General features: G+C 44.4%; 1 protein-coding gene and 1 long non-coding RNA gene across 2 annotated transcripts; both read right to left on the bottom strand.

Annotated features, from left to right (window-relative positions):
• Positions 1-35,603: 35,603 nt before the first annotated feature.
• LOC141100784 (uncharacterized) lies at positions 35,604-57,088 on the bottom strand. The gene is made up of 3 exons (XR_012234776.1): positions 57,012-57,088; positions 36,887-37,133; positions 35,604-36,613 (listed from the first exon to the last, which is right to left on the bottom strand). It is a non-coding gene; the product is annotated as an uncharacterized lncRNA (long non-coding RNA).
• Positions 57,089-70,194: 13,106 nt separating this feature from the next.
• CLDN1 (claudin 1) lies at positions 70,195-87,626 on the bottom strand. The gene is made up of 4 exons (XM_073589426.1): positions 87,258-87,626; positions 74,925-75,089; positions 74,311-74,395; positions 70,195-71,954 (listed from the first exon to the last, which is right to left on the bottom strand). The coding sequence occupies exons 1-4, from the start codon at positions 87,478-87,480 to the stop codon at positions 71,789-71,791; spliced, it is 639 nt and encodes a 212-aa protein (XP_073445527.1). The 5' UTR covers positions 87,481-87,626; the 3' UTR covers positions 70,195-71,788.
• Positions 87,627-144,179: the final 56,553 nt, after the last annotated feature.

The following is a 144,179-nucleotide window of genomic DNA, read 5'->3' on the forward strand; positions in this document are numbered from 1 at the left end:
TTCAAAAAGTCAAACGGTGCTCCCTCCCTTCCGAGCTCTGATGCGTGCCTAAACAGTAGTTTTCCCCCACATATGGGACATCAGCGTACTCAGGACAAATTGCACAACAACTTTGGGGTCCTAATTTCTCCTGTTACCCTTGGGAAAATCAAAAATTGGGGGCTAAAAAAATCATTTTTGTGGAAAAAAAGATTTCTTATTTTCATGGCTCTGCGTTATAAACTTCTGTGAAGCATGTATGGGTTCAAAGTGCTCACCATACATCTAGATAAGCTCCTTGGGGGGTCTAGTTTCCAAAAAATGGTCACATGTGGGGGGTTTCTACTGTTTAGGCACATCAAGGGCTCTGCAAATGCAACATGACACCAGCAGACCATTCCAAAACGTCCCTACTTCCGTTTCGAGCCCCGATGTGTGCCCAAAAGTGGTTCCCCCCACATATGGGGTACCAGGGTGCTCAGGACAAATTGGACAACAACTTTTGGGGCTTAATTTCTCCTGTCACCCTAGCAAAAATAAAAAATTGCGGGCTAAAAAAATCATTTTTGTGGGAAAAAAATGATTTTCATTTTTACGGCTCTGTGTTATAAACTTTAGTGAAACACTTGGGGGTTCAAAGTTCTCACATCACATCTAGATAAGTTCCTTGGGGGGAGTAGTTTCCAAAATGGGGTCACTTGTGGGCGGTTTCTACTGTTTAGGCACATCAGGGGCTCTGCAAATGCAACATGACGCCCGCTGACCATTCCATCAAAGTCTGCATTCCAAAACGACGCTCCTTCCCTTCCAAGCTCTGCCATGCACCCAAACAGTGGTTCCCCCCACATATAGTGTATCAGCATACTCAGGACAAATTGCACAACAACTTCGGTGGTCCAATTTCTCTTGTTACCTTTGAGAAAGTAAAAATTTGGGGTGAAAACATCATTTTTGTGGAAAAAATATGATTTTTTATTTTCACGGCTCTACGTTATAAACTTCTGTGAAGCACTTGGGGGTTCAAAGTGCTCACCACACATCAAGTTAAGCTTTTTTGGGGGGTCTAATTTCCAAAATGGGGTCACTTGTGGGGGGTTTCCACTGTTTACGCACATCAGGGGCTCTGCAAATGCAACATGACGCCTGCAGACCATTCCATCAAAGTCTGCATTCCAAAACGAAGCTCCTTCCCTTCCAAGCTCTGCCATGCACCCAAACAGTGATTCCCCCCACATATGGGGTATCGCCGTACTCAAGACAAAATGCACAACAACTTTAGTCATCCAATTTCTCCTGTTACCCTTGTGAAAATAAGAAATAGTGGGCTAAAAATCATTTTTGAGGAAAAAAAAGATTTTTATTTTCACGGCTCTGTGTTATAAACTTCTGTGAAGCACTTGGAGGTTCAAAGTGCTCTGCACACATCTAGATAAGTTCCTTAAGGGGTCTAGTTTCCAAAATGGTATCAGTTGTGGGGGGTTTCCACTGTTTAAGCACATCAGGGGATTTCCAAACGCGACATGGAGTCCGATCTCAATTCCAGCCAATTCTGCATTGAAAAATTCAAATGGCGCTCCTCCCTTCTGAGCTCTGCCGTGCACCCAAACAGTGGTTTACCCCCACATATGGGGCATCGACGTACTCAGGACAAACTGCACAACAAATTTTGTGGTTCATTTTCTCTTTTTTGCCCTTGTGAAAATGAAAAAAATTGGTTCTGAAGTAAAATGTTTGTAAAAAAAATTTAAATGTTATTTTTTTCCTTCCACATTGCTTCAGTTCCTGTGAAGCACGTAAAGGGTTAATAAACTTCTTGAATGTGGGTTTGAGCACCTTGAGGGGTGCAGTTTTTAGAATGGTGTAACTTTTGGGTATTTTTTGTCATATTGACCCCTCAAAGTGACTTCAATTGTGATGTGGTACCTAAAAAAATGGTTTTGTAAATTTTGTTGTAAAAATGAGAAATCGCTGGTCAACTTTTAACCCTTATAACTTCCTACCAAAAAAAATTTGTTTCCAAAATTGTGCTAATGTAAAGTAGACATGTGTGAAATGTTACTTATTAAGTATTTTGTGACATATCTCTCTGATTTAAGAGCATAAAAATTAAAAGTTTGAAAATTGCAAAATTTTAAAAATTTTCGCCATATTACCGCTTTTTTCATAAATAAACGCAAGTCATATCGAAGAAATTTTGCCACTAGCATGAAGTAAAATATGTTAGAATCAGTGGGATCCATTAAAACGTTCCAGAGTTATAACCTCATAAAGTGACAGTGGTCAGAATTGTAAAAATTGGCCTGGGCATTAAGCTGCAAATTGGCCCTGTCACTAAGGGGCTAATTCAAAGAGGCGCAGATACAGAATATAAATAAATAAGGGTCCTTTTTCTGTGTATTTGCCTCTTATGAACACTGATGAATTATATAGGAGGTTGATCGGAGCTTGTTCAGGACCTTTCAACTACCAAAGGTCAAAAGGGCAACAATATGGGAGCATCCTGATAGCATGCAGTGCACATGCCATTAGGATTCATAAGTCTGCAGTCACATAGATTGACTGCTAACTTTTAGCAGAAAACCTGTTAACCGCTTTAACTGATTTTTGACGAAGAAGGAAATGCCCGTAAAAGTAAGTTAAAAGATTCCTGTCTGCATTTAACATTTTCTCCTGACTGATCTGGTAGCTGCAGTCAGTACTCCTTCCAGATCAGCTAGGACCAGTGTTATCACTCATTTCTGGGTACTTAACCCCTAAAATGTTATAGTCAATAGCGACTATGGTCTTTAAGGTTTTTGACAAAGCGATGCGTCCACCTAAGTAACATGAAGTGCCTGGTTGTGATGCAAAATCACATGTCTTTCACAGTACTTTAAACCCAATATAAGTCAGGAGGGCCTCCTGGTCAGTCGAAGGGAGCTGCTCTCTTTGCACCTGCTGTAATTACTCCTCTAAAGACGTCTCATTTTAAATAGATTAAATTATAAAAACAATTTTCCCAATACTGTTCACATACTTAGGATATTATTCAGTTTCTGAATAATATCTAAGTCCTTTTATATTACACTTGTGACATTTAAATTCATCTATTCTACGAGCATATTAGGCGTACTTTCCTCTTGTATAAACCGGTATGATAGATAGCTGTTTGTATTCCCAAAGCTGTTGTAACGAGAAAGAGAAAGACATGCAACACCAAACACATATTCAAAGCACGCAGCTCAGAAATAAGCTACAACAGGTTGGGGAGAAATCATAAAACTTCCTCTTCAACAAGCGCAATCAGTTAACACTTTCGTTGGTAAATTGGCATAACATCTCAAATCTTTACAAGAATTCACTAGGCAAAACTGTGTTATGAAAAGCATTGAATGAGACAGGGATTCTCTCTCTTGTGCTCTTTGAATAGCAGTGTAATGCATTAAAAGTAGCAGTAATAATAATAATTAATAATTAATATTTATATAGGTTAAATAGCAAGTATTCTGCAAGCAAAATGTGGAACTTGCTCAAAAGAGCTTACATTCTTTGATAAAGTAGGAGTAACACAACTGGCAAAAGTGTTAGTTTCGAACAAATGTCCAGCCATCTTTTAGACAAAATAGGTTGTTGTTACACATAAAGATGCTCAAAGCAGTCACCAAACAGTATTTGTGTATACAAAGAATGAAGTATATTAGGCTGCAAAAAGTTAAATGTTAAGTAAAGTTGTGAGTTTTTGATAAATGTAGCAATAAAAGGACATGCGTCATTTAAGTGATAGGTCTTTCTAAAATATTTCTTTTGAGGGTATTCTTAAAACTGTGAATGTCCAGGATATCACAATCAAGAGAAGAGAACTGGTGCAGTGCAAGAAAAAACTTGGAGATGAGCGTAGGAAGTGAATCTTAGATCACTATCAAGTATAAGGGTATGTCTCCATGTTCCGTATATGCAGCGCTTTGGACGCAGCTCCGCCCAAAGCGCTGCCGGGGTTTGTACGCTCGGTGATACCGCATGTGTTCATTGAACAGATGCTGAATCACTGCATCCTATACATACTGTAATTTATCTTGCAGAGACTGAGCGTCTCCGCAAGATAAATAGACATACTACGGTCTATAAAGACATGCCACATGTGCGTACACGCAGGTCTGCAACCTGCGTCTTTGACCACATAGTGGAGATGGGATTTCATAAAATCCCCTCCACTATACTGTAACATCTGGCCGCTGCAGATTGGACGCTGAGGCTGTATGCAGCGTCCAATCAGCAGCGTTTCCTGACCGTGGAAATATACCCTAATGGTATTGAGGGAGAAAATAGAGAGCATTAAAATAGTAGTGTGGGTTGTCCCACCTGAAGAAGATCAAGTACTTTGCACTCCCTAACCAGTGGACCCCTGGATTTACAATTTTAACAGTATGTTTTTAAAGGCATTGCAAAAAAGATGAAGTTTTAACGTCTATTCAACAATCTGATTTGGATGTTTGTTGCTGGAACTTTTTTGTTTGTTTACCACTGCCGCTTTTTCCGAGCACCATCCTGGAGTCCACACCCAAAGCCACAGGAATTCATCTAATGGTGAGCTGAATACCCTTTTTTTTTTCTTCTATATTGATGTGTGTGTAAAGAGGTCTGTGGGGGAATTCACTGTGGAGATAACAGAGTGTGTCAGATACATATTTGTTGGTATTGTAGTATAAGGGAGTCATGAAAGGGACATAGTAGGTAAGAATATTAGAGGTTTCAATAGGGGAAAAATTACTGTGTATCACAATACATGTCCCTGTCTTTAATAGTTAGGCGTAATGCCCTTCTGTGACTGTGTTTTTGTGCCATGAACCTGCACCTACACCAACAATTTTTTATTTTTGTAAGAGGGATGGGGGTCAACCTCCAGGCAAGGGCTCACTTTGTCTATGAGTCACTTAGTGCCACTCTTCTGGATCTTTGATAGTGGAGGGATCCAAACAGCCCCCTGACGCTTCCCATATTTCTTCACTGAAGAGACACACAGTAGACACGACTGTGTTGCAGTTGGACAGGAAAATTAGCTTTGCAATGTTGAAATATCATCTCTCCATCTTAAGTAAATTTTCATTTCACAAATTTAAATCTTGCTCTAGTATTATTGTACATACAATTATTTAGCTTGCTGACTCTTGGTCTCATTCATATATAACCCTCACTTTTTATAGTTTGGCTAATCAGAGAATCATAGAATCATAGAATCCTAGAATCATAGAATCGTAGAGTTGGAAGGGACCTCCTGGGCCATCTGATCCAACCCCCTGCTCAAAGCAGGATTCTCTAAATCATCCCAGTCAGATGTCTGTCCAGCCTCTGTTTGAAGACTTCCATTGAAGGAGAACTCACCACTTCTCGTGGCAGCCTGTTCCACTCATTGATCACTCTAAAGGTACTGTCACACTTAGCGATGTACCAGCGATCCCGACCAGCGATATGACGCGGTCAGGATCGCTGGTACATCGCTAAGTAGTCGCTAGTGAGCTGCCACATAGGCAGATCTCACTAGCGACATCGCTGGGGACGGGGATCGCTACTTACCTGTCACACCAGGCGATCCTGCGTCCTCCCGCCCGGCTCCACGCGTCGCTCGTCTTCACAGCAGGAAGCGCCATAGGAAGCTGACGACGAGAAACAGTCCTGAACGTTCTCGCGCGATCAGCGATAACCAGCGGGGGAGCCGGTCGTAGGTAAGTATCACACACAGCGATATCGCTAGCAATATCGCTATAACGTCACTAGTTATAGCGATATTGCTAGCGATATCTCTTAGTGTGACATGCCCTTTACTGTCAAAAAGTTTTTTCTAATATCTAATCTGTGTCTCCTCCCATTCAGTTTCATCCCATTGCTTCTAGTCTTTCCTTGTGCAAATGAGAATAAAGATGATCCTTCTACAATGTGACAGCCCTTTAGATATTTGTAGATAGCTATTAAGTCTCCTCTCAGTCTTCTCTTTTGCAAACTAAACAATCCCAAATCCTGCAACCTTTCCTCATAAGACAGGGTTTGCAGACCGGTCACCATTCTGGTTGCTCTTTTCTGAACTTGCTCCAGTTTGTTGATGTCTTTTTTAAAATGTGGTGCCCAAAACTGGACACAATATTCCAGATGAGGTCTGACCAAAGAGGAGTAGAGAATGTCTCATAGATGATAAATACTGATTTATTTCATTAATATAATATAGTGACCATAAAATTTTGAATATACGAATCCTTCTCCTAAATTAATTACAGTTATCCACTTTATTAGATACTGCTATGTTATCTACTTTACCAGCAGATGGTGCTATGAGCAAATAATCAAGCAACATTTTTGATGCGTTCCTAATGCAAAAACGCCATTGCCAAATACAATTATCAGTTTGATTAGCAATCTACAAAGTGGACTGTATCTGAGCTGTTAATTTTGTGCATTGTGCTACATCAATAGAGATATGTAAACCTGCAAACTTCAAACCATGATATCACAATGATCTGTGTCAAATTACAAACTAAAACAGAAATTTTCATTTTACATTTTTAGGATTTTAGTATTGTTAATGCTACATGTTTAACATTGTTAATGTAAAGGTTATACAATACGATTTATAGTAATTGCCAAGCAAACAGGCAATCCCTGCATGTGTAGCGGCTGTCGAACAGCCGTGAGACATGCGGCGACTCGACATTTTTTTTTGAGCCCTCTGAAAACATTCGATTAAGACACGAGCATCCTCGGATAACATCTTATCCGAGCTCGCTCGCTCATCACTATTGGGGATCTGTCTATGTCACTACATTGTATGGAACTTGCCATTTAGCAAATGTGCAATGTGTGAATTGTGTGATTGCAACAGCCAAAAAATAGCCCCAGCTCCATCATCACATGAATGAGCGGACACTGGTTTCTAGGTCTAAGGGAAGAGTCAGATGGTCGTATAACTTGAATGAGGATAGCAACGCAGTGCTCGAACTGACAGTCAGATCTCACGACCCGGGCACAACAGCATCTAATTTTATGCTGCTCTCACGCTCAAGTGGGTTGTGTCGCCGGCCAGTTCAAGCATTGCATTATGATCCTCATCTGACTTATACTGCTGTCTGTCTCTGCCCTAACTGTGTGTGTGATTGTGCAAGATTGCCAGACGAGCTACAGCAATGCATTACTCTTTAGACAGGTGACTTGCTGAGGGGCAGAACAAAGCACTGAAAGAGGAGAGCAGATTTATTAATTCTAATTCTTAGGGCAAATTTAGTTTAACCACTAGATATGAGTGAGTGAGGGCTCCACTGCTCGATACTCGATCTAGCATCTGGGTGCTCGGGTACGCTCATTACTCAAATATCGCGGGTGCTCGAGCCCAATGCTCAAGTCCCTGCCCCACGTTTTGCTGCTGTTAGGCTGTGTGTGGCTTGCATTAGATGCAGTAAATTCGCAGTAAAAATAAAGAGGATTTATGCAGATGATTTGAGGTGATTGATGCATCTTTTCATCAAAGAGCAGGGAAGCAGCAGTGAGGAAGCACTGGTCCTTGGGAGGGTACGTATACTGTAGCCGTATTTGTTATTTTCTACATAAGCAAGCCTGCAGAGTAATTAATTCAGACAGTCCCTTTCAGTTCTGCATTCCTTCATAACCATATTGTCCGGAACAGCATAGCTATTTTCCCTGTTGTGTTTTCCTTTTGAGTTATTCCTTATGAGTATCTTGGCAATTTATTCTACTGGTGCAATGCGTGCATTCTTATGAGTCACTCGCACTGAAAGTAGCCTGGTGGCGTTAATTACAGATTTCCTGCTGCCACATGGATATTTCTTTGAAACGGACACTAGGTTGCTTTTCTGTGTCAAGCTCTAGAACAGAAACTACTGCTAATATCAGGCATTTATTGCTGTGTTAGTGACATAAGCAGAGTTCCTTTAAAATCTGAATGCTTATCGCTGCGTTTGGCTTCTGCAGACAGATTTCTATCTTTCTTGCATTATTCAATATGAAGAGTTAATTAGATCCAGCAACACATTCAGTAACAGTTTAATGACTGTAATTTTTGCTACTTTAAAAATGTTTTTTTTCCTTTGAGTTTTTATTTTGTGACTAATATTTAATTAGAAAATCAAAAGGAAACATGATTCTAGTTCATTTACTACTCGACTGAAAGACTTTATCCATTAGCTCTGTATGAAGTGTCTACACACATTACAATTATACATAGAATTAGGGTTGATATACTTGTCTGCATAAAAGCTTCATTTTATTTGGGGCCTTAAAGGGATTACTCATCACTTTTTTATATATTAATCCAATCTATCATGGTCAAAAAATAAATTGATCAATATGATCCAACCCCCCATTAACTTTAGTAAAGGGAATCTGTCAGTAGGATCAACCATCCTAAGCCATCTACACATGCATGCAGGCAATAAAAAGTTGGATAAAATGATACCTTGATATATATTATACGATGCCTTATTCTGGAGGGATCCCCATTTTTCTTAATATGTAAATGAGCTGTTAAGATCTATGGTCTGGACATAGATCTCCTAGAGAGTTTTCCTCCATAGGTTATTTTACATGAAGGCGGAGTTACCAATGACTAACTGTCAGATCTCCTGATCTCACTGCAGAGCTGTGTGTGACTATGAATAACATAAGACAGCAGAACTGAGCTTTGTCCCATTGCAAACACATCTGCAATGCAGTTGTCCTCTCATAGTGCTGTCAGCTCTGCTTCAGAGGTGTGCCCGATTTCATCTAACAATTCTTTCGTTTCCGTCTCACACACAGCGAGTGTGGGGTGAGGGGCAGTACAGCAGAGCATTGTCTCATTTGTTTCTTTCAAACTAAGCTCTTGAGGCAGATTTCCAGGGAGATCTGTGTCTGGCCCATAGATCTTAATAGCTCATTTACATATTAAGAAAATCGTGAATTTCTCTGGAATAAGATATCGGATCACAGATAACAAGGTTTCATTTTATTAAACATTCTATGACCTGAATGACCATGTAGATAGCTTTGGAGGGTACATCTAATGACAGATTTCTTTTAACAATATTTATAAATTTTGTGCTTTTTGGAATAAACTGATCAAACAATTTCAGTAGTTCAACAAAATTAATATAACAAGTGGTTATACCAAATTCAACACACAATTCCACTTTTAATGATTACAGCAATCTCAGAATTATTCACTCACTTTATGACATGCATCTTTAATACTTATTAGAGTAGTTTTTGGCTGTTATGATCTGCTTCAAATGTAACGCATAGCCAGATACTGGCCTCTGGCCATGTTTCTGAGGAATCTTATTCTATTCCTCACTATTATCCATGGGTTTACGTTCTGCAATACCATTTTTTTTACTGTGTTCAAGTAAGATGATTGTGACAGTAATTCCAGAATATTTCAGGACTTCTTCTGACACCAAGGCATGGTCGACTTTAAGATAAGATTGGGATCATTGTCCTTTTGGAAAGTCTAATGATGCTCAAGCCTTTGCTTGACAGGAGGCATGATTTTTTTTGCATAGAATTTCACAGATCGAGAGATACAATTGACTCTCCTGGTTTTACTCCCACTAAAACATATGATTTCTGCATGTTATTAGGACTCAACATCTAACGTTTTTCTATGTTGAACATCATTCCTTCAAGTGGATGCTCAGACAGTTGGTTTGCTGAAGTCAGCTTGTAAATATGGATGAGCGGATCCGTGAATGTTCGGGTTGGTCGGGCTCAAGAATACTAGTTCAAAGTTCGAATTGGGTACAGAACTCCACTAGGACTTGAACTTGAACCCGAACCTCATAAAAATAAATGGTGATGCAAACTTTGGGGCTTGGTGCTGTAAAATGGCTGTGCCAACCATCTTTCTTCTTTCTTTCTGCACCCAAAAGCAACTTTGTTGAAACATTATAATGAAGGTACTTAGTGCATCTTGGGGATGGCTAAAGGTCTTGGTATACCACTCCACCAGCTTATTTAGATTACTGCCACTCTTTCCATGTTGATTATCAGGCCTGATGTGTTTGATAAGCCTCTGTTATGTGATCACTGTCCATGTGCAGGAAAAAGCACAAAAGTCACTCTCTTCCCACATGTGGCATTGTGTCATGGTTTGCTCAGCTAGTGGGATTAGGGAGTTCAGAGGTTAATGTGGATGGCCTCACTCTGAGATTCTGAGAGGCTTTTTATAACCTCATTGTGGGCTCATTCCTCGTTGCTTGTACTCAGACCCTTGGCCGAGTGTGTGTCACCCTGGTGTGCTTTGTGACTGTGATACTTTATGCTTGTTTGGTTCTGATCCGATTCTGTCCCTGTTTCGAGTTCTGCCTGTCCCACTTGTACTGCGTTGCTATCTCTGTGTATGACTCATTGCCTATGACCTGACGATTCTCTGATTGCCCCTCTTGTACTGCGCAGCTATCTCCGTGTATGACTCATTGCTTACATTCTGACTATTCTCTGCTCACCCCTCTGGTACCGCGCCGCCCTCTCAATGTATGACCCCCCGATTGTCTGACCTGAAGTCCCCTCGCCTCTACTTTAGGATTTCTGTAGTAGAATCCTACAGTCATCTCCAGCAGTGGGATGCTAAGCCCCGCCCCCTGTGGTCACATGATCGTAGGTCCTTGTAATTCTTAATACCTTCAGTGTCGCAGGTTCTGTCTGAACTTTCCCTGCAGTATCTGACCCTGGGCCCTCACGCAGTAGGGGTGAGTCACCCTGCTCAGCCGTGGCTGTTTGCCGGCACTGACAGGATCCTGATATTATAAGCGACAGCACATTTTTTAGAGTTGAGGAAAGTTGTGTATATTTTCTAAGCAAATTAGCACTATGGATCCCCTGCAGGCTTTGGCCGATCAGGTCAAACATCTAACCCAAATGTTCCAAAAGCTCAATGTGGAACAGCGCATGATGGCCCATACACAACAGCAGTTGGTGGACACCATGCAGGGGGACGTGGCGGCAGGGTCTCCTGGTCCCGAAAATAGGGACATATCTGTGGTATCCCCTGAGTCTCTGGTCAAATTGCCCGACCACTTTTCAGGGGATAAAAAGGAGTTTAGGTCCTTCAGGGAGGGATGTAAGCTTTTTTTTTCTTTAAGGCCCCGTTCCTCTGGGGACAAATTCCAGAGGGTGGGGTGGTTATTTCTCTGCTGCAGGGTGCTCCCCAAGCTTGGGCTTTCTCTGTCTCCCATCGCCCCCGAGATAATGACAGTGGATGCCTTCTTTGATGCCCTGGGCCGCATATATGATGAGCCTGAAAGAGTACGTGTGGCTGAAGATATAGTCATGAGTGTGCGTCAGGGTAAACGCTCGGCTGAGTGGTTTTGTGCGGAGTTCCAATGCTAGGCTGCAGAGGTCTCATGGAATGATGCTGCCCTTCGGGGCTTATTCTGCAGAGGCCTGTCCGAACGCCTCCAAGATGCTCTGGCTCTCCATTCCCCACCTGACACCTTGGAGGATGCCATTACTTAGGTGTGCGTATGGACCGCAGGCTGCAGGCTAGGGGTGTCATGCATTCCGAGACATCCCTATTCTCCTGCAGCAAAGAGACCGGTGTCGCTCATGAACCCATGGAGATCGGCACCACTTCGGTCAAAGAGAAGGAGAGGAAATGCCACCGTGAGAAGCAGCTGTTTTTATTGCGGGGAGTCTTGTCATTGGAAAAAGGATTGTCCCTCATGCCCAGGCGACGGGAAACAACTAGGTCTGGGTAGTGATCGAGGGGGCTGCCCAGACCTTCAGGTACTTTCTTCCTCATGTTCTAAAGTTTTGCTAAGGGATGAACTGTTGATAGACAATGTCCATTTTTCTTCTACAGCACTGGTGGACAGTGGTTCATTACTCAAGCTGGTCAACTCTGAGGTTGCTTCCCAATACCAGATAGGGACAGTCAGGCTTTCTACACAACTTAAAGTCATGGCTATTGACTCATCTCCTCTTACCCGAACTGGGATAATTTCGGTTTCTGAAAAATTTACGTTTAAAATTGGTTCTTCCCATGTGGAAGAAATTGAATGTTTTGTCATGGACAAATTGCCCGCAGTGCTGGTCCTGGGCATGCCGTGGCTTTGGTGCCATTACCCAGTGATTGACTGGGAATCTGGGGAGATTGTTAAGTGGGGGTCCAATTGTGCTGATTGTTACCTTAAATCAATTTGTTGTATGAAATTCGCAAAACCTGTCTCTGTGTCGTCTACTAGTCTGGAGGGTATTCCGGAGTACCTGAAAGACTTTGAGGACGTGTTTTCTGAGAGCGAGGCCGAGGTGTTACCCCCTCATAGGCCATTTGATCGTGCCATCGATCTGATTCCTGGAGCAAAATTGCTCAAAGCTCGCCTGTTCAATCTGTCAGGCCCTGAGCGCCTAGCTATGAAACAGTACTTTTCTGAAAGTCTCCATAAGGGGCAAAGAGGATCCTCAGTTTCCCCGGTTGCAGCAGGATTTTTCTTTGTTAAGAAAAAAGATGGCTGCCTACGTCCCTGCCTCAACTTTCGTGAACTAAATAAAATTACTGTCAGGACCACATATCCCCTACCGTTGATTTCTGATCTCTAATAATATAAATTCACCGCACACTCAGAGGAATATAATGCCAACAAGTGTTCATTTTATTATATACAAAACATGTGGGAGCCAAAAAAGAATATAGAGCACTAGATGGAAGCGATATACATATAACGACGTTTCGACTCAGCCCGAGCCTTTATCAGTTATCAGTTTATCAGTTATTTGCGAATTATCAGTTTATCAGTTATTTGCGAATTATTATCGCAAGTTTATTAAAGGGTTTTCTCAGGTAACTAAGCCTCTCACGGACCTCACTCGTAAGGGTGAATGAACTCATGGAGATCAACATCCAACACTGCGGAGACACCATCACATGTTTCTCAACGCAGTGATTCTAGAGCAAAGCCCCCATCCCTTATGGGAAATATGTAAAAATATGCAAAACACAAGCCGCGGAGACACCATCACATGTTTCTCAACGCAAGCAATGACTATCCAGGTCTTTTACATATTTCCCATAAGGGATGGGGCTTTGCTCTAGAATCACTGCGTTGAGAAACATGTGATGGTGTCTCCACAGTGTTGGATGTTGATCTCCATGAGTTCATTCATCCTCATTTTTCACAGTCTTCTACTGGAAATTATTGAACTATATTTGTTTCCAAAATTTCTTCAATTCTCAGTATCCTAATGTATATACTACATAACTGTACTTATAATTTTCAAGCTCCACAAAAGTTATTAAAGGCATGCGCCTTTAAGAGCTTTTCTTCTGAAAGATGGATTACCTGCATGGTAATTGTTATTTAAAGTTTGATCCTAGCAAACAGTGGCATAATCTTATGGGCCTCAAATCAATATTTGAATCAGGCCACCTCTATTGCCATGTTGTTTGGATACATCGGCCCATTGGCACTGTCAGAGACTATATAGTCATATGTGTTATCCTCCTGTACATAAAAAAATACAGGCAAAATAGAAATCTTACAGAAAACGCAGCAATAAAATAATTTTCTAACAAAAAAAGTAATAGGCCTATATTTACCAAATAACAAACATAATCAGGATACTAATATTGAGGAAAGTTCACTATACCAAAACCAATATCATTACACAACGGCATAATAGTTATCAAAAAATGGTCATGGCCATATGTTGCCACCACATAGTTTCTGAACATAAACACCATCCTGTAACCTACTAAGAAAGAAATAGCAGCACATAGCAGCCATGACCCACTACTGTAATAGTGGTTGTCTTGCCCGCCATGTCCGTTATGCCTGTCATGCCCGTTATGCCTGTCATGCCCGCCATAACTGTTATGCCGCATGACCCCTGGAGCAGTGTGCACGTGCACTGAACTATCATGCCTGCCATGTCTGATATGCCGCATGACTCCTGGAGCGGTGTGCACGTGCACTGATTTCTCATGCCCGTTATGTCTCGTGCTGCAAGATGCCTGGAGCGGTGTGCACGTGCGCCTTACCTCATGGCTGCACGCCGTTGCTAGGTAACCATCCGTCTCTGCTCTGATTCTGCAATCCTCTGTATTCCTGGAACCCCTGATCATGTGACCTTTCCTATGTTCCAGTGCTGTCTGATTCTGCAATCCTCCATGTATTCCTGAAACCCCTGATCATGTGACTGTTCCTATATCCCAGCACTGTCTGATTCTGCAATCCTCTATGTAATCCTGGAACCCCTGATCATGTGACCTTCTCTTTGGTTCAGCCCAGTCTGATCTAGCAACGCTCTCTATGATCCTGGAGGATCTGAACCGGAAGTCCTTCCCTGATCCTGACCCGGAAGTCCAGGTGCAATGGTGCTATATCAGACCGCCCCTTCCTATGGTCAGGGCCTGAGTATCGTGTTGCTTCCCTGCATGGCTCCTTGGTCTGCTCAGTCGCTCTTTGTATTCTGTGCCCCTGCACCCTGCCCTGTCATGCGTCTCTGCACACTCTCCGTGTTTGTACTCTGCCTCTTGTTTCGTGCCTTGTCTTGTGTTGTCTCTCGTGCTATGTTTTGTCCGTGTCATGCTTGGACTTGTAGTCCTTCCGATGTTCTCTGCCTTGCCTGCTCTGCCTTGCCTGTTTCGCCATGTCTGGCCTTTGCTACTCTGAGCCTTGTAGTACTTCTCATGTTTCTTGTCTCTGCCTGGTTCTCCGTGCTCTGCCCTATGGTGCTCTCTTTCACATTTCCATGTCTAGTCTCAAGGTGCTTCCTTGACCCGGCTCTGGGCTTCGGCCTATGCTCCGCTGCTAGCACTGTTCTTGCTCTGACCTGGCTCTGTGTTTCTGCCTACGTTCCGCTTATTGCTCCATACCCTGCCTAGCTTTGCTTTGTTTCTTGCTTTGCCTTGCCTTGTTTCTTCATGTGCCCTTTGCATGCATCTGGCCTTCCGTGCCCGTCTGCTTGTGCCTCAGCCATGCTCGTCAGTCAGTGACAGCTGTGTCGCCTGCTATGCCCCAGTCGGGTTCGCTGGAGTCTTACCTGCCTGTTTGTGCTGCGGCCCATCCAGCTAGCCGGTGCCCCAGCCGTGCTCTCTGTGCTTCCTTGCACCCACGCTGTCTCTGCACTGTGCTCTCCGTGCTTCTCTTAGCATGCGCAGGCCCTCGCCTGCCCCGTGGCATACCTCCTCGTGCTTCTGTAAAAGTAGGCGCAGGTCTTGCCATGTCCCCTGCCGTGCCCTCTCGTACGCACAGGTCCTAGCCTGTACTCTGTCCCTGGCGTGTCCTCTGCACACGCAGGACTGTGCTTTTAACCCTGACACTGGCGTGTCGCTCTGCACGTGCAGGACTCTGCCTTGAACCCTGACCCTGGCGTGTTTCTCTACACGTGCAGGACTCTGCCTTGAACCCTGACCCTGGTGTGTCTCTCTACACACGCAGGACTCTGCCTTGAACCTTGACCCTGGCATGCCTATCTGCACACGCAGGACTCTGCCTTGAACCCTGACCCTGGCGTGTCTCTCTGCATGCGCAGGACTCTGCCATGAACCTGACCCTGGCGTGTCTCTCTGCACGCGCAGGACTCTGCCTTGTACCTTGTACCTTGGCGTGTCTCTACACACGCACCCTGTCTTGTTTGTTGAACTTTGAACAATGGCATGTCCCCTACACATGCACCTTGCCTTGCACCTTGCTTTGAACCCTGGCGTGTCCCCTACACACGCACCCTGACTTGCACCTTGCACTGGACCCTGGTGTGCCCTAGCACACACCCGGCCTGGAATCCTTCCTTGAACCTCCGCGTGTTCCCTAACATGCACCATACCTGGATGTTGTGCCTCCTTGCCTGTACCCTGGTTTGCCGGATGCCCGGATCCTGCCGATCGCCATCAGAGCTCCGGAACCTGATGACCCTGTTGATCGTTGCCTGCTGTCCGGAGTCCGATGCCATTGAGACCCAGGCGTGCCACCTGGCATGTACCATGTCATGGACCTTGGCGTGCCCTCGCACGCACCTTGCCGTGTTTGTTTGTTCTCACGTTTTTGCACTGAATGTTTTCCTGAAGTTGTCTTAATGAAGATGCCTTGAACTTACGTCTTGTCTTGCTTCCTGCTCGTCCTTGTCGTCAGACACTCGTACCTAGTGCCTCTTGAGTCGGCCGTCTGGTGCCAGCAGTCATGGTGGCTCACCCCCCTTGGTCTTGCCCCTAACACTCCCTGTATGGGGTGGTTCCTCACAAGGTCAGCTCTCCCTAGGTGGGTGGGTGCCACGACCCAGAGGGTCCACTCTAAAGAAAAAGTCGACTCAGCATAAGCTGACCTCGTCACAGTGGTGAGTGAATAATACCACCAATATGAGCATTAAGAAAAAACAGAGTACTAATGTAAATAATAATTGTGCTAGATCAGCTATAATAGTGTAAGTGTATAGATGACTTCAGTTACTCACCAGTCACACCTCCAGTTGAAGTCTTTTTCATTTTTCTTCTTCATTTGGCGCACAATACTATAACTTCTTCCAGCCAGGTCTCATCTCTGCAACATGTAACACACAGATGTCTACAGTATGACTGATCATTTCTACAGCACCCTCCCTACTTTTCCCCACTTCTACACTGCTTAAGAAGACAATTGCCATATTGCCATCCTGGTGCCCTACACAGTAGCCGTACTTCTCTTTTGTTCTCCCTACAGTAACATTATCACAAAAAATAAAATATATTACAATAGTAATATCCTCCTTTGTAACAGTAGAATACTTTTCCAGTGTGGTCCCTCTAATATATTGTTATGGTAAATATTTACACTTTGCTTTTATTATTATTTTGGACAATTAATTCTACCTATATATCTTTGCTAATTTTGTATTTTAGTATTAGCTTTATAAGTGTTATTGTTAAAAACAATAATACAGGGCATTGTATTTTATATAGAGGTGTCTGTGTGTTAAACAATCCTTTGTCTCTGAAAATATAGTAAGCTGGGTAGAACTGGTTTGAAAATAATTTGACAGAATCCATAATTTATGATTTTGTTTTTTCCCAACTAAAATATCTTTTCCCTTAGGTAATGTAGCGTAAGAAGCCATTCCTACTTTCTTATCTCTAGAGTTGCAATAAAGACTTGTGACTGGGCTTCTGAGGACCAGACAAGAATTGTACATGGACAGACACGGGTTATGTGTATTTTCTTTCCCCTGAGGCATCAAATTTATTTTATTTCATTTTAATTTGAACCGACAACGGCAGATCTGGAGATCTTGTCCCACACTTCTTCCTCCACCTGCTGCTATTGCCTGGAGTCTGCCTATGGCTCGCAGATCCCCGGGCACTGTACTTTGTTCCTAAATTGTCCTTTAGGGCCAAAGTGGCATTCATCATGTCCCACCTTACTGGCAATGCTCTTGCATGGCTCAATCCTCTATGGGAGACAGGGGATCCCCTAATTTCCAGTCTCTGGTTGTTCCTTGAGGTCTTCCACAAGGTATTTGATGAGCCTAGTAACATGTACTCCACAGCATTCTTGCTTCTCAGATTGTGCCAGGAAAACCTCTCAGTGGGCCAGTATGCCATCTGATTTTGTACCCTGTTCTCTGAGCTCTGCTGAAAGAACGAGTTGCTAGCGGCCTTCTGCGGGGCCTTTCTGGGAGAATTAAGGATGAGTTGGCCGGTCGTGAAATAACCACCATGCTGGATTACTTGATGTCCTTGGCAACTTGGATCGACATCAGATTTCAGGAGCGCTCCAAGGAGGTGACCATCAAGAGAAGACTTATGCGCTTGGCTCCTACCTTTCAAAGGCCAATCATGCCACAGACCTCTGCTTCAGAACCCTCCTCTAAGTCCATGCAAATCGACCGGGTGAAGCTGGCCAAGTATCGTCATTAGGTCCATCGTGCAGAGGTAAAGTGCTTTGCAACAGTCCTAAACATTTAATCCACTCCTGCCCTGAAAAAAACGGAAACTTTAGAGTCTAGGGTCTGTTGAAGAGGATATCCTGGGAGAGAACCACTCTCCTCATTCCCTGACTCTGTTAGTATCCATTTCCTGTGGCAACATCCGATTTGTCAAATTGGCCTATCTGGACTCTGGTTCCGCAGGAAATTTCATTCATTCAAATTTCACCCCTGACGAAGCCACCTAGAGTGGCGACACGCGTTGGGTCTCTGGCTCTACCTGCCCCACTTCACTTCTCATGGGTTTTGTATTGTGCTGATTTGTATGTGTGGTTATCATTTGGGGTGGTTATGGAGATTTTCTCTGTCCACTTAGACCCTCTTTAGCCCCTAATGCTCTGGCTGATCTGGTCCTTGATGTTCCCTATGCCTGATCTTGGGCTGGTTTACCTCTACGCATATATGAGGTCTATTTAGTGTGCATTTCTATCTTTTTTGTACATCTCATAGTGATCAGCATCTTCTTGGGTTTACATTATCCCTTGTACTGTTTTTTGTAATTATTGGGTTGGAATTGCATCATTTTTTCATTGTATTTGTATATTATTGGTGTTTCTGACTCATATGCTCTATATTACCTATGTGTGGGCTTACTAATTCTCCTATTGGGAATCCTGTTTACATGGACCTAGGGATATAGGCATCATTCTCGGTGAGGGGGATAGTTGGTAGCAGGTGGGTTGCTCTATTATGAGCATTGTATTATTTGTGTATGTGTCACATTTGTGACCATTTTTAATGTTTTTAAGAATTTTTGCTGTTTGCTATGCTTAATAAAATTTCTATTATATATGCTATGTCCTATTCAGGGTGATCCCCTGCTCATGGGCTATTTCTTTCTCTCCTTTTTGTCAAACATATGTACTATTTAGGTCTAGGTTTTATCCCCTTAATTATCCTTTCGGTGGTGCCCCTATTTCTTTGTTTCTCGAAATTTCATTCAACAAGCTGTTTTGGAGCAGTATCAAATTCCGATACAACATCTACAGAATCTGTTAATGTTATCGTCCATAGATGGGAACCCTCTATTCAAGGCCGTTCTTTTAGTTTCTGTATTAGATTGGAGATACAGAAAAGTACTCCATTGGGTTCAGGCCTGTCATGAAAAGTACCTTGTCCCCATTCATCCTGCCAAACCTCCGGCTACTCCATCAAATTTACACAGCCTGCCTCACGCTTATTGGACTTATGCAGGCGGATGTGTTCATTAAAAAGGAAGCAGAGACATTACCACCACACAGGCTGTACAATTGCCCTATAGATCTCCTTCCTGTCTCTTGTCCATCTACCCTCTGTCCCAGGCTGAGACCAGAGCCATGTCCGAATATTTGAAAGAGAACCTAGCCAGAGGATTTATTCTGAAATCTCCTCCCCTGCTGGAGCAGGATTCTTCTTTGTAAAGAAAAAGGACAGCTCACTTTGTCCCTGTATAAACTATAGGGGCCTCAATCTGATAAGGGTAAAAAAATATATACTCTGCCTTTTATATCCAAGCTGTTTGATGGTCTCAAAGGTTCAAGAGTCTTTACCAAACTCAACTTGCGGGGGACGTACAACCTTATCCGAATATGCCAGGGGGAACAAATGGAAGACTGCCTTTAACAACCGGAATGGCCATTATGAATATTGTGTAATGCCGTTTGGGCCCCAGCAGTCTTCAAAGAACTGGAGAATGGTATCTTCTGGGACCTTCTCTACTCGTGTGTGTTGTGGATTGCCTGGACGACATATTAGTGTTCTCTTCCAATCTTTCCACATACATGGGAGGGATGTTTGCCAGGTTCTGCAAAAACTGAGGAAGAATTGTTTGTTTGCCAAGTTTGATTAATTTGTCTACGAGCAAATCTCTCTTCCGTTCCTTGGGTACATCATATTTGAGACAAGACTAAGACCATGTCAGCCATACCAGCCTGCACTTGCCAGTACCTACCTGTATACCAGCCATTTCCATGAGCACCTGCGATTTCTGTGTTCCTGCCGTGCCTGTCTGTACCAGCTGTACTCTACTTCTGGGCCATTTAAGCTTCCTGCCCTTTAGGGGTCAGCTGCCGCACATCTTTGGTCCATTCTGATGTCCATTTGGAGCCGAGTCTATCCCCACCATTAGGAGCTCTAGTGAAGAGTCAGTTGTTGAATTAGTTCCCCCCTTCCAGGCTGTCCTCTGACCATAACACAGTGGTTTCATTCCTCTAGTTACACCATCATTGTACCTCATAATGTCACACATTTTAGCCCCCATATACTTGTAATGTTTCCATTTTGGCCCTGATATATTTAAAATGTTCTCAGTTCTGGCACCCATACAATTATATTGTCCCTACTTTCTGGCCCCATATAATTATAATGTTGAAAAATTTTAGAGCCCATATGCTTATTATGTCACAGAATTTTGTTCCCAAGAATTTGATGAAAATTAATCTTTTTATTAGAAATTTATTTAAAAACATGAGGATCAATCATGAGGATAAAATCTTACACGTTACTGGTATGCACTAAGGATATTCCTATGACTAAGGGCGTAGTGTACGCCAGAAGTGCATACAGTTTTATCCTAATGATGGATCCTCCGGTTTTTAAATTATTTTCTAATAAGAGTATAAATTTTATGGATATAAGTGTTGGGAAATAATTTTTTCTTCATTGGTTGTACAATAGATGAACATCACCAACAGGAACTGGCACTCATTCATCAGCTTTCCGGTGTATTCTGATCAATATTGGTGTGGTGAGATTCCTTATTTCTTTCTTCTACAAACTGGTGAATTAAACTGTCCCAATCTTGCCCCTATACACTTGTAATGTCCACCATTCTTTCCACCATAAACTTGTAATGGCCTATTCTGACCTCCCATAACAATCAGCTCCTACTTCCGGTTCCGGCGCCCGCATGTGAGGAAGAGATCTCCCAGCGCTCCCCAATTCTCTGCCAAAAGGCAGCAGAAATACCGCAAGCCATACCCCTGAAATACCTGGAACAGGTGGATGAGGGTGCCCGGACCTAGCACACCGCTTCATGGACAGATACGTCCTCAGGAACGGCGGTAAGGAGATATCACAGAGCCAGGGAAAGGAGACACGCGCGCCTCTGAAAAAAAAAATGGCGCCGACGTCGGCCTCAGCAGCGGCTGCAAAGCAGTCAGTGAAGAAAGCGGGGCAGGGAGGAGAGAGAGACGGAGGGGGAACGCTGCACAGAGTGGGGGAAATGACTGCAGGGGATCCCATTGGGACCCATAGCACCCCCAGGACATACAACACCCCCGAGTTACAGAGCACCCCTGAAGCATTTAGTGCCCTAGAGGCGTGCAATACTCCTGAGACACACAGTCCCCCTGAGACACAGGTGCCTATTATAGACTATAAAAAATTGGCTGAGGAGGTTGCAGGACACTTACTGCCAGAGATAGCACCCAGACTTAAAGAATATATTAGCTCTGCCCTACATGACATGCAGAAGCAATTAAACGAGACAGCTGAACAAGTGACCGCAGTAGAAACAAGTATCTCAACACTGGAAGACGATGTATATGATGACCATGCAACAATATCCAGATTGTCAAAGGAAAATCTGATCTTGAGGGACAGAATCGATGATCTGGATAACAGATCCAGACGGAGCAACATCAGGATCATAGGAATCTCTGAAAAATTCCCCATAAAAGACCTAAGAGACTTATGTGAAAACATGGTCCCTGAGGCACTGGGGGTTGAAGCAGGCAGGAGAATCGAGCGACTACACCGCATTGGTCCCCCAAAAATCCCGACCGAATCGGGTAACCAGACACGACCCAGGCAGATCATCACAAAATATTTGGACTTTACAGACAAAAATGACATCATCCAGTCCTACAGGAGACTCAGACGTCCCCTTGAAATCAGGGGAGAAAGGGTGCTCTTGCTCGAGGATTTTTCTGCTGAGGTGACCAGACAACGCAGAGCTTTTAGTGCAATATGCTCAGAAATGCACAAAAAAAATATTCGGTTCCAATTGAGATACCCAGCAACCCTCTACATTAGACACCAAGATGGCTCTTCACACTCGTTTTTGAATCCCAAAGAGGCAGAGAAATACCTCAAAAACCTGAGAGGTGAACATACCGGGGAACTGAGACCACAAAAAACTGCAAGCAATCCCAGGGATCAACATAATGACTGGCCGATGGAAACGGAGGACAGGGGACCGAGACTAACATCTGAATTACCGAGAGCCCAGAGACCATCCAAAATTCCTAGGAAAACCTGAGAAACCACCCGACAGGATCATACCAGAAGACGAAACTAAAATGTTGTCCCTGCGGCCAGGAGTTGAGACATAAGGGGGGAAAAAAAAAAAACAAAAAAAAAACCTTTTACCCCTCTAGAATATGGAAAACTGAGATGGTTCTTATGGTGCACCTGTTTCTTCCCCATACCTGGCCATCTCTCTGCCTTTCTATCCGTATTTTCCCTGTCTGACTCGATTTGATCTTATTGTCAACCAAGATTCGATCTACCAGGCAAATGAAGAGGAGAGGGGGGGGATGTGGGGAGGTGGGGGGTTGAGAGACGAAGAAAAAAATCTCCTAGCACATGCTGAAAAGGGGGCATAGCATAACTAATAAGGGGAAGGGACGGCGGGGAAAAAAAAAAAAAGGAAAACATAAGAGAGGGGGGATGGAAGGGGAGAGGAAATAAAGGGAGAGAGGAAAGGGAGGAGGGGAGCAAGGGAGAAAAATAAGTGGGGAAGAAGTGAAGTAAAAAATTGACAAAAGCCAAATTTGGCAAGGGCCCTGGAGTCATTCTTCAGGTCCCTCATGGGTTAAGGGAAAAGGGAAAATGTTAACTCTTGTTGAAAATGTTTGCTGGAATTGTAATTATAATCTTGAATTCCTTGTAAAGATTCTTACACCAGGCGCTCTCCGGCTGATACTAAGGAAGAAAATTAGAACACAACGAAAAAGAAAGACAGAATACGCTCACGATCGTGTCCCAGTACCCATTGCGAATGTGTCACCCGAAGTGAAACAGGAGGTAAACTACGTCACACAATGCAACATAACCAGATTTACATACCTTAGACGTACTCTAACATATAGATCACTTACACAAAATTCATGCGGATAGTTACTTGGAATATAAAAGGTTTGCGGTCTCCACAAAAGAGGCTAATGATTCTTAGGCATCTCAAACGTATCAAACCAGATATAGCCCTATTACAAGAGACACATTTAGAGATATCAGATTTCCAGAGGATGGAAAAACTATGGGTGGGCAAGACATAGGGATCACCAGCAGTCAATAACAAAGCAGGAGTACTAATCCTAATAGATAAAAATTTACAACATCAGATAGTGGATACCCAATCGGACAATGAAGGGAGGTTACATTCAATCACCATAACTACATCTGGAGGTACATATAAAATATTAAACATTTATCCCCCTAATGAAAATAACAAAAAATACTATCAATATCTAGAGCAGGAAATATTGAAAGACCCAACACAAAATCTAGTAATTGGAGGCGATTTCAATTCAGTGGTGAATACCTTAGAAGACAGAAAAAACAAATCGCAAAAGACATCGGTGTTGAGAAGCCACGACAAAGTGATTCCCCTAATGCTAGAGAACACGGGACTACATGACGCGTGGCGATATCTCCATCCTCAGGATAGAGAATACACATTCTATTCTAATGCCAAGGACTCATGGTCAAGATTAGATTACTTTTTCATCTCTCCACCCATCCTCAATAAACTCATTTCGGCCACAATACATGACCTGGTGATATCAGACCATGCACCAGTGGTTATAGACCTGGCAAAAACGTTCCCTAAAGGAACAGATTATCTGTGGAGGTTCCCTAGGTATTTATATGACAGTGAGGACTTTGAACTTAGATTGAAAGAGTGGTGGGGGGAAATAAAAGAGGATAACAAAGCACACGAGACTAAAGGTACTGTCACACTTAGCGATGTACCAGCGATCCCGACCAGCGATATGACGCAGTCAGGATCGCTGGTACATCGCTAAGTGGTCGCTAGTGAGCCGCCACACAGGCAGATCTCACTAGCGACATCGCTGGGGACGGGGATCGCTACTTACCTGTCACACCAGGCGATCCTGCGTCCTCCCGCCCGGCTCCACGCTCGTCGCTCGTCCTCACAGCAGGAAGCGCCACAGGAAGCTGACGATGAGAAACAGTCCTGAACGTTCTCGCGCGATCAGCGATAACCAGCGGGGGAGCCGGTCGTAGGTAAGTATCAGACACAGAGATATCGCTAGCAATATCGCTATAACGTCACTAGTTATAGCGATATTGCTAGAGATATCTCTTAGTGTGACATGCCCTTAACCCATCCCTGCAATGGGAAACAATTAAAGTAGTCATGAAGAGGAAGATAATGTCATATATGTCTGCTATAAAGAGAAAAGCCCAAGAAAAGTATAACGTACTTATGAACAAGCTCAGAAAAACTTACACCTTATTTCAAAGCCACCCTAATAAATTAAATAGCGAAAATTGGATAATGGAACAAAGAGAGTACAATACTTGGACGGAAAAAAGGGAACAATTATTTAAAACATCTCAAGAGGCCAAACTCCATAAATTCGGAAATAAGGCAGGAAAATTGATGGCCTCTATGGTCAGAAATAGATTCTTTGCGCAAGGTCCACTACATTTAAAGGATCAAAATGGAGAAATACAAAATAAACCAAAAGATATAGTTAATATATTGGGAAAATACTACAAAAACCTTTATACGGCCACGGCAGAACAAGAAATACCAAATAACACCTTGCTTGACCGACCAGACATCCCCATGCTGACAGATGACCAAAAACAGCTCCTCAATGCACCCATCACAGAAGAGGAAATAAAATTAGCAATTAAAAATCTAGGGAATGGGAAAGCCCCGGGTCCAGATGGCTACTCAGGAGAATTTTTTAAGCTTCTACAAGATGAAGCAACCCCTATTATGACAGAAATATTTAACGGGATAATGGAGGGGAAACCCATGATGGGGTCCAGCAACTTAGCATATATTGAGGTTTTACCAAAACCAGGAAAAGACCCCATGTCGCCAAGTTCATATCGTCCCATATCCCTAATAAATGTAGACAATAAATTAATGTCCAAGATCCTGGCTGACAGATTGGCAGATATATTACCAAAACTAATATCTGATCCGCAGGCGGGATTTGTAAAGGGGAGATCTGCGACGATTAACATGAGGAAAGTCATGCTGGCATTGGACAGGGTAAATCTCAAACCCAATCTAAATGAGAAACCAACGCTGTTAGCAATCGATGCTGAAAAAGCATTTGATAATGTCAGATGGGAGTGGCTTTACAAGGTGATGGCGAAAATGAATTTTGGAGGTCCCTTTTTGGCCTACATCAAAGAAATATACTCAAAACCCGAAGCCCAGATTTACATTCCAGGCTTCCTTTCTGATAGATTCCAGTTGTCCAAGGGTACAAGACAAGGGTGCCCATTGTCACCATTGCTATTTAATATAGCGCTGGAGCCTCTGGTGAGAGAGTTATCTGACCCATTACTATTTCCTGGAATTCAGATCAACAAGGAGGCAGTGCGAGCTATTTTTTTTGCAGATGACATTCTGCTTTTTCTTGGTGATCCATTTGGACAGGTGGAAACGGCACTGAAAACAATACACACATTTGGGAATTACTCGGGCTTTAAAATTAACAAAACAAAGTGCGAGCTACTTACCTTGGGAAAGTGGGACACGAGAAACCAAGACAAATTAAACAAAGCGCAATTGGGAGTGAGCATTGCGAAATCCTATATCAAATATTTGGGCGTTAAAATGGGGGGGAGCCATCCTCCATATATAAACTAAACTACCCGCCACTAATAACAAGCATAGTGAAAGACCTAGAGAGATTTACCACTAAACTTGACAGGGAGAGTACAGCTTAATAAAATGATGAGCACCTCGAAACTAATGTACCATCTACAAACAATCTCATTACTTCTGAAACATAAAGACATAAAAATTTTAAACACTGCGTTCTCCAAATTCGTCTGGAGGAACAAAAAACGGCTCATAAGTCTCAAAAAGCTGATGACTCCAAAGATAGAAGGGGGCTTAAATCTACCAAGTGTTAGAAATTACAATATAGCATGCCTTGCGAGGTACCTTCTGAATTGGATACACGAGGAGAGCAAATACTCTGCCTATAAAATAGAGAAAGACTACGCTCAACCGTGGGATCTTAGATCCTTAATACACGCAAGAATAAAGATGCTACCACCTAAAATAAAGAATTCACTGATATTTAGGGACACCATAGCCACCTGGAAGATGGTGAGAAAAAAATATAAGTTATCTTTTAGAATATCAAAATACCTTCCAATATGGAACAACCCAGAATTTCTACCGGGGGTAGAAAATAAATTATATAAGGAGTGGAGAGATAGGGGTATAAAAGACATCACACACTTGATACATCCCACAGAAAACAGATGGCTATGTAAAAAAGAAATAATAGAGAAATTCAATCTAAAAGAATATCAAACTATACAATTTGAGCAAATTAAATACCATGTCATGGCCCAACTAGTAGATACGCAGACTGAGTTCACACGCAATGCGTTTGACAAAATGGTTAATTCAGCGAAAAACTCATCGTCTATATCAAAGCTATACAGCGAGATGAGAGAAGTCCTCATAGACAGCCACCCAGACACATTTTATAAGAAATGGGAAACGCAACTAGAGGATAAAAATCTGGGAGACGAAATAAGGAAAGGTTGGATGAAATTCCGCCAGTTCCTTGGAAATGAAGGCTGGAGGGAAACTCAGTATAAAATAATCCATAGGGCGATTTACGCCTTCCAGTTTCCAAAGGGCTCTGAAGCATCAGAAAGAATCACCCAATGTCCCAAATGCAACACACCATATACTGACCTACTTCACAGTTTGCTGACTTGCAAACTAGTAACAGATTTCTGGTGGGCAGTGAGAAAATTTATGGAAAATATCTGGGACTGGGGGGACGAGATCCCGGTGAACTTGGTTCTCTTCCATTATTGGGAGGAACAACCTAAAATACGTCTGGGAAGCGGAAGACCCCCGCAGGTTGTACACATAATTATAATGCTCACGAAGAAATTACTATTAAAATATTGGCTAAAGAAAGAAATACCAACCATTAAAGAACTCACGGAACGTCTAAAACATATAATGCTTCTTGATAAATTGGAAGCAGAAAAGAGAAAGTCCAAAGATACAGCTAAACTTTTCATGAAATGGAAGCAGTTTATTACGGAACATTGCAATGGGGAAGAAATAAAGCGTATAGTTGGTCCATTTTTAGGCACAACGTGGCATCACACAGAATCTCTGGGGGTAACATTGGGTATACTAAGCCTGAATTAAATGACTTAAAGAAGCGACGACCATCGGCCGGAGAGCGTCCTGGTTGACCCCGAATGGAGGGATCTGTTCTAACTGTAGTTTGATAAAGTTTCAGGGTAAGGGGAGGGGGTTTGAAGTAAAATGTTAAATGGGGAGAGTGGGAGGGGGGAGGGAGATACTCCTAGTTCAAATTGAAGCCTAAAGAGAAGAAGAGATACTATTATCAATGTTTGACAACCCTGTGGTGTAATAATTTATATAGCACTCTGTCTCTTTAAATTGTATATGTTTGATTTGTTATGTAAAAACCAATAAAAAGAGTTTAAAAAAAAAAAATCAGCTCCTTTTTACACCTGCTCCTTCATTGTCTGTATTGGCAGCAAAAAGCAATTGACTTCATTGAATCACTTTCAACATCACAGTGTCAGGGACTCTGATTGGTCAGTGACATGTACTGGCATTGTGGAGCCATTGGCATTCTGAAATGAAATAGTTTTCAACCGGATGTGCATCAAAGGATGCACATCCAGATGTAAATATTTCTGGTGTTGGCGGATCACCAGGTACTTCGGGCCCTGTCGGGGTTGTTACGTCTGTAACCGCGATCATTACGCCACTGCTAGGATCACTGGCTTCTTTACCCTATTGTAAGTCAAAATGTCTGTTAACGTTGCTGCAGGAAAGTGTCACGTCCGCCATGTCTGCCATGTCTGTTTGTCTCAAGAACTCCTGGAGCGATGTGCATGCGCTTGTTTTGTCTGCTGTCCTGCATGTTCGCTAGAGCTGTGTGCAGACTCACCTCATGTCTGAGCTGCAGGATCCCTGCGTTTCTGCTCTGCCTTCTGTGATCTTCTCGTCATGTCTGGAGTCCTTGATCATGTGATGTTTCTTAAGATCCTGCACTGTCTGGTTCTGCAATCATCTCGTCATGTCTAGAATCCCGGATCATGTGTTCTTCCTAGGATCCTGCACTGGTTGGTTCGGTGATCATCTCGTCATGTCTGAAACCCTGATCATGTGACGTTTCCTAAGATCCTGCACTGTCTGGTTCTGCAATCATCTCGTCATGTCTAGAATCCCGGAAGTGCTCCCCTGGTCCTGACCTGAGGAGGAGGTGCCATGCCCTATATCAGGCTGCCTCTTCCTATGCTCAGGGCCTGATTATTGTGTTGCTTCCCTGCAAGGCTCTGGGTCTGTGGGGTTGCTCCCTCTATTCTGTGCCCTTGCACTTTGCTCTGTAGTGCGTCTCTGCACACGCTCCGTGCTCGTATTCCGCCTCTTGTCTTGTGCCATGTCTTGTGTTGTCTCTCGTGCCATGTTTGTCTTTGCCTTGCTTTGCCTTGTAGTCCTTCTGCTGTTCTTTGTCTTAGTCTGTTTTGCTATGTCTCGCCTTAGCTATGCTTTGACTTGTAGTCCTTCCTGTGTTCTCTGCCTCGCCTGTTTTGCCATGTCTTGCTTTTGCTATGCTTTGACTTGTAGTCCTCCCTGTGTTCTCTGCCTTGCTATTCCTTGCTTTGTGTTCCTCCCTATGGTCTCAGTCTTTGCTTGCTCTGCCTCGCTCTCTCCTATGGTGCTCTGTAGTGCTCCCTGGCACACGCACCATTTCTCCTCTCCTTAGTGCTCGTTTCTTTGTCTAGTCCCAAGGTCTTCCCTTGGCCCGGCTCTGGGCTTCTGCCTACGCTCCGCTGCTAGACTCTGTCCTCTCTCTGACCTGGCTCTGTTTCTGCCTGTATTCCTTGCCTTGTTCCCTGCCTTGTCCTTGCATTGAACCCCGGCGTGGGTTCCCCTTGGCCGTCTCCTGTGCCGTGGTAAGTGCCACGTGTTTGTGTACAGCCGTGTGCACTGGCCAGTGTGGCGTGCCCCCTGCGTGGCTCCTAGCACGCAGCCCTTCCTTGAACCCTGGCGTGGCTCCTAGCACGCACCCTGCCTTGAACCCTGGCGTGGCTCCTAGCACGCACCCTGCCTTGAACCCTGGCGTGGCTCATAGCACGCACCCTGCCCTGAACCTGGCGTGGCTCCTAGCACGAAGGTTCCTTTGCCCCCTCCTGTGCCTTAGTCGTGCCTCGTGCTGGCGTTACAGCCGTGTGCATTGGCCAGTGAGGTGTGCGTCCCTGCGTGGCTCCTAGCACGCAGCCCTTCCTTGTGCCTGGCGTGGCTCCTAGCACGCACCCTGCCTTGAACCTTGGCGTGTCTCTCTCACGCACCCTGTCTTGTGCCTTTGCGTGTCTCAACACGCACTCTGTCTTGTACCTTGGCGTGTCTCTACATGCACTCTGTCTTGTACCTTGTGCCTTGGCGTGTCTCTACTCGCACTCTGTCTTATCCTATGCTTTGGCGTGGCTCTACACACGCACCCTGTCTCGTTTGTGAACCTTGGCGTGTCCCCTACACACGCACCTCGCTTTGAACCCTGGCGTGTCCCCTACACACGCACCTTGCCTTGCACCTCGCTTTGAACCCTGGCGTGTCCCCTACACACGCACCTCGCTTTGAACCCTGGCGTGTCCCCTACACACGCACCTAGCCTTGGACCCTGGCGTGTCCCCTACACACGCACCTAGCCTTGGACCTCGGCGTGTTCCCTAAACACGCACCCTGCTTGGATATCTGTCGTGCCTCCTTGCCTGAACCCTGGTTTGCCTGCCGGATGCCCGGAACCTGCCGACCGTTGCCAGAGGTCCGGAACCAGATGACTACGGCCTGATGTCCGGAGCTGACGTCCGCAGCCTGATCCCTGGACCCTGTCGGTTTGCCAGCAGTCCGAAGTCCGATGCCATCATGCCATTACCTGTGCCTAGGCGTGCCATCTGGCACGTACCATGTTATGGACCTTGGCGTGCCCACGCGCGCACCTCGCACGTTTTGCTTGTTTACTCTGTATGTGATCCTGTGTTATTCTAATGAAGATACCTTGCACCTACGTCTAGTCTCGTCTTGCTTCCTGCTCGTCCTTGTCGTCAGACACTCGTCTAGTGTCCCCTGAGCCGGCCGTCTGGTCCCAGCAGTCGTGGTGGCTCACCCCCTTGGTCTTGCCCCTGACACTCCCTGTATAGGGGGTGGAATCTCACAAGGTCAGCTCGCCCTCGGTAGGTGGGTGCCACGACCTAGAGGGTCCACTCAAAAAATGGGCTCAGCAGGAGCTGAGTCCGTCACAGAAAGAAGGGAAAGTCTGAAGGTACTGTGGCACTGTATCAGAAAACTGAATGACAAGGTGAGTCCAAACGATAGTACCCAGAAAGAGGAGAATGCAAGGTAGACCATATGGCACACAGTAATAATGTGTTGTATATTTCTTGTCTTTACCATGAATATACTTATAATATAAATAATGGGTAACTGTTTTATTGCTGGGGGTTTCATAACAATTCCTATACTGTAAGTTTTATATACAAAAAAACTTGAGTTAAAAAAATACCATATATTATATAACTATGCTAATATGATCATTTAAGGTAAACATTATATACATTTTAAAAATACTGCACTTTATAGTTATGAACACCTTCTCTCAAATTGTTCATCAAACAATAAACTTTTCTAAGAAAATCATGAAATTCATGTTTGTTGCTGAGACATCTCTTATAAAAATAAAAAACAGAATTCATCAGCTTTAATTGTGCTTATGTCAAATACACATCTTCACAAAATCATTAAAACCGAGAAGACCAAAATATTTACAATCATATGCCCCCAAATAGGGCGACAGAGAACACATATAAGGTACATTTTCATTGATTGGAGGGTGCAGAAAACATAAAGAAAAGATTGTGCATGGGCAGTAGCAGGTAGTGATCCACGTCCATGTGCTTAGCACTGGCTCACTCCCACCCCTACAAAATATATCGAGTTTAATCCCTTAACAGCTGCCGATAATAACGTTAATGTCACCCCTTTTTTGAGACATCATATAATGATATCATTCAATTGTGTGTCACATAAGGATTCTCTTAGTACTTTTGCTTCCCCCTGATCCCGCACCTTTCATGCATAAATACCTTTTTTATATAGGTTCAGATGTATGTAAACTGCCGCTGTCCGGTCCGCTGGGCGGGGCTTATTCACCTGCTCGCTCCCTCCCTGTCTTGCTCTACGCATTTCTTCTTGTGTAGAGCAAGACAGGGAGGGGGGAGCAGGTGAATAAGCCCCGCCCATCGGACCGTACAACGGCAGTTTACATAAATCTGAACCGATATAAAAAAGGTATTTATGCATGAAAGGTGCGGGGTCAGGGGGAAGCAAAAGTACTAAGAGAATCCTTATGTGACACACAATTGAATGATATCATTATATGATATCTCAAAAAAGGGGTGACAGATTCCCTTCAAGGGGCTTTGTTCCTCAGCTATGCTATTCTGTGTTGCTGATGAATAAGTGTATAGTGCCCCCAGTTGTGCGAAAGTGTTGTGAATGTCAGTTGTTTATGACAACTGACATCATGTGAGATTGGTCCTGATTGGTTTTAACCCTTTAATGACCACCGATACACTTTTTAACGGTGGCAGTTAAGGGTACTTATTCCTCAGTGCCACTTCTTAATGGCGCTGAGACATAATAGCGCCCCTCAGTGTCGTAAATTCTTCATAGCCTCGGCTACCAGGGGAGAACATGATTCAGGTCAGTTTTTACCAACCCCAGTGTTCCGATCACCGTTATTCACGGAATAATGGCGACCGCAAAAAAAAAGTCCAATTTCCCATTTAATTTCTCTCTCCTCTGATGTGATCTAGCACATGACTATGAGGACAGACCATGTGAGGGCCAGCAACAAATTAGTAAGCACCATCCTTTATTAATACTATTGAGCAAACTAACACGTGTTACCATTTGACCATGAAATCATAATATGTGATGTATTTTGAAGAACATGTGGCATATTTCTGATGTAAAAATTTAAAGTTATCAGGTCACATGACATTGTAAAATATGTTAAAGTGTAAAAACATATTTTCAATGTCCTAATTCATTTTTATGTTACGTTGCAGTGGATGATGTCATGAGACACTGGCGCAGCATCAGGGATCAGTACCGGCGGGAACGTCAGCAGCAGGCCAGGAGTGGGGATGCAGCGTCGACTAAAAGAAAATACATACATTATGATCGCCTGTTTTTTCTGGCTCCCATTCTGGATCTCAGACAGTAAGTACATACATCACACCACATTTTACATATGCTGTTAGGGTTATATCTACAATTTTTTTTTTCATCCACATAAAAACAGCACTCAGTTCAACCTCACGGAGAGGGAAACAGACTCCGAGGCCCCTATCGACCCAGTCGGGGTAGGTGAAGAGGTGGCTGGCCATCTTCTCCACCTTCCAGCTGCATCCCACCACCACCAGCAACAGCAATGGCATCAGGAAGACAGGAGGAACATCAACAGGAGGACCAGAGAAACAGAAGCAGCCCTACCGTGCCTCTGGAGATCTCACCACAGCCTGCCCTCATCCCCTGCCATGGCCGACGCAGGAGAGACATTACAGCCTCTGACACCAGGAGGCATGTTAATACTGGGGTCTTAAATTATTTGCTCAGGGCTGCCCACGATGATTTTGAGGAAGCCTATGCCTGCAGCCTGGCCCGGTACCTCCATCCACTACTCCGGAAGATCAGGCTGCGTGTCCGAGAATCTATTCAAATACTGATTGATGCCTGCACACACCCCATAACCCATATCAGGTTTTTGAATATTTGGAATGGTGGTAGCTGTCCACCAATAACCAGCTTAGAATGGCCGCAATAACAGAAGTGCAGGCACAATCAGTATCCGAGCCACCTCCTCCCCGGGTGCCTACACCACAGCCAAATCCCCCACCAACCCTACATTGGCCTACACAGGTCCAAATTCCAGCCTACAATCCACCTGCCCAATATGGCCACTTGATCAGCCCACTGTTGGAGGCTGGTCTGTTGTGAACACCTTTAACCTGGCTTCTGAGTTTGGGCTCCCTCTGGTGGTTGCCACTGGTAATGGGAATATAAATAAATGTATAAGTACTCGCGCTATGATTCAGATATGACAAAACATTACTGATCAATTTTTCAAAAATACCTGTGATGGTGTTTTGAGGAATATTCTGATTCTAGATGAAAAGTGATGTAACCTCCAATAAGAATCCGTTTAGATGGGCCAAAAATTAAAAGAGCAAATTAAGAACTAGGAATTTATGCACTCAGAAAGATAAAAATCCAATTAGTGGATGATTAAAAGAATTTTTTGTTGAATAACATGCAGTGGAAATAATAGCATAAATCAGCACCTTACAGTACGTGCAAATGGGCAATAGAATATCACAATTGTAGTGTCGGCACTGCCTTATATTAATTCATAAACCATCGGTGATGTACTGGTTAACTATGCTATAACTAAGCGGTGTGAACATGGACTAATAACAGGCAAAAGGCCAAAAGGTGTTTGACGTTATGTGAATATATTAATGCCACTTCATAAAGTGCTGAGAGTGCTTAAAAGGTGTCGAGCTGTGGGCAGGTAAAGTCGGGTACCTGCGCAATGGAAAATACACCTTAATTCCAACCAGTGGGTAGTTGTTTTACTTAGCTTGTGTACCGTATAGTAGTCTCTCCAGGTAGGTAGTAGGTCCTGGAGCACTGTCCCGGCCGGTGACAAGCTCTCTGGATGGGCCGCTGGAGCGCACGGTAGCCGCGGTAAACGCTGGCAGGTTCTGCGTGCTGCTAGGACCTGAGTGACGTATTCGGGTCACGTGACTGGCAGAGTCACGTGGTGCCCAGCAGAAAGATGCGATGTGCAAGGGGAGCCAATAATCCTACGCGTTTCGGAATTGCTGCGGATTCCTTCGTCAGGGAATCTGGAGTATGAAGTAGAGAAGGTATTGGATTCTCCTCTGGCTAGACGGGGACTCCAGTACTTGGTCAAGTGGAAAGGTTATGGTCAGGAGGATAATTCTTAGGTCTTTGCTTCGGACATTCATGTCGAGAGATTGGTTCGCGCCTTTCACCGGGCCCATCCTGATCGGCATGGTGGCTTGGGTGAGGATTCGGTGACCCCTCCTCAAGGGGGGTAATGTTGTGAACACCTTTAACCTGGATTCTGAGTTTGGGCTCCCTCTGGTGGTTGCCGCTGGTAATGGAGCTGGTCTAGCTGACAGAAGTCAATCACCTGAGCAGGATGATTAGAGGTCAGGTGTTACAGACTGGGGACATTTAAATGAACAACCTTCCCTCAGCTCTTGCCGGTGATTTGGTTTGCTTCCTGAGCATATTTTGGAGTCTGCTTTTCTCCTGCTCCGTCCTGCATCTTTCAGATAAGTTATTTGTCTTCTTGAATCTTTTTTTGCATTGGATCCATTTTTGCTTGTCTCTGATTTTTGCTTAGCTGATGTGAGTTCAGCCTGGTTCCCTGATGGGACCTGTGCTGGACTCTGTTCCATATGCCACAGCGTATGTTAGTCTTTTTAGTAACCAGTTCACACCAAAGTTCTGATTTAGTGGGGGAGAGGTTGTGTGGCCTCAGTATTTTTGCTTATCAGACGTGTTGGATTTTTCTTAGGGTTTTTTGCGTGATTGCAGACAGTATTCTTTCCTGTCCTGTTCTATCTAGACAGTTTGGGCCCCATCATTTGCTTACTCTATTCTCTGCCTGTGTTTTGTGCTTCATCTTGTGTCACCGGCAATATATGTTCGGGGGCTATCTATTCCTTTGGGGGTCTACTTTGGGGGTCTACTCTGGGGCAGTTTAACTTTCCCATTTCTCTCTTTAGGCTTAGTTAATTCTGTGGCTGTGCCAAGGTGTCTAGGGCATCGTAGGTATGTCCCACGGCTAATTCTAGTTGTGTTGTCAGTTTAGGGGTCTGCAATCCGCTAATCTGCTAACCTCTCTGGTTATCTGGTTGCCTAGTGTATTCCCTCATTATCCTCCTCGGTTACCTAATCATAACACATGGGTATGGTCGACATGGCCATATTGGGGGTTATGAAACATGTTGGTACCCAAATACCCAGGAGTATCCAATACAATATCCCTCATCCCACTTATTTCCTCACAAACAGGATCCTGGCCAGATCACCCATCCTGGGGCAGAATATGTCCACACACAGGTTGAGGTACAAGTTGCACCTCAAACACAGCAACCACCTCAAGCTGGCTTCCCGCCATCCCCACCATCAACCTACCATAACTTATAATTTTTGTTTTTGTATTTTTGCTCACGCAAAGTTATTTATTTGTTTGTCATTTTGTATTCAAAAAATGGTTTAAATATTTCTTGCCCAAATTTTATTGGGCACAAAAGCCACATGCAAATAATATGGTTTATTGTTTACAAAAGTTATATTTTAACATTATAAACAATTGAAACAATATGAATTCTGTCTGCTTTTTAATGCCGATATTGGTCAGCTTAAGATTTACACATTTTACAATATAAGGGAAACAGAACTCACACTTCAATAACAAACACGCTTTTTACTTAACAAAATAAATGCAATTTACAACATAGATATAGCATTCTCTTGCCATGGAGTAGCTCCCTCAGGTGAAACAAAATAATTAGTCAACACATCCCGCACTTTGAGTCCAGAGGGCTGACGACGGGGAGGTATCACATGTGGAATAGGCATCACAACATTTCCCAACACAACTTAATCACCATCAGATGATGAGCAATTATGTATTCTGGTGAAGTTGTGAAGGATCACACACGCTTTAATTACCTCATTAACATTAGATTCACTCAGCTGAATGGCTGACTGGAGGACACGCCATTTGGCACAAAGAATGCCAAAAGCATACTCCTCCAGTCATCGTGCGCAGGATAGGCACAAGTTAAAGATTCTGTGCCGGTGATTCAGGTTTCTACGGGGATAGGGCCTCATGTCATGACGGGTTAATTGAAAGGCCTCTTCTGAAACAAGGACATAGGGCACAGGTTCCATATTGGACCCTGGAAGCTAACGTGATGGTGGTTGGTCCAACTGATTATTCCGCAGCCGCCCACCCATAATGGAAGAATTAAAGACTCTAGTGTCTCCAGTTCTTCCATAGGCCCCAATGTCTACAATTATAAATCTGTAGTGACTGTCGACCAGGGCCAACAACACTACAGAAAAATATTGTTTATAATTATAGTATTGTAACCCTGAGTTTGGCGGCTTATGCACACGGATGTGCTTGCCATCCAGGGCTTAGTACAGTTTGGAAACTGGCAAGTCTCCTCAAAACAATGGGCTATCCGCAACCAGTCTTCTATTTTTGGCTCAGGCATGACCACTTGATGAAGCCGTGACCAGATTTCGGAATAGGTAGAGCGGACTATGCCTGATATTGAGGATTTTCCGATTAAAAATTCATGATGCACTGCCGCATATGAAAGACCAGTTGTAAGGAAGCTAAAAGTAAAATGAAAAATTAAACAATTAGATACCAATTGACATATAAAAACAATTTCACATTATTCAAAGTTAGAGTCTGTACCTAACAAGCCATGCCATAACAACATTAAAATATTTGCAATGGCTTTGTGAATTGAAAAATGGACAAATATTATTATTATTAATCACAGGTTGTATTTTGTCTTTTTTTTTTTATTAAAAAAGGTATTATGTAAGGAAAAAGATACTAAATTTTGAAACATCATCACCATACAGGAGGAGAGTACATACTGTAACGTAAGGATAAGGCGCTCCTCGGCAGAAATACACTTGCGCATCCTGGTGTCCTTAAAGTTGCTCCCAGGGCGCACTCCAACAAAAGATCAAAGATGGCAAGGCTCATGCGACAATATCGGTAAAACTTGTCAGGATGGGTCTGCAGAGATGCATAGAGATGGTGGAAATGGCCTTTAGTGAGGTGTTGCATCCTCGGATCCACAATCACTGGGTATGGCTCCCCAAAGCGTCGTGACAAAACCTAGTTGAAAAACACCAGCTCAGTTGTGTTGAAAGTAAGTCTGTCTGACATATTTCACACAAAGCAGAAATACCCCAACAAAAGCACGGCCAGAAACTGCCCATATTGGAGTGTGCCACCTGTTGTAGAGGCAATAAATAGGGTTGCTGATTATGATTTAAATTGTGAAGCCCGCAATCTATTCAGACAAAATCTGCATTCCAAAAGCCAAATAGCACTCATTTCTTTCCTCAAAGTGTACTTAAACAGTAGTGTAAAATCACATATACAGTAGTGCCAGGTGTGGTAAAAATTTCATAACAAATTGTGGTGTTAATATTCTCCTATTTCCCTTGTTTGAATTAAAACACCACTCTGGCATTATTTTTTTTCACTGCTGGAAATAGTAAAACTAATGCATGTCTCTGCTGCTAGCAATATGCTTAGAAAGTGACCTAGGGAGGTGCTGCTCCATAAAGCCCCGTTGGGTCCCAGTCCCAATGTGCTGTTAGGCATGGAGTGCATCACACTCACTTGTCAGCCACAGGCCTCCATCTTCATGACCCGCAGCATATAACTCAGAGGACTTAGGTACAAAGCAGCAATTTGAGCGGGCACCATCAATTAAATAAGCAAGGGGATCACCAGATGCATAAATTCAAACTAATACCAAACCAGAAAAAAGTACATGCATCAAAGAATTGGGATCACCACATTAATAATTTGGTTAAAAAATAACAATTTTTATTGCAAACACCACATATAGATTGTTAAAAACATTTAAAATCCCAAGCAAAAAAGGACAGAGGATTTGGGTCCAAAGAAAATAAGAGTAAAATCCTCAAAAAAGATCCCACAGCTTGCAATGTGTCATCTTTTCAGTTAGCCATTAAAAGGACTCTCAATTCTGAATATTTTTCACAGACAAGAGCAGTGATGAAGAAAATCTTGGTTTATTTCCAGTGGAACGAACAGTTTTTTGTGTTGGAAAACTTAAAATGATGAAACTTCTTGTGTGACACAAGGTCTTCAGCAAGCTGCATGTGAGTTGAGCAGCCATGGTTGCCTTCCTTCCAGGGCTGCCACTAGGGATTTCGGGGCCCCATACTGGCAAAATTTTCGGGGCTCCCTTGAGACTCCGCCTAGGCTCCACCCCAGCATCGCCTCCACCCCTCAAACTGTCCACAGTCCCACCGCTCTCTCTTGGAAAAATTGCACTTCTTATCAATCACACATTAACAGTTCCCATTACCAGATCAGACATCTAGCCAGTAGCTCTTGTTTTAGCCAAAATATTTTTTAAATCTGCCACCACGACAAGGTAGACTCTTTTGGCCGGACCCTACTCTAACCTATTAAACATTTGCTAAAATATCCAATACAATTTAGGGATATTTTTTATATATTTTTCAATTTTTAAAATGATCAATAATATCACATCCAAAGGGACAAATACCACCGCACCATGTCCAGACCACATGTTACCACCACATAGTGACCTATAATACCACATACATGGAGCAAATACAGCCACACCATGACCAGACCACATATTACCACCACCACAGAGACAGAATCATAGCACATACAAGGGACAAATACCACCACACCATGTCCCAACCACATATTACCACCACATGGTGACCAATAATACCACATACAAGTAACAAATACAGCCACACCATGACCAGACCACATATTACCACCAGTGACAGAATAATAGCACATACAAGGAGCAAATACCACGGCACCATTCCCAGACCACATATTACCGCCACATGGTGACTGAATACTACAATACTGATCATTAATAAAAAAAACATAATACTATCACCATAAGTGCTATTATACACAGGAGATCTGTACTTAGCATGTAGTGTCTGTGTACAGGTAATACAGTGATCACCGGTGACATTATGCACAGGACCTCTGTATATAGAGCCAGTGTACAGGTAATACAGTGATCACTGGTGACATTGTACCAAGGAACTCTGTATATAGTGTATAGGTAATACAGTGACCACTGGTGAAATTATACACAGGAGCTCTGTATATAGTGTCAGTGTACAGGTAATAAAGTGATCACTGGTGACATTATACACAGGAGCTCTGTATATAGTGTCAGTGTACAGATAACACAGTGATCACTGGTGACATTGTACAAAGGCACTCTGTATATAGTGTATAGTGTCAGTGTACAGGTAACACACTGACTCACCATTGATGTCTCTAGGTGAAGTCCTTCATCTTTGTTTTTCATCTTTCATCCAGCACACAACGCCATCACGTCTTCCAGCCAGGGCTCGTCTCTGCAGGAAATAACACAGTTATCTAGAGCTCCGCTTGCAGGACACATTACTTATTTTTTTCCCAACTTCTACACTACACCAGATGGAGAAAAAAAGGCGACATAGTGTCTCTCTGCACAGTAACAGGACCGCCCCCATTTAAAACAGTATCCTCAAAAAAATAAAATAAATACATCACTGCAGTAATAATATCCCTTAATTAGCCCCTATGGTAATAATATCCCCCATCCTGGCCCCCATGTGTCTCATTCCTGGCTTCAGCCATATTTTCTCTCATCCTGCCCTCATGAATATCCATTCTGCCTCCATATGATCTCCTGATCCTGCCCCGTCTACATCGTATCCATCATGCCCCATGATCCTGCACCATGTGTCTCCCATCCTGCCCCCTGTGTCTCACATTCTGCCCCGTCCTGTGTCTGTCATATTCTGCCCCCTCCTGTGTCTTACTGTCTCATTCTGCCCCAGTGCCTCACATTCTGCCCCTCCTGTGTCTCACTGTCACATTCTGCCCCATTCTGTGTCCTATTTTCATATTCTGCCCCTTCCTATGTCTTGCTGTCACATTCTGCCCCGTGCTTCACATTCTGCCCCTTCCTGTGTCTTGCTGTCACATTCTGCCCCATTCTGTGTCCTATTTTCACATTCTGCCCCTTCCTGTGTCTTGCTGTCACATTCTGCCCCATTCTGTGTCCTATTTTCACATTCTGCCCCTTCCTGTGTCTTGCTGTCACATTCTGCCCCGTGCTTCACATTCTGCTCCCTCCTGTGTCTCACTGTCACATTATGCCCCCTCCTGTGTCTCACTGTCACATTCTGCCCCCTCCTGTGTCTTACTGTCACATTCTGCCCCATGTCCATTCTGTCTCGTATCTCACATTCTGCCCCCTCCTGTGTCATTACTGTCACATTCTGCCCCCTCCTGTGTATCACTGTCGCATTCTGCCCCCTCCTGTGTCTGTCACATTCTGCCCCCTCCTGTGTCTGTCACATTCTGCCCCCTCCTGTGTCTCACTGTCACATTCTGCCCCATGTCTCGCATTCAGCCCCCTCCTGTGTCTCACTGTCACATTCTGCCCCCTACAGTGTCTTACTGTCACATTCTGCCCCCATGTCTTGCATTCTGCCCCCATGTCTCACTTTCTGACCCTCCTGTGTCTCACTGTCACATTCTGCCCCATCCTGTCTAAGGCTAGTTTCACACTAGCTTATTTTCCACGCAGCGCTCGGCGCCTCTAAACCCCGCCCCCTACCGGTTCCCTGCCCGCCCCATCTGGTCATCGCCGCCTACTATCACACACGGCTGCATGCGATATGCGCACCCTATCTTTAGCATAGGGTGCGCAGACCATGCGCTGGCCGTGCGCTAGTAGGATTTTAGCGTGCGCTGCGCACTTTTGAAGGTGCACCGAGCGCGCCAAAATGCAACATGGTGCGCTCGGCGGACACCGGCGCACCTTCAAAAGTGCGCAGCACACGCTAAAATCCTACTAGCGCACGGTCTGCGCACCCTATGCTAAAGATAGGGTGCACAGATCGCATGCAGCTGTGTGCGATAGTAGGCGGCGATGACCGGATGGGGTGGGCAGGGAGTGGGCGGGGGGTGGGGCTTAGCGGCGCCGAGCGCTGCGTGGCAAATAAGCTAGTGTGAAACCAGCCTTACTGGCACATTCTGCCCCCATGTCTGCATTCTGCCCCCATGTCTTACATTCTGCCCCCATCATGTCTTGCATTATGCCCCATGTCTTGCATTCTGCCCCATCATGTCTGCATTCTGCCCCATCATGTCTGCATTCTGCCCCATCATGTCTGCATTCTGCCCCCATCATGTCTTGCATTCTGCCCCATGTCTCGCATTCTGCCCCCATCATGTCTGCATTCTGCCCCATCATGTCTGCATTCTGCCCCATCATGTCTGCATTCTGCCCCCATCATGTCTTACATTCTGCCCCATGTCTCACATTCTGCCCCATCATGTCTGCATTCTGACCCCATCATGTCTGCATTCTGCCCCCATCATGTCTTGCATTCTGCCCCCATCATGTCTTGCATTCTGCCCCATCATGTCTTGCATTCTACCCCCATCATGTCTTACATTCTGCCCCATCATGTCTGCATTCTGCCCCCATCATGTCTGCATTCTGCCCCCATCATGTCTGCATTCTGCCCCCATGTCTTGCAGTCTGCCCCCATCATGCCTGCATTCTGCCCCATCATGTCCTGCATTCTGCCCCATCATGTCTGCCCCCATGTCTTGCATTCTGCCCCATCATGTCTGCATTCTGCCCCCATCATGTCTGCATTCTGCCCCCATGTCTTGCATTCTGCCCCATCATGTCTGCATTCTGCCCCATGTCTTGCATTCTGCCCCCATCATGTCTTGCATTATGCCCCATGTCTTGCATTCTGCTCCCATCATGTCTGCATTCTGCCCCATGTCTGCACTCTGCCCCCATCATGTCTTGCATTCTGCCCCATCATGTCTGCATTCTGCCCCATCATGTTTTGCATTCTGCCCCCATCATGTCTGCATTCTGCCCCCATCATGTTTGCATTATGCCCCCATCATGTCTTGCATTCTGCCCCATCATGTCTTGCATTCTGCCCCATCATTTCTGCATTCTTCCCCCATCATGTCTGCATTCTGCCCCATCATGTCTGCATTTTGCTCCATCATGTCTGCATTCTGCCCCATCATGTTTTGCATTCTGCCCCCATCATGTCTGCATTCTGCCCCCATCATGTTTGCATTCTGCCCCATCATGTCTTGCATTCTGCCCCATCATGTCTTGCATTCTGCCCCATCATTTCTGCATTCTTCCCCCATCATGTCTGCATTCTGCCCCATCATGTCTGCATTTTGCTCCATCATGTCTGCATTCTGCCCCATCATGTCTTGCATTCTGCCCCATCATGTCTGCATTCTGCCCCATCATGTCTTGCATTCTGCCCCATGTCTGCATTCTGCCCCATCATGTCTTGCATTCTGCCCCCATCAAGTCTTGCATTCTGCCTATCATGTCCAGCATTCTGCCCCCATCATGTCTTGCATTCTGCCCCCATCATGTCTGCATCCTGCACCATGTCTTGCATTCTGCCCCATCATGTCTGCATTCTACTCCCATCATGTCTGCATTCTGCCCCCATGTCTTGCATTCTGCCCCCATTTCTCCATATTTGCCCCTGTGTGTCTCCAATCCTGCCCTCAAGTCTCAATTCTGCCAGGGAAACATATTGCCCCTTTCAATAATAAAATAAAATAAAATAAAAACTTTTTTCTTACCTGGCCTCGCTCCTGCATTGAAGATGGAGCTGCAGCTGTGTGAGCTGATCTGAAAGGACCTGTGGTGATGACGTCACCACAGGTCCTTCAGCTCTTCTGTAGCTCTGATGGCCGCTTTGGCGGCTCTGCTGATGTGTGCGCTGCAGGCCCGGCCGCAGCGCACACTTGGGGCCCGATGACTGGAAGCACAGGAGCGAGGCCCCTGATCTGCGGGGCCCCCTTCTGTACTGCTGTTCACAGGGCCCCATACAGCAGTAAGGGCTGTCATGATCTGATGGTGGCCCTGCTTCCTTCTCCAGAGCCAGTACAGCTCAACCTTTTCTGCAGTTAGAACCTCACTGTCAAAAAATTCTGGACCCACCATAATCTCACTGAGATATCACAGCTGTCTGTTGAAAGTTGTTATTTCTGCCTCAGCAACAAGAGATTTGTTTCCTTTATATGCTATGAGTTCTTGCAGTAATGACAAGAGTGGACAGTAAAACTGCAAAGTTGATGGAGATTTGTTGTCTCTGTCAAAGTTAAATTAAATTCGTGTGGAAACCTGAAGATCTTCAGAGCATATATCACTTTGGCCATCCATCAGGCCCAATGGTAGGCCCTTGGAGTATTAATGCGTACATATGGGTTTGCTGGCAAACCAAGGTAGAGGAGTGCCAGTGCTAGAAATTCCTCGTAATCATCTCTTGGATGGCATTGTGCAAGCTAGTAGGTGCAAAATTCAACTAGATATTCCTTAAGTAGACCTAGTTCAGTTGAAAGTATGTCATCACCTATTCCAGACAGCTGGAAATCTCTTAATGCTGGCCACAATTTATCAAATATGCTTGCAATAATTAGCTTGTGAATGTGGTGCCTACACAGCAAATTCAGTAGTTCTTTCTGCAGTTCTGTTGCAAAAGGATGCATGTGTAGGGAAGTTGGACTGACGGACAGACTTGCCTGTAGTGAGAGGCAGAGGTGTAACGCATTGTAGGTGTGAAACCGCTGAGATAAAGTTTGACCATTAGAGTGCAGTGGAGAGTGTAATAGTGGGACTGAATAACTGCCATTGGTCAGAGAAACTGTCAGGTGATGGTGGGTGGAGTTACCAGAACTGGAAGTATAAAAGGCTGAGGGAAGGTTCTGGAAGGGTCAGTCAGCGACAGGAGCACAGTAGAGAGGAAGTTCTGCTGAGGAGAAAGAGACAGTAGAAAGGCTCCAGAGGGGACTGACAGTTGTGGCGGCCACGGGTGGTGGCCTGAGGACAGTAGCCGCAGACGAAGATGGCCTTGGGGTATCAAACGGACGGCGTGCTCAGACTGGTGAAGCGCTGTGGGGAAGGGGCCTAGGGCAGCCACAGTGAAAAGAGCCACGAAAGACGCCACGACTACAGTGGAAAAGAAGTGAAGGTACCCGGGCCTGTATATGGAGAAATGTGAAGCTGCTGTGGTGTATGCCTGTGGTCGACAGAAGGGCGGCCAATAAAAATGGACCTGTTGAATACAAATTCGGTCTCCGTCTCGTGTCTGTCTGCGGCAAGAAGTGGGTCACCCCCTCCAGTCGGTCACCCTACCTACATGTGGGGAAGGTGACTTGACGGACAGACGTAACTGGTAGTAGGAGGGGATGGTTTGTGTACTAGAGACGGAGATTGACAGGATAGAAGGGTGACAGCTAGAAATGGTAGATAGGAGGGTGTAGTACCGAGAAATGGCCACAAGATGGCAGGGGAGAGTAGTTGAGGACTAAACATCAGCTTACGGCTCAAGAAACGCTTAGTCATGGGGGCGGGAAGATAGGAACCCAGGAGGGGAATTCCCCAGTGAGAGAGGGGATAAATAGAACTGATTGGGGTTCCAGAGAGACTAGTCCTGGGAGGAGCTTGTTAGAAGACAGTGAAGGGAGAGGAGCTCGACCAGGGGACGTACAGCAAAGAGACTGTCAGGGGGCGGCCCTGACCCGACGGACCGCAGGACAGACGAGGCCCCGGGGGTACCGATTGGGCGACGACCTCGGGTAGGTGAAGCGCTGGCGGTAGATTGGTCTAGGACAGTCCCAGCGAAAGATAGGCGAGGGACATTACTTCGACTGGAGCAAAGATGCAGGTACCCGGGCCTGGAGACAGAGAACTGTAAAGAAGCTGCGGTGCGTGGTTGTGGTCGTCAGGAGGACGATGAATAAATCCAGAACTGTTACTATTGAAATCTGTCTCCGCCTCGTCCTTGCATCGCCTGGTGTCTGTGTCATCCAGACAGGGTAAGCAGTGGTCCACCCCCCAATCCTGGCCCCTCCCACATACACATGCACCAACCTTTGTACCATTGTTCCTACTAGTCATGTCAAATAACATAAGCTTCACTTTATCCAAGAGCTGCCAATCCTGCAGAACGTCAAATACAGCCTTAGCTTCTGCTGCTCCTGTGCTGTTAGGTACCTCTGTGACTGACAACAACTTCTCAGTTACTCTTCCTGATGCTAGTACTGCCAGTCTCTCAGCAGTTTAATTGCGGGTCAGGCTTATAAACCTGTTCACGTCCCAATGTACAGTCAGTGGACCATTGGCATCAAAGGAAGCAGTGATAGCATTTGCTGCAATATCTCAATGCTGATGATGAGCCTGTCTGCTAGATTTCCTATTCAACATGAGACTGTCTGGATCATGGCCGAGAGACTGAGGAGCAGCAGCAAGCAGGTAGGTCTCTTTTCTATCACTGGTATTAGTTCTGCAGCAACTTCCAGAGTCACAATATTGACAGATCTTATTGACTTAAGTTTCTTGGGACTAAAATGCTCTTCACCCTCATCACTATCGTTGTCAAAAGTACTGTTATCGCTGCAACTGCTACTACTACTGCAAAGTTCATCTGATGCTGTTGACTACTGAACTCACTCAGTTTCCTTTTTTCTTACTTTCTCTGCCTGTAATTCTCTTATAAATCTTCTTTCCTCCATTAAAAAATATTCAAGCTCCTTTTGACCCCCTGACCAAATAAAAATTACATCATCAATGAACCATTGCCAGAGTACCAGGCCGGCACGCAGGCCTCCCGTGGGATAGATGGTCTCCTCTTCCCATCTACCCACATATAGGTTAGCACAGCTGGGTGCGAACCTGGTACCCATAGTAGTACCCCACAGCTGGGAGTAGTAGTGCATCTCATATTTAAAATAATTGTGAGTAAGTATAAAAGACATACAATTTTTTAAATACTCAATTTGTCCTTCTGGTAATAAACTGTGCTTGGTTAAAAAATGTGTGGCTGAATTGCAACCCTTATCATGTTGGATGACAGTGTAAATAAAGAGAAGCAATATCCAGTGTCCCCATGATATAATAGTCCTGTCAGGGGGTCAAAAGGAGCTTGAATATTTTTTAATGGATTTAAATAAAAATGAATATTTTTTAAACTTTTCCTCTACTATTAGCTCCAATACTGTTAATTTTTTAGACCTGACCATTTTTATTGAAGACAACAAAATTCAAACACGTACTTTTAAAAAAAACCACGGATTCCAATAGCTATATCCCATAGACAGTTGCTACCTTCCAAGCTGGCTATTAAACGTACCAAAGAGCCAATTTACTAGGATTCGCCGCAATTACTCAAAAGTGCAGGATTTTGACTTGGAAGCAGGTATTCTTAAAAAACTATTTTTAGAGAAGGGCTACAATGAGGATCTGTTGGAAGAAGCCAAATGTTTAGTAAGAGATAAATCAGTAAAAAGCCTTTTAGAAATTGATTCCTCTGATATGGGTAGTACCACCAGTGAATCTTTACATAAAACTTACGAAGATTTTATTCCCATTGTTTCAGAATATAATTCAAATTCCCATATTTTAACTAAAATAGTTAAAAAACACTGGAATCTTTTAAGGGAGGACAAAATTTGGGGAGCAATTATCCCACAAGGCCCAAGATTTGTATACAGAAAGGCACGTAATCTTAAGAGCATTATTGCTCCTAGCGTGCCCTCAAACTGTATAAAAAAAATCCATCTTACCTTTTTTAGAAAACCTAAAAGGTTTTTTTCCTTGCAGAAATTGTTGTATTTGCCGTCAAACAAAAACTGCCAAACAAACAATTGTGGTAGAAGGCAATAAGGAATATGCTATTGAGGACTGTATTATTTGCGCCACAGAGAGTGTCATTTATATGATAAAATGTCCCTGGAAAAAAATCTATGTAGGGCGCACCAAACGGCCATTAAAAACAAGGATTAGTGAACACATCCGGAACATAAAAAAGAAATTCATGGGCCATCCTCTATCAAGCCATTTTGCAAAACATCATGAAGGATCAGTGTCAAATATGTCGGTTATAGGTTTAGAACTTGTTCATAAATGGGCATGTAAAGGAGACCATGTAAAACTCATGTCCCGTGCCGAATCACGCTGGATGTTTATGCTTGATACTCTCATCCCTAAAGGGTTAAACAGAGAGATTGAACTATTTGGTTTCTACTAAGGATCATAAGCAGCTTGACCTTTCTTTTTCTTTTTTTCAATTTACATAATTATAGCAGGTGTATATATATATACTGTATACAGTGGGGCAAAAAAGTATTTAGTCAGTCAGCAATAGTGCAAGTTCCACCACTTAAAAAGATGAGAGGCGTCTGTAATTTACATCATAGGTAGACCTCAACTATGGGAGACAAACTGAGAAAAAAAAATCCAGAAAATCACATTGTCTGCTTTTTTTCATTTTATTTGCATATTATGGTGGAAAATAAGTATTTGGTCAGAAACAAGCAATCAAGATTTCTGGCTCTCACAGACCTGTAACTCCTTCTTTAAGAGTCTCCTCTTTCCTCCACTCATTACCTGTAGTAATGGCACCTGTTTAAACTTGTTATCAGTATAAAAAGACACCTGTGCACACCCTCAAGCAGTCTGACTCCAAACTCCACTATGGTGAAGACCAAAGAGCTGTCAAAGGACACCAGAAACAAAATTGTAGCCCTGCACCAGGCTGGGAAGACTGAATCTGCAATAGCCAACCAGCTTGGAGTGAAGAAATCAACTGTGGGAGCAATAATTAGAAAATGGAAGACATACAAGACCACTGATAATCTCCCTCGATCTGGTGCTCCACGCAAAATCCCACCCCGAGGGGTCAGAATGATCACAAGAAAGGTGAGCAAAAATCCCAGAACCACGCGGGGGACCTAGTGAATGAACTGCAGAGAGCTGGGACCAATGTAACAAGGCCTACCATAAGTAACACACTACGCCACCATGGACTCATCCTGCAGTGCCAGACGTGTCCCACTGCTTAAGCCTGTACATGTCCGGGCCCGTCTGAAGTTTGCTAGAGAGCATTTGGATGATCCAGAGGAGTTTTGGGAGAATGTCCTATGGTCTGATGAAACCAAACTGGAACTGTTTGGTAGAAACACAACTTGTCGTGTTTGGAGGAAAAAGAATACTGAGTTGCATCCATCAAACACCATACCTACTGTAAAGCATGGTGGTGGAAACATCATGCTTTGGGGCTGTTTCTCTGCAAAGGGGCCAGGACGACTGATCCGGGTACATGAAAGAATGAATGGGGCCATGTATCGTGAGATTTTGAGTGCAAACCTCCTTCCATCAGCAAGGGCATTGAAGATGAAACGTGGCTGGGTCTTTCAACATGACAATGATCCAAAGCACACCGCCAGGGCAACGAAGGAGTGGCTTCGTAAGAAGCATTTCAAGGTCCTGGAGTGGCCTAGCCAGTCTCCAGATCTCAACCCTATAGAAAACCTTTGGAGGGAGTTGAAAGTCCGTGTTGCCAAGCGAAAAGCCAAAAACATCACTGCTCTAGAGGAGATCTGCATGGAGGAATGGGCCAAGATACCAACAACAGTGTGTGGCAACCTTGTGAAGACTTACAGAAAACGTTTGACCTCTGTCATTGCCAACAAAGGATATATCACAAAGTATTGAGATGAAATTTTGTTTCTGACCAAATACTTATTTTCCACCATAATATGCAAATAAAATGAAAAAAAAACAGACAATGTGATTTTCTGGATTTTTTTTTCTCAGTTTGTCTCCCATAGTTGAGGTCTACCTATGATGTAAATTACAGACGCCTCTCATCTTTTTAAGTGGTGGAACTTGCACTATTGCTGACTGACTAAATACTTTTTTGCCCCACTGTATATATAGTGCCAAGATCGCCAGTGGGACCATATCCCTGAGGAAGGAGACAGGAGTCTCTGAAACGCATCGGATAGCTTTTTTGGTCCATTCTGTTATCCATAGTGGCTGCAGTCCAGCACATCATGTGCCTCTGATGTCATGCAGGTCCTGTGCTGACGAGCACAGCGTGACGGTCGGGCACAGCGTTCAGTGGAGCGCCCTCACTCGCCAGGGCCGTGGGGTACTCGGTACCGGGCCGATTGATCTTCTCAACAGTAGTTGTCACGGCAGCAGTGACCCGGTCCGTGGCCCTGGGGCTCCATTGCAAAAGGGGTTGTTTCAGTGTGCTTATGGTGGAGAAAGTTTATAAGTGATTCGTGACGCCACCTGTGGTGTTCGGCAAATGTTAAGCCGACGCTGCAGACAGATTCTCTGGGACAGATGGTGTAGTGCAGCAATGATGTTATAGCCCTCCACAGGCAGGGCTGTAGTCCCAGGGCAGTGTAGGTGAAGTGACACTGAGATGGTGTAGTGTCGGGCGCAGGAGGGATGTAGCGGTGCCGGGCAGGCTGGTGCAGGAATAAGTGGAGGACACCAGGGCATGTAGTTCCAAAGCTTTACACACAGTCTGTTGTGGTACAGGTGTCTGCATCTGTGCCATGTCCTCCGGGTCAGGAGCTCAGCCAACTTCCAGGCAAGATGAAGTACTTCTTTCCAACATTCCGCCAACATATGTGCCTTTTCTGAAGGTCTCCCTCTTAGCGCCTTTGGGTGAAGTACTCACACTACTGAGTTACACTGGAGTTCCCCTGTCAGATGTTCCTATGAACTCTACTTGTATGGCAGACAGCTGTTGCCTACTTCGGGGACTCCTTCTACCTAGTCCCGGCTCACACACCTTGCTGTTGTGCCCCCAAGTCTGGTGTGGGAATAAAGTGGTCACTACTTCTATTCCACCGGTGTCTGCTGCAGGACCATTAGTATCCATACAACCTCGGGGACCGGACCCCGGCCTTGCGCTTAGAACTTGGGAATTCTCCTCTAAATCTGGTCCTTGTTTTCTTATTCTCTTCACGTTCCGTATCAATCCTTTCTTTCTTATGGCGAGTCAGGCTTTTATCAATGTTCCTTTCTTGTGCCAGCGGACCCAGATCACTGAGGTCGGCTGCAGCACTTCTCATCCATCCCACTCAGGGGATCTCCTTTCACAGACTGACCTCGTCAGACTCCTGTGACTAACTAACTAACTCAATCCTATCCTCTTCCCGCTCTTTTAGTGCAAACTAAACTCCACCTGCCTCCCAGCACGCTTCGTGTTCCAAGCAGGGAGCCACCAAAGGGTGCTTTGCTACACTACTATGTTGTGTGGGATGCAGGTGTTGGAGTGTGATCAGGTGTCTCCACCTTACCTGGATAGTGGGGTACCACACCTCACGAGGAGGTGCAGTACCTCTGTGGCGACTGAACCCTCAGGGGCGCCACATCAGCACACACAACTTTTTTCAGCCTGCATATAGAGCTTGCTGCCACCGGCTGGGGCAGCACCGCTACCGTGACTATTGCAAGCGATAAGGAGAAAGGAATCATTTGGTTATTTAACAGAGGAGTGATATTGATCCTGAAAGGACCTGTGGAACATGTAACTTGGAATCAGCGGCGGCTTCATTCAAGTGTGTAGCCGCCTACTTCACTTGTTGCAGCTGTAGGGAAGGTGACCTGATGGACGGACTTGTCAGAATAGAGAAACGAAGGTTTGCACAGTTTAGACAGGTGTCAGTTGCTACAGTGGGGAAACAGCTGAGAAAGTGTAGTGGATGTGCAGTACCTTGGGTTGATCATTAGAGGGCAGGGAGGAGTGTGAGCATAGGACTTGACATCAGCTTAGGGCTTAGGAAACCGTTGGTCATGGGGGGCAGAGTTACAGGGAACCGGGAATGATATAAATTTGACAGGAGGGTTCCAGAAAGTTCCAGTCCCCAGGGGGAGCTCCAGTGACAGGAGAACTACGACAGTTTGTGCTCTGTGAGGAAAACCAAACCAGGGGGACTGAGGAGAGAGAATGTCGGGGGGGTGGTCCTGACAGGAAGAACCGCAGTATAGACGAGGCACTGGGTGTGGGACACCGAATTTGGAACGACGAAACTGACCAGTAAAGTGCTGATGGTGTACGGGCCTAAGGCGGCCACAGTGACTGAGCTGACAGGATCGTCACAGAGTGAAAAAGGGGCGGTATGTATAAATGCATCCCTGGTGTAAAGTACGGTGTGTGAAGTGGCCCTGGACACGGAGGGCCATGAGAAAGATATTGCGGTGTGCTGTGAGGGCCATCAGTCAGACGGTGGAAAATAAACTTGGACCTGTTGGACCCGAAACTTGCCTCTATTTTGTGTCTGTACGTCACTGCACGGTATACAGAGGGACCACCCCCCAGCCCGGCCCACCGACTCTACACTTGGCGTCATGAACAGGATCGCCGCCGCTAATGTGTCATCTTCTGCGGCAGGCCTGCCCTAAAGAATGGAGAAAGACTTGGACTACACTGCTTAGATTACAAACACCTGTGGAATACAAATTACCCACCTGTGGATTATAAATTGGGAGTGCTGTGGCGTATCTGTGTCGTCAGCAGAAGATCCGGAGAGGTACCAGGACTGGTGCAAGATGGTGGTGCTGCTTCAGTGCAGAGGAGAGTTCCATGTGTTTGCTGTTGTTTCCAATGGACTGGGGCCCACTCCTACGTACCCCTGGAGCCAGCAATATGTACCAGGAGGCCGGCGCTCCCATGTACTGGACCCTGACAAGTGGGTGGAAAGGTCTGCCATCGCCCCACCCAGCAGAGGGAGTGGCATAGGGAGAAAGTTTGGCTGCGGCTGTCAGGCGCCATTCGAGTGCTGCCCATCAGACGATATGAGACGCTGTGGATGTCAGGGCATCGGGCGCCTAGAGTGGCGGTGGCGTCGGGAGGTCGAGTCATGCCAGGAAACGTTCCCCTCAGGGCCACGGGCAGGCAGCTGATGGTGAGTGAAGGAGCGGAGCCTGTGCGGAACCACCGGGAGCGGCCACCTAAGTTACAGGCGGAGAGCCTCCCTGCGGAGCCCCTGATAGCCCCGCCAGAAGGCGGGATGAAGAGCGGAGACTGTGGGAGGAGCCTCGTGATGAGGAAACGGAGGCCATGGTGCCGGGGAAGGTGAGAGTTCCCCCGGCCCCGACAGTGGCTCCGCAAGCGGCCTCTACCATTCGGCCGCAGCGCGCGGCATCCTGTGTCCCCGAGAGCCCGGCCAAGGAGGGCCCTACCATATACGCGGAACTGAGCAGGGCCTCCGCTCCTGGTCCTGAACCACTCCACTCGGTGGCACCACACCCGGTGTCGCCAGTGCGGAGTCTGACCGTAGGTGACACTGTTGCATCCCCTCTGCCGCTAGCGACCGCATCTTCAAAGGCGGCCGCTGCCCCGGCTCCGGATGAAATTTCAGATGCGGCCTACCCTGCGGCCGCGGCTGCTATGCCGGCACTGGAATCGACTGCGGCCTGTGTGATAGGCGCTGTGGCCCAATCTCCTAAGAACACGGCCGCTCCCATCTGCCACCCGGCCCCAGCGGCTGCTGGGCCACTGACATCATTGGCCGCCTCTGTCCCGCTCCCTTGTTCGGTGGAGTCCCGCCCACCGGACTCCTGAGCCTGTAGTGTGCCCTCTGTTTGGGTCGCAGAGGTTGTAAAGAAGAAGAAGGCCTGGGAGCAGGAGATATGGAACCAGCTCCACGCAGGGGGAGAGGCTGGAATGGCGGCTAAGAGGTCTAAGGGACGGCTGGTGTACACCAACATCGCTCAAGGATACGGCTTTATTCGGGATGAGACTGGCCAGAAAGTTTATGTAAATGTGGCTTCAATTCATCACGGCCGGGCTTTGAAAGAAGGAGACTATGTGTCTTACTACAAAGAGTACTGTCCCCGCGGTTATTATGCGGTGGCCGTACTGGCGGAGCCTGAAAGATGTGAACCCCCGTAAACAGGACTTGTGTGGACACCCTCTGTATTCTAGGAGCTCCACGGCTGTGGAGCCCCTCACGACTGACCGCTAGGAGGCGGAGTGAACTGTCGGGAGTTCGTAGCACTGTTGTGCAAGTTATAAGGACAGTTGTATGTAGAGGAAATTTTCTTTTGTTGTTTATCTGTTGTTTTTATTTTCTTTTTCTTTCCTTCTCCGTTCTGTGTACCTTTTCTAGGAAAGTACACGTACTGTAGATATGTTTACCTGACAGAGCGGGGATACAAAGAAACGAGGGAGTGTCCATGTCCAAGGAAGGGGTGGGGAAAGAAGATATGCAATGTTATATTGTTATAGGTTGGTTTTAAAAGCAAAGGAAAATGAAAAAAAAAATTATAAAAAATGGGGTACTTGTGATATTATAAAGTTGTTTTGTTGTATAATATGCACAAGAAAAATGCAACAGGTCCAGGTAAGGGAAGGTCTGTGTGACCAAAGGGAAGTGTGAGATCCGAAAGGGGTCTATGTGTGGAGAAGGTCTGGGAGACCAAGACGCCGACCATGACATGTAACTGAAAGAAGGGTAAATGAGATGGAAGACATGAGAAAGACAGCCATCCTAGGTCAGGTCCCCAACACCACGGACACCCCTGAAGAAGAAAGATGGACGCCGGCAATGATCTGGTAGGTGTGAGGCCTCGATCATGGCGTACCGGACAGTGGAAGGTGACAGAAGGGGAGAGTAGGGGAAGGTACATGCCATAGAGAGAATATGGGTGTACCTAGCCCAATTTGAAAGACGTTGTCATGTGGTGTGTGCACTGGTGAGTAGCAGTAGGCTGCTCAGAGCATGGTGCTCCCAGTATGGTTCGGCCCCCGCGGGTAGTGGGTTTGGCCCAACAACTGGTCCGACAACAGAGTGTAGGTGAAGCTTCAGAACGACGAAGGCAGGGATTACGATTGTCGAGGATGACAATAGACAAAGGAAGGGAGAGTGTAGGGAAGGTGACCTGACGGACGGACGGACTTGTCAGAATAGAGAAAGGAAGGTTTGCACAGTTTAGACAGGTGTCAGTTACTACTGTGGGGAAAGAGCTGAGAAAGTGTAGTGGACTTGCAGTACCTTGGGTTGACCATTAGAGGGCAGGGAGGAATGTGAGCAAAGTACTTGACATCAGCTTAGGGCTTAGGAAACCGTTGGTCATAGGGGCGGAGTTACAGGAAACCGGGAATTATATAAATTTGACAGGAGGGTTCCATAAAGTTCCAGTCCCCAGAGGGAGCTCCAGTGACAGGAGAACTACGACAGTTTGTGCACTGTGAGGAAAACCAAACCAGGGGGACTGAGGAGAGAGAACGTCAGGGGGGTGGTCCTGACAGGAAGAACCGCAGTATAGACGAGGCACTGGGTGTGGGACACCGTATTTGGAACGACGAAACTGACCAGTAAAGTGCTGATGGTGTACAGGCCTAAGGCAGCCACAGTGACTGAGCTGACAGGATCGTCACAGAGTGAAAAAGGGGCGGTACGTATAAATACGTTCCTGGTGTAAAGTACAGTGTGTGAAGCATCCCTGGACATGGAGGGCCGTGAGAAAGATATCGCGGTGTGCTGTGAGGGCCGTCAGTCGGACGGTGGAAAATAAACTTGGACCTGTTGCACCCGAAAATTGCCTCTATTTTGTGTCTGTACGTCACTGCGCGGTATACAGAGGGACCATCCCCCAGCTCGGCCCACCGACTCTACACAGCCTCAAGCCTTACTACTGGATGAGGTAACTTTGATCCATGTGCAATATCTGTTACCGGGCACCTTGATTTCAGACTGAGTTTATTTATTTATTTTTTTTTGTGGTAGTTTAACCCCTACTGCAGTAGGAGACAGGATCTATGTGCAATATCTGCTACTGGGCACCTTGATTCCAGACTGAGTTCATTCCTTTTTTTTTTTCTGTGTGGTAGTTTTACCCCTACTGCATTAGGAGACAAGATCCAAAGGGATTTATATGACTAGTTTTGTGCTAACTATACTGTTTGTCCTAATTTGGTTATTCATTACTGGCTCATATATTTGTTTTTCCATTTTATTTTACGGTGACTCCAAGCACAATAGTAATATTTTTTAGTTCTATTGATTTTATTCTGACACTGACAGTGACTGGTGTATTTTACATATGCTGCTGGAGTCCGTGTGTATACTTGAGCGCCACTGATTGTTTGCATTATTAAGCACTGGTATATGTTGGTTGAGATTCTGTACAGTGCAGAAAATAAAACCTGGCCAACATCTGACAAATTGACGGCAGCTTAGAACTGGTAATACTGCCTGCTATCCCTCCAATTAAAAACATTCCTCTAACACTACAACTTGAAGACGCCATTTTTTTTCCAACAGTGACTAAATAGGAAACTTAAAACCACATTAAAGTTTGATACGTTGCTGCTAGATATTCTGATGAGAAGAAGAGGGCTATCATTATTTGAGCCACAATTTGCTTTGCAAAAGAGGTTTGCATCACGTCTGGGTATTCTTCTTACAGGTCAGGATGTGACGTGTCCCTGGTGTCCTTAGACTGCTCTTTGGTCTTGGCTATGGTGTAGAGGTTGCAGTGTGTGGACAGGCGTCTTGTATACAGGTAACAAGATCAAACAGGTGCAATTACCGTATATACTCGAGTATAAGCCGAGATATATGAAAACGCCCCCTCAGCTTGTACTCGAGTGAGGGTCCAGAAGATGGAGGGGGAGAAGCAGCGATGGAGCAGCGGGTCACAGGAGGCAGGAGTCAGCTGCTGTGGCTAAACTCTGTGCCTGCTGCTAAAGAGAAATGAATATTCACTGCACTGGCTGTGACTATTCATTTCTCTGTAATAGTGTGCATAGTGTCAGCTGCAGCAGCCGGCTCCAGCAGCTGCCGGGTGGTCACGAGTGCCCACTACTTAAGAGAAATGAATATTTACCTCTCTCCACTCCCATGGGCATGGATAGAGGTGAATTTTCATTTCTCTTAAGTAGCAGGCACATGTGACACTGTGAGCGCTACTTCACAGCAATGAATACTCACTGCCCTCCACTCACATAGTTCTTGTATGTGAAGTGGTGAGCAGTGCATGATATCTCTGCCATGTGCTGCTTACAAGCATAAAGCAGCTGCTGGCACCAGAACAAGAACGGATGGAGGTAAGTTTAGTGGTTTATTTGTTTATGTTTTTGATGGGGGCCATACATATAAGGTTAGGGACGGGGGTCAATCATACCAGGATGAGGATGGGGCCATGCATACAAGGATAGGGATGGAGCCATACATACAAGGATAGGGATGGGGCCATGCATACAAGGATAGGGATGGGGCCATGCACACAAGGATAGGGATGAGATCATGCATACATTCATAGGGATGGGGCCATGCATTCAAGGATAGGGATATGGAGCCATGCATACCAGCATAGGGATGAAGCCATGCATACAAGGATAGGGATGAGGATGAGGAACCATGCATGCCAGGAGGGGGATGAGGAGCCATGCATACAAGGATAGCGATAAGGAGCCATGCATACAAGGATAGGGATGAGGAGTTATGCATACAAGGATAGGAATGAGACGACAATGCATACCAGGCTTATACTCGAGTCAATAAGTTTTCCCAGTTTTTTTGTGGTAAAATCAGATGCCTTGGCTTATACTTCGGTCGGCTTATACTTGAGTATATACGTAATATAGTTAATGCGTGCAGGGTAGGAGGGCTTCTTAAAAAAAAAATAATAGGTCTGAGAGAGCCAGAATTCTTGCTGGTTGGTAGGTGATCAAATATTCATTTCATGCAATAAAACACAAATTAATTATTTAAAAATCATACAATGTGAATTTCTGTGTTTCATTTTTAGATTCTGTCTCTCACAGTTGAAGTGTACCTATGATAAAAATTACAGACCTCTACATTATTTGTAGTTGGGAAAAACTTGCAAAATCGGCAATGCATCAAATACTTAATTCAGCAATGTATGTAGTTTTGCAATTAAACTAGAATATAAAGTTGCATTAAACAGTACAAAGATTTTAAATCTATTTTTCATGAAAGTAACAATGAACAGAAAAAAATGTGGAAAACTGATTCAATGCTGGCTCTAAAAGCTATTATGTCATGTGCACACTGTGACAGGGTCACTGGCACTTTATGTGAGGGGAGATATGTGTCACAGAGACTGCTTACCTCCGTGATGTAGAATCCCATGTTTCTTTTCAGCATGCTATGTGCTGAAGGAGTTAAGCGGCCATGTTATGTTCGGATTTTTAGGAGAGTAGGTAAGAGATGGACGGGACGCCTACTCACCAGATTTCCACCTCAAGGGTGTGGCTGAGGGAATAAATGTCCAGCCAGTTTTTTTTCTCTATGTTGTGTGGCGGTAGGAAGCCTCCTGACTGCGAGCTCCTGAGACAACTGCTATATGTGTTGTTCCAGAGTACATTGACAGGACTGTATCTGAACTTTTTATTTTCATTTTAGCCTGACAGGCTGTTTTCTGTTACCAGTTTGGGATTTTTGGTTTATGACGCAAGAAACCACCCAAAGACTTTAACCACATGTGATCCTGTGTCTACCTCGAGGAGGTCAGTATTTTACCTCAGTATTTGTAAGTCAAAACCACGAGTGAGTGAGAAATACAGACGTTGTGATGTGTTTCTATTATACTTTTCCACTGATTGTTCCACTCCTGATTTTGGCGTACAGATACTGAGGTAAAAAAAAACTCACCAAATACTGAACGTGTGCCTCACTGCAATCAAAGGCTTGCAATGTACCACATAGCAGAAGACAAATAGACAGGGAGATAAAGAAAAACTTATCTGACTCTATTGGCCAATAACAGGATACCTTGCTGTGCAAAAAAAGTCCACCATTTCGATGGTTACACAACTTATGTATGAAGTAAATGTACAGTCAACACTGACTGCTATGCAATGACATGGAATTTCAATTTTTGACCAACTGTTACTACTATAGATTCAATTTTTAAGAACTGAATGATCTAAGGAGCACAGAATTCATTAAAAATGTATATAAATAAATAAATTTATATAAAATCAATGTAGAAAATGGAAAATATCCTCTAAATGAGAAAAGCAAGCCCATCCAAACGCACGTTTCTAATCCATGTATTGTTTTTGCCTCCATCCCACTCTCTGCAGCTAGGGTCTCTGTTGGGACATGCTTTCCTTATTATCATGGAGGTAGGAGAATGTAAACTACAGAGACATTCACTTTAGCTGGTTTGTGATATGATCGCTGCCTGAACTGTGTTTCTACTTCATACCATCATATTTTGCTACAATAATAACATCAAAGTATTGCAAGAGCTTCATAGGGGGGTTATTTCCTTTTTCTCATGTTTTCCTTTTGTGGACAGGGTTGGTCGAGGTCTCACCCGAAGGCTTGCTTTATTTTTTCTTCATAGCTTAAAATTTGAGGAGTGCCCTTAGTAGACTTAATATCTGGATTTAGCATCTGTTTATTCTGACCTGACTATAACCCTAGAAATAGATGCACGGAGATGCTCAGAAACACTGCTGTGTCTGGACATCTTTCTGCATTCAATTACACTCGTAATGGATCTAGGCAATGCTTAAACACAGGTGGTTATAAAAGAACAGAACGGAAGCAGACCACCCATTTATAGGTCATGCAATCACTGAACACGGGGAACAATGTGTTCCATTCACTAAAGAAAACTGCAGGCAACTGAATAACACATTGCTCAGTTCAGGAGCTTTCCCATTATAAATGTCTTCATTAGTACAATTAGCTCAGACTAGGTGTTAAATGGTATGTTTGAGTAATGTAATAGATGAGGTCATAAATATCAATGGTGCGCACCATGTCTTTGAATAACATACTGAAACATTAAAGGCCATATATAATTATAGAAATATTATATTGAGAGATTTGTAGGCAAATACTTCATCAAGGTGAATGACTATCAGAAACATGCACCATACTACAGACGAATGACAAAGAAATTTCATAAAAGTGGTAAAGTAATTTCATGCCACTATAGCTTCAGAGCAATAATGTCCTATTATAAAACCTTCCATTCTTAATGTTTTTACCTCCATCACACAAGACCACTCTCTTCCAAATAATGAGTCCACTAATAGTTATACCATAAGAGAGCATAGACAGGAACCAGTGTTCGAATAGACCAATCTCTTTTTCAATGTGGACTATTAAAATGATTTGATAAAATTCTACCCTGCATCTTTAACACATATTACAAAAAAGACCAAGTCAACATTATGCCCAAAATAGAAGAGAAAGATAATGAAATCCTAATTATGTCTCTGTCACCTCTACCTTGGCTGTCTTAGTTTCCACAGATGCTTAAACAGCATTTGACCTACTGGATGTGAGGTTTCTGACTAGAATTTTTTTTGCACATTTATTTAAGCCCCAGAGTGCTTTTTTGGATTAACAGACTGTAATCTCACCACATGGGGGAAGGTTGAAGTTATGTTAAAAGTATTCTTTCAGAATACTTCCAGATCACCAATAGTTTTCACCAAGTTACCTCTTCATACTCCATCAATTTTCACAAACACCCTCAAAGCTCTTCTTCACAGACTACACAGCTAAAACTCTGCTGTTGTCTATTTCCTATTAAAAGTGTTCCTATTAAATACTTTGCACTGACGAGGGCCAATAGCCTTGAGATTCTGATTTGGCTGTTATTACGTCATATTACAAGACTCGTTAAAGGGTTGATTGTGACTTGTAGGATCGCTACTATCAATAGGTGGCGCTGTAGAGTAAAAGTCCTCTTTCTCTCTGAAGAGGCAATTTGCATATTAAAATTCCCAGAGGAGCATTGCACGGCGAATAAGCCTCCTTACCTTGACAAGCCAGAGCTGGTATGTCACTCTCCACAAGGAATCACGTATTCAGGGGAATTTGTAGTTATATTCCGCGCTGCCGCAAGAAAGTATTCCAGGAGATCAATGTCAAAGATTCACAGTGGTTTATTCTACGCGTTTCGGGGGTCTCATGCCTCCTTCATCAGGAAATACCAGTGGTAAATCCTGATGAAGGGGGCATGAGACCCCCGAAATGCATAGAATAAACCACTGTGAATCTTTGACATTGATCTCCTGGAATACTTTCTTGCGGCAGCGCGGAATATAACTACAAATTCCCCTGAATACATGATTTCTTCTGGTCGTTGAGGACCTGTGAATCTGCAGCAGCCGCCAGACTATATGCTTTCTCTTACCCTAATCAGGTGAGCAAATTTCTTAGTGTAATCTCTCTCTGTAACACAGATAAGACCCTATTGCGCTTTTGTGTCTCCTTTTCTCTGCAATACTCTCCACAAGGAGAAACCTTACCCCGTAGACCTATTAAAAGTGTGGAATATATAATTGCCACTTTCTGTTCTTCGCAATTTATCCTCTTTGCTCACCAATCTCTCAAGTATATTATCACAACATCCAACCTTACCTAATTACAAGAAAAATCTTTGAAAATTGGATGCCTTGAACATACTATCCGCCATGCTCACATAATTACTTTCATAGTATTCTTCCTGAGAGCTCAGACCTCCAGTTTTTTATTGATAGAATCCCCCTCATCTTCTGCCTACTTCACTGTATTATGTGCCCACATTCAAAAGCGTTAACCTATTTAAGTGATACTCCTGCTGTCTCGTTATGCCTGTGTTTTTTCCTGGAGAAGAAGTTATATACTTCTAAACGCAATGAAATAAACCACCACCTTACTGTGCCATACTGGGATATATGTCTCCATTCTGTGGGCAGTGTGGAATATTGTCAACTAACTCCCTCTACAGTCTAGTGTATTATGTTTCACATTGGCTGTTGGTCACAGAGGAGCTTTTAGGGAATGTTCAGTATTTAAAATGAATGTCTTGCCACAGGTTCTTTATCTGTTGTAGGCCTTACCAATCTACATCCATAAAATCTTCTTCATTGCAATTCTTTTTCTCCTCTCAAGTTCATTTTAGCTAACAAACCAGCCAGTGCTTCAAGCTTAAAAATCCACATCCATAAAATCTTCTTCATTGCAATTCTTTTTCTCCTCTCAAGTTCATTTTAGCTAACAAACCAGCCAGTGCTTCAAGCTCAAAAATGACTCAGCATTGGAGACCATAAAATCAATTTAATTATGTTACTTAAAGGGAATCTGTCACTAATATTTAGTGGGCGAAGCATATAATCGCTACTGCTCAAGCGCCTGTATTTTTCAGCACAGTCTATGCCCCGGAAGTCTTCACATGCAGGACACACTTCCGGGTCATAGACCACGCTGGAAAATACCGGCTCGTACGCAGTAGCGATTATATGCTTCGCCCACAGTTGGGCAAAGCATACTGCACAGGCGCCGGGGACCTTTACATTGCACAAGTGCGGAAACCAACGGCGTCTGTGGTATTCACAGACGAAGATTACGTGAAGCAAGCCGAGGAGTGGGGGGGGGAGAAGACTAGTAAGCCACGGCCATCGGGCCGGACCGCGGCAATTTGCATGCATCCCCACCAAGCTGAAAAAGGTATTTATGCCTCAAAGTTGCGGGGTCGGGGGGAGTCAAAAGCCCTCATAGAATCCTTATGGGATGCACTATTTAGTGATATCTTTACATGATATAACTAAATATGGGTGACAGATTCCTTTTAACACTTGGCCAGAATAGTAGACTGCCATTGCCACATGAATACTAAATAGTGGGTGCAAGTGGAATCCTTCTTCTATTCAACCCATTCATGGTTGAACTGAAGCATGTTGCATTTCGGCGCGCACGGCGCACCGTTAAAAGTGCGCAGCACGCTACTTTCACACTGGCAGAGCATGATCTGCGCACCCTATGCTAAAGATAGGGTGCGCCGATCGCATGCGTGCAAATGCGAAAGTAGGCGGTGATCCCGGATGGGGCGGGCAGGGAGCCGGATCGGGGCGGGGCTTAACGACGCAGTGCGCAGCGTTGTTTTAACGCGAATGTGAAACCAGCCTTAGCCATACACCACGTGAGAACGCCACATACAGTACATATACTGTTATACTATTAACCAACTTTTCTAAACTCTTTTTAGGAAGGAATTATAAATGAAAGATCATTTCTGCCATTGTGTTTTATGTTTTGCACCACTCACTGTGCTGCACAAATGGTGTTATCTTCAGTATATGGGTCAGTACGATCATTGAGGTTCAAAGATTTTATTGCTTTATTTATGTTTTTTTACTTTTATACATTAATACACTGTCTGAAAAAAATTGTTTCGGTGATGCTGTATTCTGGGTGCCATACATTTTTCATGGACAAATTTTTAATCATGGCATGATGTAGTTTTCATATCGTGATGTGGTTTGTTTGACTTTATGATAATTTTTTATTACACTTCTTGACTGGTAGAATGGACAAATAAACATCAGTTTTGGAATATATTGTGTGTGTTATAGAGCAGTGTTTCCCAAACTCCAGTCCTCACGGCCCCCAACAGGTCATGTTTTCAGGATTTCCTTAGTATTTCACAGGTGATGGAAGTATCATCAAGGCATCAGGAATTCTCTCACAGGTGTAACACTATGGAAATCCTGAAAACATGACCTGTTGGGGTCCGTGAGGACTGGAGTTTGGGAACCACTGATATAGAGTATATGTGTGCGTATATACAGCATGTGAAATAAGTTTTGAACTTGTCACCAATTTTGTAAGTAAATATATATTTAAATCTGAAATGTAAAGTGCTGCTGAATATGTCGGCGCTATAGAAATAAAATTTATTATTATTTATTATTACAGCTGTTATTGACAGGAAATTCTCACCAAAAGTTGGTAACAACCCATCCAATCCCCAAAGGCAAAGAAATCAATCCATAGATGTCCATACAGTAAATTTAGTTGTGTGTAAATGAGAAATGACACAGGGAAAAAGTACTGAACACGTTTACTGAAATTTTATTAATACTTTGTACTAAAGCCTTGGTTAGTGATGACAGCTATAAGATGCCTGCTGTAAGGAGAAACTAATGAATGTTTCTCACCACAACAAAGTCCTCAATTGTATTACCTGCATGTTATGACTGACTTTTTGTAAACTTGAAATTTTTAGGTTGAAAAATGCCTATCAGGGCCGAAATGTTGCTTGATTCATCCACCTCATTTGTAACTACTGACATATGCTTTTATCATATTGTACTTTATGATCGTGGTAAAAGTTCTTCGATATGACTTGTGTTTATTTATGAAAAAAAAACAGAAATTTGACAAAAAGTTTGAAAACTTTGAAACTTTTAATTTTTGTGCCCTTAAATCAGAGATGGTGTCACACAATATAGTTCATAAATAACATTTCCAGCCTGTCAACTTTACATTAGCGCAATTTTGGAAACGTAATTTTTTTTTGATAGGATGTTATCAAGGTTAAAATTTGACCAGCGATGTCTCATTTTTCCCCCCAAAAATTTACAAAACAATTTTTTTAGGGGCCACCTCACATTTCAAGTGAGTTTGGGGGGTCAATATAACAGAAAATACCCAAAAGTGATGCCATTCTAAAAACTGCACCCCTGAAGATGCGCAAAACCACTTTCAAGAAGTTTATTAACCTTTCAGGTGCTTCATGAGAACTAAAGCAATGTGGAAGGAAAACATTAACATTTTACTTTTTTCACAAAAAGTTTACTTTGGAACCATTTTTTTTATTTTCACAAGGGTATCAGGAGAAACTGGACCACAAAATTTGCTGTACAATTTCTCCTGAGTACGCCAATACCCTGCATGTGGGGGGAAGTCACTGTTTGGGCGCATGGCAGGGCTCAGAAGGGAGGAGCACCGTTTGATTTTTTTAATGCAATATTGGCTGGAATCAATGATGGTGCCATGTTGCATTTGGTGACCCCCTTATGTACCTAAACAGTGGAACCCCCAATTCTAACTCCCACCCTAACCCCAACACACCCCTAACACTAATCTCAACCCTAACCACAACCCTAACCCTAACACACTCCTAACCCTAATCCCAACCTTAACCATAACCCTAACTACAAAACCTAACCCTAAGGCTAAGTGCACATGCTGCAGATTAACCTGCATTTTTTTCCGTGTGGATCTGCAGGTAAAACCGCAGGTAAAGTGACCTGCGGTTTATCTGTGGATTTGCCTGCGGTTTTCCACTGCGGTTTGACACCTGGACAATTGAACAGGTGCCAAACTGCTGCGGAATCCGCAGAAAGAAATGACATGCTGCAGATTATAAACCGCAGCAAAACTATGCGTAAAAAACTGCAGCGTGGGCACTGCGGTTTCGAAATCACATTGGATAACATGGTACTGTACCATGTCTGCGGAACTGCAGCGGTTCCGCAGGGCCAAAAAAGCTGCGGAACCACAGCAGAATCCACAGTGTGTGCACATACCCTTACACACCCCTAACCCTTATCTCAACCCTAACTGTAATCCCAACCATAACCACAACCCTAGCCCAACCCTAAACTGTAATCCCAACCATAACCACAACCCTAACCCTAGCCCAACCCTAACTTTAGCACAACCCTAACTTTAGCGCAACCCTAACTTTAGCTCAACCCTAACTTTAGCACAACCCTAGACCTAGCCCAACCCTATCTAGTCCAAACCCTAACCCTAGCCCAACCTTAGCTTTAACCCAACCCTAATGGAATAATGGAAATAAACACATTTTTTATTTTATTTTTACCTAACTAAGGGGGTGAAAAAGTGAGAGTTTGATTTACTATTTTTTATCTTGATCACTATGATAGGGTCTATCACAGTGATCAAAGTGAACCAATAGGAAAAAATTCCTATTGTTGCCGGGTTTCGGCAAGCAGATCTTGGCGGGTGCACTGCGCACCATTTTCTTCCCTGAAGAAGACATCGGCGACTGGGGGACAGGATCGGGGGATGCAGGAAGGTCCAGGGACACCGGAGGTACAGGGGTGGGAATCGGAGGACCCAATTTCTCTCTCCTCTGATGTGCGATCACATCAGAGGAGAGAGAAATTAAATGGGAAATCATACTTTTTTTTGGTCACTGTAATTCTGTTAATAACGGCCATCACAACACTGGAGTCGGTAAAAACCGACCCGAATCATGTTCTCTGGGGTCTCAGCTACCCCCAGTAGCTGAGATCCCAGAGATATTCTGAATCTGGGGGGCGCTATACACTTATTTCTCAGCATTGTTAAACAGCGGCGCTGAGGTATACTTTAAGTACCCTTAACTGCCGCAGTTAAAAGACGTATCGGCGGTCATTAAGGGGTTAAAAAAAGAATAAGTTATTTTTTTCCCAATGAGATTTTTTTTTTCTAGTGCCTCGGACTCTTTTAAAGCTGTATAGAGAAACTAATCGCATGCATTGCTCTGGTGTGATTTTGTCCAATTATTCCACCCAAACACTCTTGAAATCCTGAAGGCTCCATGGGCTCCTTCTATGAACTCTAAGCTTTAGTTCCTTCCAAAAGTTTTCTCTTGGATTTAGGTTAGGTGATTGGCTGGGCCGTTCGGGCTTTATTTTCTTTCTCTGAAACCAATTGAGAGTTTCCTTGGCTGTGTTTGGAGTCATTGTCTTGCTGAATTGTCCATCCTCATTTCTTCTTCATCATCCTGTCCTGATGTACTTTGTACCACCCTTTGTACCATTCTAGATCCTTCCAATCATGGAACCTTCCTGTCATCATGTCCCCTGATCGTCATGGCCTTACTGTCAGGATCACACATAGCTGCAATAATGGCTGTTGCAGTAGGAGCCTAGCTTTATGTAATCGGCTCTCACCATGAATAGTACAGGCACAACTCCTGTGCGTGCTTAATTCTCGTTCCGTACATATACGGCGTGGTGCGGTAAGTGACATATCAACATGACGTACATGGAGAACCTGATACTTTACCATTGCATTGCTTGTAAGTTAATGACAAGAACAAACATTTGTGTTTCTTAGCGCTGCCAAGTTGGTAACATGTGAACATATATATCAATGTCTCATAATTGATAGCTGATGATGTATGGAACGGATATCTTCACTACAGGAGGTCCTAAGCTTCTAGAAATCCTAATAATGTTGTAGCGCTTGTTTCACTGTCATAAAACCATGAGTAAGAATTCACATCGCGTATGAAGCAAGTGTATTTGAATCGCTGCACTGTAATCTATTTTTAATGGCTTCTTGATAAAAGGCTGATTTCTAACTCTTGCATTGATCTAAACCACAAACGTTTGTTCGTGTCATTGATTTGATAATGACATTTTCTTGCAGCCAAAGCTAGAGAAAAGCCAGTACAATAGGCTTTTCGAACACTGACACCATTAATTCTTGCATACACACCTGACCTTCTCTGGGAAATTTATGCTGGCTGAATTTCCCAATTTATACCTATGGTGGAAAGCTGAGATGTATGCTAATGTTAGTGAACGATGACAGACTTCTGTGTCTAACAGCTTCACGACCCGTGACATATTTTCTTCACATTTATAAAGTCTGTTTCAAGTTTTCGGCACAAAAAGTCAAACTAAGACTTGATTATACCCAGTTCATCTATCCGGTCCCAGGAACAAGCCTGAGGCAAAAGTAGTCAAACTAGCCAGGTTAGTAACTGGAGGGACAGAACCAGAGACAGAATCAGGAGACAATTGTAGTCAAAAGGATAGTAACGGTTAGATACCTGAGGTCAGTAAAAAGCAAATTCAGACCAGCTGGGGTCTAATTCAGGAGAGATTATGGAGTAAATGAGGATGTACTATGTGTAGGGAAGGTGACCTGACGGACGGGCGGACTAGTCAGAGTGAAGAAGGAAAGGTTTGCACAGTGTAGGTAGTTGTCAGTTATTACAGTGGGGAAACAGCTAGGAAAGTGTAGTGGACGTACAGTACCTTGGGTTGACCATTAGATGGCAGGGAGGAGTGTGAGCAAAGGACTTGACAACAGCTTAGGGCTTTAGAAACCATTGGTCATGGGGGGCGGGGTTACAATGACAGGGGAACGGGAGAGCTATAAATACTGAGGGAGGGTTCCCGAAGGTTCCAGTCCCCAGGGGGAGCTCCAGTGACAGGAGGACTGCGACAGTCTGAGCGCTGTGAGGAGAATCTAAACCAGGGGGACTGAGGAGAGAGAACGTCAGGGGGGTGGTCCTGACAGGAAGAACCGCAGAAGGGACGAGGCACTGGGTGTGAGACACCGTATTTGACACGACGACTGATCAGTGGAAGCGCTGTTGGTTTACGGGCCTAAGGCGGCCACAGTGACGGACCTGTCAGGAGCGTAGAAGAGTGAGGAGGGGACGGTGTGTGCATACACGTCCCCAGTATAGAGTACGGTGTGTAAGAAGTGGCCCTGGAAACGGAGGGCCGTAAGGTAAAGAAAGTGCGGTGTGCTCTGAGGCCGTCAGACGGACGGCGAGTGAAATAAACTTGGACCTGTTGCACCCAGAATCTGCCTCCATCTTGTCTCTGTTACATCTCTGCTCGGCATAAAGAGGGACCACCCCCCAGCCCAGCTCGGCCCACCGACTCTACACTATGTATGCCAAATAACTGGTAACTTCCAGCAAACTGCTGGAAGGTTTAATACGGTATGGTATTGTCCCATAGGTCATAGAGTTGATTACACCTGCTGAGCAGTTGGATAGCATACACACACATTTTTCCTGGCTGAGTGGCACCACAAGTCACATCCAAATCATTACACCTATCTGGATTGTGCTTTCGCCTACCAGTGAAGACGGTAATTCTGCCTATTCCATGATTAGCGCTAAACACAAAGTGAATGCAGTGGTGCTGGCTGATGTCACTGGAGTAGGTACACAACGATATTAACAGTTAAGTTCCTTGTTTATGGAGCAGGCTCATGAGCTAAGCCTGCTACACATATGACAGGTGCAGGCTCATGAGCTAAGCCTGCTACAGACGTGACACGACAAGCACAGGCTCACCAGCTAAGCCTGCTGCGCACATGACAGATGCAGGCTCATGAGCTATGCCTGCTTCATCCATGATAGGTGCAGGCTCATGAGCTAAGCCTGCTACACATGACAGGTGCAGGCTCATGAGCTAAGCCTGCTACAGACGTGACACGACAAGCGCAGGCTCACCAGCTAAGCCTGCTGTGCACATGACAGATGCAGGCTCATGAGCTATGCCTGCTTCATCCATGATAGGTGCAGGCTCATGAGCCAAGGCTGCTATGCACATGATGTGCTCACTACTGTATACTATACACTCAGCACCTGCCTCTAACTGCAGCTACTGAAGTTAGCTTCAATTTCTAAAATTTATCCATTTAAAGGGAATCTGTCACCAGGGTTTTGCCATGCAATCTGAGAGCAAAATAATGTAGATTCAGAGACCTTGATTACAGCTATCTGTCACTTAGCTGCTTGCTGTAGTTTTGATAAAATCACTGTATTATCAGCAGAAGATTATCTCTAAAAGACTGTATTGCTATTAGCAGCAGGCCATCCAGCTGCTATGGTACCAATGAGTCGGGGGGAAAAGGGGACCAAATGGCACCACCCCATGCCTGACTCTCATAGATGTTTGTGGTGTGTGACAACAACAGGGACAGCATTAACATTGTGAAAAATTGTGCACATTGCAGGGAAATGTCAGCTGTCTGTATCTACAGTGTCTCCATCTCTGGTCTTAGTGCAGCTGGGAAACAGACAGTAATGATGGTTCCACACTCCATGGGAGCTGTTCTGCTAAAGGACCTGATGATGTAATGACAATGTGGTCAGTCACATGCGGGTAGAGGATCTAAGGGGTGATGTTTCTCCTTGTGGATGATGATATGTCAAGCCTGGCATATCAGAGTGAGGAGACTTAAAAGCCATCCTCTTCTGGGAAATTAAATCTGAAAATTGTCTCTTCAGAGAGAAGGGGACCTGAACTCTAGTGTCACCTATTGGAAGTAGCATGGTTGCAAGTCAATATCAACTCTTTAACGAGCCTTGTCACATGACTTAGGATAATAAACAAACAAGTATGACAGCTCTGAGGTGTGCTTCTATAGATCTAGCAGAGCTTTGTGTACTATGGCTGTGGTAGACCTGTGGGAGTTTCTTATGGTTATAGCATAGCTGTGTGTTTGTACTTTACTTTGTAGCAGATCTGTTTGCTTGTATTTGTACTATGGATGCAGCAGATCTGTGTAAATACTATGGTAGTAACAGAGTTGTGTGTGTGTATGCAATGAATGTAGCAGAACTGTGTGTGTTTTATGGATGTAGCAGAGCTGTGTGTATACTATGGATGTTGCAGAGATGTATATGTATACTGTAGATGTTGCATAGATGTGTGCATGTAATATAGTTGGAGTGGAGCTGTGTGTGTGTGCTATGGCTTTAGCAAACCTGTGTTTTCTATAGATGTAGCAGAGCTGTATGTGTGAAACATGGATGCAACATGTATGAGTGTACTTACTGTATATTTAAGGCTTTGTTCATTTCTTATGCTGAACATGTTGCAACCCCCTGTATGTATCCTTTGCCATATGCCAGACCAGAATGCTTTTCTCTGTTCCTGTGTTGCCAGTGTCATGCTTCCAATGGAGGTGACCCATGCAGATACTGTACCCACCCACCCACTGATGCAAACCTGGTCCTGACTATCCAGCCTGGCCAATAAGCAGCAGAATCTACTGACATTTGCACCCAACCTCTTCTACATGCTATGACCCTGATAACTTTTTTTAGAAGTGAAAATGTACATTAATGAAGCTGAATACAGACTATGGAGGCATTTTGGTAGAATATGCCATTAATGTAATCCTCACTGATATAGGAAAGTGCTCTGTCTAATCCTCTTAACTTTTTCTAGATGTCATATGGTCAGTTATTGTCTATATAGTATTATCTATACAGTACAGTCTTCAGAATAGTCACAAAGTGGAACTATTGCATATCAAAGCTATAGATTAGCACTATAGGGTAGTACTGTTGCTTTGCATCACTGGGGTCCTGGGTTCAAATCCCACAAAGAACAACATCTGCAACGCGTTTGCATGGCCTATAAGTCTCCATACACTGGCTAAGCCCTCTCCACAAGGAGAAATGTACCCCCTTAGATCCCAGGAATAGGCCTCTCACTGAACCATTCAGATCTCCTGTATTGCACTAAGTATGAGCAAACACCCCAAAACAAGTGTCTGTGACTAGATTTTCTGATTTGGCTTCTAATACTAAGTCATGTTGAAAGGGTCCTCAGAGGATTGATATTAACTTTTAAGATTGCTACTTCCAACAGGTGACACTAGATTTCAAGTTCTATTTCTGTCTGAAGAGGCAATTTGCATTATATATATATATGTATATATATATATATATATATATATATATAATTTAAAATTCCTGTCAATAAACAAAATACATTTTGGCTACTGTAAAAGCAAGTCATTTATTTAAAAAAAAAAAAAATCACAAAAACAATAAAATCAGGTTCATCATACTAAAGAATGCACCACCTCCAAAGCTCATTGCCATTTGAGTATCCTCCTAGGAGGCTTGAGATTTATCATGCTGGCACTAGACAATACATCTTCCTAATACTATAAAATCCAAGTGTGGCAAAATACGTTTTAAAGAAAGAAAATATACTTTTGGTATCAATTGTAAAGCGAATGTTATACATATATACATACAGAGTTTATTAAGGATATTGTACTTTTTACAAGACTGTAGAGAAACACTCTACATCGGATTTCGCACCACAAAGCCTATTGTGATACAGAGCTGCAGGTCTGTGACACTTGTCTGGTCTTATACAGCTATGTTCTCATGTGTTCACCTACTAAGGAATGAATAGGAAGAGAAAGCATTCACTGATCTATTTCAACACATATGAACTTTTTTTAAAAAATTATTTCCAAGCTTTTTTTTTTAAAGATCAGTCACAATAGTATTAAAAGAAAGGAGTAGATTGAGGATTTGGTGGATGTTTCTTTATTTTTTGTGCATTTTTTCATATTTAGAGTTCCTTTCAGAGAGCCAAGACTCTACGTACCATAAGGGATGCCATGGGGGTCCTGACAAGAGGGGTCCAGCCAGGTTGACTGAATCTCCTCTCTTCAGGTCCTGCAATAGGAACAAATAGGAGTGTGGGATATTTACCCAGGGATCTTAAAAAAAAGACATGGGCACAAAAATTTTGAATTATTTCTGTCCTATGTTGCTAGAATTGTGATAACGTTAACCAGCACCAAAAAAGGACCCCATTTAAATATTTGCTCTTGGGCTCCTTTCATATATTCAACTTAACAGAGCATTTTTAGTTTTCAAAATTTAGTCCCAAGAAAACTACTCCATAAAAAGACCATCGTTTGACACTAAGAAATTCTTTTTGTTTTGTTGGCCCCAGTTAATGACGTCTAAGATATAATGTGGCTGGCTTGAACAGTGGTTCATTTAATGCAATAAATAGTCTCTTAGCTCTATTTAACTATGACTAATGAGAGGTACATCCCGTAATTCCAAATTATGCAAAAAATAACCTTTGAGATTCTGATATGTAAAAGTGCTTAATACTTATAAATGTATATATCGGACAGTAATTAGTGATGCTTTATATGTTATTAATATAGAAACGCATTATAATGACCATTTCGCATGATTTGCAATCTGTTCTTCATCAAGACTGATGATTACATTTTCATAAATAAACCAATCTACTTATCAGCACATGGGATTTGTACATCTGGGAAATTTTCTATTTTGGTTTTTACTTTACTTTTCTATTTGACTTCCCATTGCCTCTTGACCTTTTAACCACCACTCAATTAATAAGATAATGACCGGCAACGTTCTATTTTCAGGCCAAGATGTTTCAAACCACTTTTCTTTTAATTACTAGAATAATGGACTGGGTTGCTGGCAAATAGCAGGTAATTTTGGCAAGTGGGACTATTTCTCTAGTGGCAGTAGTAAAAAAAGATTGTCAATTCCCAGTGAAATATTTAGGCAGTATCATTGAGATTTACACATAGTCTTTTCCTGAAGGTGCTGAAGGTGCATTTTTGTTGTACCCTCTTGGTGGGTATGAAGTTTCTTTTCTGGGGCAAGAGCAGCAGAGAAGAGCACCTCCTAAAATGGCCAGTGCAGCGCCAGCCCAGCCAATAAATAAAGCTGGACCAAACTCATACCTAGGACAAAAAAAAAAGAAAAAAAAAAGAAATCATTTTCTGTGTTATTTGCCTTTGCAACATTCATGATTTTTAAAGGAACAGTATAGTTAGGTACAAAGTTGATGCATTTCAAGTGGAAATAGACTAAAGCTACTGATATAGCTTACTCATGATAGTTTCCCCAATGTCTAGATTTCAGTTCCAGTCCCAGGGTCCAATCAAGTCCATTTCCACATTGCATTTAAAACAGAAGAAAGCTTTCTCCTCACTGTCTTGATAACATATATGAGAAGGCTGGTGTAGAGACAGAACCATGCCCTCTTTTTTTGGCTATGAATAAACAAAGACAGAGGTCGGCTTAGTTTATGACTTGAGCCTGTTAGTCTGCTCTTTCCATACTCATCACAGACCAAAAGAGGAGGGAAGTAAGCTTTCATCTGTTTCAAAACCAATTTCGAAGTGCTTGGTGCCTGGGACTAGCTTTACAATATGGACACTGAAGAAGTTTTGTGCTGTTCTGCTTCGAGACTAAAGACGGACATAACAGACTCACATTGAGCCATCTTCAGTCTCAAGGTGGAGCATGCACTCAGCCAATCACTTCTGCCCATTGGTTTTAGGAATTATTGTGGTACTCAGCACCCTAACCCCACCAATCAAAACTTCTGGCATGCCTCTACATACCAGTTTTTTTTTAACATTCAGTTTAACATAGGCAAACATTCAGATTGAGAAGAGGTTGTCCTAGCAGTGGACAACACTTTTAAAATATATTAGTAAGCTCAATCTAATTCCATGTGAAACACATTCACACAGCTTTTTATCTAGCTAAACAATCCTTGGTAGGCAGATCTGGATGAAATATTGTTCATGTCACTTGTAATCAACTGATCCCACTATCTTCTATCAGATCAGGAATTAACCCTCTACAGTTTCAGTTGTTAGGTGTGTCTTAGCTTCATGTATCAAAACCGGCAGGGTTTTCAATATTTTACATCAACCATCTAGAGAAAATTATAGCTGAATTCTGACTGATCTCGGCACAAAGACCATTTTAGATTTTTTACTAGAAATGTTCTTTTAGATAAGGCCTACTGAACTTTTAAGTGTAAAAAGTCTAACATCAATCTTAACTATTGGGTAGTACCTCATGTTCTTATCTTTTGCATTAGTTAAAAAAGCACTCTTATTCAAGTTTTTATCCTCTTAATATATTACAATAATCATATTATATAGCACTATGTTCTAACAATTGCTCATTTTGTCTTTCTACCCAGTTAAATCATCCTTTTTCTTTGCTCTACAAAGTCTACTTAGAAACAAGAAGTCCTTTTTCCCTATATTTCTCATTCTCGCTTCAATTTGTGACCCAGCTGCTCCCTCAGCCCCCCTGTCAGAGACTTTTGCAGTGACTTATGACTCATGCATGGAAAATGGACTTCCTGTTTCTGTATATCTGTACAGAGTTTAGAAGGATTTATCTAGTCTGTGCTTTAATCATGTGATGTCATATCCTAATGGAAAAGAGAAGAATCAGCTGGGTAGAAAGGCAAAATGAGCAATTGTAAGTGCACAGTGCTATATAATATGATTGCAATATATTAAAAAGATAAAAACTTTGACGGGAGAGCTTCTTTAATGACAGGTAAAGATGAGGTTTCTAGAAATTATAATATAAGATAAGTAATGAGCTGCATGTTATCACATTAAGGTTTTACAGAAGGGTTTAAAATAATGCAAAAATACTACTGTATCCACAATCAGTAAGGATGAATTGAAGCAGTCAACCATAATTTACAGATTACACTTGAGTATAATTCATAATTTACTAATAGAATTAGCTTCTAAGGGGTAAAGTTTCTCTTTATGAAGAGTGCCAAGTTGGCATAGTGAGATTTATAAGCTGTGCATTGCTCATCTGGGATATGCAAAAAACCTCTTCAAAGAGGTCTCTAAATGAAATTCCTAGTTTGGCTTCGTATCCTCAGTCATGTAGCAAGGGCCTTTAACTGGTCAAATTGACTGTTACAATTGACATTTTTAATAGGTGGTAGTAAAGTTCCTGCCTTTTCCATGCTTTTTGCATATTTAAATTCCCAAATGAGCATTGCATGGCTTAAATGTTATCTTAAACCAATTTGCACTCTTCACAAGGAGAAACTTTATCCCTTAAATCCTCTTTTAGAAGCCTCTCACCCAGCCAAATCCATTCTCTTGCCTTGCACTGCTAAGGGGCAAACAGCATGAAACACATTTCTGTACATGGAGTGCTTGGTTTAGCTTCTTATATTAAGGCACATGGGAAGTCATTTTAAGTCAATTGATATTGACTTATGAGATTGCTACCTCCACTAATACTGAATAATGCACTTACTTGGAGTTGCTTGGTGTGAAGGCGTTATAGAAAGCTCTAGCTATGTCATTTCCATACCATGCTGTTGCAATAAGAACACAAAGACCTAAAGAGAAGAGGGCAAATAATTCAGAAGATACGCAAAGTGAAAAAAATTCGAGTTGGGTATTTTCAGTTTAAGACTCTCAAAGAAGCACTCCACGAGTAGCATGGAAGGACTGGCGGACACGGACAGAAATTTATTTAGAAGTTTATTTCAGTATATGCAAAAAATGTTACTGCTATATATTACATACTATAAAGTTTGATGGAGTACATTACACAGTTTATAATTATATTAAAATTGTATTTAATAGAAGCATGAAAGTATTCCTTTTCTCAGTCTTGCAGCATTGGGCGCAGTAGTGCACAGAGTAAGCAGATTATGTACGACCGTGAGGCAGAACACAAGAGTATTTGCGGTATTTCAGGATTTGTAATGTCGTATCCTCTTTAGGATGTTAATCACGCTGCAATTGGCGCCACTGCTCAATGGAATGCTTATGTGGTCACAGAAACATATAACGAGGTGAAAGTTAATTTATTCTTAGAGCATGGGTTGTTTTGTAAAATCGCCTAAATATAATGACTCATACCAGCAATAATGAAGAGAGCGCCACCTACGATCCCCACTTTGGCTTTCTTCACTTCGTCGTCCTGTAGACAAGTTAGACATTTCATACCTACTGCAGCAATGCAAGCAGCAAAGAATCCCACAAGGATTCCACAGATCATCAGAGCCCGTGTGGCCTGCATAGTGCCTGAATAAAGAAGATAGATATGTTAGTACATCTCATTTATTTGTTAAGTACATAATGCATCACAAAATTAGCCTTTATTTTGGCAAGTAAGACTAAAATTATCCTAATATTGTGCAGAGAATACAGTTGGAGGTTTCAGATCTACAACAGCTCCTTAGCCTCATTTGCATCTGCTTACAGATTCCTTTAAAACTGATAGTATGAAATCTTAAAGCAATTACTTAAAGTGAACCTGATACATGCTGCCAATCCGTGGACATCATGCTTCAGGTACTGGCTGTGCGGTTTAAGCCAGGTATGTATGAATCTGAAACATTGTGACGTTTCAGAGAAAGACATACATTAAAAACTGATGGGGACTGAGCGGCACTGTAGACTTGTTGGACATCGTGCCCGCTGTCGCTGGTCCTTGCCTATATGTGTACATTGACTACTAAAAATATGTTTTTCTATGAAAAGCCACAACATTTCAATGTCAAACATAGCTCACTGAGGCCGTACAGCCAGTGCCTGATACATGCTGCTCATGGACTTGGCAGCATGTATCAGATGTCAGGTACTTGTTTAACATCTTTATCAATTATTTAGATGAAGGAATTGAGGGTAAACTGATTAAATTTGCTGATGACACAAAGCTAGGAGAGATAGCTAATACTAGAGAATAGAGAGAGAGAGGATTCAAAAAGATCTAAATAAACTGAAGCAGTGGGCAGCAACTAACAGAATGGTTTTTAACAGGGAAAAATGCAAAGTACTACATCTGGGCAATACAAATGAAAAAAGCATATACAGAATGGGAGGAATAGGGCTAAGCAACAGCACATCTGAAAAAGACTTGGGTATACTAATAGATCACAGACTGAATATGAGTCAACAGTGTGATGCAGCAGCAACAAAGGCAAATGCAATTCTAGGATGCATTAACAGAAGCATACAGTCTAGATCACGTGAAGTCATTATTCCCCTCTACTCCTCTTTGGTCAGACCTCATCTGGAATACTGTGTCCAGTTTTGGGCACCACATTTTAAAAAAGATATCAACAAACTGGAGCAAGTTCAGAAAAGAGCGACCAGAATGGTGACAGGTCTGCAAACCCTGTATTATGAGGAAAGGTTGCAGTATTTGGGAATGTTTAGCTTGCAGAAGAGAAGACTGAGAGGAGACTTAATAGCTGTCCACAAATATCTCAAGGGCTGTCACATTGTAGAAGGGTCACCTTTATTCTCACTTGCACAAGGAAAGACTAGAAGCAATGGGATGAAACTTAATGGGAGGAGACACAGATTAGATATTAGAAAAAACTTTTTGACAGTTAGAGTGATCAATGAGTGGAACAGGCTGTCACGGGAGGTGGTGAGTTCTCCTTCAATAAAAGTCTTCAAACAGAGGCTGGACAGACATCTGTCTGGGATGATTTAGCGAATCCTCCTTTGAGAAGGGGTTGGACCAGATGGCCCAGGAGGTCCCTTCCAACTCTACGATTCTATGATTCTACTCTTTAAGGGGAAACTGTCATGTAAAAAAACTCTATTAATCCAGAGATATGGGATTAATATGCAGGTTAATAGTGTATGGAATTTGCCTGGTGCCCGCACATTGAGTCCACTGCCAGGAGGAAATGAACCTATATTCCTCCTGTCAGCATTCGGTGTTCAGTCACCGGGTCGGCAGTGGCACAGGGTCAATCATTGCTCTCTGCATAGAGAGTGGTTGCTGTAACTGCGCTCCCGGCACTGACTGACAGCAGTTTGGCATTAGGCCCGGCAGTGGAGCTCAGTATGCGAGCATCAGGCAGGTTCAGAACACTATTACCCCCCATTCTTACCCCATATCTGCAGGTTAATAGCATTCTTTCACTTGACAAGTTCCCTTTAAGGCCCTTTATCATACGCTCATAATTACCGAGGGTTCATAAAAACTCTTGTTTCTGATCATTGGCCATTGCAAACATGTCATTAATCAACTTGATGGATGGGCAAACTGCTGGTTTGTTAGTGGATTAGATCGTGGTTTAGCTGCATTTTATATGTGGACAGAACGACTTTATTAAAGATCATTCTGTACACACCGTTTGTATCGGTCAATGTGCAGAAATTGGCCTATATGCTGTAAATGCACCTCTGTTGTTCACACAACTTCCCTCATTTGCTGAGTAAGTATCAGCAGGGACTGCATGTACCTTCATGTAGGTTCCCTAAATATGTTTCCATTGGACATGTGAATATGTTTTCTCGTTAACTTATTATATTTCACATTGACGTAATAGACAATTTGTGGAGAATATTGCCTTGGGTGATTTTAACAATGATACAGTTAAGATGCATAATTCATGGTCGTGCTGCATATCTCATGGCGGCTTAGAGCCTACTCTATTTGTCACATCCTGCTTTAGGTCCGTATTGGGATGTCAAACTTTGGAATATATTTTGCATCATTAAATCACCACTTACCAAGAATGTTATAAACATTTCAAGCCCCAAATGTATAGGAGAAAGCTCCCCAAGAATAATAACCAGTAACATGTTCTCAAAATAAAGACCTAAAACCATAGTCAGTCATTGGTAACCAGCAGCGGATATTAAATGTAATAGTTTTTACAATTGATTTTTTTCTATTTTTATTATACTTGGCAGATGATTTATTCTTTTCATGGACGACCAATATTATTATGTCTTTCGCTTCGAAGATTAGGTGACTGTATAATAACAACTTCTTTAAAAATCTTCCTGTTTTTAATTCTTTGCCAAGTTCTAACTTGAAAAGTAGCAACATTTCTAACTTGTAAGCAAGTTTAAACCTGGCTCTGTTTTTATTGTAAGTTCGTCCAAAAGATTCTTCTACCTCCTGAAGCTCGGAAACCCAACCCTGGTCTACTCTTTGTGCGGTTATGGAAGTTTTTTTTTTCCCCTGGATTACATTTTCTCAGAGATAAAGAACAGTAAAATATATTCTTAGCTACATTTACATCTATAGCTCTACAGAATTTAATCCCTGTAGTTAGATTCACTTTTCAGCTTAGTCCGTATTTAGCTAAGATTTTCAACTTGACCATTGATTTAGATTTGTTTTTTCTATTTATACATGGAATTCAATAGATGGAGGGGGTCCCCGCACCCCCACAAAAACAATTGCGAGCTGATTTGTTTTCATAGCATGTACTGAGTCTATTAAGTAGAGCAAACAGTTTTTGTCGTTAAAAAACTGAAGGCAATAAATGTCCCATTAAAATCCAATTACAATGCAAAAATAGGGAAAGTAAAATAAAACAATACAGTACATTTGGTAATTGTGTCAATAAATACAGTAAGGTTAAGGCTGGGTTCACACGTAGCGGAACTCTTGCGGAAATTACCGCGAGAATTCCGGAATTCCATTCCGCGGGAAAATCGCATTTTAAATTCCCGCGGAAAAACTAGCATTTTGCAAGCGTAATTAGCTTGCAGAATTGCTAGCGTTTTCCAAGCGATCTGGAGCATCGCTTGGAGAACTGATTGACAGGTTGGTCACACTCGTCAAACATAGTGTTTGACGAGTGTGACCAACTTTTTACTATTGAGGCCGCCTATGCGGCATCAATAGTAAAAGATAGAATGTAAAAAATAATAATAAAAAAAAATATTGTTATTCTCACCTTCCGACGTCCCGCACAGCCTTTCCGCCTCTCTCCACGCTCCCGGTCCCAGTAATCCTTTGCGACAATTACCGCGATGACGTCTGTTCTCGCGGGATTGCGACATCTCGCGGTCATTCGCAATGACGTCGCGAGAATGACCGCGAGACTTTGCGATCCCGCGAGAATGGACATCATCACTCGCAAAGGCTTACTGGGACCGGAAGCGTGGAGAGAGGCGGGAAGGCTGCGTGGGACGTCGGAAGGTGAGAATAACAATATTTTTTATTTTAAATTCTATTTTTTACAGGGATATGGTACCCAAAGCCCGGAGAACAGTCTCCTCTCCTCCGGACCGTGGGTACCATCCGCAAATGTTCTGCTTACTTTTCGCATGGTGTGCACAGCCACATGCGGAAAGTAAGCAGAACAATGCATTCCTATGGGTGCGGGATCGCCGCGATTCTGTGAAATTAATGAGCATGCTGCGTTTTTTACTGCAAAGCGATTCCGCCGCGGTAAAAACCGCAGCATTAGCACAGCATTGCGGAATCCCTTAGGAATGCATGGGATGCTTATTTTTCGCATTTTTGCGGCAAAATCGCAAGGTTAAAACCGCAGCGGAAACGCGAAAAAAACGCCACGTGTGAACTCAGCCTAAGGGTTTTTTTTTATATCTTAGCATATAAAAATATAACAACATAAAAATATCCTAAAAGAACACTGTCAGAATTGTTGTCTTTCACTAAATTAATAAAATATATATAAAGTATACTCTAAAATTATAACATTTAAAAATATTTGTTTGCAATATCTACTCTTATCTCAGAGTCCCAAATTATAATCTTAGGTTATATATAGAAAATGAATGTTTTTTTGGCTGGTCCCTAAGAACTGTTGTGACCTCTTTCTTGAATTGCTACTGCTCCCTTGAAATAATTTTGCCAAATCGGTCATTTTTGGGAGGCTTTGCAAATGTTTGTTTTCCCTCTTAACTATAGACTAAAGGAGTTGTCCAGGTTCCTAGAATAGTGGGACAAGGTTGTTGAAATAACAAAACCAGAAGTACTTAAGCCCTTGCCGCTCCACACTGCTGATGTTTTATTGTTGGAATATGTTTGGCGCAACAACTCCATTCCTGTCTTTGAATGTTCAGTTGCTAAATTTACATGCTGTTCATAAAGTTAGAACAAAAAAAACTCCCAGAGGCTCACTCAGGGAAAGCATGTGACTGTGGTTCCTGTTTTTCCTGTGTCTGTGTATGAGAGAAACAGACTGCTGTAGATGCTGCACAGATAGAGACACACAAATGATTTATTCCTGATCTATTAAGCTTATCATATATTGTTCCTGTTTGTTCCTGAATAAAGAAGCTCTGTTGCCACATGCTTGGAGAGGATCCTGAATAATCCGCTGCCAACATTTATTTACAGGGATGCAGTGGTAATGTCACATCTACAAGACATACCACTGTTGCCAATCACTGCCCTCAGCGGTGATGCCTAGTGAGATGGCAAGAGACTGCTGCATGATTTTATTTTTAAATGAAATGTAACATTGTCCCTCATCCCTAGAGTTTTCTTAGTTGTCATTATTTATAATTATCAACATCTCTTGCTTCTTTGATTGTGACATACAGAGCAAACATTGGGATGACTGCCGTTGTTCTCTTGTTGAAGAGTTTCCATATTCATAATCCAACTTCTAGTAGAGTACAAAGCTCAAACAAGTCCAGTGTCACACCCCTGTCATGTCCCTGTCCAGCTGCTGACGTAAAACTGCCATGAAAATAACAAAAGTCACCACATTTTTTAACAACTTTAAATTGTGTAAGAAGTTTTCAACTTTTCAAAGCTTTTTATGTCAGAATTATGTTGTAAGAGCTTTGATAAATCAGAGCCGGTATGTTAACTTACTGGGAATCAGTTAGTATAGTAAACCAATGCTATCTAAAAAGTTATTAATGGTTTATAGTACCTGTTCATTTCTCATACCATTTAATACATTAGGAAATCATGTAAACTATTCTATTTTATATATACTGTACAGCCTCCATCACAGGAATCCATTAAACATACGTGTTTGGAGGCTCTGTTGACATCACCTTCCATGTAGGGACAGTTATCACTGGAGCTTCCCCAAAGCACTCAGAGGCTGGTGAAGAATGTCACCGTGGTCTTGGCTTTACAGCTTGTTTTTCAAAGCTTGGATAACTGTAGCTTCAGTCCATCCAGTTGCACCTCTCACCAGCTTTCCAGTTATGTGACTAAGTGTTGTGGTTTCCAAAAGCATCATAATCAGCTGCAAGGGACTAATCTAGCTGAAGTATGACGAGACAGTATTTCCTCCATAAGGCAAGGGTCCGGTAACTTTTTTCAAGTGAAAATATATTTCACTGACATAACAGAATCTTTTGAGATGAAAGTAGAGGGAAGAGCTGAACCCTGGGCTATGCCGGCGAGTCACTTACATTACCCACAGAGTCAATCCTAGCTACAAGATGCTGCCATGGAGAAAGGTCCTAGTCTCTAGATGGAAAGGGAGGAGGATAGTAGGCAACATATTCCCTAGCATGCCTATAGAGTGGGATACATTAAAACCGTCTGTTATAGTATACATTTGGAGTCCACTCAACAAAGGCCTCATACATAAGGCTTAAAACGAGATGTGAACAGAGCTTTTAGTACCAATTAGATAGCTTGTAAGGGTGCAAGCTGCTAATTTTCATAGATTACAATTATGAGTTAACTGTAAAAGGCACGTATGAGCTGTGAGGGAGCAAGGGGAATTCAGATGTTGTAAAGTTTAACTTGACAAATAACATTTTAATACTTTGTTGCAGAAGGCTATTTTATTTAAGAAGGTCAAGATAAGAAGCACAAATCATTGACCAATGACAAGTTGAATGTCAAAATACATTTTTTTGCGCCATAATGTTCCAGAACTGTGTTATCTGCGTTAAGCTAACCTTTGCTACATCTGTATATACTGATTTTACACAGGGACTTTCTCCTGTCTGTGTCCACTGCTGTTCTTCAGTTTGGAAAGAAATAGTTAACTTAGTATATTGAACCTGGAATGTTCTTTGGTTAAGGTTAGGTACTCTGTTAATTCTTGTCTTTTATGTTTTGGAGGTGTATTGCTTTGTAGAAAATATGCAGCTCTCTAGGATGACTGTTTTGACAGGCCTAATCTTGTCTGAATGTACATAGGAGTCACGTAGAGCATTGTTAAGATCCTAACATCGATAGAGAAGGATGTGAACCCGCCATCTTTGCTGTATGAAGCTCAGCCTACAAAATCACCAACCCTTAATTACTTCAACTTTCATGTCTCAGGCCACAAGTCATTCATTCTCTGGATAAAAGGCACCTGGCAGCTGTTTCCTGCAGTTAAAGTTTATTGGCTTTTTTGATAAAAATTACCATAATATACATATGAGGGAGTTTTGGGCTGACACTTTTTTATTGCCCAGATTTTTATAATTTCCCAACAGCTTCTGATGTATGTTGCATGCATGCAGTATATATGTAGTATGTATGTAGCATGTATGTAGTATGTATGTTGCATGCATGTTGCATGTAGTATATATGTAGTATGTATGTTACATGCGTATATGTAGTATGCATGTTGTATGTATGTAGCATGTAATTTTTTTTTTTTTTTTTTACATTCAAAACATTAGCCGGATGATGGGACTACTACTGTCAGCGCATCATGAAGACAGACAGCGCATCATGATGACGTCATTTCGGCAGCCAATCAGAGCCACTTTTGTGGCTCATTGCATTTTGGACTTCCGATTCCGGTATCCGATATGAAAAAAGTATCGGTACTCGGTATCGGAATTCCGATACGGCAAATATCGGCCGATACCCGATACTTGCGGTATCGGAAAGCTCAACACTATTTACAACCTTTTCCTGGTAAGCTTTATAAATCATGATTTATCCATTGTGGAAACATGAATAAAAGATGTCCAAGACATGGGTTTTAATGGGTGTTCTTACCAGAAATGCATGGTTCTCATGATAGTATTTACTGTAGTTTGCTCACTTACATAGAGCCAACATATTCAGCAGCGCTTTATGAACATTCTCATCACTGTCTCCATTGGGTCTCTGAACCTACATTTTCTATCAGTGTCTTGCGAGTTTTTGAGAAAATGCAAGCAAACACAAGGAGAACACAAACTCCTTATACTGTAGATGTTGTCCTTGGTTGAAATAAGCCTAGGATTAGAGGGAGGCTGCAATGCTAACCACGAAGCCATTGTGTTGCCCTATGTCATAGGGTCCAACCTCTGAGGCTCACACCTCTCTTGTCAATGGGGGTCCCCAGTATCCTGTGATCGGAAAAATGTCAGCACACACACGCTTTTCTCCGTTCACTAATATGTAAGTTTTAACAACTCCGTTCTGCTATTTTTGAATCTTCCATAGAAGTGAATGGAGAGAGCCATGGATGAATAACCATCTGTTTCTGTTTTAATAAAGTATGAGTTCAACTAACTCTGAAAAAGTAAAGAAGTTACTACTTTAGTTCCCAGGAAGCACAACATAAATCGTTGCTTAAGGAGAGGGGGGATTTTTGAAGATCACCAAGCCATGTCATCCAATATTGGAGGCTAAAATCTGTGTGTCAGGTGCCAGTCCTGCTGGTGAAGCTCAGCCAAAGGTTAACAGAAAGGAAATAGGCGGCACATCCGTTCGCAATATGTAAAAATTTAGTTTATGCTTTATTCAAAATTCATTAAAAACATGGATTCCAAAAAATATAAATAAAAACCTGATGCGTTTTTTTGGATTCCATGTTTTTAATGAATTTTGAATAAGGCATGAAATGAATTTTTACATATTGTGGACGGATGTGCCACTTATTTCCTTTCTCTGAACATATATCATTGTTTAACCATGGATAACGGAATCCTAGTGAGATCTGCGTGACAACCCATGCCAAATGTTCAATGGTCACCTTATAGTTTAACATACAGCTTACCAGGATATGTAGTTGCATATAATTGCAGAAGATTCAATTTCTAGGAGAAATTGATTAGACTCTTGGTTTTCAACTTATAAGCTATATTTTTAAGGCACAGGTGAACAACTTTTTCTGGTCTTAGATAGAGTCATATTGTCACACTCAATGACTTCCGAGGACCGCAATAATACTTAAATTGGCATTCCCTTTTGAGGGGGTTTATGACATATCAAAAGTATTTGCTATAAATATCTAAGGCTGGCTTCACAATAGTGTTTTGTAGCGCTGCGGACTGCAGCCTACTTCTTCGATCTTCAATTAAGCTTCGCCCACTGCCGCACCTCTTCCTTCAGCTCAGCCTACGTCAGCATGCGTCCTGTTTACCCTATCTTTAACATTGGGTATGCAGGCCATGTGGATGTATCTTGACGCATCCACATGCATCGTTTTGACGCTGCACCGAACGCAACAAGTTGCATTTTGTTGCAGTAAGCGGACGCGTCAAAACGACGCATGCGGATTTGTCAGCATACATCCGCATTGCCTGCGTACCCAAAGTTAAAGATAGGGTACGCAGGACACATGCAGACGTAGGCGGAGCTGAATGAAGAGGTGTGTCAGTGGGCAGGACTTAACGGAGGACGAAAGGAGGAAGCAGGCTGCCATCCGCAGCCCTGCCGAACGCTAGTGTGAAACTAGCCTACGTGATACATGTTCCACTACTAAGACTCCCAAATATTTGGGAATGGGGTGCTCTTCTCCCCCAATCAGTACTCTAGAGAGTAGAAGACCATGCACATCTGTAACGCTCTCCTTTGAGGACTTTGTGAAAAGCGGCCATCTACTGCAACACCCAATACTCTTATAATAGCCAGAGCAGCATCAACAGCCACCTCTCATAGTCACATACTCCTTTCTAGATAGCTAAACAGGGGCCCAGGAACCCTAGTCAATTGATATATGGAGGACCCAGATATAATTACCCAGTGCTCTCTCTGTGCTTTCCCATCATTGCTCCTGCTCAATTTCACTCTTTTTTTTCCTCTGATATGAAAATTACTGTATACAGAAAGATGGGGCTACACTAAATGGCTGGTCGCCCTGCAGCTTGTGCACCCTTTCCTATGGGGTACGTAAATTTTGCCTATGTTCTATTGTTCATAGCACTAATTTTCATGTATGATCATATTCTTCATAGTACTGTGGTATAATTTGAGTAGGATGTACTTAGGAATATTGATATCCAAGAAGTATAATTTCTTCTTGCGGAGAATGACATGCTAAGCATGTCGAGGTGAGGAGACTTAAAGCCGCAATGCTCCTCTGGGAAATATGCTAATTATGCAAATTGTCTCAAGAGAGGAAGAGGACTAGAACTCTAGTGCCACCTATTGGAGGTAGCAATCCTAAAAGTCAATGTTGACCCTTTAATGAGCCTAGTTACATGTCTTAGGATAAAAGCCAAGCCAGAATCTCCATTTGCAGACACTGTGTTTCTGGGTACTGCCCCTCATCAGTGCAAAGTGGGAGATCTGGTTTGGCTGTGAGAGAGGCGTCTTGCTACCTCCAATAGGTGGCACTAGAGTTCTAGTCCTCTTCCTCTCTGAAGAGACAATTTGCATAATTAGCATATTTCCCAGAGGAGCATTGCGGCTTTAAGTCTCCTCACCTCGACATGCTTAGCATGTCATTATCCACAAGGAGAAATGATACTTCTTGGATATCGGTCAGACGCCTCTCTCACAGCCAAACCAGATCTCCCACTTTGCACTGATGAGGGGCAGTACCCCGAAACACAGTGTCTGCAAATGGAGATTCTGGCTTGGCTTTTATCCTAAGTCATGTAACTAGGCTCGTTAAAGGGTCAACATTGACTTTTAGGATTGCTACCTCCAATAGGTGGCACTAGAGTTCTAGTCCTCTTCCTCTCTGAAGAGACAATTTGCAAAATTAGGAATATTGAGAAACACTGGACAAGACTTTTCAAGTTGGATAAGTCAGTGATTGGTTCCTCTGAGCTAAGCACATCATTACCTTTTGTATCATACTATTAAATAGACACTGAGTCTTAACTTGCCCTCACTTGTCTGGAAACCATAGCAGCATTCCTTTGATGATGGTATACCTAATCACACTGGATTCTAGCTTTCATGTTGTGAAGTGAACATTGCCTAGAACATAGTATTTTTACAGTGCTGTCAGATAAGATCCTGTAAAAAAAGTTCTAAAGCAATTATCATTGAAGCTGAATTGCTGCAGATATCAATATGATCCAAGGATAGGTCTGTATACTATGTCAACTTGAAAACGCCAGATAACTATGACTAAATAATAATATACGGATCAATCTTAAAATGTTCTCCTAGACATAAATCATCATATACATAATATGCTTTTATCACCTTGTAGAAGAAGCAACACACAGCCCAGAAATGCTTTTAACCCAATATCTGTAGCAAACAAAAGTCAAAGCCTCAAAAATAGTCAAGAAGAAGACTTAGATGTCTCAACAGGTTGATATTAATCATGTCCTATGGTCTAAACACTCGTATGAGGTCATAGTCTATTCACTTTTGAAGAACCATACTGTATATAGTCATTATTACAATATATTAAAGTTACTATATTACGTACAAGATAGCATAAGTAGCCCATCATATTGTTTAATGTATATGCTGTTATGCATAAATGCCAGTCAATCACCTAAGTTAGTGGTCTCCAACATTTCTCACCTTGAGAGCCACATTCAACATGATTGCGAAGCACATCCAAGCCTGCCCCCACCGATCAAAAGTGACACTAAGAGCCCACCATTACCAATATTATGACTGCCACAGCTTGCCCATATAGAACTTGTACCCCACTCCTTTGTAGGCAGTATAATTACATCTATGGGTTCCCACATTAACCTCATTTGGTGTTCTCGTGCCAAGCATACATGCCACACTATTATGTTCAGCTTCAAGCTCCCTTCTAACAGTATCATCCTAACTACAGCTTACCATATTTAGTTATCTTCCTATCCCCACAAGGATATGCATATCCAGATCTTCTCTTCTACGCAAGACTACTCATAAAAGTCACCATCTACAGACCTTCTCCTCAGAACTGGTTGCTAAACCAGATGCTAATGCACAAAGCAGGCAGACAGCTACACATCTTGCACTCGCCAAGTACATGTGGCCCCTGAGCCACTGGTTGGGGACCCCTGACCTAAGGCATAGTCTTTCTAGCTCACATGATTAATCATAGGACCAGAATAAGGCCAGGGTCACAGGTATGGATGCTATTCCATTTCATGAAACTTAGTAAACACATAAGTACTGTACTAGTACAAACAAAACAAATGTATGAAATAGTTGACCATTTGTGATGGTAAATAGATAGATAGATCCTTATGCATTCGCCAATAAAGCCCTCACTCTTTTGTCATTGGAATTATATGACTTGTTCCTTTTTTGCTTTTTTTTGCATGTAGATATACGATAGATAATTAGACTTGAGGCAAATGTATAGCTTGATAAATAGTAGAATATATAGAAAATGTCAAATACACATATTTCAGAGTTGTACTTACTTCCCAGCTTCAGCAGAGAATCATACGATTTGCATTGCATTTGTCCTGTGCTCTGCATGACACAGGACATCCATAGTCCTTCGTAAGTCACTTGCGCTGTTATGATGGCGTCTCCAGCAAAAGAGGACATCTTCCATTGTGGAATAGCTACTGCTACTATAAACCCAATCCACCCTATACAAGCCAAAGCAAAGCCTAACAATTGTAAGCCTGAATTGGCCATTTTCTATAATAAAAAATAGAGTAGAAAATTCAGTTAGTTAGGTGAAACTCTGCTGGACACAGCGTCTACCTTCTCTATCACCTATCTAAAGAGCTGATGAGAGGCAGGCGAAGCAAAGAACTAAATGCACAATGTCGTCTATCAGTCTTATTTAAGTCTCTTGAGAAGTTCTCCTAGTGGAAGATAGTAACAACTGCATCTAGAGAGTAATCCCTCCCATTGCACAATCCTTCCTCCATCACCTCCCACTGCTTCTGATGATACCACATGTTGCCTCGGGATAGTGGCTATGCTCATCTCAGCTCTGAAGTCATTGTTTTGAGTCTAATCCATAATACATATTTTGTAAGCCAGGTGTTTTCCATGCAGAGACAAGAATAGTATAGAAAAGTCCAAACAGCCAGAACAATACCGTGGAAAATAGATGAATCAGACCATCACAACACACGTTCCTTCTGGATAAATAGCATTTAGTTGAGGATTATTGTCCAGTTGTTTTGAAAAGATACATCCTTTTGTAGAGATTTATAGTACATAATTATGGGTTTAACTAAAACTCAAATTTACAGGCAGATAGATTGCTATGAAAATAAATATGTAAAATGTGAGAACAATTGTTTGTTTTAGTCTTGACCTCAGGTTCACCGTTACTTGGCTTTACAACTTAGAATATTTCAGGCATAGTAGTACAGACAGTCTCACATTAGATTTCCAGGAAGCAGCGAGGGCAAATGTGCAATGCATTTTACGGCAATGTACATATTATTAAAAGGGGCAGAGACAAAAAACTAAAAAACTATTAAGATGAACAAAAATAAATGACTAAGGAGCCGGTCTTTATACATCTTTTTTTGGCAATATGGAAAACTAAGGCTGGTTTCACATTTGTGTCTGTTTGCGTAACGTTTCATCTGCAGCAATCCGAATGCGTCATATTTACCTATCTTTAACATGGTGTATGCAGGGGCATGCATTTGCATCAGTTTGCATGTGTTAGCGTACGCATGCTTTGTTTATCGGCGTGCGGCGGGGTACGACGAACGCATCATGTTGGATTTTTTGGAAGCGGCAAAAATCTGTCAAATATGCGCATTCATGCGCGCGGATGAGTGCGTCAAATAAACGCATTGCTATCTATGGCAAAGCATGCGTACGCAAGGACATGCGTTCTATACGTATGCGTTTTTTAATGAGTTGGTCCAGGAAGTGATTCAACCACCTGATAATTGAGAGCTCTATAAAGTGAAGTGTGGACACAGCAAGGCCATAACTCTCTGGACGCTGGACAATACCACAACACTGGCTGTGTAAGTATAGAACCTTAGCAAATGTCATCCTCCCTCAATGCTGTTCTGTACTTTGTACTAAATTTTTTTTCTGTTTACTTTTAGATGTGTCGACTGTCCTGGTGCAGTGGTTGGCTCCTGGTTGGCTCCTGGTGCAGTGGGTTTCTCCAGTTCATCTCCTGGTGCTGCTTTCTGTCGTGGTGAGGACAACACTGTCTATGTAAGTATAGAAACTTTGGGAATGTCTGTCTCTCTGAATGCTTTTTCTGTTCCTTGTAGACTGGCCAATTCTCTCCTGCACAGTGGGTGTCTACTGGTGCAGCGGTTTTCTCGATTTTGTTTCCTGTTTTGCTGCTTTCTGTCGTGGTGAGGACAACACTGTCTATGTAAGTATAGAAGCTTTGGAAATGTCTGTCTCTCTGAGTGGGTGTCTCCTGGTACAGCGGTTTTCTCCATTTTGTCTCCTGGTGCTGTGGTTGTCTCCTGTTGCTGCCATCTTTTCCTGGCCTGTGCTGACTGCTGTGGTGTTAGACTACTGCCTGTAATGTAAGTATTGTTGTCCTTTTTTTTTGTTCTACATTGTTTTTGGATCTTTACAAGTTTAATTTTTCTTCTGTTATTTTCTGTAATGTTTCACTTGACTGCAGGCTGCTCTCCAAAATGTCCTCAAGTGAAGAACAGATTTCTTCCCAGGGTGGACCGGGCAAAGATTATGTAATAACATTTGCTATATTACTATTTATTTATATAGCATCATTGATTCCATGGTGCTGTACATGAGAAGGGTAATATACAGTACAAAGTACAGATATCACTTACAGTAAACAAACTAACAATCACAGACTGATATAGAGGGGAGAGAGGACATACTGAATGATATGTATTGACTGGCAATACTACACATGTTTTAAATCATTTAATTTCTTTACAGGTACCTGGCAGTGATGAAGAGCAGGAGCAGTCCAGTGGAGAGGTTTCTTCCCAGGGTCGTTGGGCTCATGTGTCTCAGGAGGAAAGACGGGGTGTAAGTATTCCTTTCAACAAAGTTGTAATACAATTTTTTTCAGTTTTAGTTAAAATTCTAATTTCTATTTTATCTATAGGTTTCACATCGGGAAGAAGCCACACTCAACATAGACAACGAGCAACTTATTCATCTTGTGCAAGAGCGAGTACTGTTGTGGGACACCCGTGACCGTCAGCACTCTGACAATGTGGTGATTCAATGGCTCTGGGAAGAAGTGGCAACATCGCTGCTGCCTGGTTGGAACCATGCCACGCCGTGAGCCAGAACTGATTTTGGTAAGTATTATAATGTGGTCTGGACCAGCAGTGAACCTGTGAATGGATGTGCATTGTTTTCTAACTTTTTTTCCCCATCACAGTGAAGCGAATCAAAATCCGTTGGCGCTCAATAAAGGGCCACTTCAACAAGGACATGAGAGAGGAGCTTCGGGTTCAAAGTGGTTCTGCTGCAAGGTTCCGCAATTACAAGTACCACCAGGACCTTGCCTTTCTGAGGCCTGCGCTTGCTCAGCGAATGTATGTTTAGAATTTTTTTTTCTTTTTACTAAAGTTTATTTTTTTCCACACACAGAACCAGGAGCAGCACAACACAACCTTCATTTTTGCACTAATGTTTTTCTTTTTTCCACACAGAACCTGGTGCAGCATCACAGAACCCGGAGCATCCTCGGTTGAAGCGGTCCCTCTTCTACCAACCAATGAACAGACACAGTCCCAGTCATCCACCAGCGATGGAGCAACCTTGCAAACTTCACAGGCTGGGGAAGAGGCAGCCGGTCCATCAGGGTTTCCCTTCTCCCAGTCTTCTGCCTCTGCTTTTGCTGTGTCTTCTCGTCAGCAGCAGAGGACCTGGGAGAGGTCAGGCATGCCTGAGTTTCTGCAATTAAGCTCGGTCTTCCAGGATGGGGTTAGGTTGATTGCTGACAGAGTGAAGAGTGGGTTCCAATCACCTTGACCGCCTGGAAGCCGACCTTAATAGACTGGCACAACATTTTTTTTCTGCAATTGAGCGGAGCGTGTTAGAAAACCTTACGCCTCAACTCCAGCTGAACGTCATGCAGACTTGCCAGGTTGTTTATAGACACGCATTACAGCAGCAGCACTTCCTGCAGCAGTCACAATCCTGCAATCAACAGGCCATAGGATACTACCAGCGGTCAATCTACTATCCAGCTCTCACAGCACCAAACTATCTTCCACCATCACCACCTCCAGTTCACCGAGCGACCATGCTGCCAAGTCCTTCAACCCTGCAGTCGGCAGCATCCACTATACTCCAGAGTCCAGCACCCATGCGGCCAGCAGGATCATCAATGCTGCTCAGTCCAGCACCCCTGCCCACTACAGCATCCCTGCCCATTCCAGCACCCCTGCCCACTACAGCACCCCTGCAGCCACCAGTATCTACAATGCGGCACAGTCCAGAACCATGCCAGATGACTGCTACAGGCATTGGCGGTCCATCAGTGTTGGGAAGAGGTCGTGGTGGTGGAAAATTAAAAACATTCCCATACATACGTTGGCCCATGTCTGAGTTTTTGAACGTCTGAGAGTCATTGCCTCGTCCAAATGAGCTAATGTCCATGGCAACAAATCTACAATCGGCATCCACAATAGCCATTAGAACAATAGAAAAATATTTTTTAGAATTGAAGTACTCTGTTCCATTTCCAGCTGGTTTCATAACCCTAATGTGTTTGCTGTCCACAGCCCCCACACAGTTAGGAAAATTTCCTGGAATTTGGCAGCATTTTCAATCCAGAGTTCACTAGTGGGTTGAGGGAGAAATTCTTGCCGCAGAATGCCAACTAAAGCACGACAAGTGTCTACAATAATCCCAGAAAGGGTGGATACCCTAATCCAGAATTGGAAATGTAATGATGACAATGTCTCTCCAGTAGCCAGCAATCTGTGGAAAAGAAAATAAACACAAATTAGTACACTGCTTAGGGTTAGGAATAGGGTTAGGGTTATTTGTGACAGGAGTTTCTTTTTCAACGCTACGTACCTCAGGGTGACCAAGAGATGTTTCTTCAGCAGGAATTGCTCGATGGAGCTGTGTGTCCTGCCCGGAGATGGAACCTTGGACACTTAGCAGTAAGTCATGGAAGCTCTGTTATGACATTCTCATGTAGTCAACAAACTTCTCCGGGTTTTGCTGCAGCTCACTGTACAAAGAGTGGTAGGCTCCACGGCTCTCTCGGAGTTGAAGGATGGGATGTTGCCATTAGCGATGACAATCTTCTCAGACTTTCTCTTCTTCTGTGTTCTTGACAAGCAAACGCAAAGGCAGCAGCCAACTTCAGTTATAAATCCAGATCTTCTAGGAAGCTGTCCAGGTCAATATCCATCTTGCAGCTAGATACAGCATCCAAAGACGAGGATTTCCTCAGTGCAGTGTGTCTATATATATTGAAATCCCATGAGACATGCCTACTGGGTGTCTGATGTCAAGGAAAAGCTACTGGAAAAAATTTGAAATTTCTAACGCATGCACATAAAAACACAACGCAGCATTTTTTTTATGTCATGCGTAAGATGATGCGGATAAAAAACGCTGTATAAACATGGTTTACATGAGTTTTTGCATGCATTTGGGAATGCAGATGATACGCTGCAGAATCAAATGCAAATGTGAACCTAGCCTAACTGCTGTAGCCAATTGCTGACTGCAGTGGCAATGCATTGCTGACCTCTGTAGCCAGTGATTGGCTGCGGGGGTCACATGCCTCTCCACCAGCCTGATAAGAAATGGAGGGAAACTCAGACAGCACTAGTAGAACAGTGAAGGATCTGCTAAAGAGACATCAATCATTGCTCAGTGTGGTTTCTAGATCTCAATCTTAGTAGAGCAGTGAATGTTCACTGCCAAGATGACTGGTGCAAAGTGGATTATAAATTTTTCCCTGCTTCTTCTGTTTACCAGCATTTAGTTAAAAAGGTTTTCAACTGGCTTTAAAATCTTAACTGCTAAAGCCAACTGGTGGCCACTGATCAATGCAGCGGTCATATGCCATAGAAGCCTGAAGAAAGAGCAAGGAGATGACACATGACCATTGCAACCATTTAGTGGCTGCTGATTTGATGCAGAGGTCACGTAACAGCCCTCAATGGAAGATAATGTGGGGAGAACCGTGAGGGACACAGGTTGCATTGTTAAGTATGGCTTAAGCCGGTCGCTGCTTTTGGGAGATAGCCAGGAGGTTTCGGGGAGGAGATCCTTGGAGTTGTGGACGATGGGAGTCCGACTTCAGTTCTCTGGGACCGGTGATAGCCTGGTCAAAAATGGATTCAGGATTGACATCACTGAAGATAAGAAGTTGCATTTTTCCCTGGGATATTTGGTCAACATGGTGTTTTATGACATCCTGAAGATTCGGAAGTCTGATATAATATGCCTGCTGGAGTTTAGGAGAGAAGCAGGTATGTACTGGTGCTAACTTCTATGGCGTCTTGCCAGAATTTGTTTACTGCCCTGAAAAATGGAGTTGCAAATCCTTTGCTGGAAGGTCTTACCTTTACTGTGCTGTACTCTAAGGGAGATATCCCACTTGTAGTTTTCATGCACAACCCTTTTGTTTCCCTGGAGGACGTTGCTTTAGTTTTGAAAAGACATTGCATTTATGTTCAGTACTCCCACAGGGTCCTGAATGGAAAGGACTCTGGACTGGAAAGTACAATTTTTTTGTGAGATTTGGGATGGATCCCCAAGGCCCGGGTGGCATCCATTACCCCCCTCTTAATTTTTCAATTGGGAAAAATAGTGGGTTTTTGTTCTTTGCAGATGCCCCGATGTATTGCAGGAGGTGTAAAAATTTCAGGCATACCCAGGATAGTTGCAAGGAGATGCCAACTTTCAGGAATTGCAATGCTTCTGGCCATATGGCAAAAGACTGCACAAATCCTGTTATGTGTAATGCTTGTGGTGAGGAGGGCCATAAGTATCGGGACTGTAAGTCTAGGATCAAGACCTAGGTCTTAAGGGGGTTTTACACTAAGCGATATCGCTAGCAATATCGCTAAAACGTCACCGGTTTTGTGACGTTATAGCGATATTGCTAGCGATATCGCTATGTGTGATACTTACCAACGACCGGCTCCCCCGCTGTCCATCCCTGATCGCGCGAGAATGTCCGGCTCCATTTCTCGTCGTCAGCTTCCTACTGGGGCTTCCTGCTGTGACGACGAGCGACGCGTGGAGGCGGGCGGGAGGACATCAGGATCGCTGTGTGTGAAAGGTGAGTATCGTGCGCTGCGTCGCTGCTGCATCGCTGTGAGATCTTTCTGTGTGAAAGCTCACTAGCGATCATTTAGCGATGCACCAGCGATCCTAACCGGGTCGGATCGCTCGTCGGATCGCTGGTGCATCGCTAAATGTAAAAGGGCCCTTACGCTGAGGTCTCCGGTGGGGCAGCTGCGCCCCCTGCTGCTGTTGTTGACATTCCACAGGTTTCAGACCCTGATCTTACTGAGGAACCTGAAATCATGGATGCACATGAGGAGGCCCTGCCCCAAACGGAGTCTCCCAGCCCAGAGGTGGCAGTTTTGGAAGCTGCTGATGTTGAATGTGAGCTCCCTCATCAGTCTAATGTCTGTGGGGAGGGGGAGATGGAGAGTACTCTTGACAATACCCCCAGTGTATCTTGGCTTGCTACTGAGGAGAAGTTGGCCAGTTGTGGAGATCAAGGTGACTTCACTCTTGCGAGATCCTCAGAGGATGAGGAGCCTGGAACTTCCTGTAAGAAGCCCAGAACGGATTGGGCAGACCCCGGTGAAGTTGGTTTAAGTTGGTGAGTGAACGTAGTTACCCTCAGAATGTCTTCTCTCCTGACACCAATGCTTTTTTAGGCATTCCTGCAGACGTAAACAGATTCGAGGAGTTGCAGTTCCAGATGGAAGACGAAAATGGTTGAAGAGGAATGGCGATTTTGTTGTCATGTAAATAACAGTCATGTTATGGCTCCCCAAGCTGGTTGGGGCATTGCGTCCCTGAATGTCAGGCAAATTAGATCCAAACTCAGGAGGGAAATCGTTCTAGTTTATATTAAACAGATGAACGCTCACATCTTTTGTCTTCAGGAATGTGGGATTGTGGACGCTCCAAGCGATAAGGACTGGCCATATGGACAGCATGTATAGTCTGGCTCATGTGTTAATAGGAATGATGGTGTAGGGATATTAATGGGTAACAGGGAGATTAGTTTAGATAGCTACACGGCGGTAGAGATGGGTAGATGTATAATTGCACATGTTAGCTATAGGGGGTGGCGGGCTAAAATTATTAATGTGTACTGTCCATCAGGACACGACAGGAAAAAGAAGCGTCTTTCTCTTTTGGAAAAATTAAGTTTGTTTCTTCCGGGCAAAAATGCCTACAGTTTTAGTTGAGGATCAAGAAAAGCACTTCTGACAACCGCGCTGCTACAGTGACACGAATTCTTCAGAAATCCATATAAATATTTCAAGTTCTTTATTAAATGTACTACAATATTTATATGGATTTCTGAAGAATTCGTGTCACTGTAGAAGCGCGGTTGCTCAGAAGTGCTTTTCTTGATCCTCAACTTGTGATTCTTAGTGGACGTTTCCACCTGCACGAGCTCTCCAGCAGCTATACAACTGCAAAAAATGTTGTGAGTGGTTGTGTCTGAACACAACCCACAAAGGAGTACTTCAGAGTACTTCTTTCATTTTCATTGATTTATACCAGGTGAAGCCTTATGTCTGCGCCCCCTCCCTTGATTTTCTTTTACAGTTTTAGTTGGAGACTTTAATTGCATCACAGAAGGGAATTGTGACATAACTGGTAAAAAGATATCCCATCTTATTTCTGATTTTTCCCTTCTAGATGCTGCTGCTCTGAAATTTGGCATCCCCCCACCGCCAACGTACCATGCTGATAGGGGTGGTTTTGCATTAAGGATAGATAAAATGTTATTTTCCAAAAATATGTTGTGTATGAATTTTTAACAAAATGATGTACCTTTTTCTGATCATGAGTGTTTGAGAGGTGTGTTTAGCGCAATTGATGACCATGTGTATGGGGGTGGGGTTTGGAAGCTGAATGTAAGATTGCTAGAAGATGAGGATGTGATGAATGAATTAAAAATAAAGTACAAAGAGTGGAGGGTATGTAAGAGGGATTTCGCGTGTGACTGGGTTAAGGTGTGTTGCAAACAATTCTTCAAAAAATGGGGCTATAAAAAAGCTATTTATCGGAGTAGATTTAATGATTTAAACAGGCATTTAGACTGGTTAAGGAAGTATGGAGAAAGTGGGATGGATGTGTCTTATCTGCTGGCTGAGACAAAGAGTGAATTAAAGCGTGTTATGGATGAAAAAGGGAAAGAAATCATCTATCGCACCAAAATAGAACATCTTGAGAAAGCTGAAAAGTGCACGAGGTTCTTTTTTAAGAAAATGTATGGGAGAAAGGTTGATATGGATAAAATCCTGGATAGGAATGGTTTGTGTGTGTCAGGTGAGAAAGTGATAAAGGAGGTGAATAGGTTCTATAGCAAGTTACAGTGGGGAAAAAAAGTATTTAGTCAGTCAGCAATAGTGCAAGTTCCACCACTTAAAAAGATGAGAGGCGTCTGTAATTTACATCATAGGTAGACCTCAACTATGGGAGACAAACTGAGAAAAAAAAATCCAGAAAATCACATTGTCTGGTTTTTTTTCATTTTATTTACATATTATGGTGGAAAATAAGTATTTGGTCAGAAACAAGCAATCAAGATTTATGGCTCTCACAGACCTGTAACTTCTTCTTTAAGAGTCTCCTCTTTCCTCCACTCATTACCTGTAGTAATGGCACCTGTTTAAACTTGTTATCAGTATAAAAAGACACCTGTGCACACCCTCAAACAGTCTGACTCCAAACTCCACTATGGTGAAGACCAAAGAGCTGTCAAAGGACACCAGAAACAAAATTGTAGCCCTGCACCAGGCTGGGAAGACTGAATCTGCAATAGCCAACCAGCTTGGATTGAAGAAATCAACTGTGGGAGCAATAATTAGAAAATGGAAGACATACAAGACCACTGATAATCTCCCTCGATCTGGTGCTCCACGCAAAATCCCACCCCGTGGGATCAGAATTATCACAAGAACGGTGAGCAAAAATCCCAGAACCACACGGGGGGGGACCTAGTGAATGAACTGCAGAGAGCTGGGACCAATGTAACAAGGCTTACTATAAGTAACACACTACGCCACCATGGACTCAGATCCTGCAGTGCCAGACGTGTCCCACTGCTTAAGCCTGTACATGTCCGGGCCCGTCTGAAGTTTGCTAGAGAGCATTTGGATGATCCAGAGGAGTTTTGGGAGAATGTCCTATGGTCTGATGAAACCAAACTGGAACTGTTTGGTAGAAACACAACTTGTCGTGTTTGGAGGAAAAAGAATACTGAGTTGCATCCATCAAACACCATACCTACTGTAAAGCATGGTGGTGGAAACATCATGCTTTGGGGCTGTTTCTCTGCAAAGGGGCCAGGACGACTGATCCGGGTACATGAAAGAATGAATGGGGCCATGTATCGTGAGATTTTGAGTGCAAACCTCCTTCCATCAGCAAGGGCATTGAAGATGAAACGTGGCTGGGTCTTTCTACATGACAATGATCCAAAGCACACCGCTAGGGCAACGAAGGAGTGGCTTCGTAAGAAGCATTTCAAGGTCCTGGAGTGGCCTAGCCAGTCTCCAGATCTCAACCCTATAGAAAACCTTTGGAGGGAGTTGAAAGTCCGTGTTGCCAAGCGAAAAGCCAAAAACATCACTGCTCTAGAGGAGATCTGCATGGAGGAATGGGCCAACATACCAACAACAGTGTGTGGCAACCTTGTGAAGACTTACAGAAAACGTTTGACCTCTGTCATTGCCAACAAAGGATATATCACAAAGTATTGAGATGAAATTTTGTTTCTGACCAAATACTTATTTTCCACCATAATATGCAAATAAAATGAAAAAAAAACAGACAATGTGATTTTCTGGATTTTTTTTTCTCAGTTTGTCTCCCATAGTTGAGGTCTACCTATGATGTAAATTACAGACGCCTCTCATCTTTTTAAGTGGTGGAACTTGCACTATTGCTGACTGACTAAATACTTTTTTTCCCCACTGTATATGAAAAAAATGGATTGATTCTGGTCTTGTTTCAGAAGTGCTGAATGGGTTAAAGAACAAGTTGGATAGTGGAGAATGTGATATTTTGAATGACGACGGAATTATGGAAGAAGTAGAAAACGTGATGAAGAGTGCTAAAAAGAATAAGACACCAGGTAAAGACGGATTGCTGGTAGAACTCTATTTGAAGGCATGGGATTTTCTGGGTGCTAATTTGACTGAGATATGTAAGTATATGTGGGAGAGTTGTAAGTTGTATGAATCAATGAAAGAGGGGGTGGTTGTGCTTGTGCATGAGAAAGGTGAGAGAAAGTGTTTAGAGAATTGGAGACCTATAACATTGTTGAATGCAGATTACAAAATCTATAGTAAATTGTTGGTGAATCGTAGATTGGTAGTGTTGTGGATGAGGATCAAGTGTGTGCTGTGCCTGGAAGAAGTATGAGTGATAGCTTATTGTTATTAAGGGATTTGATCGGAGACTGCATGGGAAGGAAACGGAAGTGTATGGTTCTGTCAATTGATTTTGAGAAAGCGTTTGATAGGGTCTCACATGTGTTTTTGTTTAAAGTTCTGGAGAGAATGGGATTTCCTCAAAATTTTTGAATGGGATAATGTCTTTGTATGATTGTGTGTCAAGTGAGTATCTTGTTAATGGGTGGTTGAGTGAGAAAGTGAATATTAAGTCTGGTGTAAGACAGGAGTGTCCCATGTCCCCTGTATTGTTTGCATGTGTGATTGAACCTTTGTTGTGCTTGGTGAGATGTGATAAAATGATGCGAGGTTTGTTGGTACCTGGAAGTGGTGGGAAGCATGTGAAAGTTCTTGAATATATGGTTGATGTTGTGGCTGTGAGTGAAAGTGTTGCGTCTATGAGTAGGGTTAAGTTGCTTCTGGAGTTTTTCTGTGGTGCGTCTGGCTTTAGAGTGAATTGGAATAAATGTAGTTTTCAATGTTTTGGGGATGACAGGGTTAAAATGGAGGGGTAAAGTGTGAGTAGGGTGCTATCAAAGTGCTGGGAGTATGACTTGGAAGGTAAGGAGAGCTGGGAGGAGTGTGGATTGCGCATAGAGCGTAAGTTAAATTTTTGGCGACTGAGAGACTTGACTTTGAGTGGTAAGATTTTGTTCATAAAAGCGGTGATTCTTCCGATTTTGCTTTTTATAGCAACAGTTTTTCCACCATCGTGTAGGAAAATAAAAAGAGTGGAAAAGTTAGTTTTTACTTTTTTTCTGGAGCAGTAAAATAGAGAAAATTAAGAGAGAAAGTCTTTTTAAGGCGTGTCACCATGGTGGCATGGCCTTTCCAAACATTGAGATTTTTCTGGGGCTTTAGCATATCAAGACTGTTGTTATTTTGCTGAATAAAGGAAATAAGGGAGCGTATATGGCAAGTTATTCTGCTGGTTGGATGTTATATGGCTTGTGTTGGAGAAAGAGGGATGCTAGAGTGCCTGCTGCTTTCAAGTGTCCAGTCTGGTATGAGGTGATTGAGAAGTTTGTTAGGAAGCATGATTTAATGAGTGTGCCGATGAATGATTTTAGAATGGCTAAGAATGTGATGAAAATAATATGTAAGAATGATGTAGAATGTAATATTGTGGGGTTGAGAGGGAATAAAGTTTCGGTTGCATGGAAGAGTTTGGGAACACACGGGATGTTTAATAGACAAAGGGATATTGTATGGATGTCCTTGCACAATATTTTGCCTGTGCGACAGGTTCAGAAGAGACGAGGTCTGACCAGAACTGATGTGTGCCCGAGGGAAGGATGTGGTGGATGTGAGACTGTGTGGCATGCTATGTGGGACTGTGATTACGCGTGCAGTGTGTGGAAATGTGTAGGTGGGTTGTGTAAGGAGTTAGCGGGTGTGAGTTTTATTGACTGGCGTGTTGCGATGTTTGGAATTGGTGCATGTGGTCATGTGAAAAATAGAATCCTATGGTTAATTATCACTTGTGTGATGCAGGCTTTGTGGGATGTGAGGAATTTAGGAATTTTCAAAGAGAAGCATGTATCTGTGAATAAGTGTGTCGGCCTGATCCTTTCTAGATTATATTTGATTTATAAATTAGACAGCGAAGGCGGTGGTGGTTCTGATGCAGAGGGTGTCTGGAAATTTAAAAAATGGCAGGACCTGATCAAATATCAGTGAATTTTAGTGATGTTTGTTGATGTTTAGGATGTTTTTTGTGTATACCCTTGTTTTGCTACACTAAAATAAATATGAACCATGATGATGAGAGTTGAAATGACGACGTTTAAGTTGATGAGCTTATATTGCATTGTTTATAACTAACCTGAATGGTTTAAAAAAAAAGAAAAAAGAAACACAGTGTCTGCAAGTTGAGATTCTGGCTTGGCTTTTATCCTAAGTCATGTAACAAGGCTCGTTAAAGGGTCAACATTGACTTCTAGGATTGCTACTTCCAATAGGTGGCACTAGAGTTCTAGTCCTCTTCCTCTCTGAAGAGACAATTTGCATAATTAGCATATTTCCCAGAGGAGCATTGCAGCTTTAAGTCTCCTCACCTCAACATGCTTAGCATGTTATTCTCCGCAAGGAAAAATGATACTTCTTGGATATCGGTCAGATACCTCTCACACAGTCAAACCAGATCTCACACTTTGCACTGACAAGGTGCAGTACCCTGAAACACAGTGTCTGCAAATTGAGATTCTGGCTTGGCTTTTATCCTAAGTCATGCAACAAGGCTCGTTAAAGGGTCAACATTGACTTCTAGGACTGCTACTTCCAATAGGTGGCACTAGAGTTCTAGTCCTCTTCCTCTCTGAAGAGACAATTTGCATAATTAGCATATTTCCCAGAGGAGCATTGCGGCTTTAAGTCTCCTCACCTCGACATGCTTAGCATGTCATTCTCTGCAAGGAGAAATGATACTTCTTGGAAACCAAAAATGATTAGCACATTTCTGTCAAAAATACAATGTATATAGAAAGCTGAGGTGTGGGCTTTCTGCATCTGCTACATGTTACATGTGAAAACTCTGTTTGTATCAGAACTGCTGCACAGAGTAAATTAAGTGATACATCGTTGTGTCCAGGGTCTCTTTTCCTACATCATGCTGCTCTCAGATGAGGTAGCAAAACCTGCAGACAGATTCCCTTTAGATGGCAATTTACTAATTATTATTATTATTATTATTTATTTATAAAGCGCCATTAATTCCGTGGTGCTGTACATGAAAAGGGGTTACATACAAAGTTATAGACATTGTTAACAGTAAACAAATTTACAATGACAGACTGGTACAGAGGGGAGAGGACCCTGTCCTTGTGGACTTACGTTCTACGGGATAGTGGGGAAGAGACAGAAGGCAGAAGGTTGGGGGTGCAGCAGCTCTGATGGTGGTGAGGCGGCGGAATGGTTATTGCAGGCTGTAAGCTTTCCTGAAAAGATGGGTTTTCAGGTTCTGTTTGAAGGATCTGAGTGTGGTGGATAATTGGATGTGTTGAGGTATGGCATTCCAGAGGATAGGGGATATTTGGATATTCGGGAGAAATCTTGGAGGTTGTGTGAGGAACGAATAAGTGTGGAGGAGAGAAGGAGATCTTGGGAGGATCGAAGACTATGTGAGGAAAGATATTGGGAGATTAGTTCAGAGATATAGGGAGGGGAAAGGTTGTGGATGGCTTTGTAGGTCAGTGTTAGTAGTTTGAAGTGGATTCGTTGGTGAATTGGGAGCCAGTGGAGGGATTTGCAGATGGGAGAGACAGGTGAGTAGCGAGGAGAGAGGTGGATTAGTTGGGCAGCAGAGTTGAGGACAGACTGGAGTGGTGCAAGAGAGTTGGCAGGGAGGCCACAGAGTAGAGTGTTGCAGTAGTCAAGGCTGGAGATGATGAGGGCATGTACAAGAGTTTTAGTAGATTGAGGGCTGAGGAAGGGATGGATTCTTGAAATATTTTTGAGTTGGAGGCGACAGGAGGTGGCAAGAGTTTGGACGTGTGGTTTGAAGGACAGGGCAGAGTCGAGAGTTACTTCGAGGCAGCAGATTTCAGATGTGGGAGAGAGCGTGATGCCGTTTACCATAATAGATGGATCGGGTAGGGAAGATATGTGAGATGGAGGAAAGATAATGAGTTTGGTTTTGTCTACATTGAGTTTTAGGAAGCAAGAGGTGAAAAAGGAGGATATGGCTGATAAACACTCTGGGATTCTGGACAGCAGAGAGGTGACATCTGGGCCAGAGAGGTAGATCTGAGTGTCGTCCGCATACAGGTGGTACTGGAAGCCAAGAGACTTTATGAGTTGTCCTAGGCCAAGAGTATAGATGGAAAAAAGTAGGGGCCCCAGGACAGAACCTTGGGGGAGTCCAAAAGAGAGAGGGCAGGATGAGGAGGTAGTGTGGGAGGGGAAAACTCTGAATGTGCGGTCAGAAAGGTATGAGGAAATCCAGGACAGGGCAAGGTCTTTGATGCCAAGGGAAGACAGAATCTGTAGCAGTACAGTGGGCAGTGGTCAACTGTGTCAAAGGCAGAGGACAGGACGAGAAGGAGGAGGATGAAGAAGTGTCTGTTAGCTTTGGCTGTTAGTAAGGCTACTTTCACACATCAGGTTTTCGGCGTCAGGCGCGATCCGGCGTCGTGCCGAGGCGCCGGATCCGGCAAATATTTCATAAAACCGGATGTGACGGATCCGTTTTTCTGCCGGATCCGTCTTGTTCTTGACAGACAAAACCGGATCCGTCTCATCCGGTTCATCCGTTTTTCGACAGATTACGCCGGATCCGGTTTTTAAAAACACCCCTTGTGGCCTTCCGAACGGGATTGGCTACTGGAAAACTATATATAGCGTGTTCCTACAGCCCTTCTTTGACAGGTTGTAGAGGAGAAAGTGCAGGTTGGAGAGAAGAGCAAGTTACTGGCGAAGATGGATGTTGTCATTGGAAATATTTTGAAGAATTTGGCGGATTTTACAGCGGAGGCGAATCGTTTGAGGGTGATTGTTCTGGAGAAGGAGAGAGCGAGACAGCAGCGCATCAGGCATCGTAGACGACGTTTGTGGATCCACCCCATCACAGCCAAGAGAATGACGCGTGGGGTCTATTCTACACTCTGCATGGACCTTCGACGAAACCCGGATAAATTTTTTGGATATGTTCGGATGAAAATGGAGAATTTTGATTACTTGGTGGAGCGCATTGCACACCTCATAAGAAAAGCAGACACCTATTGCCGCTTCTCTGTTTCACCCGCAGAGCGTTTGATGGTGACTTTAAGGTAAGCCACATTTATTGGATATGCTCGCATCAGAGCACACTTTCACTGCAATCTTGTTGGTGGTAGTTTGTATCTCCAAGTATTATAGCTGAGTTTTGGTATGTAATGCTGTGATTTAAAACTAATTGATTGTTTTTTAATTCCCCACAGATTTCTTGCAACTGGAGAATCCCTTTCGTCACTGCATTTCCAGTACAGACTCGGGATTTCCACCATATCTGAAATAGTGAAGTACACATGCCGTGCACTGTGGGACTCCTTAGCTGAAGAGTTTTTACCAGAGCCCACAACAGAGAGGTGGATTGAAATTTCAGAAAAGTTTCAACAGATATGTCAGTTTCCCAACTGCTTGGGCGCCGTGGACGGGAAACATATCCGCATTGTAATGCCAGCCGGATCGGGATCGGAATATTTCAATTACAAGAAATATTTTTCAATTGTCCTCTTGGCCATCGCTGACGCGGAATACAAATTTATTTCTGTTGATATTGGGGCCTATGGCTGCTCCAATGACTCTCAAGTTTTCAAACTGTCTGCCATGGGGCGTAAACTGTATGGAAACACCTTCCAGTTCCCACCCCCTAGACCGCTGCCGCAAACATCTTGTCCACCTATGCCATTTGTCTGTGTAGGGGATGAAGCCTTCCAGCTGTCAGAACACCTTTTGAAACCGTACGGTAGCAGAGGATTGTCAAGAACAAAACGCATTTTTAATTACCGCCTCACAAGAGCAAGAAGAATGGTTGAATGTACCTTTGGTATTCTGACAGCCAAATGGCGGGTCCTATTGACTGCGATCAACCTCAAGACAGAAACTGTGGACGAGGTGATCAAAGCTTGCGTGGTACTCCACAATTTTGTTATCTGCAAGGAACCCATTTCCATTGAGGACACCTCTGAAGAAACCACTTTGCAAGATTAAAATGACATTACCACTAGAAGTTCTGTGACAGTTTCAGTAATGAGGGACAATTTTGCACTATACTTTATGTCACCTCAAGGCAGAGTACACTGGCAGGATGACAGAGTGTGAAAGATTTGTGCCCTTAACCAAAATTGTGTACCTTCTGTACCAACAGTATATACCTTTGCCAACCAAAGTTGGCTATCTTGTCATGGTCTTACTATTTTTAGCTTTAGGCCACAGGTGTGTACCTGGTTGTGTTTTATGCAAAGTATTTCACCTTTTAACAAAAGTTGTGTACATTGTTAGGAAATCACCAACAATAAACACAACTTTTTAGGTGAAATACTTTGCTTCAAACACAACCAGGAACACAACTGTGGCAAAAAGCTAAAATTTACCCACAGTTATATACCTAGTTTTGAATACCATTTTAACTTTTAAATACCCTGTATTTAACCTTTTTGGCCGCAGAAAGAAATGACAGACAACCAGTGTAAAATAATTTAACTTTTATTGAAAAATGTTTTTTTTAGTAAACTGTTTTTAAATTTTAATAAACTTTTTTAATAAAGCTTTGAAACCATAAAACTGGTCATTTTTATTAAAATACACACATATTATAAATCTGTGTAGTGTGGGGTGGAAATACTGCTGGAGGGGCTGCGGGACACTTCGACAGTGGGAGTGTGGAGAGAGGACTGGGATCGTGGTGGGGAAGGAACAGTTAGAGGTGAAGGTGTGGAAAAAGCTACAGAATGGGTGGACATGTGGGAGGCAGAAGAGGTGGTGGGCGGTGGAGTGGAGGGTTGGGCAGGGACTGTAGGAGCAGATGATGTTGATGGCAAGTTGTATGGGGAGGAGTTTGGTATGGGGCAGGTTGCTGGAAGTGGGGAGATATCTGGTACTGGGGAGGTTGCTGGTACTGGAGAGGTTGCTGGTACTGGGGAGGTTGCTGGTACTGGGGAGGTGGAGGATGGAAAGTGGCTGGAGGGGGTGCAGGTGGAGTAACTACTGGGGTGGGAAGAGGAGGTTGGGAGGTAACGTGCTGGAGTGCACCGTGGCATGAATGCATTACATGCATCTGCTGGGTAGGAGATAGCGTTTCCACGCGCTCCACAACAGACCTGAAAAAGGTGTGGTTTGGCGAAGATCTTGCTTCTGAATGCATGGTTTGCAGAAGTGTCTTCACCTCCAGAATGCTGGAGTTGATCTGCTGAAAGCCTGCGGAGATTTGCTCTGACAAGACTTTTAGACAGTTCTGGAAAGATGCATTCAGATGCAAGAACTCTGGCGCATAAGTCTTTTCCTGACCCCTCTGCCGCTGCCGCCCAGTACCCGCAGGTGTACTAGAGGTGGCAGGGGCAGAAGGGTGGGGTAAAGGGAAAGCGATCTCCTCACCAGCAGCTTCATGTAATGTAGGCGACCACGATGCTCCTGTGCTGGTGGATGGGACAGAGGGTTCGAATGTGTGGGAAGGCTGTGAAGGTGCAGATGTACCGGGGCGGTCGAAGTGTCCCTCGGTGCCGGTCTCCTCAGGGATCGCCTCAGAAGGGTCCAACCGTGCAGGCTCCCGAGTGCTGCTCACCGTGCTGTGGAATAAAGAGAAAAAAAAACAATTAAAAAAGTGACATGGCATGGCCCTGGCTGAAAAAAAATTGTTACATCTAAACATTTTTTTTTCACATGTGGTGTGTAATATTTACCTTCTGGTGACCATTGTATCCCGGAGGATTGACAGGGCTTGTGCGTACTTGTACTTGCTCCTGCGTCCTCCAGATCCACTCGGGGCCCGCATCTCTTTATTGAACTCCTTCTTGAAACGATCCCTCACAGACCGCCACCGCTTCACAATTCTGTCCCCTGAAACGAGAAAGGAGTGGTTAGTATACAACATCAGTGTTTCCCAAACTCCAGTCCTCATGGTCCCCAGGGGTCATATTTTCAGGATTTCCATAGTAAATAGAAATCCTGAACACATGATCCGTGGGGACCACGAGGACTGTTGTTCGGGAAACACTGGTTTACATCAAGCAACCGGTACTGTATATACTTACGCTCTTTAATCTGGGCCCGAGCATCGAGGTCCTCCCAGCGGTCCACAAGGAGCGAACAGATTTCCTCCCAGAGTCGTCGGGTAACGATCAGGTCAGCGTGGCGGCGGTCAGCCATATTCCAGAGCGGCTCCCTTTCTCTGACGAGATCGATGAGGTGGTCCACATCGATTCCTCCATCCTCACCGTCAGAGTCGGGAGCACGCTGTGAAGGCTGTTAAAGAAAAAGACAAAAATAACATAATTAGCCTCCACAAAAGAAATGAAATAAAAAGTGCAAAAAAACAAAGCAAAAATATTTATACTTACACGCTGGTGACCGCCGTGTTGCTGTCGCCGACGACCCTGGGAGGCACTGCGAGGACCTCTTGGCCGAGCACCAGATTGGGAAGATTAGAGAAGAAAACAAAAAATGTTATGTCTTTGGATGTAGGCATTTGTTTGCTGTGTGAGGTCTGCAGAACATTGTTTTCTATGTGTTGTGTGTAGTGTGATGTTGTGTTTCTGCGTTTGATGCCAAAAACTTACCAATTGTGAGCCCACTCCAGGTGTCTGTCCACCCCTTCCTTCTTCTTCTGGGAGCTCCTCTTCATCTTGTGATTCCTGTTTTGAAATAAAAGGCAATGAATAGACATATATTACAGAGATGATGGATTTTGGAAATAAAAACTTACCGTCAAACGCTGACGATGCGAGGGAGGGCTCCCAGAAGAAGATGTGCTGTCCTCTTGCTGGCCAGACTCCATGCCTGTGGGTGGTGTTACAGCTGCTGCCAGTGCTGCCAGTGCTGCATCTCTTGGGCGGCTGTTGAATAAAGAGAAACAAAGGGCCAATGAATATCTTGATATTCCATGGCCCTAGTTTGGAGGAATGGGGGATTTGATAATTACCGTCTCTCATCTGCTGCTGGACTCCCCTCCTCAGCATGTTCCATTTGCTGCTCCATTTGGCGTGGTGGTGGTGCTGATGGTGCTGCAGTGGTCTCCTGCCTTCTCCTGCGCCTGGTTGCTGTCTTGGGGCATGTTGGGTGTGGCTGAGGGTCCCACTGTCTTGCTTTTATATATGTGTCTTGTGGGCAGAGCTACTGAGCATGCTCAGACCAAAAAAAACGGATCCGGCGCATTGCGGCGCTCATAGGCTTTCATTGTGTGAAAAAGCCGGACGCGCCGGATCCGGCGTGTCCGGCTTTTTCGCCTGAGACAAAAAACGTTACAGTAGCCGTTTTTTCCAGACGCCGGATTGAGACACATTGCCGGATCCGGTGAAAACCGGATGAAACGCATGGCCATCCGGCGCAAATGCAAGTCAATGGGGGGGAAACCGGATCCGGCATTGCATTTCGCCGGATCCGGTTTTTGTCAAAAGCGCCGGATCGCGCCTGACGGCGAAAACCTGATGTGTGAAAGAGGCCTAAGTCATTAGTAATTTTGGTCAGGGCAGTTTCAGTGGAGTGGTGGGGGCGGAAGCCAGATTGGAGGATGTCAAGGAGGGAGTTAGATGAGAGGTGGGAGGAAAGTTGAGCATGGACATGCTGTTCAAGGAGTTTGGAAGCAAACGGGAGCAGTGATATGGGGCGGTAGCTGGACATAGCAGTTGGGTCAAGGTTTGATTTTTTTGAGGATGGGTGCTATGGTGGCATGTTTGAAAGCAGAGGGGAAGGTACCAGAAGATAAGAATAGGTTGAATAGATGGGTTAGGGCTGGAATGATCATGTTAGTGATGTTGAGGAGCAGGTGGGAAGGGATGGGGTCAAGTGCACAGGTGGTGAGGTGTGATTTGGAAAGGAGATGAGTAAAGCCCCCATCACACATAGCGATCTCGCTAGCGAGATCGCTGCTGAGTCACAAGTTTTGTGACGCAACAGCGATCTCAGCAGTGAGATCGCTGTGTGTGACACCTATCAGTGACCGACCCCCCTGCCGGTATCGCTGATTGTTGTTGGAAAGCCCTGGACATTTTTTTGATTGCTGGTCTCCCGCTGGCCAGCACACATCGCTGCGTGTAACAGGCAGGAGACCAGCAACCAGCGATCAGCGCACTGGTAACTAAGGTAAATGCAGGGTTTCTAAGCAGCGCACTGTGCTTAGAAACCCTCTGTGTACCTTAGTTACCAGCGTGCTGATGCAGGGAGCTGGTAACTAAGGCAGCATTTTTGTATTCAGTACAAATAGGGTGTGGCCTCCTTTCTACTGAGCTGTGTAGTTCACTTATAGTCCCTCTGATGCTGGGTGTCCGTTTGGGACCCAGAGACTCTGCCACTATTCACACTAGGTAGGTTTTAACCGTTAGTGTAGTTACTGTCTCAAATGGGTACACCTTGCCGTGGTGGGGCAGCTTTATACTTTTTTGATCAAAGCAGTGTTTACTAAGTACCCTATGTTATTTAATGCACTTGCTTTTTTATTATTTATTTTCATTAGGGTATATACACACATTGTTTTTTCCTTTGGTTTTGCTTGCTTTTATGGCCAGTGTGAACATACTTTTACATCATGCATGTCATTAAATTCTACTCCAGTTCAGTTTTTTTTTTTTAATACATATACACAGATATATCGTACATATACATACCATAGATACATACTCTGAACATAACTATACCGTACATACACAGACACACTTATATACACATAGTATACACATACATACACATATACCGTACATACACACACACTTATATAAACATATAGTACCTACATATACATACACATATACCGTACATACATGCACATAGACATACACCATATATACATACACACATATACCGTACATACACAGACTTGCATACATGCACAGACATACACGATATATACAGTACATACACACATTACTGTACATACACACATATACTGTACATACCTATACCGCACATACACACACACTTATACACACACAGTATACACATATACATACACACACTTCTATACACATATAGTATACATATATCTACACATATACCATACATACACACACTTGCATACAAATTCAAATAAGCTTTATTGGCAGGACTAAATACACATAAGTATTGACAGAGCAAGTGTACAAAAGGGAATAGGGATAGGAACTGTAGGGATGGTGGATGGGGCAGATCCAGGATGGGGCTATAGAAGTCCATGGCATAGGGAGAGTGGATGGGGGCAGACCCAGGGTGGGGCTATAGAAGTCCATGGCATAGGGAAGGTGGATGGGGGCATACATGCACATTGACATGCACTATATATACATACACACATACAGTATACCGTACATACACGGACACACATATACTGTGCATACATACACATATATCATACATACATACACAGTTCCACATATACATTCACACACACATACATATACTGTACACACATATGTAAATATACACACACACATAATAATCTGCGACCTCAGGTGTTCTGTTCAGATGAGCCATGGAGGTCGGCCACATAGTCAAGAGATAAGCTGAAGCATGGAGACGACTGCAGGGCCCACTGTGGGGGATAGGGACACAGAGCACAGAGGATTTCAGCTCCCTGCTGCTGCAGAGCTCTCCAGTGCAGGGAGCTCCCCTCCCCCGACCTCCTCTGGGAGATGTCCCATGCAGTGAGCTCCCCTCCCCTGACCTCCTCTCTGTGAGATGTCCTGTGCAGTGAGCCTCTTCACCTGACCTGTGCTCCTAGATGCTGCAGCCTGCCTGGAATGGCACAGTGCAGGAAGCAGAATACCATAGACACTGTAAGTCCTGCTCTTCCTCCACTGCAGTTCCCTGTGTGCTGTGCAGCCCGGGCCCCTGAAATACAGTGAGTACTCACCATTGGGACCCGCCAGGCAGGAGGACAGACAACAGCCAGTGAGCGCTCTCCTCAGTCTGGTGAGGAAAGAGTTCATTGGTCAGCGTCTCTCCCTGCATGACACACCCCTTTTTGAACTCCTGCTCTCCCGCGCCGCTCTCTCCCCAGCTCTGGTGTTCAGGTGATTACAGCAGGAAGTGAAAGGGGCCGATGCTGCATAATACCGGGCCCCTTAGGCTACTTTCACACATCAGGTTTTCGGCGTCAGGCGCGATCCGGCGTCGTGCCGGAACGCCGGATCCGGCAAATGTTTCTGAAAACCGGATGTGACGGATCCGGTTTTCTGCCGGATCCGTCTTTTTCTGGACAGACAAAACCGGATCCGTCTCATCCGGTTCATCCGATTTTCTATCCGTTTTTTCGACGGATTACGCCGGATCCGGTTTTTAAAATTGACCATTGTGGCCTTCCGAACGGGATTGGCTACTGGAAAACTATATATAGCGTGTTCCTACAGCCCTTCTTTAACAGGTTGTAGAGGAGAAAGTGCAGGTTGGAGAGAAGAGCAAGTTACTGGCGAAGATGGATGTTGTCATTGGAAATATTTTGAAGAATTTGGCGGATTTTACAGCGGAGGCGAATCGTTTGAGGGTGATTGTTCTGGAGAAGGAGAGAGCGAGACAGCAGCGCATCAGGCATCGTAGACAACGTTTGTGGATCCACCCCATCACAGCCAAGAGAATGACGCGTGGGGTCTATTCTACACTATGCATGGACCTTCGACGAAACCCGGATAAATTTTTTGGATATGTTAGGATGAAAATGGAGAATTTTGATTACTTGGTGGAGCGCATTGCACACCTCATAAGAAAAGCGGACACCTATTGCCGCTTCTCTGTTTCACCCGCAGAGCGTCTGATGGTGACTTTAAGGTAAGCCACATTTATTGGATATGATCGCATCAGAGCACACTTTCACTGCAATCTTGTTGGTGGTAATTTGTATCTCCAAGTGTTATAGGTCAGTTTTGGTATGTAATGCTGTGATTTAAAACTAATTTATTGTTTTTTAATTCCCCACAGATTTCTTGCAACTGGAGAATCCCTTTCGTCACTGCATTTCCAGTACAGACTCGGGATTTCCACCATATCTGGAATTGTGAAGTACACATGCCGTGCACTGTGGGACTCCTTAGCTGAAGAGTTTTTACCAGAGCCCACAACAGAGAGGTGGATTGAAATTGCTGACAAGTTTCAACAGATATGTCAGTTTCCAAACTGCTTGGGCGCTGTGGACGGGAAACATATCCGCATTGTAAAGCCAGCTGGATCGGGATCGGAATATTTCAATTACAAGAAATATTTTTCAATTGTCCTCATGGCCATCGCTGACGCGGAATACAAATTTATTGCGGTTGATATTGGGGCCTATGGCCGCTCCAATGACTCTCAAGTTTTCAAACTGTCTGCCATGGGGCGTAAACTGTATGGAAACACCTTCCAGTTCCCACCACCTAGACCGCTGCCGCAAACATCTGGTCCACCTATGCCATTTGTCTGTGTAGGGGATGAAGCCTTCCAGCTGTCAGAACACCTTTTGAAACCGTACTCTAGCAGAGGATTGACAAGACCAAAACGCATTTTTAATTACCGCCTCACAAGAGCAAGAAGAATGGTTGAATGTACCTTTGGTATTCTGACAGCCAAATGGCGGGTCCTATTGACTGCGATCAACCTCAAGACAGAAACTGTGGACGAGGTGATCAAAGCGTGCGTGGTACTCCACAATTTTGTTATCTGCAAGGAACCCATTTCCATTGAGGACACCTCTGAAGAAACCACCTTGCAAGATTACCATGACATTACCACTAGAAGTTCTGTGACGGTTTCAGTAATGAGGGACAATTTTGCACTATACTTTATGTCACCTCAAGGCAGAGTACACTGGCAGGATGACAGAGTGTGAAAGATTTGTGCCCTAACCAAACTTGTGTACCTTCTGGACCAACAGTATATACCTTTGCCAACCAAAGTTGGCTATCTTGTCATGGTCTCTATTTTTAGCTTTAGGCCACAGGTGTGTACCTGGTTGTGTTTTATGCAAAGTATTTCACCTTTTAACAAAAGTTGTGTACATTGTTAGGAAATCACCAACAATAAACACAACTTTTTAGGTGAAATACTTTGCTTCAAACACAACCAGGAACACAACTGTGGCAAAAAGCTAAAATTTACCCACAGTTATATACCTAGTTTTGAATACCATTTCACCTTTTAAATACCCTGTATTTAACCTTTTTCGCCGCAGAAAGAAATGACAGACAACCAGTGTAAAATAATTTAACTTTTATTGAAAAATGTTTTTTTTAGTAAACTTTTTTAAAATTTTAATAAACTTGTTTAATAAAACTTTGAAACTATAAAACTGAAACCATAAAACTGGTCATTTTTATTTAAATACACACATTATAATTCTGTGTAGTGTGTGGTGGAAATACTGCTGTAGGGGCTGCGGGACACTTCGACACTGGGAGTGTGGAGAGAGGACTGGGATCGTGGTGGGGAAGGAACAGTTAGAGGTGAAGGTGTGGAAAAAACTACAGAATGGGTGGACATGTGGGAAGCAGAAGAGGTGGTGGGTGGTGGAGTGGAGGGTTGGGCAGGGACTGTAGGAGCAGATGATGTTGATGGCAAGTTGTATGGGGAAGGAGTTTGGTACGGGGCAGGTTGCTGGAAGTGGGGAGATGTCTGGTACGGGGCAGGTTGCTGGAAGTGGGGAGATGTCTGGTACGGGGCAGGTTGCTGGAAGTGGGGAGATGTCTGGTACGGGGCAGGTTGCTGGAAGTGGGGAGATGTCTGGTACTGGGGAGGTTGCTGGTACTGGGGAGTTTGCAGGTACTGTGGAGGTTGCTGGTACTGGTGAGGTTGCTGGTGCTGGGGAGGTTGCTGGTGCTGGGGAGGTTGCTGGTGCTGGGGAGGTGGATGGTGCTGGGGAGGTGGATGGTGCTGGGGAGGTGGATGGTGCTGGGGAGGTGGATGGTATGTAATAGGAGGGGGAGGATGGAAAGTGGCTGGAGGTGGATGGTATGTAATAGGAGGGGGAGGATGGAAAGTGGCTGGAGGGGGTGTAGATGTAATAGGAGGGGGAGGATGGAAAGTGGCTGGAGGGGGTGTAGATGTAATAGGAGGGGGAGGATGGAAAGTGGCTGGAGGGGGTGCAGGTGGAGGAACTACTGTGGTGGGAGGAGGAGGAGGTTGGGAGGTAACTTGCTGGAGAGCAGCGTGGCATGAATGCATTACATGCATCTGCTGGGCAGGAGAGAGCGTTTCCATGCGCTCCACAACAGACCTGAAAAAGGTGTGGTTTGGCGAAGATCTTGCTTCTGAATGCATGGTTTGCAGAAGTGTCTTCACCTCCAGAATGCTGGAGTTGATCTGCTGATAGCCTGCGGATATTTGCTCTGACAAGACTTTTAGACAGTTCTGGAAAGATGCATTCAGATGCAAGAACTCTGGCGCATAAGTCTTTTCCTGACCCCTCTGCCGCTGCCGCCCAGTACCCGCAGGTGTACTAGAGGTGGCAGGGGCAGAAGGGTGGGGTAAAGGGAAAGCGATCTCCTCACCAGCAGCTTCATGTAATGTAGGCGGCCACGATGCTCCTGTGCTGGTGGATGGGACAGATGGGTCGAATGTGTGGGAAGGTGCAGATGTACCGGGGCGGTCGAAGTGTCCCTCGGTGCCGGTCTCCTCAGGGATCGCCTCAGAAGGGTCCAATCGTGCCGGCTCCCGAGTGCTGCTCACTGTGCTGTGGAATAAAGATAAAAAAAAACAATTAAAATACTGACATGGTATGGCCCTGGCTGAAAAAAAAATTTACATATAACATTTTTTTTCACATGTGGTGTGTAATATTTACCTTCTGGTGACCATTGTTTCCCAGAGGAACGACAGGGCTTCTGCGTACTTGTACTTGCTCCTGCGTCCTCCAGATCCACTCGGGGCCCGCATCTCTTTATTGAACTCCTTCTTGAAACGATCCCTCACAGACCGCCACCGATTCACAATTCTGTTCCCTGAAACAAGAAAGGAGTGGTTAGTATACAACATCAGTGTTTCCCAAACTCCAGTCCTCATGGTCCCCAGGGGTCATGTTTTCATGATTTCTATAGTAAATAGAAATCCTGAACACATGATCCGTGGGGACCACGAGGACTGGAGTTCGGGAAACACTGGTTTACATCAAGCAACCGGTACTGTATATACTTACGCTCTTTAATCTGGGCCCGAGCTTCGAGGTCCTCCCAGCGGCCCACAAGGAGAGAACAGATTTCCTCCCAGAGTCGTCGGGTAACAATCAGGTCAGCGTGGCGGCGGTCAGCCATATTCCAGAGCGGCTCCCTTTCTCTGACGAGATCGATGAGGTGGTCCACATCAATCCCTCCATCCTCACCGTCAGAGTCGGGAGCACGCTGTGAAGGCTGTTAAAGAAAAAGACAAAAATAACATAATTAGCCTCCACAAAAGAAATGAAATAAAAAGTGCAAAAAAACAAAGCAAAAATATTTATACTTACACGCTGGTGACCGCCGCGTTGCTGTCGCCGACGACCCTGGGAGGCACTGCGAGGACCTCTTGGCCAAGCACCAGATTGGGAAGACTAGAGAAGAAAACAAAAAAAGTTATGTCTTTGGATGTAGGCATTTGTTTGCTGTGTGTGGTCTGCAGAACATTGTTTTCTATGTGTTGTGTGTAGTGTGATGTTGTGTTTCTGCGTTTGATGCAAAAAACTTACGAATTGTGAGCCCACTCCAAGTGTCTGTCCACCCCTTCCTTCTTCTTCTGGGAGCTCCTCTTCATCTTGTGATTCCTGTTTTGAAATAAAAGGCAATGAATAGACATATATTACAGAGAAGATGGATTTTGGAAATAAAAACTTACCGTCAAACGCTGACGATGCGAGGGAGGGCTCCCAGAAGATGTGCTGTCCTCTTGCTGGCCAGACTCCATGGCTGTGGGTGGTGTTACAGCTGCTGCCAGTGAAGCCAGTGCTGCTGCTGCTGCTGCTGCATCTCTTGGGCGGCTGTTGAATAAAGAGAAACAAAGGGCCAATGAATATCTTGATATTCAATAGCCCTAGTTTGGAGGAATGGGGGATTTGATAATTACCGTCTCTCATCTGCTGCTGGCCTCCCCTCCTCAGCATGTTCTATTTGCTGCTCCATTTGGGGTGGTGGTGGTGCGGATGGTGCTGCAGTGGTCTCCTGCCTTCTCCTGCGCCTGGTTGCTGTCTTGGGTGGCATGTTGGGTGTGGCTGTGGGTCCCACTGTCTTGCTTTTATATATGTCTTGTGGGCAGAGCTACTGAGCATGCTCAGACCAAAAAACCGGATCCGGCCGACGGATCCGGCTTTCGCCGGATCCGGCGCATTGCGGCGCTCATAGGCTTTCGTTGTGTGAAAAAGCCGGACGCGCCGGATCCGGCGTGTCCGGCTTTTTCGACGGAGACAAAAAACGTTACAGTCACCGTTTTTTCCAGACGCCGGATCGCGACACATTGCCGGATCCGGCGAAAACCGGATAAAACGCATGGCTATCCGGCGCGATCCGGCGCAAATGCAAGTCAATGGGGGGGAAAACGGATCCGGCATTGCATTTCACCGGATCCGGTTTCTGTCAAAAGCGCCGGATCGCGCCTGACGGCGAAAACCTGATGTGTGAAAGAGGCCTTACACTCCCGCCGCCCGCAATCTGGACTCTGGCCCCATAGCGGCTGCATACTCTGCTGCTATGGGCTGTACACTCAGGGGCCCCCTTCCACCTCTGGGCCCCGGTGCATTGCACTGGCTGAACCGGCACATGAAACAGACAATACTTGGATGACACACAGATATTATTTGAGTGTACTCCGGTTTTTCATCAATGACCCATTTACTTGCATGAGAAAGTTTGATCCATAAGTAGTGTTGAGCATTCCGATACCGCAAGTATCGGGTATCGGCTGATATTCACTGCATCGGAATTCCGATACTGAGTTCCGATACTTTTAGTATATCGAATACCGGAATCGGAAGTTCCCATAATGCTATGAACCAGTTTGATTTGATTCAGCCGATGACAATCCTCAGAAGTGTAGGCACATCCTGTTAGGCATGTAGGCATGTTAACTAATGGCATGGCTGTGATTGGCTGCTGAAGTGATGTCATGATGCACTATAAAAGCCGCCACCGCCATTTCAGGTTCACTCTGCTGTGAATTCAGTTAGGGACAGGCTGCTGTTCAAGACTCTGAGGTACAGATAGAGATAGCGATTTTCAAAATCATATTGTGCTTTACCCAAGCTACATAATCAACCACTGTAGCTTTCTTTTGCCTTGCAGCAGTGTTCACAGCTGTCTGCAAGGTCTGTGTGAGTGCAGCTCACGCTGAGTAGTGTGTCCTGCAGCCACGTCTCGTTGTAGGCCGCTCAGCGTGTGTCACTGCATCATACATATTTTTCTTTTTTTGCTGCTCATTTTTCATTCTCCTATTAGTGTGCATCCATCCGTATCCATCTACATTGGTTGGTTGCAAACACTATAGGAGTAGACAGCGGAGCCTCTCTGCAGCCTTTCAGTGCTAGTGCCCAGTTTTCTGCACTGTTCACGGCTGTCTGAGAGGTCTCTGTGTGTGAGTGCAGCTCACGCTGTAGTGTGTCCTACAGCTACGTCTGGTTGTAGGCCGCTCAGCGTGCGTCACTGCCTCATACATATTTTTGTTTTATTGCTGCTCATTTTTCATTCTCCTATTAGTGTGCATCCATCCGTATCCATCTACATTGGTTGGTTGCAAACACTATATAGGAGTAGATAGAGGAGCCATTTTTCTGGCTTGTGCCCTTCAGCCGCAGCCAGATTAGTATTACCCTATTTTTTGGAGCCTTATCTTTTGCATTGTAGGTTACCTTCCTGCATTGTAATAGCTCCAAAAAGTTTGTGATACTATCGCTTTCAAATCTTTGGTCACATCCTTTTTGTTTTTTTTGAATAAAAAAAACAAAATAAAGTTCACCAAACACTCTATTTGACAGTTGTGTAGGCCACATTAGCTCATATTAAAGTGTAGTCCACACACACACTTTATAAAATTAGTGTTTCTTGTACCTGTTAGCAGCTGTTCAGGAATAAGCACACTAAGCCCCCCTTTGTACTTTTCTGATTATCTTTATCAGTCTACCAAGATGAAGAAGGCAGGGAGTAAGGCACGTGGGCGTGGAGTTTCAGGGGAGAGGACGGGATTCTGCAGGGAGAGGACGTGGGGATTCTGTGCCTGCTGCGGGCACCAGTGAGTCAGCATCCCCCAGTTTTAGCAGGCAACAGTCCTTTATGCGCAGCTTTGTAGGACCTCACTGTACCCCACTGCTGCGGGAGGAACAAATTGAAGCCGTTGTCGGATGGATGGCAGCTAACACATCGACTTCAATTACTTCCACGTCCTCTCAGGGCCAGAGTACTGAAGAGCAACCATCTGTCTCTTCACCACCTGCCAAAGTGCCCAGGCAGTCAGAGAGCCCTGGACAGGAGCCATCACAGTCTCTACTTCTGTTCTCTGAATCTGTTGGCTTGGAAAGAGGGGGCCAGCCAAGGAGCATTCAAGAATGTGACGAAGAGGGAGTATGCAGTGATGCGCAACTGCTTTGTCCCTCTGAATCTGAAGAGGCGGGTGGGCCAGTGCCTATGGTCAGCACACCTCAGTACGCATCAGATGATGACGAGACTCAGGTGCCACTTTCTGGTGCATACGGTGCTGGCGAGACTACCCAGGAGAGGTAGGTGTTTGAAGAGGGGAGTGTAGATGATAAGGTCCTTGACCCATCATGGCGTGAGGAACAAAAAGGTGGTGGGAGCAGCTCTGAGGAAGAGATTCCCCGAACGGCCAAAACAGGAGGGAGAGGGAGGGGGCAGACTCGGTTGCCTGTAGCCTCCACTTCGGCACCCGTTAGGAGCATTCCTCTTCCAAAAGCCAAAACGGGCGCTCCCAAGACTTGCAGTGCGTGGTCCTTTTTTGACACAGTTGCAGATGACATTTGCTTTGTCAAATGCAAGCTGTGTCAACAGAAAGTCAAAAGAGTGAAAAATGTCAGCAACCTCAATACCACAAATATGTGGAAACATGTGCGGACCAAGCACGAGCTGGAGTTACACAGACACACTGAAGACGTAGGCCAACGTACAGCACCACCTACCACCTCTTCAGCTCGTGTTGGGGCCTCTTCCTCCAGCTCACACACAGCTGGTTCGGCTTCCTCACAGGATCGCCAAGGAAGAACCTCTGGCACTTTTGTCCAGAGACCCAATGACATTCCACCCACAGCACCACGTTCCCAGTCATCCTCACACTCCCAGGCCACTCTACAGCCATCGGTAGCACAGGCATGGGAGAAAAGGCGGCCATACTCGGCAAACCATCCCCGAGCACAGGCTCTGAATGCTGGCATTGCCAAACTACTGGCCCTTGAAATGCTCTCATTCAGGCTGGTGGAGACTGACACCTTCTGGAACTTCATGGCATTGGCAGTCCCACATTACACTGTGCCCAGCCGCTTTTATTTCAGCAGGCAAGCCGTACCTGCCCTACAAAAGCATGTGGAGGGAAAAATAAAACATGCGCTACTAAACGCCATCAGAAGCAAGGTCCACCTGACCACCGATGCGTGGACCAGTAACCATGGACAGGGACAATACCTTTCCCTCACTGCCCATTGGGTCAATGTTGTGGAGCCGGGTACAGATCTGGAGAGTGGCGCTGTACGTGTTCTGCCAACTCCACGGATTGCAGGAATCCAGTCTGTACACATTGACTCCTCCTCCTACTCAAGTTCCTCAGAATTAGCGCTGCAGGAGCCTGTTACGACCAATATGAGCACAGCCGTGGCCAAACGTCAACAGGCCATACTGAAATTAATTTCTTTGGGGAATCGAAGCCACACAGTGCAGGAGCTCTGGAATGCCATCAAGCAGGAGAGCGACGTGTGGTTTCTGCCAGCGAATCTCAAGCCAGGCTTGGTAGTGTGTGACAATGGCCAAAATCTGGTGTCAGCTCTGGGCCTAGGCAACCTCACTCACATCCCATGTCTGGCACATGTGATGAACTTGGTCGTGCAGAGCTTTCTGAGGGACTCTCCGGATCTTGATGCACTGCTGCACAAGGTCCGCATAGAGTGCGCTCACTTTCAGCGTTCCAGCACAGCAAGATCGTGCCTTGCAGCTCTGCAGCGCCGATTACGCCTTCCGGAACATCGCATCATATGTGACCTACCCACCAGGTGGAATTCAACGTTACATATGTTGGAGCGGTTGTGTGAGCAGCAGGCAGCAGTTATGGAGTACCAGCTGCATCAGGTGCAAACAAGTCGCACTGTGCGCCGGTCACACTTCAGCACCACTGAGTGGGCCTCTATGATGGATATCTGCCTCGTTTTGCGTGCCTTCGATGATTCCACGTGGATGGCGAGTGCAGATGATGCACTAGTCAGCATGACTGTCCCCCTTATTTGCCTGCTTCAAAAAACACTGCAAGCACTAAGGGAGGAGGTTTTGGAAGAGGTGGAGGATGAGGAGTCACAAATGCCATCTGCTTCTGGACAGTCTGCGCTATGTGGTTCCTCACAAAGGCCTAGGCAGGGGACAATTTGTGAGGAGGATGAGGAGGAGTTGATGGAGGAGGAAGACATCTCTCCAGAGGAGGGAGGTACACAATGCTCTAGTCAGTATGTACAGCGAGGGTGGGGTGATGCAGAGCAGGCAGAGATGACGCCTCAAGAAGGGGACAGCATTTCTTGGGCAGTTGGGAGTCTGCAGCACATGGTTGATTTCATGCTGCAGTGCCTGAAAAACGACCGCCGCATCGCCCACATTCTCAACACGGCTGATTATTGGGTGTACACCCTCCTAGATCCTCGCTACGGGACAACTTACAAAGCCGCGCCTCAGCACAAGGCAAGACCAGTATGGCCCAAATGTGGCAAAGTTTTGTGTGTCCGCCACAAATGTCTACACAATCACAGACGGCTCCAGTCAGCAGGAGGCAACGTTTCCGTCAGATGGTGACAGACTACATGTCTTGCCCTGTCAGTGTACTCCCAGACGGATCTTCCCCCTTCAAGTTTTGGGTCTCTAAGCTGGATACATGGCCAGAGCTTAGCCAGTATGCATTGGAGGTGCTGGCTTGCCCTGCTGCCAGTGTATTATCGGAATGCGTCTTTAGTGCCGCAGGTGGTGTACTAACAGACCGTCGCATGCGACTATTCTCCGATAACGTTGACCGGCTTACTTTTCTGAAAATGAACAAGGCCTGGATCTCGCCAGAATTTGCCAGTCCTCTTCCAGAATAAATAATTGGTTGGCAACAGTATCCAGGTCTCCTGTTATGATCATGTTTCTACCACCTGAACTGTAATCCCTGGGCTTCATCACAGCCAGTTGTTGCTCAGAAGTGCCATCTGCAGAGAAAAACACTAGCTCCTGTGTTAGTGGGGTTCAGTAACGCCAACTGCTCCCCTGCTGTGTGGACTGCAAAGTCTCCTGCTGCCTCCACATTCAAACTACTACTGATTTTTAACCGTGCTCCACTTAGGCCTCTGGCTCCACTGTCTCTAGCATTTCCCCTGGCCTCCAACCCCGCCAGTTGCTGCTCAGAAGTGGCGTCTGCACAATCCACACTTGTTCCTGTGTTACTGGGGCTCAGTCACGTCAGTTGATCCCCTAATGTGTGTCTGGCAATGTCTCCTGCTCTGTCCACATTCCCATTACTAGTAGTGGGAATGTGGACAGGACAAGAGACATTGCTGGACACACATCAGGGGATCAACTAACCTGACTGAGCCCCAGTAACACAGGAACAAGTGTGGATTGTGCAGATGCCACTTCAGAGCAGCAACTGGCGGGGTTGGAGGCCAGGGGAAATACTAGAGACAGTGGAGCCAGAGGCCTAAGTGGAGCACGGTTACAATCAGTAGTAGTCTACAACCTATATATAACTTGCTGCAATTAGGCCTCAGCCTGCTCCATGACTGATCCTGGGCTTCAACACAGCCAGTTGTTGCTTGGAAATGCCGTCTGCACAGATAGAAACACATGCTCCAGTGTTAGTGGGGTTCAGTAATGCCAGCTGCTCCCCTGCTGTGTGGACGGCAATATCTCCTGCTGCCTCCACATTCAAACTACATCACCTATAAAACTTGCTGCAATTAGGCCTCAGCCTGCTCCATGACTGATCCTGGGCTTCAACACAGCCAGTTGTTGCTTGGAAGTGCCGTCTGCACAGAGAGAAACACATGCTCCAGTGTTAGTGGGGTTCAGTAACGCCAGCTGCTCCCCTGCTGTGTGGACGGCAATATCTCCTGCTGTCTCCACATTCACACTGCTACTGATTTCAAACTTGCTCCAATTAGGCCTCTGGCTCTGCTCTGTCTCTAGTATTTCCCCTGGCCTCCAACCCCACCAGTTTCTGCTCAGAAGTGGCGTCTGCACAATCCACACTTGTTCCTGTGTTACTGGGGTTCAGTAGCGTCAGCTGAACCCCAGATGTGTGTCCGGCAATGTCTCCTGCTCTGTCCACATTCCCACTACTATTAGTGGGAATGTGGACAGAGCAGGAGACATTGCCGAACACACATCAGGGGAACAGCTGACGTTACTGAACGCCAGTAACACAGGAACAAGTGTTGATTGTGCAGACGCCACTTCTGAGCAGCAACTGGCCGGGTTGGAGGCCAGGGGAAATACTGGAGACAGAGTGGAGTCAGAGGCCTAGTTGGAGCACGTTTGAAATCAGTAGTAGTCTACAACAGATATTAATCTTGATGAAATTAGGCCTCAGCCTACACCCTGATTGACCCTGGGCTCCAACATCGCCAGTTGCTGCTCAGAAGTGTCTTTGGCACGGGTACTCCCTCCTGCCCATCCTGGTTCCAACACGCCTGCTGTTTCCGGGTAGTGTCAACGTCACTTTGCCACCAATACATTGTCCTGTCGTGTTGCAGTCGGGTTAACCGAGTCTATGGTGCCTGCAGTTTAAGTGCTTCCTATGTGGGCTGCGGGTTATGGTAATAAAGGCTGGTTCTGTAGTGCCAATAGGACAAGCACCCCCTGTAGGACTGTGGGTTTCGGTAACTGCGGCCAGCTTGCGGCCTTGCAACTTTGTCTTTTTCATGGGTACCTTCTGCTACCCATCCGGGTTCCAGTACCGTCAGCTGGTTCTCGGCAGTGCCTTTGGCCTAGGTGCCTCCTTCTCGATATCCGAGTTCCAGCAACGTCTGCTGGTCCTTGGTTGTGCTTTGTAGCACAGGTACCTCCTGCTTAGTAACCGTGTTCCAGCACCGTCAACTGGTCCACAGTTGTGCCATTGGCTCTTGTTTCTTCAGCTGCCACTCTGGATTCCAGCACCGTCAGCTGGTTCTCGGCAGTGCCTTTGGCCTAGGTGCCTCCTTCTCGATATCCGAGTTCCAGCAACGTCTGCTGGTCCTTGGTTGTGCTTTGTAGCACAGGTAACTCCTGCTTAGTAACCGTGTTCCAGCACCGTCAACTGGTCCACAGTTGTGCCATTGATTCTTGTTCCTTCTGCTGCCCCTCCGGGTTCCAGCACTGTCAGCTGGTTCTCGGCAGTGTCTTTGGCTTAGGTGCCTCCTTCTCGGTATCCGAGTTCCAGCAACGTCTGCTGGTCCTTGGTAGTGCTTTGTAGCACAGGTACCTCCTGCTTAGTAACCGTGTTCCAGCACCGTCAGCTGGTCCACGGTTGTGCCATTGGCTCTTGTTCCTTCTGCTGCCCCTCCGGGTTCCAGCACCATCAGCTGGTCCTCTCTAGTTCCATTTGCTCTTGCAGCTTCTGCTACCCATCCGGGTTCCAGCATCGTCAGCTGGTTCTCGGCAGTGTCTATGTCACGGGTACTCCCTCCTGCCCAGCCTGGTTACAGCATGCCTGCTGTTTCCGGGTAGTGTCAATGTCACTTTGCCACCAATACGTTGTCCTGTCATGTTGCGATCGGGTTAGCCGAGTCTATGGTGCCTGCAGTTTAGGTGATTCCAATGTGGGCTGCGAGTTCTAGTAATAAAGGCTGATTCCGTAGTGCCAATTGGACAAGCACCCCCTGTAGGACTGTGGGTTTCGGTATCTGCGGCCGGCTCGCGGCCTTGCAACTTTGTCTTTTTCATGGGTACCTTCTGCTACCCATCCGGGTTCCAGTACCGTCAGCTGGCTCTCGGCAGTGCCTTTGGCTTAGGTGCCTCCTTCTCCGTATTCGAGTTCCAGCAACGTCTGCTGGTCCTTGGTAGTGCTTTGTGGCACAAGTACCTCCTGCTTAGTAACCGTGTTCCAGCACCGTCAGCTGGTCCACGGTTGTGCCATTGGCTCTTGTTCCTTCAGCTGCCACTCTGGGTTCCAGCACCGTCAGCTGGTTCTCGGTAGTTCCATTGACTCTTGTTCCTTCTGCTGCCCCTCCGGGTTCCAGCACCGTCAGCTGGTTCTCGGCAGTGCCTTTGGGCTAGGTGCCTCCTTCTCAGTATCCGAGTTCCAGCAACGTCTGCTAGTCCTTGGTAGTGCTTTGTAGCACAGGTACCTCCTGCTTAGTAACCGTGTTCCAGCACCGTCAGCTGGTCCACGGTTGTGCCATTTGCTCTTGCAGCTTCTGCTACCCATCTGGGTTCCAGCACCGTAAGCTGGTCCTCGATAGTTCCATTTGCTCTTGCAGCTTCTCCTGCCCATCTGGGTTCCAGCACTGTCAGCTGGTTCTCGGCAGTGCCTTTGGCATAGGTGCCTCCTTCTCGGTATCCGAGTTCCAGCAACGTCTCCTGGTCCTTGGTAGTGCTTTCTAGCACAGGTACCTCCTGCTTAGTAACCGTGTTCCAGCACCGTCAGATGGTCCACAGTTGTGCCATTGGCTCTTGTTCCTTCTGCTGCCCCTCCGGGTTCCAGCACCATCAGCTGGTCCTCGCTAGTTCCATTTGCTCTTGTTCCTTCTGCTAACCATCCGGGTTCCAGTACCATCAGCTTGTTCTCAGCAGTTCCTCAGCCTTCTTGTACCTTCTGCTACTTTTCCAAGTTCGAGCTTGTGGAAATGGTTTTTGGTTCTCACTCTGGATCTCCCTGACGACGACCCTGAAGACCACACCGAAGAAGACCAAAAAAATGACCCTGAAGAAGATGACCAAGAGGACAAAGAACATGAAGACAACCACCAAGATGCAGAACAACAAGAGACAGAAGACCAAGAAGCAGAAAAACCAAAAGCAGAAGAACATTAAGCATAAGACTAAAAATCAGAGCAAATTATATTATATAAATTATAAGCAGAAGAAGACTAAGCCGTGTATGGGGGTGAGTCTGTTCCTCCTCGTGGTGCCCCTGGAAAATGCCTGCTGCTGTAGGCCAAACTGAACACGGACAAATCCTGTTGTAAATCTTTTGTGACAGGCAGAACAGAAGGTGTAATCTTCAAACTTTTATAGAAAACAACTACAGGAATGACTGTCACAAATAAGAATATGATGAAGAAGAAGAAGAATAGGAAGAAGATGAAGAAGTAGAATATGAAAAAGAATAATAGTTGAAGAATATGAAGAATGTAAAAAAAAGAATAATAGTAAGAAGGTGAAGAAGAAGAAGATGAATAAGGTGAAGAAGAAGTTGATGAAAAAGATACTGCTGCTGCTGCTGAGGATCATGAAGGAGAAAGTGTGGGAGAAGTAAAAAAGAAGGTGAAGAGCATGGAAGTAGTGAAACATACATATCTGACAAAATATAAAAGAGGTTAACATAGTCAATATCTTTGTAACTTCGAACGTCTTTAAAAAAATTTATTCCATTTGATTGGGCTAAACCTCTATGGCTTTAATGTCTCCTCCACCTCCCTCAATACATTCTACATTATTATTAGTTGTTTTTCTTCATGTAGAATTAACCTACAAGGAAAGAAAGGGTTTTTTTATTTCCGATATTTCGGTCCCATTGACTTGAATGGGACTTCCGAGATCGGAATCAGCGATACCAGATACTTTTTGGATATCGGCTGATCCAAACCAATCCGATATTTTTCAATATCGGATGGTATCGCTCAACACTATCCATAAGTGAATCAAAAACAGACATGTCTGTTTTTCTGTTTGTGGAGTATAGATGTGAAACTCACCTCCTTCCCCCAAAAAATAAATTTAAAAAATGCGTATATATTATAATGGGTGCTTGTTGAAAGACACATAGAAAATGTACATGCAACAAGGATGTCTGCATCAGTCTTACTGGGGTGGTATGCAGTTATTTGTCACATATTTGCTTAGGGGAACAATTTAGGTGATTTTCCCAGTGTAGGCCCCAAAATTGAAGTGAACAAAGGGTTGCTTGTATTTTTGGATTTGCCTCAAAGGATTTCCATAATGTTTGAAAAGCATGTGACAAAGTGGTTTTTCAGAGGACGTTCTCATAATTTGCTTTACTTTGCTAAAATTCTCCTGCTGGGAGCAACCACAGGGCTGAGGGTGTGATGAGGGAACACTATGTCCTGATGCAGTATCCATACTAACAGACAAACCTGATGACATTGAATCTATGGAATTTACATGTGTGCGAAGCTCCTTGAAATATGAACTAGTTGGAAACTATAAACCACATTCTTTTTGTTTTTGATGCATAAAAAGGATTTGACAACAATAATCTAAACTCTGACCTTGGGCTGTGGATAGTTCATTGAAAATAACAATCATGATTGTTAGTTACATTGTAACAGCTGTCCTGATTCCTCACATTTAGTTATTGTATTGATTTTCAAACTTCATGTGAAGTCCAGTTCATGTGATGTATGCTCTAGCAAACAACCTAAGGTTATGTGCAATCAATGTTTTTTCTGGTGGATCCACTTTGAAACCCACCTGATAAAGTGCCCAGAAAATGCTCAAAAGAATGAACACTTACATTTCTACATAAAAATGACTTACTAGTCATATCTTCAAGCTTTTGAGTGTTTTTCTTAGCTTCCAAAGACACCAAGCAGTTAAAAAAGTGAGCTTACTATTCTTCAGGTGTTTTCCACTCTATACCTTATATTACATGACAATGGGAAGGCTCTAAAGAAGACCGGAAGACACAGGGCTGTCAATCAACATGACGTCAACAGTGACGCCTCGTCAAGAAAGCAGAGCGGAAGAGAAAGAACTGCCCTGTCGATGTGACATCACAGGAACTAAGAGAATTGCAAGGTGTGCCGTTGTAAGCGAGGAGAGATAATCACATGGCAGAACCTAACCTTTCTATAAGTACTTAAAGGGAATCTGTCACCCTTTTTTTCCCCTATTAGCTGCCGACATAGACATCTGGGGCTTATCTACAGCATTCTGTAATGCTGTAGCTAAGCCTCCGATGAAACCTGAAAGAGAAGAAAAACACGTTATATTATACTCACGGAGGTGGGTGGTCCGGTCCGATGGGTGTTGTGGTCCGTTCCGGCGCCTCCCTTCTTATGCGATGACGTCCTCTTCTCCCGTCCTGAAATGGCTCCGGCGCAGGCGCATTGCTCTGCCCTGTTGAGGGCAGAGCAGAATTCTGCAGTGCACAGGCGCCAGACCTCTCCCGACGCCTGCGCACTGCAGGACTCTGCTCTGCCCTCAACAGGGCAGAGCAGTACACCTGCGCCGGAGTCACGACAGGAAGGGAAGAAGAGGACGGCATCGTATGAAGATGGGAGGCACCGGACCAGACCGCAACACCCATCGGACCGGACCGCCCCCTCTGGTGAGTATAATCTAACGTGTTTTTCTTCTCTTTCAGGTTACATCGGAGGCTTATCTACAGCATTACAGAATGCTGTAGATAAGCCCCCGATGTCTATGCCGGCAGGTGAAAGGCCAAAAAAGGGGTGACAGATTCCCTTTAACTCCATGGAGAAAAAAGTTATAGATGACCCTTTTAATTACAGTGACAAGCAAAAGGGTAACAATGTTTTGAACTTCTGACTTTCAGACTCCATATCTCATCATCCACTTCTGCTTCAAACGTGAAACTACCATTCTTTTATTGACAGTCATCTTTGCTATATCATACAGAAATTTGATTAGCAACTATTTAGCAAAAGATTAGTTATGCAGATTCATGTCATGTCGTTGCATTGTTACTGTTTTGCTCCTAAAATCTAAATTTAAATTTTAAATTTTTTGTTAGTATTTTGTAAATCCACCTTTGACTTTCAACACTGCCTGAATCCTTCTGGGCATGCTCTTGGTTGGAGATGAGCGAACTTGCCAGAAAACATTGGCCACTCTCAAATTCGGCACGAACGTAGCACATTTGCATTCGTGCTCTGTTTCCTGAGCATTTTTTCTCAGTCGGCAAAATTTGGTCAAAGTTTGGTAAATCATTGTGTTTCCCCTAATGCTTTGGTTATGACTTTGGTTAGGATAATGGTGCTGTATGAGGAGCAGGTGGGACGGGGGGACGTGTTTGATGAGGAAACGCGGAGTGTATTTTTCTTTTCTTTCATAAATTAATGTGTGTACATTCTAGCAGTCAACCAGGGTGCAGAAACCATCCACAACATCATGGTCTTCTGTAATTGGCTGCGGAAGTCTCATGTCCCTGTCCATATAAAAAGCGTGCATCTTGTTTGCTGGTGCCATTTTCTCAGTGTCACAGTGCAGAGAAGCCGCTCCTGCTAGTGTTGATGCTGCTGAAAGTGAACTTGTCAGTTAGCTAGATAAAATACTGTCCTGAGTGAAATTGATCTCCCAGCATCTAACAAGATTGTGCTAAAACTGTGTTTCAGTCTCAGGAGGCACCATTTGCTAATCCAAATCATTTGTGATAAAACTGTGTTTCAGTGAGAAATCAGAAGGTCAGATTTCCACTTAAAAATCGTTAGGCCTAATTTGCTAATCCAAATCATTTGGGATAAAACAGTGTTGCTGTGAAGAATCAGGAAGCCTCATTTGCTCATCTAAATCATTAGCTATAAGAGTGTTGTTTAGGCACACTATCTAAGAAAATAAATAGTGATTGTTCGTTTAGTGACAGGTGACTGACGTGTGGCCTAAGGGTACCGTTACACATAGCGATGCACCAGCGATCCCGACAACGATATGGATCGCTGGTGCATCGCTAAGTGGTCGCTAGTGAGCTGCCACACAGGCAGATCTCACCAGCGACATCGCAGGGGTCGGGGGTCGCTACTTACCTGTCAGACGAGGCAATCCTGACATCCTCCCGCCCGCGTCCATGCGTCGCTCGTCGTCACACCAGGAAGCGCCGCAGGAAGCTGACGACGAGAAATGATCCAGGACCTTCTCGCACGACCAGCGATAACCAGGGCGGGAGCCGGTCGGAGGTAAGTATCACATGTAGCGATATCGCTAGCAATATCGCTGCTACGTCACAAAATCGGTGACTTTACAGCGATATTGCTAGCGATATCGCAGTGTGTAACGGGGGCTTTAGGTTGTGAAACAACAGCTTAAAAGATGGGAAGGGTACATACAACATGAGTGGGAAAAAGCGAAGTCGTGGTGAAAGGAGGAATAGGATTGATGTTCAATGTGTACATGGGTTAGGTGTTAATGTTAATGAAAGCTCAACTGAACAAACACCATCTCATCCAAAGACCACTGACAACATCTGTTACTGGACGGGCTACTCGGCGCTCTATTTTTTGGAAGCCGTATGGTGGTACATCTTGTAGATGAGGCTCAGAAATGTGCTCCAGTAGATGGCAAGCGCTGCATCATGTGACCTCTCCTTCTCTTCCTCCACCTTAATATCACACAGTGCAATCCTCAGAGGTGGAACCCCAATCACCCTTGTTTCCCCCGCATCACAAATTGACAAATACCCATCTGACTGTAGGGAACCACAGATGGGCCATTCTGCAGAGCTGTTCACACATTCTATTCCATGAGCAACAGAGGTCTGCTCCAAAGATTCACAGAATCCAGAGGAGGAAAGCATCTGCACCAATGCCCAAAATGTTTTCATGTTGGATCCGGGACCAGACAAAGTATGATCAGAGCAAAATTCAGACCCTCGTCACCAGATATTAACCACTGGGGATGAAGGTGATCATGATGAGACTAAGATACCAGAGGCGCAGCGAACTGTAATGTGATGTCAGGGCAGGAAATGGAGGAGGATGACTCTCGGGGTGAGGAGTGTGAGAACAGAGAGGATGACGATGAGGTTGTACATCCCACTTGGTGTGAACTCAGAGGTATGCAGTTGAGTAGCTTAGCAGAGGAGGTGGAGGAGGAGGAAGACGAGGAGGTTTCGCACACAGACATGTAGTGAAGCAACCATGATAAGTGCTTCATCCTCAGCCCCAACTCTGGCTGTGGCCAGCACCAGTTGCGAAAGTGCAGTTTGCAAGGGTGGCAAGGATTTCCTAGCCTGGGCCTGTTTTGAGACTGCAAAGGATGACCCAACTCACCATACCTGCCCAATTTACTCACACACAAAAAAACACCGTAGAGGCAAAAATTGCAATAATTTAATTACTAAATGCAGGAACCGGCACATGCACGATTAATATGCCTTAATGTGGGAATCTCACTGCTCTAAAATGCGGACTAGCACGCCTCACCAACCACCGGCCATCCGCTCAACCACATCTGCTGCTTCTTTCTCCTCCGTCACTGTGACAAGTTTTCTTTAACAGGTCTCCTGCCACAGAAACTCCACTTGTTTACCCTTTACAGTTGGAGTGAGTAAGAGCTGTTACGGAACTGGATGTGCCTGCTGTTTTTGTGTCACCTAGCACACACATCTTTCTCAATCCACAATAAGATCTCCGCCTGCACCTCACTCACAGTCCAGCAGGTTCTCCTGTTTTTCATACTCCATCCTTTCAGCACAGCAGCCACCCTTTGGTCCCGCAGTTGTGGTCACATAAAATAATGTTTCCTCTTACACATGCCACAGCTAAGAGCTTGAACTCCACCATCTCCAATATGTTGGCCACGGACAGGACCGGTTTTAGACAAATTGGGGCCCTAGGAAAAATTCAAAGTGGGTCCTCCATGTCCATATAAAACACATACATGTTACACCAATATCGGTGTCACCAGTGTTTTTAATCAGTGTGTTGTCCATGTACCATCTGTGTTTTTCCGGTGTGGATAATGGAAATTAAATTACAAAGCTTCTCATTTACTTTCCATGTTAAACACGGACGGCTCACGTACGGCACACTGATGGCATGTTTACATGGACCCATAGACTTGTATTGGCCCTCGTCATCTGTGCTGCTGGGAAAACACGGACATGAGAGCAGCACCGTAGGTCAAATAGGGGACACATAGCATATGTGAAAAACATGGTAGGTTGTGTGAAGGGGGCTTTGCAGTCACATAATAGAAAACACTAGCAGAATTGCAGTCTTTTTCTACATCCTACCTCATAAACTTCAATATAAAAAGCGATTAAAAAAAAAGTCCTACATGTCCCCCAACCTACTCTGCTAAATCACCTCTGGCTCCATGGCCGATGGTTCGGGGTCTCTGATGGTTATTATTCACTTTGCAGCTATAATATAAGGTGAAGTCACAAGATGACTGCAGCCCAGTGCTGAGAATGACAGAGACCTCCGGAGCCAAAAAATCAGCCCAGTGCCGAGACTGGAGGAGACCCCTGGAGCAACAAGACCACTGCAGCCCAGTGCTGAGATTTGCAGAGACCCCCGAATCCTCGGTGCTGGAGCTGCAGGGGGGTTATCATTTCATGCTAATTATTTTTATATTATCAGAAAACCCCTGTAGTGTCTGTTCACACGCACCATTTTTATTGTGGATTGATGTATATTGTTGGCAGGAAATATTCAGCATTTTTGCAGCCTTTTCACTTGCATTTTTGTGTCCCATTCATTTGAATATGGAAAAAAACGCTGCAGAAAATCTAAAAGATGACAGCAACAGATTTATAAAAAAAAGTGTCTCCTGGCCGGTGTCCGTGTCTGGCCAGTGTCCATATCTGGCTGCTCCACCGGGATAGCGTGGAATAGTATAGTAGACTTAGAGGCGTATCTAGGCTTTCTGGCACCCGGGGCAAGAATTTGGTTCGGTGCCCCCCCCCACAAGTACATATGCGACTTGCACACTTAGCCAAGTACCCACGAGCTGCTCTCCGTAATGCTCTCAATGTTCAGTAAAAAACTGAAAGCAGGATGAGAAGCTCGTTGTCACAGGACCATAACTGTGAAAATCGCATATGAGTGAAATGTCCATGTGATGACTGAATTCTCACAACGAATGCACTGCACACTTTTAGGATTCTCCCTTGCCGATGTACAGTCATGTCAGCACAAGTATGTGATTTATATATTTCTGGCCACATTCCGACTAGACGTGCCCAGCCTCGCTGTGTTCATTATCATTGAGTGAGGCCACACATGTCTAGTCAGCATGTGACCGCATGTATGTAAATTACCGGCACGATAGAATCCTAACAGCATTCAGTGAGCACTGTGAGAATTCAGAAGTCTGCAGTCACATAGAATGTCTGCAGACTCAGCACAGACCTGGAGAACCCCTGTAATGTTCCTAACATAAATAAAAACATGAGAATAAGTCAGTATCACAAGTAATATTTATATCCAGGTACCTTATAGATGATGTCGTCTCTGCAGTCGTTCTCCTTTTCTTCTTGTTCAGACCCCATGATGAGTTTTCTCATCCACAGCCGTCTCTGCAGACTTCTATTTTCTCCGATCTTCTGCAGCAAATCTCTACACGATGCCCTTAAAGATAGAAGTGTCATTATAATGCCCCTAAATACAAATATCTGCAATATACTGTCGCCTCACACTATTCCCCTCCCTCCTCATGCTGTCTCCTCTAACATCCCTCTGTTAACCTACTGTCCCCTCGTATATTTACCCCCTCACTCTCTATACTGTCTGCTCACACATTCCCCTGACTCCCCATACTGTGTCTGCACACATCCCATCACCCTCACTCCCCATACTGTGTCCACTTAAAGTTTTCCCATCACTGCTCATACTGTGTCCACATACATTTACCCGTTGGCACCCCATACTGTCTACACCCATCCCGCAAACTGTTTCCTCATACATGCCTCGGCACACAAAATTTATGAAATATAATGCTCAACTTTATAAGACTAAAGCAATTCTGATAAAATTATTTTAATACATATATGCTGCTACAAAGAAAGTACCTCAGATTACCACCACAGAGATAAACAGTATTGTTTATCTCTGTGGTGGTAATCTGAAGTACTTTCTTTGTATCAGCATATACAGTCATGGCCAAAAGTATTGACACCCCTGCAATTCTGTCAGATAATACTCAGTTTCTTCCTGAAAATGATTGCAAACACAAATTCTTTGGTATTATTATCTTCATTTAATTTGTCTTAAATGAAAAAACACAAAAAGAATTGTCCTAAAGCCAAATTGGATATAATTCCACACCAAACATAACAAAGAGGGTGGACAAAAGTATTGGCACTGTTTGAAAAATCATGTGATGCTTCTCTAATTTGTGTAATTAACAGCACCTATAAGGCTACTTTCACACATCAGGTTTTCGGCGTCAGGCGCGATCCGGCGTCGTGCCGGAATGCCGGATCCGGCAAATGTTTTGTAAAACCTGATGTGCCGGATCCGGTTTTCTGCCGGATCCGTCTTGTTCTTGACAGACAAAACCGGATCCGTCTCATCCAGTTCATCCGTTTTTCTATCCGTTTTTCGACGGATTTCGCCGGATCCGGTTTTTAAAATTGACCCTTGTGGCCTTCCGAACGGGATTGGCTACTGGAAAACTATATATAGCATGTTCCTACAGCCCTTCTTTGACAGGTTGTAGAGGAGAAAGTGCAGGTTGGGGAGAAGAGCAAGTTACTGGCGAAGATGGATGTTGTCATTGGAAATATTACCACTAGAAGTTATGTGACGGTTTCAGTAATGAGGGACAATTTTGCACTATACTTTATGTCACCTCAAGGCAGAGTACACTGGCAGGATGACAGAGTGTGAAAGATTTGTGCCCTAACCAAACTTGTGTACCTTCTGGACCAACAGTATATACCTTTGCCAACCAAAGTTGGCTATCTTGTCATGGTCTTACTATTTTTAGCTTTAGGCCACAGGTGTGTACCTGGTTGTGTTTTATGCAAAGTATTTCACCTTTTAACAAAAGTTGTGTACATTGTTAGGAAATCACCAACAATAAACACAACTTTTCAGGTGAAATACTTTGCTTCAAACACAACCAGGAACACAACTGTGGCAAAAAGCTAAAATTTACCCACAGTTATATACCTGGTTTTGAATACCTTTTTACCTTTTAAATACCCTGTATTTAACCTTTTTTTTAAACATATTTCGCCGCAGAAAGAAATGACAGACAACCAGTGTAAACAATAATTTAACTTTTATTTAAAATATTTTTTTTTGTGTAAACTGTTTTTAAAGTTAAAAAAACTTTTTTAATAAAGGTTTGAAACCAACCAAATGGGCATTTTTATTACAAAAAAAACATTATAACTCGGTGTAGTGTGGGGTGGAAATACTGCTGGAGGGGCTGCGGGACACTTCGACAATGGGAGTGTGGAGAGAGGACTGGGATCGTGGTGGGGAAGGAACAGTTAGAGGTGATGGTGTGGAAAAAGCTACAGAATGGGTGGACATGTGGGAGGCAGAAGAGGTGGTGGGCGGTGGAGTGGAGGGTTGGGCAGGGACTGTAGGAGCAGATGATGTTGATGGAAAGTTGTATGGGGAAGGAGTTTGGTACGGGGAAGGAGTTTGGTACGGGGCAGGTTGCTGGAAGTGGGGAGATGTCTGGTACTGGGGAGGTTGCTGGTACTGGGAAGGTTGCTGGTACTGGTGAGGTTGCTGGTATGTAATAGGAGGGGGAGGATGGAAAGTGGCTGGAGGGGGTGCAGATGTAATAGGAGGGGGAGGATGGAAAGTGGCTGGAGGGGGTGCAGATGTAATAGGAGGGGGAGGATGGAAAGTGGCTGGAGGGGGTGCAGGTGGAGGAACTACAGTGGTGGGAGGTGGAGGTTGGGAGGTAACCTGCTGTAGAGCACCGTGGCACAAATGCATTACATGCATCTGCTGGGTAGGAGATAGTGTTGCCATGCGCTCCACAACAGACCTGAAAAAGGTGTGGTTTGGCGAAGATCTTGCTTCTGAATGCATGGTTTGCAGAAGTGTCTTCACCTCCAGAATGCTGGAGTTGATCTGCTGAAAGGCTGCGGAGATTTGCTCTGACAAGACTTTTAGACAGTTCTGGAAAGATGCATTCAGATGCAAGAACTCTGGCGCATAACTCTTTTCCTGACCCCTCTGCCGCTGCCGCCCAGTACCCGCAGGTGTACTAGAGGTGGCAGGGGCAGAAGGGTGGGGTAAAGGGAAAGCGATCTCCTCACCAGCAGCTTCATGTAATGTAGGCGGCCACGATGCTCCTGTGCTGGTGGATGGGACAGATGGGTCGAATGTGTGGGAAGGCTGGGAAGGTGCAGATGTACCGGGGCGGTCGAAGTGTCCCTCGGTGCCGGTCTCCTCAGGGATCGCCTCAGAAGGGTCCAATCGTGCAGGCTCCCGAGTGCTGCTCACCGTGCTGTGGAATAAAGAGAAAAAAAAACAATTAAAATACTGACATGGTATGGCCCTGGCTGAAAAAAAAAAGTTACATCTAACATTTTTTTTCACATGTGGTGTGTAATATTTACCTTCTGGTGACCATTGTTTCCCGGAGGAACGACAGGGCTTGTGCGTACTTGTACTTGCTCCTGCGTCCTCCAGATCCACTCGGGGCCCGCATCTCTTTATTGAACTCCTTCTTGAAACGATCCCTCACAGACCGCCACCGATTCACAATTCTGTTCCCTGAAACGAGAAAGGAGTGGTTAGTATACAACATCAGTGTTTCACAAACTCCAGTCCTCATGGTCCCCAGGGGTCATGTTTTCAGGATTTCCATAGTAAATAGAAATCCTGAACACATGATCCGTGGGGACCACGAGGACTGGAGTTCGGGAAACACTGGTTTACATCAAGCAACCGGTACTGTATATACTTACGCTCTTTAATCTGGGCCCGAACATCGAGGTCCTCCCAGCGGCCCACAAGGAGAGAACAGATTTCCTCCCAGAGTCGTCGGGTAACGATAAGGTCAGCGTGGCGGCGGTCAGCCATATTCCAGAGCGGGTCCCTTTCTCTGACGAGATCGATGAGGTGGTCCACATCGAGTCCTCCATCCTCACCGTCAGAGTCGGGAGCACGCTGTGAAGGCTGTTAAAGAAAAAGACAAAAATAACATAATTAGCCTCCACAAAAGAAATGAAATAAAAAGTGCAAAAAAAACAAAGCAAAAATATTTATACTTACACGCTGGTGACCGCCGCGTTGCTGTCGCCGACGACCCTGGGAGGCACTGCGAGGACCTCTTGGCCGAGCACCAGATTGGGAAGACTAGAGAAGAAAACAAAAAATGTTATGTCTTTGGATGTAGGCATTTGTTTGCTGTGTGTGGTCTGCAGAACATTGTTTTCTATGTGTTGTGTGTAGTGTGATGTTGTGTTTCTGCGTTTGATGCAAAAAACTTACCAATTGTGAGCCCACTCCAAGTGTCTGTCCACCCCTTCCTTCTTCTTCTGGGAGCTCCTCTTCATCTTGTGAATCCTGTTTTGAAATAAAAGGCAATGAATAGACATATATTACAGAGATGATGGATTTTGGAAATAAAAACTTACCGTCAAACGCTGACGATGCGAGGGAGGGCTCCCAGAAGATGATGTGCTGTCTTCCTGGTGGCCACACTCCATGCCTCTGGGTGGTGTTCCAGCTGCTGCCATTGCTGCTGCTGCTGCATCTATTGGGCGGCTGTTGAATAAAGAGAAACAAAGGGCCAATGAATATCTTGATATTCAATAGCCCTAGTTTGGAGGAATGGGGGATTTGATAATTACCGTCTCTCATCTGCTGCTGGCCTCCCCTCCTCAGCATGTTCCATATGCTGCTCCATTTGGGGTGGTGGTGGTGCTGATGGTGCTGCAGTGGTCTCCTGCCTTCTCCTGCTGCGCTTGGTTGCTTTCCTGGGTGGCATGTTGGGTGTGGCTGTGGGTCCCACTGTCTTGCTTTTATATATGTCTTGTGGGCAGAGCTACTGAGCATGCTCAGACCAAAAAAACTGGATCCGCCCACCGGATCCGGCTTTCATAGGCTTTCATTGTGTGAAAAAGCCGGACGCGCCGGATTCGGCGTGTCCGGCTTTTTCGCCGGAGACAAAAAACGTTACAGTAGCCATTTTTTCCAGACGCCGGATCGCGACACATTGCCGGATCCGGTGAAAACCGGATGAAACGCATGGCCTTCCGGCGCGATCCGGCGCAAATGCAAGTCAATGGGGGGGAAACCGCATCTGGCATTGCATTTCGCCGGATTCGGTTTCTGTCAAAAGCGCCGGATCGCGCCTGACGGCGAAAACCTGATGTGTGAAAGAGGCCTAACTTACCTGCGGCACCTAACAGGTGTTGGCAATAACTAAATCACACTTGCAGCCAGTTGACATGGATTAAAGTTGACTCAACCTCTGTCTTGTGTCCTTGTGTGTACCACATTGAGCATGGAGAAAAGAAAGAAGACCAAAGAGCTGTCTGAGGACTTGAGAAACCAAATTGTGAGGAAGCATGAGCAATCTCAAGGCTACAAGTCCATCTCCAAAGACCTGAATGTTCCTGTGTCTACCGTGCGCAGTGTCATCAAGAAGTTTAAAGCCCATGGCACTGTGGCTAACCTCCCTAGATGTGGCCGGAAAAGAAAAATTGACAAGAGATTTCAACGCAAGATTGTGCGGATGTTGGATAAAGAACCTCCACTAACATCCAAACAAGTTCAAGCTGCCCTGCAGTCCGAGGGTACAACGGTGTCAACCCGTACTATCCGTCGGCATCTGAATGAAAAGGGACGGTATGGTAGGAGACCCAGGAAGACCCCACTTCTTACCCCGAGACATAAAAAAGCCAGGCTGGAGTTTGCCAAAAATTTACCTGAAAAAGCCTAAAACATTTTGGAAGAATGTTCTTTGGTCAGATGAGACAAAAGTAGAGCTTTTAGGGCAAAAGCGTCAACATAGAGTTTACAGGAGAAAAAAAAGGCATTCAAAGAAAAGTACATGGTCCCTACAGTCAAACATGGCGGAGGTTCCCTGATGTTTTGGGGTTGCTTTGCTGCCTATGGCACTGGACTGCTTGACCGTGTGCATGGCATTATGAAGTCAGAAGACTACCAACCAATTTTGCAGCATAATTTAGGGCCCAGTGTGAGAAAGCTGGGTCTACCTCAGAGGTCATGGGTCTTCCAGCAGGACAATAACCCAAAACACACTTCAAAAAGCACTAGAAAATGGTTTGAGAGAAAGCACTGGAGACTTCTAAGGTGGCCAGCAATGAGTCCAGACCTGAATCCCATAGAACACCTGTGGAGAGATCTAAAAATGGCAGTTTGGAGAAGGCACCCTTCAAATATCAGGGACCTGGAGTAGTTTGCCAAAGAAGAATGGTCTAAAATTCCAGCAGAGCATTGTAAGAAACTCATTGATGGTTACCGGAAGCGGTTGGTCGCAGTTATTTTGGCTAAAGGTTGTGCAACCAAGTATTAGGCTGAGGGTGCCAATACTTTTGTCTGGCCCTTTTTTGGAGTTTTGTGTGAAATGATCAATGTTTTGCTTTTTACTTCATTCTCTTTTGCGTTTTTTCATTTAAGACAAATTAAATGAAGATAATAATACCAAAGAATTTGTGTTTGCAATCATTTTCAGGAAGAAACTGAATATTATCTGACAGAATTGCAGGGGTGTCAATACTTTTGGCCATGACTGTATGTATTGAAATAACGTTACCAGAATTGCTTTAGTCTTATAAAGTTGAGCATTATATTTCATAAATTTTGTGTGCCGAGGTTTTTCTACTGTACAATATATGTCTTTTACCTCTGAGCACCTAAATTGGCAGTGAGCACCCCGTTCTCTACAGTATTCCTCATACATGCCCGCATACAAACATACTCTTCATTTTGTGTCCTCAAATCTCCTCACACACATTACATCCCATCCACACTCCAAATCCTCCAAAAATAGGATTCAGGTAAATCCCCGATGGGGCCACAGACTGCCCTGACACAAGCAGAGTTCAAATGAATTTGTTTTTTTTTCTGAAATTGACCATATGATTTATTTTCTTAGGCCAGGTGCACACAATAAGGAATTGGCAGTGTTTTGAATGCAGCACGTGTCCACTGCAGACTACTGAGCGCAGGCGACTCCACATATGATCACTGAACCGTGTGGATTAACTGCGTCCAATACATTTTACGAGTGAGATTTATTACGTCTCCGCAAGATAAATAGACATGTTGCGATCTGGAAAGATGCGCCATTTGTCCGTCTCTGCAGGTCATCCGCGAGCACATGTGGACGCATAGTGAACATGGAATTTCTTGACATTCCATCCACTATGCGGTAACATCTGGACGCTGCACAAGTACACAGCGTCCAACCTGCAGTGATTACTAATCATGTGCATGTAAGAAGAAGGACCATACTACGGGTACCTATTCTGTGCCAGTTTCGGAACTGTCAGGGCTGTCTCCTCTGTTGTCCGGGGGAAAGCTTAAGGGACTGGATCAATCCTTGCATGCAGAAGCAGGGGGAGCAGTTAAGGGGGTACAGCTTCAGCACACACGGAAACAGGCAGAGTTGGCGGGAACAGACAGCGCGCAGCAGGGACCAGTGAGTGCTCCGGCCTCGGAGCATCTGTACAGCGCAGGCCCACACCCAAGCACTGCCACTGATGCCTCTGTAAGAAACTGAGTAGAGACTTGCAGTGTGCCCATCGGTCACCATGAAGTGAGATGCCAGACGATCCGCGCCTGTGAGTACCTTGCGCTTGCCGCCCAAGAGAGACCGGGTGCAGGACCATTATTCACACCCTGATTCCCCAGTGTACTTCTGCCAGATCACGGAGGACGCAGACAGCGTGGTGGCCCACACTCTCCTGGCTACATCAGTATATGGACTAGGGGCAGTGGAAGGTACCGGAGACTGATTACTGCTGCCAGAAGACGGATCTGCATTATCTTCAGGACCCCCACTGGACAAGTACCACGCCGGCTGTTGTGGACATCATCTCCTGTTCCATGATTTATCCCATCTTGGGGAATGTCTGACAGAATAAGTGACCTAACAAGAACTGTGATACCCTTTCTGCTGTTCTTTAACGCTGCATATTGCTTATCCTTTGAACTGTTTACGCCCCTGTTAATCATTTACCTCCCTGTATGGAGTATTCCCTGTTAAGTAAAATTATTAACCCTTGCTCTGCCTTCTGTCTGTCACTGCATCCCGCAACTTGCTTACTGTACATGCACATACCCACAGAGTCTGTTTGTGTTTTTTCATCTAAAAGTGTCCACTTTTCTGTAACTGTTGGGACAGATGGACATGTTCAGAAAAAAATCTCATGTTGAATTAAAGGGAATCTGTCACCCCTTTTTTGAGATATCATATAATGTTATCATTCAATTGTGTGATTCTCTTAGTACTTTTGCTTCCCCCTGACCCCGCACCTTTCATACATAAATACCTTTTTTATATCGGTTCAGATGTATGTAAACTGCCGCGGTCCAGTCCAATGGGCGGGGCTTATTCACCTGCTCCCCCCTCCCTGTTTTGCTCTACACAAGAAGAAATGCGTAGAGCAAGACAGGGAGGGGAGGGAGCAGGTGATTAAGCCCCGCCCATTGGACCGGACAGCGGCAGTTTACATACATCTGAACCGATATAAAAAAGGTATTCATGCATGAAAGGTGCGGGGTCAGGGGGAAGCAAACGTACTAAGAGAATCACACAACTGAATGATATCATTATATGATATCTCAAAAAAGGGTGACAGATTCCCTTTAATTTGAACTCCATTCCTGTCATTGCAATCTATGGCTTTATACAGGATTCAGGCAGAATGCACCGGGAGCAGTAAAGAAAGACAGTGTAAACAGGCCCTAATGTAAGAGACAGGCATTAGACAAACCGTATTTTTCGGATTATAAGACACACTTTTTTCCCCAAAAATTTTGGGAGAAATGGAGGTTTGTCTCATAATGTGGATATACCTTACCGGCCGAGGTGTAGCAGGGTTCCAGGGTCGCTGCAGGCCGCAGGCTGGGATGAGGGGGTGATCGGATGTGCGGAATGCCGCTGCGGATGTACGGCGCTTCAAGTGTACAGTGCTGTGGAGGCTCTGCCGACATTTTGTGAAAGGCCACAGCCCCCACAGTTGCATGGCTTCCTATGGGTTGGACCAAGATCTCGGGAGATGAGATTTTAGTGCTGCGATCTCATCTCCTGAAATCTTGGTGCCGAGATCTCCATCTGCGTATGCGCTGCACCCGGCAGCCATTTTCCCGGAGTCCACCGCATAGGAAACCATGCAACTGCGGAGGTTCTTGCCTTTCACAAAATGTCAGAAGAGCCCCCGTAGCACCATACACCCGCTGCGGCACGCAACACCAAACACCAGCGGCAGTACGCCGCACATCCAAACACCCCCTCATCCCAGCCTGCGGCCTGTAGCAACACTCCACTCTTGCCTCCTCCAGCAGCGACCCTGGGACCCCGCTTCACCGCAGCCACCACCCCCAGTAATCAATAAGATGCATGGATTATAAGAACCATCATTTTATTAAAAAAAAGTTTTTTCCTGTTTTTCTCCTCAAAATTCTGGGTGCGTCTTATAATCCAGAGCATCTTATAATATGCAAAATACGGTAAACTACTGATTCCTATTATGGGACACTACAATTGCAGAACTACAGTATATATGCAGCACATATACACAGATACACACTATACATGTACACACATTATATATACTTTATAAATATAGCAACATGCACTATATACTGTATATACAGTATACAGACACGTACAGTGTCTTACTAACAACTTACAGCCAAAGCTAACAGACAATTCTCTATACTCCTCCTTCAAGACCTGTCCTCTGCCTTCGACCCAGTTGACCACTGCCTCCTACTACAGATCCTCACTTCCTTTGGTGTCAAATACCTTGCCCTATCCTGGATCTCCTCATACCTTACCAACTGCACATTAAGCGGTTCCTACTCCCATACTACCTCTTCATCTTGCCCGCTCTTTGTTGGTGTCCATCAAGACTCTGTCCTAGGACCCCTTCTCTTCTCAATTTATACCCTTGGCCTGAGATAACACATAAAGTCCTGTGGCTTCCAGTACCATCTATATGCTGAGGTCACTCAGATCTACCTCTCTGGCCCAGATGTCACCTTTCTGCTCTCCAGAATCCCAGACTGTCTATCAGCCATATCCTCCTTCTCCTCCTCTCGCTTCCTCAAACTCAATGTGGACAAATCTGAACTAATTATCTTTCCTTAATCTCGCATACCTTCCCTACCTGATCTATCTATCACAATAAATGAATTCACACTTTCCCGTGTCCTGGTAATCCGCTGCCTCAGAGTAACCCTTGACTCTGCCCTGTCATTCATACCGCACAGCCAAGCTCTCGCCACCTCCTGTCGCCTCCAACTCAAAAATATTTCCAGAATCCGTCCTTTCCTCAACCCTCACTCTACCAAAATGCTTGTGCATGCTCTAATCATCTCCCACCTCAACTATTGCAACATCCTCCTCTGTGGTCTACCTTCTATCATTCTCGCACCCCTCCAGTCCGTCCTTAACTCTGCTGCCCGACTAATTAATCTCTCTCCTCGCTACACTCCTGCTTCCCCTCTTTGCAAATTCCTTCACTGGCTCCCAATTTCCCAGAGTATCCAGTTTAAACTACTAACACTGACCTACAAAGCCATCCATAACCTCTCTCCTCCGTATATTTCTGAACTAATCTCTCAATATCTTCCCTCACGTAATCTCCGGTCCTCCCAAGAACTCCTTCTCGCCTCCATGCTTATTTGCTCCTCTCCCAATCACCTACAATATTTCTCCCGAATATCCCCCATCCTCTGGAATTCTTTGCCCCAACACGTCCGGTTATCCACCACATTAGGATCCTTCAAACGGAACCTGAAAACCCATCTCTTCAAAAAAGCCTACAACCTGTAATGACCACACGGCCACTTCAACACTATCGGAGCTACTGCAACCCCCGACCTACTGTCTCCTTCCCCATAATCCTGTAGAATGTAAGCTCACAAGGGCAGGGTCCTCTTCCCTCTGTATCAGTCTGTCATTGTTAGTTTGTTTACTGTAAGTAATATTTGTATTTTAATGGTGCTATATAAATAAATAATAATAATAATACAGTGTGTATAAGCACATATATAAAGTATTTGCAGTATAGAGATGCATACAGTGGGTACAAGCACATATACAAAGTATATGCACACAGAAAGATTCAGTTTATATACAGTACACTGTGCTCACATACAGTACATAAACAGTTTATATATATATTTACACAATATAGTGCACACATGTAGTATACAAATATAATATACACAGACACATGCTATGTACTGTATGTACAATCATATATGTACATATACACACAAATGCACCAAAGATATACAAAATCATACTATATACTGTATATATGCACACACATACTATTTACACATATACAGACACACACTTTATACTGCACATGTACACACACAGATACATATACATGTATACGTACCAGGTTTTGTGGCTTCACTTGTACAGATCCATTCCCATGACAGTGCTTTAGAAGCAGCCATGATGAGGACTCAGGAGGAGAGGACAAAGACACACAGGGCTGCGGGCATCTTCCTGGCCTCGCTCTGACCTCTGCAGTAATCGGCCCCTCACCCTCACTCTCAACTTCTAATCTCACACTGCAGGGAGAATGAGGAAGAGAGATGGGGGCTGGAGGGGGTTTCGGAGAGATGCTCCGAGTCTACAAAGGATGCACAGCGTTATTCACTGCTGTACACCATCTATGCACTTCATAACGGGGCTGCAGATGCAAGGGGCTCCCTTTGTGGGTGGGGGCCCTCAGCATCTGCCTTGTTTGCATGCCCCAAATGCTGGCCCTGGCCACGGAAATGCTGCCTTTCTGCCTGATGGATACAGACGGTTTCAGAAAGTTGATGGCCATCTCGGTCCTCCAGTACCAGTTGCCCAGTCGTGATTACTTCTCTAAGAAAGCTGTGCCTGCACTACACCAGCATGTCACAGACAACATCGCCCGTTTCCTGAAAAAATGTATGTCTGCCAGGGTACATTTCACCTCTGACACCTGGAGGAGCAAACGTGGGCAGGGGTGTTACATTTTACTGACAGGGCACTCTGGTGGCTGTGTGGGCAGCGGTCAAGGGGCTAATCCAAAAGTCTTTGAATCCCCAAGGCTTTCGGGACAAACCTCTGCATCTAACACTTCCTCCACTTCTTCTGACTCCTCCACCTGTGCCCTCAACCTCTCCCTTTATCACACACGTGTTCCAACAGTGCAGATAGAATCCTCCCACCTCCACAGGTACTGTGGAGCCATAACTCACCGCAATCAGGCAGTGTTAAAATTAATATGCCTTGGACATTGCAGTCACACAGCTCAAGAATTGTGGACCGCTATCCAGGCTGAGTTAGCGCAATGGCTGTCTCCACTGAACCTGGAGCAAGGGAAGGCCGTGTGCGATAACGGTGCAAACCTGGTGGCAGCCCTATGTCAGGGCAACCTCACACACATGCCTTGCATGACTCACATCCTCAACCTGGTGGTACAGCAATTTCTCTGTCTCTATCCCGGCCTGGATGCACTGCTGCAGAAAGCAATGGTCGCTGTGTGCTCACTTTCGATGATCTCACCCTCTCACAGATTAACCGTTTGAGTGCGATGTTCCGACATGGTGGAATACTACTCCGCACATGTTGAAGCGAATGTGGCAGCAGCAAAGAGCCCTGGCGCATTATGTCCTTTTGCATAGCCCTGGGCCAATGTAATACGGACATGGTGCAAATCACGCTTGTGGCGTGGGCACAGATAAAGGACCTCTGCACCTTTCTACAGCTTTGAAATGGTTACTAAGATGGTTAGCGCTGACAATGCCGTCATCAGCCTCACTATTCCGGTCATCTACATGCTGGAGCACAATTTGACTAGTCTGTGTGAGGAGGTGGGGATCCCAGAGGAAAAGTTGAAATTTTCAACATGATTCCCGCATTCTTAGGGTTAGAAGTAGTGCTGACTACTGAGTTGCCACTCTGTTAGACCCAAGGTACAAGAGTAGATTTAGTCAGATGCTTTCCC

Source organism: Dendrobates tinctorius, unplaced genomic scaffold (assembly GCF_039654945.1).
Source record: "Dendrobates tinctorius isolate UK_male_01 unplaced genomic scaffold, ASM3965494v1 ptg000107l, whole genome shotgun sequence".
NCBI lineage: Eukaryota > Metazoa > Chordata > Amphibia > Anura > Dendrobatidae > Dendrobates > Dendrobates tinctorius.

Bases quoted from the DNA above. Each gene is read 5' to 3' on its own strand.
- CLDN1 (XM_073589426.1), bottom strand. From the start codon at position 87,480: ATGGCCAATTCAGGCTTACAATTGTTAGGCTTTGCTTTGGCTTGTATA. The intron at 74,396-74,924 runs GTATGAGTCATT...TCTTCTCTTTAG, and splicing joins CGCTCTCTTCATTATTGCTG to GTCTTTGTGTTCTTATTGCA. The intron at 71,955-74,310 runs GTAAGTGCATTA...TTTTTGTCCTAG, and splicing joins TTCACACCAAGCAACTCCAA to GTATGAGTTTGGTCCAGCTT.